This window comes from Perognathus longimembris, chromosome 4 (assembly GCF_023159225.1).
Source record: "Perognathus longimembris pacificus isolate PPM17 chromosome 4, ASM2315922v1, whole genome shotgun sequence".
NCBI classification, from domain to species: domain Eukaryota; kingdom Metazoa; phylum Chordata; class Mammalia; order Rodentia; family Heteromyidae; genus Perognathus; species Perognathus longimembris.
Window position 1 is genome coordinate 4,395,936 of NC_063164.1, and position 143,177 is coordinate 4,539,112.

The 143,177-nt window shown below is 49.2% G+C and overlaps 2 protein-coding genes across 2 annotated transcripts; both read right to left on the reverse strand.

The window, feature by feature from the left end:
* Nucleotides 1-26,429: 26,429 nt before the first annotated feature.
* Nucleotides 26,430-35,881, reverse strand: Spp2 (secreted phosphoprotein 2). The gene is made up of 7 exons (XM_048344332.1): nt 35,815-35,881; nt 35,580-35,704; nt 31,413-31,535; nt 30,322-30,429; nt 28,913-28,964; nt 28,017-28,067; nt 26,430-26,515 (listed from the first exon to the last, which is right to left on the reverse strand). Exons 1-7 carry the CDS (start codon nt 35,879-35,881, stop codon nt 26,430-26,432), a joined length of 612 nt encoding a protein of 203 aa, XP_048200289.1.
* An 11,125-nt stretch (nt 35,882-47,006) lies between these two features.
* On the reverse strand, nt 47,007-109,836 carry Trpm8 (transient receptor potential cation channel subfamily M member 8). Its single transcript, XM_048344143.1, has 25 exons — nt 109,720-109,836; nt 106,645-106,718; nt 103,959-104,115; nt 103,031-103,208; nt 100,316-100,488; nt 94,438-94,612; nt 93,263-93,330; nt 90,923-91,120; nt 89,131-89,233; nt 86,516-86,634; nt 82,117-82,407; nt 80,383-80,478; nt 78,906-79,035; nt 77,351-77,496; nt 74,936-75,048; nt 74,271-74,487; nt 71,163-71,254; nt 69,678-69,819; nt 68,670-68,841; nt 65,957-66,134; nt 58,557-58,747; nt 56,789-56,888; nt 55,631-55,664; nt 50,105-50,197; nt 47,007-47,062 (listed from the first exon to the last, which is right to left on the reverse strand). Exons 1-24 carry the CDS (start codon nt 109,834-109,836, stop codon nt 50,147-50,149), a joined length of 3,315 nt encoding a protein of 1,104 aa, XP_048200100.1. The 3' UTR covers nt 47,007-47,062; nt 50,105-50,146.
* Between the last annotated feature and the right edge of the window lie 33,341 nt (nt 109,837-143,177).

Here is a 143,177-nt window from a genome sequence, read left to right on the forward strand (position 1 = left end):
GGACCCTTTATGACCACCAATTCATAGTGGATCTTGCCTCAGTCAGCCCTTCAGATGAGATGTCATCCCTGGACCATGCACCTAACTTGAAGCGGAAAATCCAACTAACCTACATTCAGGTTCCTGACCCTCTGAAATTCTGAGAAAAATCGATGTGTTGTTTTCAGTAGCTGACTTTGTGGTAATTCATTAAACAGCAATAGATAGCTGCTACATCTCCAACGGGAAAACTTCCTCTTCTCAGATTTCTGTACTCAATTTATAGTACCACAAAGTGGAGCCTTTAAAGAACAAATATTTATCGTCTGTTCTAGAGGCCAGAAATCCCCCCCCCCAAAAAAAAAATATGCTGGTAGATCCATGCTCAGTCTGAAACATGTAGGGAAAAATCTTCTCTTTCCTCTTCTTGCCTTTTGAGGGCGATTCAACGCTTAGCATTCCTTGGCTAATAGCTTCTTCCTTTTACTCTGTCTGTGGCTACACAGGCCACTCTGGTGTGTCTCTCTTCACAGCTCATCTTCTCACAAGGACAGCAAGATTCAGGTATCACCCCACACAAGTAGGAGCTTCTATCACTCTAACGAATCACATAAGCAACGACCCTGTTTAGTTACACAATCACATTCAGCAGTACTGCAGATGAAAGTCTCATAGGCCAAGGATGCTTTTAATTAACATTCTACCATATTCAGAGTTAAGTTCTATCTGCTTGGATTGTGATCTTTACATGGGAGGTAAAAGTATATGCTGCTCCTGAGACATGTGTGGCTGGTTAAATAGAAAACGAGATGTGAGAAGTGGCAGGAATGTCCACCACTCTCGAAACCCAGTGATGCACAACTCCAGAACAAAGTCCAGCCAGATGGCCTGGATAATATTTCTGGTTGATATAGTTATTGTTCAGTGAGGGAAAGTGGCAGAGCCTGAAAAAGGTGGCATTTTGTTTTTACTGCTAATGTAAGAGAAACGCTAGGAAAGTTTATGGATGTGGAAGTTGAGAAGTCGTTTAGGGAGACGTGAAACGTTTTCTATAGTTTCCAGATGTGTTTTAATGATGGTAACAAGGCCTTATGTGTAGACAATGCTCTGTGATTACATTTGTTTTCTCCCTAGCATCGTGCCTTTCACATAGGGACCTCCAAAATGTACTGGGGCACGGATTGCTGTAACGAGGTTAGAGACGTAGCGTACCTTGAGTAAGAACTGTGTTTGGTGACTAGTATCTCTGTATTTAGAGCAAGTGGAGTCTGAGCGCACGAAGTTGTTCTGCAGGCTGAGTGTTGTCATTCCCAAGTGCTAAAATAGGTGGTCTGATCTGTGGTCTTGGCCTTTAGTGTACAGCCCAGAACAGCAAGGAGACGTGTTCATGGGGGCAGGAAGGGGGAGAAAGCAGAGGGAGGATAATAATAAGCCACACCTCCTCCTCCTTCCCTCAGGTCGCAGGCTAGCATAGTCTTCCTGTACTTGGAGCCTTTCTGAGCATGTGCAGAAACATTCTAAAGAGGCAGGAATAGATCGAATGGGAGGAATCACAATTAGCATGCCTATCAGTACCAATATCCATAGGTTGGCTGGTGAGGGTACCCAAGCAACACTGCTTCATTGACTTCGTTGCTTTCTCTGAAGAGCAGAGATCGATCGCCCAGGGAAGTGCCAACCCCCACAGCACATCTGAACGGAGGATCTGCCCACGCGTATCAAGACCGCGAGGTGGAAAAACTCCAGGACGACCATCAGGAGACTGGATTCTGGTTTCTGATCTTAACCTACATAGTCCAGCATCATTTTTTTCTTTTTCTTTTAAATATAACTTTATTGTCAAGGTGATGTACAGAGGGGTTACAGTTACATACTCAAGGGAATTAGTACATTTCTTGTCATACTTGTTACCCCCTCCCTCATTTTTCTCCCCCCTCCCCTCCTCCCAACCCTGCCTGCCTAGTTGTACAGTTAATTTCCAACATATTGTCTTGTGAGTATCACTGTTGCATGGGTCCAACCTTTTTTTGAACAAGTCCTTTAGCTTTGGCTGGATAAATTATGGTTCCTTATATAAAAATGAGATGTGTTAAATATGATAGTATGTCACATTCATGACAATAACAGGTGACTCAGAATGGCTTAAAAAATAAAGAATGCAGTGGTTCTGGAAGCCCACATAAGGTAAATTGAGGCCTAACAAAGTTCAGTGTCTCTGCTCTGAGTCTTCAGTCCCCTTGGCTGTGGCTCTGCCAGCTGTTAACCTCATTGTCAGCTGTCTAGAGGGAAGAGAGACCCTGAAAACCACATAATGTAGGCAGCAGCCTTTAGCAAACTTTCCCTTGTTATTCCTGGCCTAGATGGCTTCAGGGGTCCATTTCTCAGCCAATTGGAAGGAGCTGTTCCCTACATTGGTCCAACCATGAGAGAGATAGGAAGGAGGATAGGAAGTTAGGGACTTCACTACAGAAAGTCCCTAACATTTCATCTAACTGTCTCAGGAAATAATCGAGCACATTAAAACAGATCAAGATGCATTGTAGACATAAATTGCTTTGTTAAATGGCAAAGAAAATTCTCTATATGACCTAAAAGTTAAGAATAAAGTGAGGGAAGGGGTAGGTTTGGAGGGGTGGGTGAGAATGTGGGAAGGGGTAACACTGATCCAGAGGCACTGTATTCATAAACTGCTCTGTTGAATGGCAACTCCTTTGCATAGCTACTTAAAGTTAATAGAAAATTTTCCAAGGGGAAAAAACACATAAAAAAAAATAAGGAAACAGAAAAAGAGAAAATACTAAGGAAAAATACAACCCAAATAATTTAGCTTCAAAGTTCCAGGATCTTCCAATAATAGTGGGTACCTCGTATTTACCAACATTCACTGGTTCTTAACAGACTCCCAAAGAATGGCATCCATTCTTGTGCTAGCTCTCCTACGACAGGAAGCCCTCTGATAGTGCCCTCATCTTCCTGGAGAAGAGACAGTGACACGGTGTGTTAGGAAGGGAGGGAGGAGGGGAAGGGGAGGAGGGGGACCTATCCCATACTTCTTAATGTGTGTGCACGTGACTGTGTACATGTATGTATGTCTAGGCATTCGTCCTGCATGCGTTTCTATTATTTGTGTACAATCAAGAAGTATTATTTCATATTAGCCAAAGGAACAATGGATCTCTCATTTGACTGTGCAAATTAACTTCTTTCTAGACTGAAACTGTGAAGTCATTTCCAGACTCCACATCAAACTCCACACAAGCTCTTATTATAAGGCTATGTACGAGCAGCTATGAAACCCTTAGAGACTCGCAATGCAATGGTTTGGGTCTAATCCTCCCGGAGTTTTCTTTAGTGTTCCTAATTACCACCTTGTATATGAAGACAGTGGTTCATAGAGCAGCTGGGCATCCTGTATACATCAAAGGGATGTAGATACACTCTTAATTGCGGCTGTTAAATGTAGTCATGATCGTGGTGGTGATGGTTTTGACCAGGTCTGGACTTGAGATACCACCTTGAAGCAAGCTGCTTAGAAAGGCCTGTCCAGGTGATGGGGTGACGGGATGCAGACAGATGTTCCTCCACTCTAGGGGTTTAAACTACTTGGCTCACACTGAGTTATGTTTTCCTTGGAAATGCTTGTGAGTGTCACTTAAACTTGCTGACATAGTCTGGGTAACAGGGAGAGTGGCTGAGCAGTCTAAGATTGCTTTCCTCCTACCCAAGCTCAAGTGGTCCATGTGAAGACCGTCTACACGCTCGCTTTCTAGAGTGGAGGAACATGAGACACGGTGACACTTAGCCATCACATAACCAATTAAACCGAAAATAATCCCCAAGGCGGGATAAAGGTGGGCGAATCCTCTCTGACTGGTCCAGGCGAAGAGATTATGGACTCTTGTCTTTGGGGCCCCTCCGGGGAGTGGGCGTGCTTTGCTGCTTTTCTTTCCCTCTCAAGGTAATGTGCTCTGCTTAAAATACTTTCTTGCCTTGTCATTCCTGACCCTAGGTGACAGCAGGTGGCCCTGGAGCCACTGGCTGTGCTCTGGGGACCCCTTGCGTCCCAGTACTTAAGGATGGTTTGCTCCATTTCAGGATTTGCTTTTCGAGTGGAGGCCAATGAAAGGACATCACGAAGAAGCGCATTTGAAATGCACATCTGGCCCTGCGACTGTGGGCCGCGAGCTCCCTGGGACTGAAACACATGGAGTGGGTAGCCCAGACAGCCTAAGTGCTGGGTTGTGCCCAGTTTCCACAAGGGTGTTTGCGTGCTCGCAAGGAAGGCATTTGTAATCACTGTTATACGAGTGATTCACAGAGTTATTATGCCTTGTACCAACTAGTATAAAATAATATTTACAGAAATTACAGCCTCTGCGTGCTAGGTTTCCTGCACGGTGCCAGCACCATGGGTGTGTCCTTTGTCCCCCGCAATCCCAGCTCTAGGAAATCTTCCTAAGGAAATGATCAGATACACCAAGTGCACAATTAAGTGTGTTTAATTCCATAGTGTGTGTTGTGCCTCCGTGTTTAAGAATTAAATGATTGACAAGAGAGGATAGATTGGTTTCCTCATACAGTGCAGAGCATAAGTATTAGGGGGAAATGTTTATGATATGATTAAGGTATTCATTTCCTATGACTGGCATAGCAAATTACCATCAATAGTGTGACTTAACACGGGAGAAATGTGTTCTGTCATCCTCTGAAGGCCAGAAGCCCGAATGCAGGTGTTGACGGGGCCCTGCTCCTCCGCGCACTCCAGCAAAGGCCTCCTCCACCTCCCTGCCCCCCTTCCCTGGCCCCCCTCCCTGACCCCCCTCCCTGGCCCCCCGCCCTGGTCCCCCTCCCTTCTCCCCTCCCCCCACCAGGCACGGCTGACCCTCTGGAGTGGCCATACCTGACTCCCATCTCTGCTTGTGGCCGAATGGCCTTCTTTCCTGTCTGTCACTTCCCTTTTTATTTTTTTTTCCAGTCCCGGGCCTTGAACTCAGGGCCTGAGCACTGTCCCTGGCTTCTTTTTGCTCAAGGCTAGCACTCTACCACTTGAGCCACAGCGCCACTTCTGGCCTTTTCTATCTATGTGGTGCTGGGGAATCGAACCCAGGGCTTCATGTATGTGAGGCGAGCGCTCTACCGCTAAGCCACGTTCCCAGCCCCCCCTTCCCTTCTGATAAGGACACCCCTCCTTGGGTGAGGGTCTGCCCCGAGTTGAGAGTCTAACAATGAGCCCACACCGTTGCAGCTTTGCAAAGGCGGTGGCGTGGGGTGGGGGGCCCCTGGTGACATCCGAGCGCTGGAGAGAGCTGGTGCGTGAGCCCCCTCAGGAGAGGGGAAGCAGCTCCTGGCGCTGCAAAGGGAGGCTCCGGGCACCCGCTTGAAGTTGCTAACACGACTCGGCGACTGCTCTGGGGTCTCAGTGCCACCGGGAGTTGGAAAGGAGAAGCAGAGGGCTGGGCGGGGGCTTCGGGGGCCGTCAGGAGACGACGCTGCTGTCCCCGGTGTGGGGGAGCAAAGGGTGCCTGGGGTTTCCTGCAGCCACGCATGAGCGGGCGGGGAGGAAGCCGCCGTGCGTAGTTCCTGGGGCCGCCGAGGTGGAGCCCCACAGACGGGCAGCCTCGAAACAGTCAGCGGCGCTTCCTCCCAAGGTCTCAAGGCCAAACGTCCGTCCGGCCGGCCGTCCGAGAGGAAGGTGTGAGCAGGCAGGGCTTGCTCCTGGCTCCGGGGGGCTCCGCCGCCTTTGGCCTTCCTGGGCATGTGGAGCAGCATCTCCAGATCGGTCTCCGTCATCCCCGCCTTCTTCCCTCCATCTCTGCATGGCGGCTCCCCCTTCCTCCCAAGCTGAGCACCCCCGGCACGGGAGCGGAGCCCAGGCTGATCCAGGATGACTTCATCTTCGCCAATTATAGCTGCAAAGCCCCTATTTCCAAGAAACATCGCGTTCTGGGGTTCTTTGGGGACAAGGCTGGGGAGGCAGCTGGAAGGGCAGGACAACCCCAGGCCGTGCTGAGCGGTCCCATCAGGACGCAGAGCCGGGTGCGAGCCTCGGGAAGGAGGGCGGGGCGTGCCGGTGACCGTCAGTGTGGATTTGGGTCCCAGAGGAGTTCTGGGAGGAGGAGCTCTGGACATCTGTGCAAGCTCCTTGTGTTGCCCCGTGTCACAAGCAGGACACGAAGGTACGAAGCTCCCCCCCCGCGGGTCTGGCCGACCCTCTCCGGCAGGGTGCCGTCGAGGAGGAGGCGGGTGGAGGTGTGCATCCCGTGACATCGCCCTAGGCAACGGCACCGGGGTCCCGGGGCTGCAGTGAACCACGGAGCCTGCTGTCGTGCAGAGCGGCCCTGGGGACCGGGGTGGGAGGAAGGCTCCCTGCGGGATTGGAAGGGACACGTGCGGGTAGCGAGCTCCTGACGCGCCGTCTTGTTATGTTTTTGACAGTGCGTTCTCGGGAGCCGCTGAGTTTGCTGCCCGGGGAACATCTCAGCAAGGGCTGAAGAGGGAACGGCATCGCCTGCCCAGAGGCAGGGTCTGCAAAGGGAAGGGGTAACCTGCCTGTCTCCTGAGGTCCCTGGGATGTCACACTGGGTGACATCCCTGGGCGCCCAGTCCCAGGGGCGTGTCAAGAGCACCAAGTGCTGCCCACGGCCTTGGAGCCAGAGAAGGACGCTTAGCGAGGTCCCCCACCTACAGCCCCTGGCAGCTGGGGAGCCCACTCTCCCAACACCAGCGCTGCGATTCTGCTCCCTCCTCTGGGCGGCTCTCAAAGCCATTGCGGGGGGGGGGGGGGCCCAACCCCTCCCAACACCCCACTTGAGAGCAAAACAAGGCTCCCATTTCCAATCTGTTCATTAAATTTGTTTTTCCTCCCGGGCAGGTTTTATTTGGCTCCGCGGCCTGCCAGCTTTCTGTTGAAAGCGAGCCAAGGGAGTTTCTATTTGGATATCCAAAGAAAGAATGCCAGGGTCACGGGCAAAGGAGAATTTGGAAGCACCCCAACTCTTTGTCAGATGTGGTAAGCTAAAAAGTCTCTAGGTCTTCCCTTTGGAGAGAAAAGGTAGCAGACAGGCAACAGACTCCTACGGGGCAGAACTTCCTCCATCCACGCTGTGTCCCTGTAGCGTATTCAGAGACCACGGCTGCCCTTAATTCACACTGGGGGGGGGCGGGGGGGCAGGTGGAGCCCCAGGGGAGCTCGTTTTGAAGAAGCAGGCGCTTGGAGCACCGGATGGGCACAGAGGCCTGCTGTCTACCAGGGTGGCTTGCGGGCCCTTTGCTTCAGGTCTTTCCACAGAGCAAGATGGCCACTGAATTTTTCTCCTCTTTATGGCTTAGATCCAGACGAGGCCGGAATTCAAGACAGCTGAGCCGTCAGCCCCAATCCCGCCTCTCGCTGGCAACGCCAAAGCCTTCTCGAGGCCCTAAGTGACCGAACACGCGTGAACCGCCCGTCCCATAAACGAGGGCAGTTTGGAAGAGTGGATTGAGGTGGGTGTGGCTGTCAGAATAATGCTCTCCCCTGTCATCCGTGGGCCCCCCCACACCGTGTCCATTTCTGCATTCCCAAATCACAAGTATACTTCTGCATCGCCCTCTGGGGTTGTCCCCAGCCACAGACCAAGCGTCTCCAACAGCAGGCTTCTGTCTCCTCCCAGCCCAAGGTCAGGACGTCAGTATCCATCACCTCCAGATGGACAGTCCCTCCCTGTGTCTTCACAAGCCCCTTCCTCCCCACGCGCCTGCGTCTTTATCTTCTCTTCTCAGATGGACACTGATCATATTAAAGAGGACCCACCCACAGGACCTTATTTTACCCTAATTGCCCTCTTTAAGATCCGATCCTCAAATACATTCTGAGGACCTATGGAGACCAGGATGCCGACACTTTTGGTCGTTCTCCCCTTCCCGGTATTCTTGCAGACCAGGCCCAGCTGTAGTTATCCTATGGTGTCATTTGTGGAGGCTTTGTAGTTTTCCTCTTATAAATATTCTTCTATTTTCTAGACTTATGTCTAAGTATTTCATTAGGTTTAGAGGGAACTTAGTGTAAACGGTAATGTGCTTTAAATTCCAATTAAACTTATTCTCTGATGGAAAGGAAAACAAGGGTTTTTGCCTTATATATTTTGATGCCCTGTAGTTAGGTGCATCAAGGTTGTTATGTCTTCTCAAAGGACGGAGCTCCTTATAGTTATGTAGCTTTCCACTACATCCCTGATACCTCTCCTCACTCTGAAGTCGGCTCTGCCTGACATTAATATAGTTACTGCTGCTTTCTTTTGCTTAGAGTTATACCTTTATATCTTAGGTTATCTTTATACTTTAATTCATAAGTGACTTTACAAATTAAACTGGGACTTTTATAAGCAATATAGACTCTGACAATCTCTAATAATCTCAATTTCTTTTCTTTTTTTTTTTTTTTGGCCAGTCCTGGGCCTTGGACTCAGGGCCTGAGCACTGTCCCTGGCTTCTTCCCGCTCAAGGCTAGCACTCCGCCACTTGAGCCACAGCGCCGCTTCTGGCCGTTTTCTGTATATGTGGTGCTGGGGAATCGAACCTAGGGCCTCGTGTATCCGAGGCAGGCACTCTTGCCACTAGGCTATATCCCCAGCCCCTCTAATAATCTCAATTTCAATTGGGGCATTAAGACACTTGTTGCTTAGAGTGGTTATTGATATACCATATGCCATATTTGATATACCATATATGGTTCTTTCTGTTTTGGTATTCTATACTTTCTCTTCCTTTTATATAGTTTTACTTGCACATTGTATATAATGCCACCTTTCTCTCCTTCCTTAGCATATGATAGTTTCTGTCTTATGTTTTTAGTCATTGCCCTGGAGCTTTTAGTCTAAATTTGTAATGAAGCCAAATGTTCTAACAGCATTTTTATCACTTCATAAAGAGGAAAAGAACGACTAGTAACAGCAAAACATTCCTAAATTCTAATTCCTGTTCCTTATTATTTCATTCATATGTAAGCATACATAATGCATTAGACTATATTGCTACTATTTTTATTTTGACTAAACTATTATCTTATAGATCAATTAATGTGAGAAAATGCAGGTTTTTACTTTAGTTTTATTTCTCCTCCAATGCTCCTCATTACATTAAGTATATTTGGATTTCTGACCTAGAGCATTTCTTTCTTTTTATAAAAAAGAAACACTTATATAACACTTCTAGCAAGATAAGAACAATTAACCACAAATTTCACCAATTTTTGTCAAAGGAAATTTATTTCTATTTGACTTTTGAAAGATAGTTTTATGGGATACAGAATTTAGAACTTGGGATTGATGTTTTTCTCTATACATTTCACATATTTCATTTCCTTATTTTCTTGCCTGTGTGGTTTCTTTCTTTCTTTTTTCACAGTTTGTCTTGGGGAACAGAAAAAGAGTTTTACTTTTCACCTCTGTACACTGGGCACCAAGTATATTTTCTTGTAGCCACTTTGGGGAATATCTGGAAAGTTCTCTGCTATGCTGTGTGACCCACAGACCCCATTTAACTTTAGTGTCTTACTGTCTTTAAGAGTTGTAAAAGGGATTTCAGTTCCACATGACAGTTTATGAGTACAGTGAATCTTGATCACTGTCACCCTTTTTTATAATTCTCCCCCACCTCACCTCTCCCAACTCTACCCATACTCCCATTTCCATTATAGATAGACAGACAGACAGACAGACAGACAGACAGACACACACACACACACACACACACACACTCAGAGAGAATAGTATGACTGCATTGTCCCAGCCTTTCTCTCTTCTTTGTCTAGTTGAGTGGTTTCTCAGAAGTCAAATATATTTCTCATCTTAAAATGTTTTCCCCCTCTAGTGTCTTTCAAGATACTTTATCTTCATGAGAGTCAGTTAGATTCCCATTACTGTTAAACAAACAAACAAACACTTGTGATAATAACAAATGAACAGTCAATGTTTATTTTGGCCCAGAGTGTTGGAGCTTTCTGTCCCAGTGAACCCTGTTGCTTTGGGTCCTGTATCAGGACAGAAACACATGACAGAGTAAAGCTAGTCACCTTAGGACTAGGAAGAGAAGATGGCAAAAGGACAGAACCAGGGTCCTCTGTCACCTTCTAGGGCTCCCTCCCAGTGACCCAAGGCCCCCCACTAGGCCCTGCCTCTTCTAGTTTCCTCCACCTCCTCGAACTCCATAAGCTGGGCAGAAGTCCCCTGCACATCTGCTTTGGGGACATTCCAAATCTAAACCGAAGCAATCTTGATTTCTGAAGTTTGAATGTAATATGGCTAGCTGTGTTTATGTCTGGTATTTATCTTGTCTGATGTACCTGTGATTCCTCAGTCTGGGGTCTGCCATTAATATTGTTCATATTAGCTAATGAGTTAATAGTGTTCCACATATTGCTTTCTCCCTTACTCTTCCTTTTCCTTTTGTATTCTCACTACACATCTGTCATGCCTTAATAGTTGTCCCACAGTTCTGGGATACTTTGTTCTGTTTTGACTCTTCGCTTTTTTTCAATGTTAGAAATACCTTTTTATTTATTCTCAAGCTTAGGGGTTCTTCAGAGTTTACAGGCTACTACTACTGAGCACATCGAAGACGTTCTCCGCTTCTATTAGTGTTTTCTATCTCTAATATTTTGGATTAAATTAGCCACCTGTTCTTGTATGAGATTTGTTTTTATTAAATCCTTTAAATCCTTTAGTATATTAATCCTATTTACACACACACACACACACACACACACACACACACGGATTACTAGTTGCGATGGTGTGAATGCTTCTCCAAATCTTATGTTGCTCTTTCATTTGCTGTGACAGCATTAAGAGAGGGGGCCTTCAGGAAGTGAGTAGGCCATTGGAATGTCACCCTCATAAATAGAACACAACTATTAACATAAGATTGAGTACGTTAGTTACCGTGGGAGTGAGGTCGTTGTAAAGGGACGGCGATGGCCCCCTTCCTCTACCTGCACCCATGCCGTGTAATATCTCTTATCTTCTGTGACGCAGTTAGAAGGCCCTCGTTGACACAGGCCTTCAATCTTGGGCTTTGCAGCCTCCAGAGCCATGAGCCAAATTCATTTCTATTGTTCATCACTTACCCAGTCTTTGGGATTCTGCTACAGCACAGAAAACTGACTAAAAGACTAAGACATGAATTTGCTTTCAACGTCCCTGCCATCTCTGACTGGTTGTGATGCCTATTCAATCACTCTAAAGTGTGTGTGTGTGTGTGTGTGTGTGTGTGTGTGTGTGTGTGTGTGTGTGTGTGTCCCTCCTCAGCATGCTTTGTAATTTTCTGGTGGAAGGGTAGGCTTGACGTACTGAGAGGATTTTCACTTTTGGACCTAGTGTAGGTTGGAAGTGTGGGGCACACCTGTATCTATGACTGGGTCCCTGTGGAGTTTTGGACTCTTAGACCTGTTTTCCTTGAATCTCTAGAGATTTTTAAACTATAGTTCAGGTTTCTCTATTCCAGATTGGTTTCCAAGAAGGTTTCACAGATTTCTGCTCTGGTGAGTTGTGATTCTATGTCTGCTGGCTTGTCTCTCCAGTTTTGGAAGCATCAGCTTGCCCTGTGACCTCATTTTTCTGGCAGACGTAAGGAAAGTTGTTGCTATTTAGCATGTCAGCTTTTTGCTTTTTATTACTAAGACGGGAGTGGTAACTTCTAAGCTGCTTATATTCTGGCCCAGAAAAAATGTAAGCTCTCATTTTCTACAAGGAGTTTTCTCCTGGCCAACAGTCCAAGGACTATGTAAAAACAAACGTCTTGGTAAGCAAACTATTGATTTAAAAAAAGTCAATTCATTATGTTGGTGTGGTCACACTCAAACAGTACCTTAGAAATGAATTGGGATAATTTGAAGTAAAATGCACCTGTATAATCAGCAGAACAGAACAACAGGACTATAGAGGGAAACATCGGGCTCACTTTAATACTGACAAGAGAAAGCAGAAAAGAAACGCTCAGTGCTTTGCAGGATTTGATTCTTTGTGGATGATAATAGGGTGGAAACTAAAGCAGCTATCAGTATCCCAGGCCATGACCCATGTTCTAAGGGCATGCAAGAGGAAGGATGGAGAGGGGCAAGCCCAGAGAACAAATCAGCCCTGGGGCTCACTCAAGGTGTCACAGAAGACCCTGCAAGGTGGAGGCAGAAGATGAAGGTGGCAGCAAAGGAGAGGAGAAGACAGGGCTGTGGATTTGGGGTAAAAATGTAAATCCAAACACATACATTGGAGAAATCAGACCAGTGGCTTCTCTTGCCACCTCACTGCTGGTCTGTAAATAAATACGGTCAGAAAGTCAAAAAGAATGAGCAGGTTTGGGTGGCTTCTGTTCCCATCTCAGGAACTCCAGGAGGCCTCGCTCCTCCTCTGGGAAGCTGTTGCTTTCCAGAGTGAGCAGGGGCATTGAATAGGACTGTCGAGAGGGCTGGGAATATGGCCCAGTGGTAGAGTGCTCGCCTCGTATACATGAAGCCCTGGGTTCGCTTCCTCAGCACCACATATCTAGAAAAAGCCGGAAGTGGCGCTGTGGCTCAAGTGGCAGAGTGCTAGTCTTGAGCAAAAAGAAGCCAGGGACAGTGCTCAGGCCCAGAGTCCAAGCCCCAGGACTGGCAAAAAAAACCCAAACCAAAACAAGACTGTAGAGACTGTGAGTCCCGAGATACAACCAAAATAGCCCTTCGTTCTGGAGATGAGAAAGTCATGGATACAAAAATGTGGGGTTTAGTCATATAAGTGAGCCTACCTCTCAAAATTCCTGGGAGCAGTGGAGGGTATAATAGCTCTGATGTATTTAATGCGTCACGATTGCCTGCCTTGAAACGAACGCATCCACCCCTCCCCTCCCCAGCTCACGTGTTAAAGCCCTCGTTCCCAGTAGGGTGGCATTGGACAGTGGGATTTGGGGGAGGTGAGACATAGCTTTGAGACATGGTCATGAGGGTGGGGCCCCCATGATGGGGCAGTGTCCTAATAGAAGAAGGTGTCAGCTGGTGGCTCAAGCCTGTAATTTTAACTACTTGGGAAACACAAAGGGGACCTTTGTTCAAGGCCAACCCTGGAGAAAAGTGCTTGAGACCCGCATCTCACTCAACGGCTGGGTGTAATGGTGCACACCTGCTTTCCTAGCTGTGAGGGAAGCACAGTGTTTGGGTGTAGTGTGACGTGCCTGTGGTCTCCAGAGGAGGCACAAGGAGGTATGTAGCCCAGGTCAGTCCCGGCATAAGGCAAGACCTTAGCCCAGCTTAGCTCACGCATAAGGCAAGACCCTAATGCAAAATAACCAAGGCAATAAGGTGCTGGAGCCATGACTCATGTGGTGGACAGAAGTTGTGAGTTCAATCTGTATTACCACCAAAAGGAAGGAGGAGGAGGAAAAGGAAGAAGGAAAGAAGCAGAAGGAAGAAGTGGAGGAGGAGGAGGGGGAGGAGGAGGAGGAGGAGGAGGAGGAGGAGGAGGAGGAGGAGGAGGAGGAGGAGGAGGAGGAGGAGGAGGAGGAGGAGGAGGAGGAGGAAAGCAGGATAAAGGAAGAATCAGATAACCAGGGCTTACTCTCTCCACTATGAGAAGCTACAAAATATTCACCTGGAATCAAATTCCCTGGCATGAGAAATAAATCTCTATTGTTTAAGCTATTCGTTTGTGGTAACTTGTTACAGCACACGGGCAGATCAAGACATTACTGTTAGTTCTTGATGTCTGTGTTGTTTTGTAAATGCCCTGAAGATCACTCCAGTAAGAGACTTGGTATGCTGCTCACATCAGTGTCCCAGTGCATCCCATTACAGTTGCTACCATAGCAACTGTATTGGGGTCCTTGAGCACCGAACACTGCCTGCAGGCTATGTTAGACTTCAAAATCTCAGCCCCTCTGCCTGGTGCTAGGGGCTCATGTATGTAATACTAGTACTCAGGAGGCTGAGATCTGAAAATCACCGTTCAAAGCCAGTCTGAGCAGGAAAGTCCACAAGACTTTTATTTCCAATTAACCACAAGAAGCCAGAAGTAGAGCTGTGGCTCAAGGGGTCGATCCCTAGTCTTGAGCAAAGGAGCTCAGGGAAGGCTCCTCAGGTCCTGAGTACAAGCCTCAAGAATGGCACAAAAAATTTAACCCATTACACCAAACACCTAGACGAACCACTTATTGCTCAAGTCCCCCTCTTTCCCAGCAGCCGGATGTAACATAAGTGTTGAGAAAGTAAAGGAAGGGGTAGTTCTGGAAAACTCAGGGTTGACCAATCTGTTCATTTAGAGATGAAAAGATTGCAATTCTAGCTTCATTTTCATGGCTTAGAGCTTGGCATCAACCATAGGCCACATCCTATTGAGCAATTCCTAGTTTTTGTTTCTTTTGTGTTTCTCTTACATGTATTTTCTGTGGTCACTGAAGAAGAAAGGGGGCAGCACACCGTACAAATGTGTGCAAAACCATCCTCACAACCAAACTTAAACCTCTTGCTGCAAACTTGAAAACAACACAGAAGGCCCATGACACAAAATAGAAAGCCGTAAGAAGCTCCGCCCCCAGCTTCAGAAGGGCACCGAGTTACAGGCTGAGGAAGCTCAGAGGGAATGGAAACTGGCAGTGTGACTTTCCCCACACAGGGAAATCTGGACAAAGGAGAGGAAAGATGGTGTAGGACCAACCCACTGGCAGTGAGTCAGGACACTCGGAGACATGGCGGGGATGGGTGTACGAAGTGAACGTTAAATAGCTGGAGTCTGGGGAAATTTTCATCCCCAGCTGTGAAAGTAGGGGGGGGGTGGGGTCTCAAGAATGCCCCCTTGTCGTGCTTATTGCTACTGGTTTTGTGGTGAGAAACAGTCCCTTGGGGCAGGTAAGAACAGTCACACCTCCTCTGGAGAAAGGCGAGCAATTTTTCTACTCCAAGTCCCATGGTATCACCATGATATGTATTTTTTTTAGTTTTTATTTTTTTCCCACAATACTATTTGAATGGAGAATTTGCCCCTGTTTGGCTCGTATCATGGTTTCTGGAGAGGCTAGTGTTAAGAAGGGACACTAGCACTGACCACGTTCTTCAACCTCTCTGAGGGAAAACAGGTGTGCTATGTCCTACCAACAAGCACTGCAACAATAACAACAACAAAAGCCATCTGGTCACTTTGTTTAACACCAAGCTGCTCGCCTACATTCCGGCCTGAAGGAGCGAGGTCATGCTTGTTCTTAGCACAGCATGGAGAATGTGTGGGCCACCCCATCTCTTTGGACGTCTTTGTTGCTGGCAACAGTCAGAGAACCTACTTCCTCCGCCAACTGTGTTTGTGCCCTTGCAGCCTGGCAGGTGTGTGCAGAGAATCGGTGCTTTGGGAAGGTCAGGGCTGGGCTGCTGGACACCAGTCTGTGCTCAGCGGCAGCATTGGTTCCCACCATCCCAGCAACCTGTGTCTACAGACCAAGTCAAGCAAGCCTGCCACCACACGGTCGTGAACGCTCAAGCGTCAAGGTCCACTGCTGAGCAAGGCTCATGGCTTCTGTGCCATATTCCTATTCTCTCCAGAAGAAAGCAGGAAAAGAAATGTTGGCCTAATTGTTTGGAAAGGACTGGTAATTTCCAAGATTGGCAAAAACAGAGAATGTGTAAGCAATGTATAAATTAGTTTGTATGTAATCATTATCATATCACGACCATAAAAGAAAAAACCTCACCTGCCCCCCATGGATGTTTGAAGATAAGGTTATTCAATTAGAGCAGGATGCTGGAGGTTGGTACAGCACAGGGAGATATCACCCAGCAAAGGCAGCACACATATAAAGCACACAAAAATAATTTTTACTTGCAAAGGTGGATATAAACGTTCTGAATGAAACGGAATCATGCTTAAAGAATTGTAAGCCAGAAATTGGAGGTGCAGGCAGATCAAACGGCGGAGAACCAGTCTGCAGCAGGAAAAGCTACGTAAGAGCAAGAGGCCCTGAGTTCAAGACCCCCTACCACCACCCAAAATGAAAGCAAACAAAGAAACAAAAAACGGTGAACCACGACCAAGCATGGTTCTTCCAAGAATGCAAAGATGGTGCAATACCAATGTGATCATCGGTTAATAGAATTTAGTCACCATACTTGTTATCTTGATACATTTGACAAAGCTTAACAAGTGGGTATGACATAAATTTTTTACAATAGATACACTCTTAAGATTACAAACGAAGATGCTCCCTGCAGAAAATCAGAAGTCAGCATTTTAACAAGTAATGTGATATCACAATGCTTCTTAGTAAGTGGTGAAAGTAAGCAACAAGACAAAGATGCTAGGGGCTGGGGATATGGCCGAGTGGCAAGAGTGCTTGCCTCGTATACATGAGGCCCTGGGTTCAATTCCCCAGCACCACATATACAGAAAATGGCCAGAAGTGGCGCTGTGGCTCAAGTGGCAGAGTGCTAGCCTTGAGCAAAAAGAAGCCAGGGACAGTGCTCAGGCCCTGAGTCCAAGGCCCAGGACTGGCAAAAGAAAAAAAAAAAAAAAGACAAAGATGCTTACCGTCTTACTGCTACTTATGCCTGATAGAATATGTTCATCAAAGAAAAAAGGAGAGCGAGAGAAATGATAGTTTAAAAAATGGGAAAGCGTAAAAACATTATTTGTAAAAGTTATAGCTGTATAAATGGAATATTTAAGAGTATCAACTAAAACTTATGTGAAACAGGGGTCTGGGAATATGGTCTAGTGGTAGAGTGCTTGCCTCATACACATGAAGCCCTGGGTTCAATTCCTCAGCATCACATATACAGAAAAAGCCAGTAGTGGCGCTGTGGCTCAAGAGGTAGAGTGCTAGCCTTATGCAAAAAGAAGCCAGGGATAGTGCTCAGGCCCTGAGTTCAAGCCCAAGGACTAGCAAAAAAAAAAAAAAAAAACATGGGAAACAATATTAATATTTAGCAGGAAGGAGGCCTAGGATCTAACATAGCTTAATCCATCTGTGATATAGATTCTGTATCACTTCTAGTACAAAGATCTTATTACTAATAACAGAAGAGAATACCAAAAAGTAAGAATATATGCAGAATACACATAAGAAAATTCTTAAATTTTATTAAGTGATATAAATGAAGACTTCAATAAATAAAAGTCTTAGTCAAAGTGAAAAGAAATCTAAAGATGTCAAATACTTTGCTAAATTAATCTATATATTTGACACATAATTAATTGAACTCAACATAGCAGTTAAGCTTCTGTAATTAGACAATCAGATCTTAAACTTGAAATAAAATAAGAATATGTAAATAAAGTCCTCAGGGAAAACACAGAAGTATGAGAGTAAAGACCAGTTAAGCCGGGGCTGGGGATATGGCCTAGTGGCGAGAGAGCTTGCCTTGTATACATGAGGCCCTGGGTTTGATTCCCCAGCACCACATAAACAGAAAACGGCCAGAAGTGGTGCTGTGGCTCAAGTGGCAGAGTGCTAGCCTTGAGCAAAAAGAAGCCAGGGACAGTGCTCAGGCCCTGAGTCCAAGGCCCAGGACTGGCCAAAAAAAAAAAAAAAAAAAAAGACCAGTTACGCCTTTTCAGGCCTTTATTGTGAACAAATTAGGGGGAAACACAGCCCTATTTCCTGAGGGATTTTCCTGGAAATTTGCTAGAAAGCTCAGTCTGCTACAGTTTTCATAGACAAAGAAACCTGCAGCAAAAGAAGTAATGATGATACTTGGTGGCTACAGTGGATAACTGTAAATTACGTTTTTAGAGAAGTTTTAGATTTACAGAAAAATTAAGCAGGAAGAACACAGATCTACCAAATACAGCACCTCACCCCCCACAATTTCTTATGCTATTAACAGCTTGAATAATTGTGGCACATTTGTTACAACTGATAAGCCATGACTGGCCTATTCTTAACTAAAGTCCGTAACTGGCATTAGGGTTCTCTGTTTGTGTTGTGCATTCCCTAGGGTTTGACAAACACAGGGTGACACACATCTACTGTTACAGCACCATATAGAATTGTTTTATTTTGCCCAAAGAGAACTGCAGCTTTATAAGTAGTGGTGTTTTCTTCCACATGAAAGCTAGAAAAAGAGACTGTTTCTCCTGACACTCAACTGCTCACGACGTTTTGCCTTTCTTTTTCTTTTTGTCAGTGGTGGGGCTTGAACTCGGGGCCTGGAAGCTGTCCCTGAGCTCCTTCAGTCAAGGTTAAGCATTCTGCTACTTTGAGCCACAGCTCCACTTCGAGTTTTCTGGTGGTTAGTTGGAGATAAGAGTCTCACAGACTTTCTTCCCTGGGCTGGTTATGAACTGTGATCCTCAGATCTCAGCCTCCTGCATAGCTAGGATTACAGGTGTGAGCCACCCGCACCCAGCTAAACAAGACACAGTCTTTCTAATAACAAAGAATTTGCAACCATTGTCAATTCATCTAAAACACGCACAGCACAGTCACTTTGTGTGACTTAACTCCCAATATCCTTGGCTAATGCCTAGTCTTTTCATGCCATTCGTACGTCACCTAAAAATCAGATAGGTAATTTTATTCTCTACAAAATCGGTCAATGAAAGAGTCTTAGGGAAAAGGAAGAGCTTTATTATAGGTTGGTGTTGATCAAGAGGAAAAACTACACACTACATAAAGTATTTTCCGTCACTGGAGTTCCTCTTCCCTCCATGCCACTTGCTGCTAAAAGAGAGAAGGAAAGAAGCATTACAAGAGGATAGTACACATCCACATTCCTGCTCGGTGCCCAGGAGTTCTGGGCAATGCTCAGAAACAGAACTCAGATGGCACCAGAGACCAGGGCAAGCACACGCGCGTCTAGCTCCAGGAATAAGGAAACGAGAGACGCCTACAGGCAGAAGCAGCGATGGAGTCACGGGAACACTGGGACGAACACTGGAAAGGAAACTCAAGGCTCGCACACAGGAAGAGGCCAGAGTCCCCAGGAGGAGCTCGGGCCGGGTGTGGGGACTCGGGCTGATCCGAGGCAGCGCTTGTGGTGGGAAAGGGAAGGAAGAAGGAACCAACCGAGCCGGTAAAGGAGTAGGCCGGCTGCAGCTGCGGTCACCCGAGAGTGGGACTGGGGACAGTCATGCCTCAGTCACCAAATCAATCTGTTCGGAAAACCAGAGTCTATGAAGCATTTCGCTGGGGATTACAAAGATAAAAAGTATAGCCTTGATGGGGAGGGGGAGAGAGAGAGAGAGAGAGAGAGAGAGAGAGAGAGAGAGAGAGGAGAGAGAAAGGGAGGGAGGAAGGAAGGAAGGAAGGAAGGAAGGAAGGAAGGAAGGAAGGAAGGAAGGAAGGAAGGAGGAGGGAGGGAGGGAGGGAGGGAAGGAAGGAAGGAAGGAAGGAAGGAAGGAAGGAAGGAAGGAAGGAAGGAAGGTAGGTGGAGGAGGGAGGGAGGGAAGGAAGGAAGGAAGGAAGGAAGGAAGGAAGGAAGGAAGGAAGGAAGGAAGGGGAATGGGAGGAAGGAGGCAGGAAAAGGGAGAAAATGGAATGGGGGATTGGAGGAGAGGGAGAGTGAAAGGGAGAAGGGGAGAGGAGGAGAGGGGAGGAGAGGGAAGAGAGGGGAGGGGAGGAGAGGAGGACATAGCTGCAGTACAGCACACACTATGGATTCAGGGAATCCCGGAGGAAAGCTGCTCCTGGAGAGGAGGGGGAGCGGCACTGGGGAAAACCTGCTGGGGGGGGGCGTGGATACTGAGCTCCAACAGTGGGGCCTGGTGGTGAAGGTGCGGCCCGCTCTTCCTGGGGGACAGCCCATCGGGGGAGACTGTTGCCTGAGTCAGCAGGCAAGGCGCAGCAGGTCTGAAGCTGGGCTGCAGACAGGGGGGGCAGCCGGTGCTCGTGAACCACACCATCTGGGAGTTGAGACTCCATCTTCCAGGTGCCGGATCCTGGAGCTAACAAGGCTTTGCACGAAGACGGCGCTAGTGACAGTGTGTCCGGGGGAAGCAAGATGATGCTGCGAAGAAGGTACAGAACACACCCAGGTAGAGATAACAAGGCCAGGGCTGGAGCAGAGAGCATGGAACGACAGAGACGTGGCCCTTCCCGAGGAAAGGCTGGCTGCCCCGGCTGGCGTAGCTGGGGAAGGGAGGAGATCTGAGACGCATCGGCCGCAGGCCTGGCAACCAGAAGAACGCGCAGAATACAGCAGAGGCGAGGCTGCGAGGGAAGAATTCCATTCTGAGCGCGGAGCGGCATATTCCAGGGCAGGTGTCCGTCACGTGCTTTTACTCAAGCCTGCTCAAGGTAGCAGGTAGAAGAATCCACCCGGACAAGAGTTCCCAAAGGCCCGGGGCGCCCCGGGTCCCGGGGAGCAGAGGCCAGTGAGTGAGCCAATGGGAGCCGGGCTCAGACTCTGCAGGGCGTCGTTCCTGGAAGAGCCGTGGGAAGAGGGATGGGGAAGAATGGCAAGAAGTCTCGGCCAGAGGAGAGAGCCGGTGGAGGAAGACAAACTCTCAGTGGCAAGGACATCTCAGGAAAGGATTCGTCCCCAGCATCCAGCATGGCCATGAGGGTCAGGGAGGAGCGGGGAGGCAGCTGGGGGGGGGGGGGACTACCGATCAGTCAGAGGTCAGTGCACACAGGGGGTGGATGGATGAGGAGTCAGGAACAAGAGGCTTCAACAAGCGAGGGATACACTCAGTGCAGACACTCATTGCTTGTGGCTCTGTGCTTGGGAATGGGCCTGCTCACGGATTCTTATCTTCATCTCCAAACCAATGCCCAGAGCGCTTTCTTGTTTATTCCCGTGTGATGCGGGGGTGGGGGGGGTGGGTAGTAGGGGTAGGGGGAACCCCGGTTGTCCTGTCCATCACCAACACCCTCCCCCCACTGCCCCACGGAGGACACAAGAGGCCACACTGCATCCTGATTCACTTCCCGCGATACAAACAAGAATCCGTTCCAAGGTCTCTACAGAGCCTTGCCTTTTGTATTTTTGTGCTTTTTGTTCATGGTTTTGTTGTTGTCTTCCATCCATGACCCTTGAATACAACACTGTCCGTGTCTCTGAGTGTAAGAGGGCTGGTGCTGATGGAGAAAAACGCGCGTGTTTGTTAAGAGGCTCAGGGGCAGCTCCACCTGCCTCTCCCCTAGGAACAACAGTTCAGTACTCACCCCGTCGGTGTCCTCCTTACAGATCATAATTAATGCGAATCGTGAGAAGCAACTGTACTTGGCGCGCTCGGACACGTGGATAAACGGAGCCGCGCCGCCAGTGGCCAGGTTTCTGCCTCAGAGCTTTGGTCTTTTAGATCTTCTTGGGAGGTCTGGCTCCCTTGAATGGGTGGGTTGTCATGGGAGAGCACAACATGCGGTTTTCACTCATGAGCTCATCCCTGACTATTAAGATGACTGGGGGAGCCCACGGCGGGGGGGGGGGGTGTCCCAGGTGTCAGCGACCAGCCCTCCCACGGGGCTGTGCTGGGTTTGATGCACCAAGCTCACTCTACCACACATGACAAATGTTTCCTAAGCAAATCGTCCTTGATGTTCTGCCCTCTGGTGCTATTTTGTAAACATGGTAATGTGAGGATCGAGAGAAAGGTAAAGAGGGGCTTTGGCAGAAGGCATGGGAGCTGAAGCTTGATCCCAACGCTCCCCACACACAGACAGGGAGGCCTGCGACCTCCCCCTCCCGGCTCATCTGGGAAGCAGGGATGGAAATGAGTCTGCAGCCTGGGTTTGGATTGCTGCAAGAGTGACAGGAGGCAATGCATGTGAGCGCCGCGCACACGGCGGACACCCTGAGGGGCCGGAGAGCCAACCTCTGACCGGCACTCACTAAATGGATCTCGAAATCGCAGGAGCGACTCTCCGCCCAAGGCCTCGGCCCGAACGTCTCCCCTGCTGCATTTGGACGCGGTGTAGGAATTACACAGGAATCAGTCTGGGAATGATGGCTGTAAGTGCAGCTAGACAGCGGCCGTTAGGTAGGAGGATTTTGGGGTTCGAGGCTAGTCCAAGACAAAAATGTAAACCTTCACCCGAAAAATAACTGGAAGTAAGAAAGGGGGTAGAGGTGTGGCTCAAGTAGTAGAGCACCTACCTAGCAAGTATGTAGGGCCTGAGTTCAAACCCCAGGAGAAGAAGAGAAAGAGGAAGGAGGAGGAGAAAGGAGGAGAAGGAAGAGAAGGAGAAGAGGACACAGGAAGGAGGAGGAGGAGAATTCCACAGCAATCAACATTGTAGCATTAAGAAGGAAACAATGTAATGTTTCAGGTATTGAAGGTGTCCTGATCTTCATATGTTTCAGCTACAACTATCAAGGATATGTAGGACTTTCAAATAGTTGGGTCCTAATTTTCTATCTTCCCTATTTTAGAGTTCAAGTGAAAAACAGTTTCTATTAAATAGCTTACATTTCACTATCCATTCATATATTAAGTCATTTTCTAGCAACCTAGAGTGGTAGTATAGCAAGTCTTACCCAGATCTTATTTTATTCCATGGACTTGGCCAAGACTCCCTCAGGAATTCCATGACAAATGAAGCCAAACACCACCCCTTAAACAGCCCCCCCCCCACAAGAAAAATGTTACTCACAATTTGGAAATAGTCATATGGGTTTTCGTCAGACATTGATGCCTTCTGCTTGAGCATTAATAGACTGTCCTTAGTGTTATAAAATTTATAAGAATGATATTATCCATATGTACTCGTTATTAAATTAAAACAATAACATGCTAAGTCAGATCCAAGGAACTCATGGTCTAATGGAAACAGAAATAAACAAAACATAGGGGCTGGGAATGTGGCTGAGTGGTAGAGTGCTTGCCTAGCATGCATGAAGCCCTGGGTTCGATTCCTCAGCACCACAAACATAGGAAAAGCCAGAAGTGGCGCTGTGGCTCAAGTGGTAGAGCGCTAGCCTTGAGCACAAAGAAGCCAGGGACAGTGCTCAGGCTCTGAGTCCCAAGCCCCAGGACTATGGCCGGGGGTGGGGGGGGAGAGAAATAACAGCAATGATAAACAAAGTATAGTAAGAAGCCCCTAGAGGCTGCTGAGCTAGACTGCTGTTGTTGGAGACAGAGCAGGCTCAGAACAAGGCCCGACCGAGTCCAGTCCCCGCGGGACCTGCCTCGTCACCAGGTCCTCTCCTGCCAGCCTCACCCCACGGTTCCCGGGAACTGGAAGCCCAGGCTGCTACAGCTCAGGGTCCTAACTGGAAGGGCCTTGAAGGTCAATGCCAGGCCTGCGCTGCGGGGGCCAGGCTTCAGCCTGTGCTTTTATTATTTTTTTTTTTATTCCGTCTGCGAAAGCGCCAGCTATCCTGAGGGAAGCTTCGGAGGGAACCAACTACTAGATGGTTCGATTAGTCTTTCGCCCCTATACCCAGGCCAGAGGTCCGATAGGCACGTCAGGACCGCTATGGACTCCACCAGAGTTTCCTCTGGCTTCGCCCTGCCCAGGCTGTGCTGCTTCTCAAGGCGCGTGTTCTAGGCCATCTGTTTCTTTGTAGGAAGCACATGATGAGGAGAATGACCGAAAGGGTGACCTTGATCTTCATGCACTGTGCTCATAAGCTGGCATGTCAGAAAGGAAGCCCCTTTGTACAACTAGATAACTTTTAAAATTAAAAAGTTAAAAAATCAACACAGATATATCAAGATATATCACATTCATAGCCTGCTCTGTTAAGTAGCAACTCCTTCATACTACTACTTAAAGATAATAATAAAAAGAATCACATGGTGCATTTATATTGTCATTCGTGTGGATAAACACACTCGATGCAATCATACATTACACAAAACACAGCCAACGAATTAAGAATCGTGCCCTTCCTGGTGGTTTGAAGATTCCTCACAGAACTAAACGTAGAACTGCCCTATGATCCAGCCATACCGCTCGTGACATTTACCCAGAATATTATTACAAGTCAGAAATGGCTTATAAACAAAAAAAAAAACCCATTTGCTCATCCACATTCATTGCTGCCCTATTCTCGATAGCCAAGTTATGGAAACAGCCCAGATGCCCTGGCAAGGCAAAATGGAAAATATGGTACACACACACACACAATGGAATTTTACTCATCTATCAGAAAGAATAATAATTCTGCCATTTGCAGGGAAATGAATGGATCTAGAACAAATCATGTTAAGTAAAATAGGCCAGACTCGGAGAGACAAATGTGTTTTCTCCCCTAGACGGAAGTTAGATCTAAAGTACAAGCATACACGGCAATATACACAATATATGTATATGCAATATACATATAAACACAAACAAATGACTATAGGAGGGTGTACTTGTGGGATAATTTATGTAACAACTGAACTATGCAGCCTGATGGGAAGAGGAAAGATGAAGAACAAAGGAAAGTGTGCCATTGATCACAGGAGCCCGGTACTCATAACCTGACCTCAGGAGTCGAAAGCCCTCTCTACAACTTCTTGACAAGAATAAATAAATATCTAAAAAGAAGAGAATTCTACCATCCCTCCAACTTCCTTCCCGGATGCTTCTACAAGGCAAAAGGGATGAGTTCACATTTATATAAAAGGAATATGATGAGTGTTTCCTCATAATGAGTAGCTTCTTGATCTCAGTACGAAGCTGAGTGTTTTTTTTATATATTATATATTTTATTTTTAGAGTGCACCATAGATTAAAAGGAAAAATCTACCATTTGCGTCTTTCATCCAAGACAGCCGCACTGGTGAGGTTTTCTTCTATTTTAGTCAAATGACAGTTGACGTCTTTCAAATTCAAAGTGGTAAAAAAAAAAATTAATTATGGGATGCTTTGCTTTCTTTTTTGGGGTAAAAGAATCTCAGGAGCCCAAAGTGAAAGATGCCATCATCTCCTCAAAGGATATTTACCACCGACAGACATATGGCGGGGCCCGGGACACATGCGGAACACGGCGGGGGGTGGGGGGAGGGCAGAGGCTGCGGGAGCACCCCGAGCCTGTCTTGGGGGCATCTGGGAGAGTCTGATGGGCACAGAGGAGCACCCAAGGTCACCCAGAGGTGCTCAAGATCCCGCCCGTGGAGGCCCCAAAGGGACACGCGCATGTCTGTGCTTGCAGGGGGTTGAGTGTCAGAGCAGATCCCGAAGGAAGTGACAGTCGAGCTGGGCTCTGGGCGAGCCGGGTGGTGGCCAAGGAGGCCACCAGGCCCACCCCTCGTGCTGAGCTCGGGAAGCCAGGGAGACCTGGGGAGAGGCGGCCAGAGGCGCGGGCGAGGCTGGATCCGCAGGACGAGCGAGGCTGGATCCGCAGGACCACGGCGAGCCACCCCGGACCGCTCCCCAGCCCCCCCTGCCTGCGGCAGGCATGGCGCACCGAACGGACTGTCCAGGGCGCGCGCGCTCACCCTTCCTCGGCCACTCGCGAGTGTGCACGTGCGTGGGGCTGTGGACAGAGTCAACCTCGGCCCTTGCACCCTACAACTCCTCTCCGCTGTGCTCGCCCGCGTTCTCCTCAAGGACACTTGGCTGCTACACTGGCTCCCGTCCCTGGGGGGTTTCTATGCTGGACGGGACTTGGTGGCCCCGAGTGTGGGTTCCCCACCAGGCCGCGGCGTCCGCTCCCCACAGCCCTGGGGAGAACGGGAAAGCCATTCTCGTTTGGCTCAGTGCCTGGCTCTCGCGTATCTACTCGTGAAGCCGGCGCAGAGGCTTAGACGGGGCGGGCTCCTCTGTGTGCGGAGGTAAGCTGAGGACAGCACGCGACACAGACGGCGGAGTCAGGATCGGAGGCAAGAATGTCATCAACGCTCCAGCAGTGAGGTATGGAAATACCGGAGAAGAACACATGACTTAAATCAACCGCCCCAGCTCCCCGGGGCTACCGGAGAAGAGGAAGACTGCAGGAGAGTCACCGACTCCCCCAAGAGGTCCTAGGTTGAGGAAGTTAGGTGGACGGCGATGCCACAAAACAAGCAAAAGGGAACTTGGCAGGAAGCTGGCGGAACCTCAGGAGCCCTCGGGAGGCTGGCGTCAGGACCTTGGGAGAGAGCTGGGTGGGTCTGAAGATCACACTTCAATGATAGTTACCACCAAGAGAGAGAGGACGCGGAAATCTATAGAATGGGGGGCAGAGAACTGGGCTAAGGAGGAGACAGTACTGATGGCTACCAGTACGTAAGTGCTAAGGGTACAAGAAGAATCCAGAGGGGAATACACAGGGCATGTCACAGAGCTGGGCCTGGAAGGAAGAGCCGAGCCAAGGCGGTGATGGGGTGGACGAGGCTCTCTTCTCCTGGTCATCGACTGCTTGGCTCCTAGAGAGGAGGAAGCCAACCGTATCAGCGGCAGCAATGGAGGAGCACTGGGAGAAACCTGGGAGTCTGTGAGCCTGAAGATACAACTGGGGTCCGGAAACTGGGAGAGACGGGCTGGACTAGGGAAGCAGCGGGCGTTTGGCAGAGCCTTCGAGAACACCGGCGGCGTGGCTTCCCCACGCACTACCTGCTATCCCCGGTTCACGTCTTCTCTTCTCAGTGGATGTCCTTACCTCCAGGCCGTCACTCAAAGCCAGCGTTCATTCCTGCCCTGCGCCTGTGGTTCAGGTACCTTCGGTTTCCAGGGAGGAAACCCCTCCTCATGATCTCTAAAGGGGACACAGGAGGCGGGGGCTGTCAGGCACCTGGTGATCGGAGTCTAAATTCAGTGAGCAGGGCTGCGGCCAGCACGGGCCACTCACCCTGGGCCCGGAGGAGGCCCACGCCCCTCCCCCCCCCGTGGGCACCCCCTCCCCCTCCCCCCCATCCCAGCCACCACCACCAGCCCTCCAGGGCAGGGACTGTCACATTGCTCTTTCAGTCCTCCATGGGACAAGCCCCATGCGTGTCACACACATTGACTGAAGGAAATGAAACTGTCACATTCAAACCCCGCCCGCCCCGCGGGAGCTGTCCATCCCTCTGCATTCAGGATGCGCTCCAGACCCCAGAGGTGGTTAGTTGGAAAGTGGCTCAAGAATATTTTCTGAGCCCGTACAGAAGGGTTGGCCAGGCTCCTGTCCATCTGCGCAAGTCATTTCCATCTCGAGTGGCGTCCATCCGACGCCACGGCCTCCAGGACGGTCACAATGCCCTCCCACCCCAGCAGGCAGCCTGCGTGAGCTGTAAGGAGTCACCGCTCGCAAGGTCCAATTCGTGCTAGGTTCTGAAAGACCGTGACTTCATACTTGGGAACTGTCTCACCTTCCCCACCCCCCACCCCGCTGTCTCTGTCTCTCTCTCCTAGGTCACCCACTGGGGTCCAGGCGCCACTTCTTAAGGACATCCACACAGCCTTATCAAAATGCTCACGTGGCAAAACCCTGAGCTCTCAGCCCAGCCATCCGTGGAGACACTGCTCCGCGTGAAGACCACGTTTCCCGGGACCCAGCCTGCTCCCGCTGACAACGCTCCCCTGTGGCCTCCTGGAGACCCCTCAGCCAGAGCCACCCTGCTAAGCTGTCTCTGGGCCCTGGACCCCCAGAAGCTGTGAGATAATACATGCGAGCTATTTTTAGTCTCTGGGGATTTTTATTCTTTTTTGGCCATACAGCCATAGATAGCTGATTCACCACTTTGGCTATTCATCTCATTGATCGGATTTATTTCCAAACAATTTTTGTCTATTTTCAGACTCAAATCCAAGGGTCACTCTGTTCTACTACCGCAGAGATTCAAAAAAATAGGCGGCAGATTCTAAAAAAAAACAATCCCCAAAGAAACAAGCCAAGAATGTGGTCACAGTTACCAACTGTAGGTTTCCCGAAGGTGACAACCTAGAAGAACACTGTGGCCATTTTTAACAATGAAGTTTCAGGTACCATCTCTAGGATTTCAGATAAATTAGAGGGTGCCTGAGGGAGAAAACCAGACTCTCGGAGGCGTTCTCCCGAGCTGGACTTGATGCTTTGATTCCTGGTAACTTCTGGGTGAGTGAAGCCTCAGAGTTACCTTTTCAGTGATTTGCAAAGCAAGGTTACATGTTACTTTGCTTTTTTACTCTCGCTGGAACCCTCTCATTCTTCAGGGTTTCCCTATTAGGCAGTCGCTCAGCTCAGGCTGGGCTGATGGGATCCGGTGGTGATCTATGGGAGAAAACAGACCACTTACCGAGAGACCGGTGGTAAGACTGCTCACTTCTGGTCTCGTCAGGGATGTGATCTGTAACACAATAGCAGCCTTCAGACTGAAACCCTCCCCTTACTTCCAGAATGTTCTGTGACTGTGTCATCAGTACCACAAATATACTTCTTAAGCAAAAAAAAAAAAAAAACAGCAGGAAACCATGAAATAATTTTTGCTATCATCAGCACTGATAGGAGAAATCACCAGAAACATTGGGGGGGGGGGAACAGCTCCTAAGCCACAGAAAATGAACCCCATCCCATTTCAAACCAGAGATCATACAAGGAGGTGGAAAGGAGACATCTTCCTCCCACAATGCAGACACCTGGAGAAGTTCTGGGCTCTCCCCGCATGGCTGGGCCTGGCAGAGTTCAGCCCCAACCAGTCAAGATGAGGTGGAACCCTGAGTGTCCCAGCTACACGAGGCCGTCCACCTGGGCCTGTGACTGAGGGAGTCACCAGGAAGACATACACTTGCCCAAGGACAGGCCCCGCTAGGACAATATCCACCTCATCAACCCAGCCTATTCGTCATCCAATGGAATGACGAGTATGAAAGCTCTGTAGAAATGAATAAGTGAATAGTTGCAGCATTATTACCTAGTGACAAGAAAGGAACAAAAGCCAAACAGAAGGATTATTCTGTGTCATTTTGCTATAATTGTGGAAAGGTTGTATTTAGGTATTTCTAAGTTTGAATGACTCATTAACAGGGCTGGGAGCACGGCTCAGTAGTAGAGTGCTTTGTCTAGAAAACAATGTCCTGAGTTCAAACCCCAGTACTGCTAAATTCATTCATTCATTAAATCACTAACCAACAAACATATGGTGTTACTTCAAGATAAAAAAAGAAAGAAAATAGAGAAGCAATCTCAACTTACCCAGGAGATAATTCCTCCATCTATATGGTCTGGCCATGTCCCCAAAGATCATCTATAAAGAAACAGAGAGACCAGTACACATGAGACATGGAAGACAGGATTGAGAACCTGAAAACACCATCTAGAGGACTCTGATAACAGTGTGATTTAGTGAAGTTAGGATTATATGGTGTATTGAATACGTAATCATGGTGTCTAACATGTTTGTGTAAGACTGTCAGGGGGTACATGCCTGCAATGCCACATTCTCAAAACATGAAAGGAGGATTGTGGGTCTGAGGCAAACCGGGGCTACACAAAGTGACTCTGTCTCAAAACAAAAATGAAAGAAAGAAGAAACAGAGGAAACGTAGAGGAAGGAAGGAAGGAAGGAAGGAAGGAAGGAAGGAAGGAAGGAAGGAAGGAAGGAAGGAAGGAAGGAAGGAAGGGACACAGAAGCTAAAGCTTTCAGTGACTCAGAACATATTTCCAAATGTTGTGGACCAGAAGTAGAAACATTTTATAAACTTGCACACAAACTAAGTTTAGATAAAGTTTTAGGGGCTGTCTATGAAATGTCCCTATTAGCTTCTGTAATACAAAGAGGTCCATGTGTAGTATTCAGGAAACCACTGCAAGTCCACGTAATAGTTAAAACCTTGTCCTAGGCTGATAAAAACATGCATTCCCTATTTTCAGGAGATACACAGTCTAGCAAAAAAAAAAAGGGTCAAATAGTTTCGTAATATAATTCCAAGCCAGAAATTTCCATAATTAATTCAACTCACAAATACAAATAATTGCCAATGCAACTAGAGAGAAAATGGATTTAGCCATTAAGTGAGCATCTATTACATTTCAGACACAGGAGCAGATTGTTTGTGTGCATCAGTAGACTCAACGCTCCCCGTGACCCAGAACGCAGCCTGATTGCCCTCCAATAGATGGAGAAGCTTCTTGACTAGACCTTGAAGGTTGAGTGAAGGTCAAGTACCCCGACTTAAACTGCAGAGCTAACGAATGGTTTTGAACAAACAACAACAAAATCTCCCTTCTCTCCACTAAACAGCATACTTAAACTTAGATTTCAAACTCTGAAGATTTGCTAATCGTAGCTTTAAAATCATGTCCCAAGTTTTAGGGAACGAGGAAGAAGGAGAAAGCAGAAAGAAGAAGAAGAGGAGAGATAGAAGAGGGAGGGGAAGGAGGGATAGGAGAGGGGGGGAGGGGAGGAGGAAGACAGAGGGAGGAGACGGAATTGGAGGACAGGAAAACAGGCTGGGAAATGAGATGGGGGAACTGCTCTCGTGGGTCTCTTGTGGGAAACCAGCCGTCCATGCAGTTCCGCCGGTCCCATCCCTAGGGGTCATCCGACTGCCGGGTCCCCTCCCTTGGCTTTCCGGAGTCCTGCCCCGAGCCCCAGGTCCTACCTCCTCGCTGCTGTTGGACTCGGACGTGGAGGCCCAGCGGCAGTGAGCCCAGACGTCCTGCACCTGCTCTGCAGACAGCTGCACGGTGCTCCTGCAGGACGCGGTGGGCTGCGGAGGACAGCACAGTGGCCTTGATCTGCGGTCACCTGCAGCCAACTGGGCTGGACCCCTGCCCACGCCACGCAGAAGGGCAAAACAAAACCGCAACGGCATCCCAACTTTCCAAAAGCAAACTTGTCTCCCCAAGAACCAGGCAGAAACGTGAGACGTTTCCGTGTCTCCTAGGAGCCCTGGGAGCTGCCTCCAAGTGGTGACCAGCCGGGGGGGGGGGTGGTGGGGGGGAAGTAGGGGGGGACTTGGGCCTGGGATTTTAGAAGCAGATGCTGGTGAGGCTTTGGTCCTTCCTAAGATCCACGGTGAAACGTTTTGTGAAATAAGATGGCGAGGCAGCCCTCTCGGGGGAAATGAGCCCTTCGGAAGTGGCGCATCTGAACACCGGGACCGTAGGAGCGAATGCCAGCCGATCGGAAGGGATCCCTGCCCACGGGCCACTAAATGCCACCTCCGAGTCTCCTCCCAATGCTGCAGAAACGGGCCTTCCACGGGGCCGAACCCGCGGAGGCCGAGCTGCCAGGACCTTCCTTCCGCGTGCCCCCCCCCCCAGCTGCCAGGAGAGCCCCATCTCGCATCTGCTAGCCACAAAACCACGCGGCCTGCGGGGACCACCGTTCACGCCTCTTGGTAACAAAATCTGAAGTGTGTCTGGAACTTTCTTTGGTAGAGGTCTCTCTGCCTTCCTTTCCCTTGATGCAAACTCAGCCTTATTTTAAAGAGCAAGAAACACAGGCATCGGGGAATTTTCCAGATCATCCAGAGCCACAGACTCCGCGGCTCCAGCGCGGAAGTCCTCAGGTCTTGAGTCCCCCCCACCACCCCGCAGGGCCCCGACACGGGCAGAGGGGACCACACAGCGCGTGGCTGAACCCCAGCCCGGCAACGGCCAGGCTTCTTAGAGCCCAGATCCTGGTCATGGAAAAGGGGTGGCTCTTCAAGGAAGCTTCTGGAATGGGGAACTTTGCCTCCACTCTTACCAGGTAGTAGCCTCTCTGGAAGGCGCACGCAGAGGGGTCATCTCCACTGTCTCTCAAGCATGTCGTTTCTCGAACGCTGAACTCTAAGTTCATGATCAAGCTGTCCTCGTCCAGGACATTGACCTGCATCGGCAAAAACAAAGCGTCCGTTGGAAATAGCCATGTAGTCAAAGTCCAAAGTGCAGGACGGGATTCCATCTGCACAGTGAGAAGCCATTCACAGAGTCACCCACTGGGAAGGCAGCCACTTACCTAGGCCATCGCCTGGGGGCCTGAGCTCATTCCGAAGACCAGGGGGAAAACCCGACTCACCACATTCATTCAATAGTGACAAAACTGACACCAAGGAAGCCAAGTGTGGCGGCACACACCTGCAGTCCTGGTACTTGGCAGAAGGGGTGGGGGGGTGGGGGGAGGAGGCTGATGAAGAAGGGGAATGATGAGTTCAAAGCCAGCCGGGGCTACATAACAACATCCTGTTTGAAAATAAAGGAAGGGGGCTGGGAATATGGCCTAGTGGCAAGAGTGCTTGCCTCCTACACATGACGCTCTCGGTTCGATTCCCCAGCACCACATATACGGAAAATGGCCAGAAGGGGCGCTGTGGCTCAGGTGGCAGAGTGCTGGCCTTGAGCGGGAAGAAGCCAGAAGCCAGGGACAGTGCTCAGGCCCTGAGTCCAAGGCCCAGGACTGGCCAAAAAAAAAAAAAAGAAAAGAAAAGAAAGGAAGGAGGGATGGAGGAAGGGAGGAAGGAAGGAAGGAAGGAAGGAAGGAAGGAAGGAAGGAAGGGAGGGAGGGAGGGAGGGAGGGAGGGAGGGAGGGAGGGAGGGAGGGAGGGAGGGAGGGAGGGAGGGAGGAAGGAAGGAAGGGAGGAAGGGAAAGAAGGAAGGGAAAGAAGGAGGGAGAAAGGAAGGAAAGAAGAAAGGGAGGACGAGAAGGAAGGAAGATGGGAGGAAGGGAGGCAGGTGCAGGAATGTATGTGTTCTGATGCCAACCCCAGGGTGGCTCCTAAATTATTTGAGAATCAATCCACAGTACTCATGGAGTTCACACTGGTGAATTTGCTCACTCACCGAACTCTATTTGTAAAAATTAACATGGCACGTTTTTAGGATTTGAGCTCAGAGCCCCTGGCTTGCTCCGTGGGCTTGCTTCTCTGGCACCCTATCACTTGAGCCACAACACCAGCCCGGCTTTCGGCTGATTGTCGATAGACTTACAGGCTGGCTTGGAACCTCAATCCTCCGGACCTCAGTCTTCTGAATAGCTAGTCTTACAGGCGTGAGGCACACCCGCGGGGCCACTTTTGTAGTGATTGAAGGACACGTGCAGTGTGAAAAAGGCCCAAGTCACCCAACAGGTGCCTCCTCACCCCGGCCAGACACGCCGTGGCTCTGCTTCCTCGCTTCCGCTCTCACGCTGTGGACAAGTGTGCTGCTTGTAACCTATTGAGTGCCAGGCTTTGGGGCATTTCTTTGTGTGTGTGTGCTTTATCGATCATTTCCGCCCCAAGCTAGAGCATCCCAGTATTTTTAAGATGGGTGCGTGAGGTAGGTATGGTTTAGGTAGGAATTCCAGGGCCTGGGGCTGTGGGCTTTTTGTTAATGAACAGGAACTATCCATTACATCAGGGTCCCACAAAGACAAGGTTGTAAGGCAAGGCTCACAGAAACCGAATCTACATTTCCCCTAGAAGCCATGATCCAGTATTTGCAAACTCAGCACTAATGGGGATTTTATACAACATCACTATCACCAATAGCAAGAATCAACTGTATGAATTTCTAAGGACCATTTTCCTAAACAAATGCCCCATCATTTAATAATTCCTGAAAGAATTAATTGAATGAGAGGCGCATGTGGTCTTTTTGTTGTTGATGGTGATGGTAGGGCTTGAACTTGGGGCCCGGGTGCTGTCCCTGGGCTCTTTGGCTCAAGGCTAGCACTCTACCGCTTCCTAGTGGTTAATTTGAGATAAGAGTCTCACAGACTTCCCTGCCTGGGCTGGCTTTGAACTGTGATCCTCAGGTCTAGTTAGGGTTACAGCCATGAGCCACCAGCACCTAGCTGCACATGGGGTCTTAGAGAGAGATTCTGAGCCCTGATTTGTGGCTAAATTTACACAGCCCTGTATTTCTTTTCCCCATTCACGGGTCCCTAGTGGAATCTTCCAGACTTCCTATGTTGTAACCTACCAGGTGCGAGAGTTCCTTTTTTTACATTATTGTTCAGAAGAACCATCTTATTAGTTAAATTCTGGTTTTGCTTTATATTAAAGAGGCCAACTCTTCCCTCCAAATGCCTCCTGCTGGGTTCTCCTATGAATGGTACCATCTGTGCTCTGCTCTTTCCTGGGGACTCTGCTTGCTGGGGTACCTCCATCGTATCTCCCCATCTATGAAGATGGAGAGACCAGGGGCCTCCCGGAGAGTGCTTGTGCAAAGTAGGACTAACACACAGAATGCAAAGCAAAGTGTGGAACACACACAAGGGGAAAGAAATGTCACCAGGAGGAACCAAAGACGCGTGGTGAATGCCGTTTGACCCAAGCCTCTGAATAGGACAGCGGACTTGCAGGTTGCACAGATCTGTGCCTGAAGCAGGTAGTGCTCCCTCCATTCCCACCTGCGGGACACACACATGTCTTCCAAGTGTGCTGCTCTTTGGGCACGATTTCATAGAACAACTGGCACAACTGTGGCTCGATAAAGCTGACAAACCCGAACCAGCTGGACAATGGAAATCGGGGCAGGAGGCTACAAAAGAAATGAGGGCATGAAGACCCCTGGGCAGTAAGGACAACAAGAAGGAGAAAATAAGGAAGGGCGCTACACCTTTGGGGCCATGACCTCTAGGAACCAGAAAGCGGTTCCTAGGTTCCTCCACTTCTCCCCTTTTAACCCAAGGCCAAGTTCCGTGACTGAAGACAGATCAAGATGGCGGAGGCAGGCTGAAGCACTGACTTCCTGAGGCGTGTCCAGGTCTCCGCCCTTTGCCTTCTCTGGAAAAAAATCTTCCCTATCATCTTTACTTATATATTTGAGTCTGGCTTGAATTCTTCTCTTGCCAAATGCAAGCTGCCCTCAATTTCCTGTCACATCTTCGGTGCCTTGTCCAATGGATTAGAGATGAAATATATTTTGTTTGCATCCTTTTTCTGACTTGGATCACTGAAAGGGAATGCTGTTCACCCTTTACAATGATCATACGGATTTGCCAATGTGGAAATCATTGTGTATTATAAGGAACAAATGGCTAAGCAGTGGTACATAATACATTTTAATTTTGGGGAAAAAAAATAAAGATAACCAAGGCAGGGGCTAGGCAACCATGCCTAAGTACTCTACAGAGTAGCTGGAAACAAGCTGAGCTGAGCTGCAGCGGGGCCTGAGGAGAGTGAAGAGAGCAGGCTGGAGAGAGAGAGACTCCATTTCGTTCCATTTCCATCCTGTCCCCGGTGCCTGGTACCTTTACAGAACACCCCCACTTCACCTGAATTGGCGTGGGGACCTTCTGTCCCCTCCTCCCTGAGAGACCATTAAGATGACAACTAGGCAGGGAAATTTCCCGGGCACAGCAGCAAGTAGGAGAAGAATGTCTCGCTGCCTCCCTTTCCCGCTAAAGGACATTTCCATATATTTTTTTTCCTTCCTCTGGTACACTTAGTCATTGTAAGCTCAAGAAAATGTCCCTTTCCCCAGGTCCCCGGGCTATCAGGAAACAGAATAGAAGCAACTTGACAAAGGAAGGAGGATTTCTTTGGCTCCAAAGCCTATATTTATTTCCTATAAGTATTGGGAACAGAATTAGTAAATTAGAAAGGAGGCTCATTTCCATAAAGGAACCGTTCTTAATGAAACACAGCTGGGCTGCGGTGGTGCTGAGGGTGTGTAGGTCCAAGAGCAGAGTGCAGAGGAACAGAACGGGGTTGGGTGAGAGCACGGGACAAGGTCAGAGGACGGGACAAGGTGGAAGGATTAGTCCTCCAGAGCAGTGTTGGGACTTGTATACAGTCACGATCATGTCTCTCTGTCCAAAAGGCTAAGGTGAGACAACTGGCTATTATATTTTTCAATCGGAAAAGTTTTTTTTTTAAAAAAAGACTAGTCCGTCTCCCATTGAGCAAGTCGAGCGTGAGGCGCGGGTGGGCGTTTCCCACGAACTTACCCTTTTTAACGAGCTTCGGAACGCCCGGAGCAGGTAGGGACTCAGGGACTGCGCGTTCACCTTCGCCACCGAGGCGCGGAGGGCCTCCCTCAGGGAGGCGGGGTCGTAATCATACACCGGGAAGCCTGCACACAGAACGTGGCCGGAGTGACACAGGACCACGAGACGGACAGACGGGCGGGATGGACGGCTGTCCGTCGCTACGAGGAGGCGGCCCCGGCGCGGCGTTCCTTACCTGAGCAAAGCCAGCCGTCCAGAGCTATGGAAAGCACCACCAGCATCTTCAGCGCCCACTGCTCCATGGTCGGAAGCCAGGCTTGAGCGGGGAGCGGGGAGACGGTCCGTGCGGGGGCCTCGGGGTGACCCAGCCTCCCGAGAGCCGCGTCTCACTCCGTGTGACCTCGCCGATTGGAACTCAAAGTCTGGAGCTTAAACAGAACAATTGATCCTGGGGTTAATATTTACTGCTCGCTTTTTCCCCCTATGGAGAGTTTCCAGTCTGAGGCCACGTTTGAAGTTGCGACCTCCCCCGGGGACTTTAAACCCCACCACAGAAGACGCGGAGAGCCGCTCTCGGGGGACCCCGCGCGGGCTGCTTACTTTCTCTTGTTTTTATCTCATTCTGTTGGGGGGAAAGGATCAACTGGTACGCTCAGCACGGCGGTGGATTTGAAGTCACCGCCTGTTTGGTTCCCTCCCGTGGTCCCCAAGAGCTTGCACTTGTCACCTGTGCACGTGATCAGAGCTCCAGGCCAGAGGCCCAACTTCAGCCGCCAGGCCTGGCCGCTCACGCCAGTCTGCCAAGTACAGAGATCAGAGGGAGGGACGAGGAGAGAAAAGAGAGTTCTTCTGCGGCACAGGTGTGCCCACATACCTAGGTCCCGCCTGCCTGCCCCACAAGCGCGTGAGCTCCGGGTTTAAGTAGAGGAAGAATCGGGGTAACGAGAGATTTGCACAATTAAGTGGAGCGTTCTGGTTGTCATCCCCAAAGGGAGCACTCCGCCCCCGTAGACGAGTTTCCTGAACACTGCAGGTGATTGTCCTCATGGGAAGCCTGGTCTCTCCTGCAAGGTTCTGCTATTCCTTAAAGGTACTTTTGTCCCTTTGGTCAACCAAGCAGTCCTGTCTTTCCTGGACCTCGAGATGACCATGCGGAAAGACTCGCCCTATGGGGGACAGATGCAAAGCACTGCCTGGTCTCGCCAGCCCTCTGTCTGAAGGAAAGCCAAGATGCTTAGGATGCCCGCAGGGTGGGGTCACCAAGATCTGTGCACAGATTCTGCGCTGACCCAGAGCACCTTTCCTTCCTCCTGCAGGTCACGCCCCAGCTGCAAAGGGAGGCACCCAGAGTTCTTCTGTGAAGGGATGACCACCGAACTCTGGAATTCTCTGACACTTTTAACCTGCTCTGAACTCAGGCCCATTGTAGCCTTCCAGGTTTAAAAAAAAAAAAAGTCACCACCATCTGGCTCAGAACTCTAAGGTCCCATTAAATGAGCAGCAGTGATGAAAGAAATGGCAAAGGAGTCAAGGAAATTAAGGAGACAACAATAAAAAAAAAAAATACCGTTGCCAGCAGAGAGCCATTGATTTTGTTCAGAGCCGGTGGGGGCGGGGAAGGATGCTTGCATTTCTCAGATTCTTGTCTACAGCGAAGGGCCGGCACGAGGCACGCAGGGCAGGCCCTGATGCGTTCCGAGAAAGCAACGACTTCAGAATGTGTCTAGTAAATCTAGAAGATTCAATGCAAGCTGTCCATTGGAATTCAAGCCGCAGTGATTCTTTGTATCTATCGTTCCAGTCTACAGGAAAAAAAAAGATGTCGCATCTATTCCAGCCATTTCTGCTGTTCCAACACAAATTATTTAGGGAAGGTATTACAAATTATGTGGAACGAAGCAAAGCGGTGTTTTTTTGTTGTGTTTTTTTTTCCCCCATAGCCCTGGGAAATGTACGTGAAAATTCATCGCAGAAAGCTCAGAACAGGTTCCATAGAACTGGGTGGGTGGCTGTATTATAAAATAAGGTTGACTGTGTTCCAACCACTTAATTAAAATAAAGTCAAAGATGCATTGCAGTCATCTTGGCCATTTTTCCTTCCATTGTCCCTTCTCCTCTTAGTAAGTGTAGTTAATGGAAAAAAGTCACTAATGTTTTATCTGTCCATAAACCACCAACTTTGTGGCTGCCTTCAAATTTGTCATGTCGAACCCAGGGTTTTGCACATGGTAGGCAAGTGTTCTGCCACCAATCTACACCCCCAGCCCCAAGAGTGTGATTTCTAAACTCCTGAACTCCACCGCCAAGGTTTACCTTCCAGGCCTTTTTCTGGAACATCAGTGGTGCCATCCTATGCGGCTCTCAGGGGGCCATTTGTCCCTCTGCAAGGCAGTGGTCTTCAGGGCAGACCACCAGTGTCACCCCACACCACCCATGCCCCACCCCAACCTGGAACTCACCACAAAGGCAGACTCTCCAGCCCTACCCAGAGGCTCTGTGCCCAAACTCCAGACAGAAGACCCAGGGCCTGTGCTCTGCGGCCTCCCCGGTGACCCTGACTCACAGCCAGGTTTGAGAAGTGCTCGTCAGAGCCGGGAAGACCAGTGGGAAGGAAGGGAGGGAGGGAGGGAGGGAGGGAGGGAGGGAGGGAGGGAGGGAGGGGCAAGCTTTTGTGTGTCAGCCCTGAGTTTGAACCTTCCTTCCTACTTGTTTGCCTGGTGACCTCCGGTCATCTCCTGTATAAAATTCAGAGGCTGGCTCCTTGCACCGCTCCTCAGAGATGAGTTAGGAAGGATGTCCACGTGTTGCAAGCAAACAAAGCCCCGGTTCCGTGGTCCAGAGGCTCGGGAGTCCTCGGATGCGGCACACGGGAGCACAGCCCTTCACGCGGATCGCTTGCCCGCATCCTGCATACACCCCGGTGAATTGTAAGGAACATGACGTATTTTTTAACACCCTGGGGACCAACGAGGCCCTGGTAGCGCATACCTTTAAACCTACCTACGCTCCGAGGAGCACAAGCCAAAGCCAGCCTGGGCAGAGAAGTCTATGAGATTCTTAGCTCCAATTAACTAGCAAAAAGCCAGACGTGGAGGTGTGATTCAAGTGGTAGAGCTCCAGCCTAGAGCAAAGAAGCAAAGAGCAAAAGCAAGAGGCCCTAAGTTCAAGCCCCAGTACTAGGTGCGTGTGTACACACATGCCCCCCCCCCACACACACACCCTAGGAACCATCACTTCCCGAGTAGTTAGCAGGACTAGAAAACGCCGCAGGACTGGACACTGGTCTTGCACTCTGGCTGCACACCCCAGGAGCTCAGGATGTGGAAGAGGTATGGGGCTCAACCCACCCCCCGCTTGCCCCCTCCCCGGGCCAAGTTACCACGTTATTCCCCACAGCTAGGGCAGCTAGGACAACTGAAGACAGCACAATCTACTCCCCATACACATCCATTTTCTCTAGGTGCATGTGTGTGTGTGTGTGTGTGTGTGTGTGTGAACTCCAAGTTAGAGGGCTCTGCTGGGTTCTGCCCTAAGCCCTTACTTGCTCTGGGCTCAGTGTGCCGTACAATTAGGCTTTGTTCCTGGAAGTGGCAGAGTCTGCAAAGGCCTCTTTAGGTGGACGGCATTCGGCGCTTTGGCTCTCTTCACTCATAAGGGCTGTGTCTGCCTGTGGGGAAAATGGATTTGCTTCCCTTCCACGCACTTGAGAGGGGGAGGGGGGTGGAGACTGCATGGAGGATGCCAACAGCACATCTGGAACATTCTTCCCTCCACACAAAGAGGTCACGTGGTGTCCTTGCTCATTTAAGGGAAGGCCCCTATGTGGGAGGTATTTCCGAATAAAAAGCGGAAGGAAGAGCCACGGTAGCCACTTCAGAGTTTTGGAAGGAAATAGTCTTTTACCTATTTGTTCTGCTTTTTATTTTCCTATGTGAAAAATAATCAGGCGTTACCCTGCGGTTTCTGGACTCCCTGTTTCCTCCTCTCCCAGAGGCCGAGCCTGATGTCATGGTTTGGTCACGCCTCGGAAGCACCTTGGGGTTGCTCTGACCGGACTCCAGATGCCATGAGACCAGGCGCTTTCATCCCGACGCTGAAACTCAGCCGGACAGGTTCGAGGGCTCCACCACTGGACGCACCGCAGACGCCCCTGAACCGTCAGCGACGCTTCCCGAGCCTCGGGACTGCTTGCTTGTACTCTGAAGTGACGTGCGTCTCAAAGCCAACTCCTCGCCAGCCGAATCCTACGCTGACTATTACAAGCTGCAAGTTACTGGGCCAACCCAGGGGCCAGGCCAGGCTCTCCAAGCATCAAGAAAAGAAAGCATGGGAGTGGTTGTGAAAAGAATCCCCGCAATCAGTGTGGCCCCCCCAGGACAACACGCGCTGAAGGCTGCTCCCCGAGGCCCTGGGAAGAAGGCCTCAGGTGAGCCCCGCTGGCAAATGGGGCGCTGTGCCCCGCTGCAGGGTGCAGCACGCGGCCTGCCGAGAATCAGAGACCTCGGGTGCTCCTACTCCAGAGTCTCAGCCTCGGCTGACAGGAGCGCAACCCTTCTGTAGCACTTGGGTCTTGGGGGTTTCGTTCTGGGTAGAACGCAGAAGTTGTGAGCTTTGATTTACCCCATGGTTACGGTTTCTCCGAAATGACTTGAAGTGGAAAGGTCAAGAAGGTTCTGGTCAAGCGGACTCTGACCATAGCAGGCTTTTCCCCGCCAGGTTGTGCTAGTTCTGATGATGGCATGGTTTTCTCATCAGAGAGATGGCCTAGCAAGTAGGAAGCCCTAAATTCAATCCCCAGTACCGGAAGGAAGGAAAGGAGGGAGGGAGGGAGGGAGGGAGGGAGGGAGGGAGGGAGGGAGGGAGGAGAGGGAGGAAGGAGGGAAGGGTGGGAGGAAGGAAGGAAGGAGGGAAGGGTGGGAAAGGAAGGAAGGAAGGAAGGAAGGAAGGAAGGAAGGAAGGAAGGAAGGAAGGAAGGAAGGAAGGAAGGAGGGAAGGACAAAGCCTTTATACTTTGGAAATACAAGAGGCAAGTTTGGGCACACTGAGATAGTTCCAATGGGAGTTGAAAGGAAGGGAAGAGACTGAAAGAAGGCAGGCAACCGGGAAGACTTCTAGACTGCACGTGGGAGGGGAGGCCCAAAGCACAGGAGGCAGATAGAAAGGAAGTGGCGGGGGTGAAGGCAGGGCGAGGACCAAATGCCTGTCATTTGGAGTCCAGGGGCTGAGGGTGCTCCCAGGGAAGGGACAAGAGGAACCCCAAGTGTGAGGAGCGGAAGTTGGGAGAGCCAGGGCAACAGAGAAAGCCAAGGCTTTGCCATGTCTGGTGTGCACACACAGCACACAGGGCCGGGCCCGGCTCAGCTCCCTTCCTCCTCCTCCTCCTCCTCTCACTCCACACACTGTCTCTGGGGCCCAGACACCAGGCCTCCGTCCCCTCTCCCCCCACCTGCCTGCAACTTCCGGCTCCGCCATTGTCCCATCAGCACCTGTCACCCAATGCCCAGCGTCCTGAAGACTGAGCAAGAACGTCTGTCTGTCCACCTCCCAGGCCACAGCAGTGCGCAAGGAGAGAGGATCTGTTTCTGACCAAAGGCCTGGCCCTTTGTTTAGAAGATGACCACATATGAGGGAATCCAAAAAGGGGACAGGCAGCTGGAATAGCTGTTTAACTTCTCCTCCTATGGAGAAAGCTAAAGCCCGGGGAGCCTTCATCATGCGTGGGATTCACGTGCCGGGGACCCCTAAGTCCCGGGGACTTCACCTGCGCCGGAGAGAGGTGGGGGGCGGCCAGTGCTGGGTGCACAGGAGCTCAGGTCACCCCGCATTCCCCGCTCAGGGGTGCTGCCCTGCAAGTCAAGAGCCCTCCAGCACCCAGACCGCAAGCGTCCTGCCCTTGAGGAGACCGGGGCGCCCCGCCTCTTCATTATAGAAGGGGCAGAAGGTGAACCTCGTCCAGCGGAGCCCCGGGAGCCAGGGAGCCAGCGCCGCGCGGCACCGTGCTCTCCAGAGTGGAAGAATTGTTTTCTGACCGGAAAATGGCCTCACTTGGAGTGAAGAGTGTTTCAGCTTCCCCGAGACGCCAAAACACAGCAGGGAGGGGAGGAGGGGGAGGGGGGAGGGAGCCCTGGCCCTAGAGGGGCCGAGGCTGGGCTGGGCGCCCTGCATGGAAACCCACAGGGGCCTCCAAACACTGCAGACATCACCTCACGGGTCCCAACGCATCTGACAGCTCCGGGGGCCGCAGAGCTGCAGAGCAGAGCAGAGAAGGCCGGGGTGGGGGGGGGGAGAGGAGGGGGGCAGAGGAGGGGGGTGAAGGGTTCACTTGGCAGTGGTTTTGCCTCAGTGGGGAGATTCACCAGAGGGGGGCAGTGAGCAAGCACCCGCTAGGTTCCGGGGTGGTCAGAGCAGACCGTGGGGAATCTCTCCTGCTTACTAGAAAGCAAGAAGGCAAAAGCAGCAGGTACGAATCCACCCTCCGGTCCTCCCTCGCGCACTCCTCCCCTTCCTCCTCCTGACACAAAGGCAGGCGCTGCTGAGCTCAGCGTCGGTGCTTGGTTTGAACACGGAAACGTGGCAATCGCGGCGGGCCCTTTCCCGTCGAGGCGTTTGCCCCGGAGTGGAAGGTAAATGGCGGCTTGCTCGCATGGCTTGAGGCTGTGACGAACGTCGTGCCCTGGAAAGCCTGGGGTGCCCTGGAAAGCCTGGGGTGCCCTGGAAAGCCTGGGGTGCCCTGGAAAGCCTGGGGTGCCCTGGAAAGCCTGGGGTTTGGAGCCTGCAGTTGGAAGAATGACTTTGCACTAAGGGGAGGAAGATGGACCCTACATGGTTCTGGGTACCACACAGAAGGCCCCCCCCCCGCAACCCCAACCCAGGCTCTCAGCACCCCGAGAACCACAGGCATGGCTCCCTGAAGGCAGACGGTCTGTTCTCGTTTTCCCCAGCAGGTCACTCATCTCTGGCACTGCAGGATAACCGTACAAGAACTCTTGCTCAGAATACAGAATAAACCTAGCTCCCGTGACGTGTCACTTCAAGGGCTAACGTGGCGTGGGTGGGGGTTGACTCTTCGCCCAGATTTAAGCATATCAGGGTCCGCATTTGAACCCAGAGAAGCCAATGCAAACTTGGGCTTCCAGCTACCAGCCCGCCTGCGTTGTCTTCTTCCACTCTCCCCCTGATAAATCTTATCTATACCTTCTCTGGGTCCTGGGTTCTTCTGAAACCAAGTAACAGGGAGAGTCTAACCCTTCCCCCACCCCGTGCCCATTATCTCCTTACCCAGTCCATCATTGGTATTCATCATTGACATCATGGAGATGCCCCTCTCCATCATTGGTATTCTGCCTTATAGTATTGCTTCTGTTTAATTTACTCTGTCTGCTCAGACTGAACTGGGAGCAGCACCGTCTGCCAGTTCCTTTCATTTAAGCCATCTTAACAAGACTGTGCTTCCAGAAGACATGTAATAACAGCCAACCAAGCACACAGGAGAGAATGAGGGAATAGAGTGGGGGGGGAGGGTGTTGATCAATCAATCTGACACTGCCCATGTGTCCGAGTGTCCCCAGAGTCCCAGCTGCATCCTAAACTGTAGTTCAGAAGTATCTGCTTAGTTCTGGTCAGTGAATGGAGCACAAAAAGTTCCATCTTCAAGAGAATAGAGCCTCATCTCCTCGTATCTAGACCAGTGAGTTAAAGAAGGATGGAAGGGCTCTCTCTAATGTCCATCTTCAGCTCAGACCAGGACCAGTCCTCTAAGCCTTTTAAGACTGGAGCTGTACAGACCCAAAGGAACAGGGATGCTATGGTTTTCCCCACAGGGAATAATTAGTACATGTTTAGGTTAGTCATAGCAGAAGATCGCAATAGCCCAACAGCTAAGCCCCTACGAACACATAAGACGATGCTAAGTGAAATGAACTCCACGTAGTGGAAACAAGTGGTATATCATTGTTGTAATTATTTTCAACATGCCATGTGAAACTGTACCTTTTTTTTTGTTTCTCTCGCATTCCCTTCCTGTGGTTGTACCCCCGTGATCACTGTATCTTATCTGAGTACCCTGGATACTGTGTGTGTGTGTGTGTGTGTGTGTGTGTGTGTGTGTGTGTGTGTGTGTGTGTGTATTAGAACTAGGAAAGGGAATATCAAAGTTGAGAGACGAAGGATAAAAAGACAAATGATTCCAAAAGCAATACTTACAAAACCATTTGGTGTAAACCAACTGAACAACTCAGGGCGGGGGTGAGGGGTGGGTGGAGAAGGGAAGGGAGAGGGAGGAAGCGGGGGGGGGGGGCGGGAAATGAGAGAAGAGGTAACAAGTTGAACAAGAAATGTACTCATTGCCTTACGTAAGAAACTGTAACCCCTTTGTGCTTCACTTTGACAATAAAGTGGGGGGGGGAGAAAAAGAAAGAAAGAAAGACTGGGGCTGTCCACAGCACCTATCTCCACGACAACCTCAGTCACTGGTTGGGAGTCTCCCTGGACAGCAGGAAGAAGCCGGTGGAAGAGATGCACTTCCCTTCTGGAACACATGTGGATTTGGAGCAGAAGGACCCAGAAACACTGAGGAAACAACGCTCCCCCCCCAACCCCCAAGCAAGAGAATCCTGTCCCCCAGGGGCAGAGCAAGCTCCATCGCAGGGAGGGTTTGCAGACAGCAGGCATCCACGTGGCCCACGGTAGAGGCTGTGCACCTGTGAATGAGCCTCAGCGAACCCCGGAGAGCCCGGGAGAGGACTGGTGATAGGAGACCAGGGAAGCTGGGGGCGCTTACATCACAGGAGTGGGCCCAAACAGGAAAACCCACGGTGGACCACAAGCTGTCCATCCATGGCTACGGACAAGACTTAGAACCACCGGAGCGGGGAGCCTTGTTTCCGATGGCATCCAATCAGAGTATTCCAGATTATTTGCTTAGCAATGTGTGAACATTAACGCCAGGAACCCATTCCCTTCAGAAATGATTCCGACTCAACTAAGGAATTTTATTATTATTTTTTTCTCTCTCTCTCTCAATTGAAGGACCGAAGCAGCACATTTTATTGAATTCGCTGTCCTATCCGTTGAAACCAAGCTGCAGGCTTCTCCACACAGGCTGTGTGCCAGTACACAGACACAATTAGTACCAGACACCAGGATATAGCCCCTTTGATTAGAGGAATATTCAGTGCGTGTGCTCTACTCAGGAAAGCAACTGCAGACGCAAAAACCTAGAGAGAAAATACTCGAGACACCTCGAGCAGAAGAGGTGAGTCAGAAAGTCTAAGGATCTCCCTGAATACAAGTGAATTCTCAGATCGGCCCAGGTCTTCTCCCAAGAGTTAGTGCGACAGTGAGTGTTCACTGCTGACTCTTCTGTGCACCTGTCCCTGTCTTAATCCAACAAAAACCCAAGGAGCAGAAACCTGAATATGGGGACAAATTCACCTAGGAGGGATCAGAAAGCAGATTATACTAATTTTTGTTTTCGTGGGGGTTTCACATTTCATCCACTACTTTGATTCAAATTCTCCACTTGAACCGGTGCTAAGAAGAAGCTGGGCTGGTTTTCCCGCCACACTGTTGTACCTAGCGACACGGGCTTTATTTTCTCCAGTCACTATGGAGGGGACGTGACTTTCTTCCCGGTGGCTTCGTAAATAGCAGCTGTGTTGGTTGCTATGGTGAGACAGAAGTGAAATGCTCTCAGTCAAAGAGAATTTCTGCACTTTCTATTCCTTGACCATTTTGTCCTGTGTAAATGCCTTCTCTGCCTGCAACCATGAAGTGGAGCAATCTATCAAGGAAGACTCCCTCTTGAGCCATGATTGAATTTAAATTTAAAGAGCACCTTTCATTTGTGTTCATTTCCTGGAAATGTTATGAGGACTGTGAAGAGCTTTATGAACTACTAGCCCTCACCACCACCACCACCCCCCCAAAAAAAGAAAGCAAACTCTTTGGAGTGGTTAACTCTTTTTTGTAATTAGGTATTAGCTTCCTTCCAAGATCCTTTCTTTAACCACTGTGCTTATAGTCTATTTGCAGCTGAAGAACTAATTATAAGCATTTGAATTGCCTTGTATGATTTCAGCACTACTTTCTGGAATTTCCAGAGAAGGCTAGAATACGAAGAGCGTCCAGAAAGACAGTTTCTTCAAGTTCATAAGCCATGTCTTTACTGTCCATAATGTTTAAACAAGGGTATTAGCATCTTCCTAATCTAAGGATTAAATATAATGCTATATTCTAATAGATCTATACTCGTGTATGTCATACATTATGTTCAAGGTAATAATTCCTACTTATTGTTCTTTCATTTAAAAAGTCTTGCAAATGATTTGATAATCAAGAGATACTCCAAAGAATCTAGCCCTGGGGAAATTTCCCAAATGCAGGAAAAAAAAAAAAAGATTCACATTCAAAGATATCCCTCGTAATAGCCAGCTGGAAACAGCGGTCCATGGCCTACGTTACGGAGTTCACTGATAACCAACACTGCATGATTACTAACAGAAGGTTTAGAAAGGTTGTGAAGAAAATGTCTTTCACTTAAAATATTTTTCACTTGCAAAAAGAGTTCACCTAAAATGTTAGGTGAAAAATAAAGAAAAGCTTATACAAACTTGTTTGGGCGGTGTGGCGATGGCATGGAACAGGCTGACGAGGCTATCGAACACACATGAACAACGCTAGACTCAGAGCAGCCCCAAGGAGTGGCCAGTGGCTCCCTGTAGGTGGTGCAGGATGCTTCCCTGCCTTGTGCACGTCTGCGGAGTCTACGTTTCCTACAGTCTCCACGTGCTGTTCTTCAGGGGGAAGTAACAAGAAAGAGGAGCACCCGCAGAGAGGAAGGCCAGATGTGCCTCTCAAGGGTCCGTGTGGGTGACTCTTCACACGGGTAGGAACGGCGTGGTCCCTTCAGCAGAGTCCTACTGAGGTTACGACAGGAGGACGTTGCTGCTTGAGCTCCCTCCCTGGCCAGGCAAGTGACAGGTGACAAGCATTCTGGGAACTGAAAAGAGGTCCCCTGGGAAAGAGCAGGGTCTGATTTGGGGGGACTTGTAACAATGTAGCATTGATCTAGTCATGTCATACAAGGAAAAGGAAAATAGAAACACATAAAAACCAAAGGAACAAAAGCCAGACCAAGTATGGGCTCACAGTCCCCCGCTGGGCCCCTGGGTCAAAAGTAAGACAGCTGAAGGGAAAAGAAGCCGAAAGAACAGACGTTAACACTTGACCCCCAGTGCGAGGTTCTGAAATGCAGCAAGAGCAGGCACGCTCAAGTAGAAGTGCGTTCTAAGGAATCTTCTTCCTGCATGTCGACCTTCATAGGAGAAATGAATCCCAGCCTTGGCTCCCAGACTGGAGCCCCCAGGATGACTGAGAACCATTGCTTCAGTCCCCAGGGATGTGAAATGTTCCCCGTAAGTAATCAATGGCAAGACTGTTCATCGGATTTCTTGGACCCTTCCCAGTGGCATGGCTGTTTTCACCTGTGGAAACAAAGGAAGAATATTCTGTTAACAGATTCTGGTTAGGAAGGAATAGAAGGAGTGGGGTGAGTTCAATCGAAGTACATTATGTGCATGTCATCTATGTCACCGGGAGACCCCTTTTAGAAGGAATTCATGCCAACAGAAAAAATTTCCAGAAAGAAAAGAGTAGTCTGCATTTCCATCCTCAGGTGGGATAGGATGTGCTTCAAAATGCACTGGGAATATACTGAGCATAAATCTGACAGAAAGTCAGGTATAAAGTCAAGAGAATTTCTTTTGGCGCGGAAGCAGCTCAAAGAGCGCTCGCCTCCATGAGCTCTTCTCTTGGAATCTGGCCGGTTTGCCAGCGACCTGCACGCGTAAGGTTCAAGGAGCAAGGGTCAACGTCGCGATCTGGGTCAAGACCTCCCAAGTTTCTGAAGGCTCTACTTGCTCGGTGGTTTCCGCATAAATCATTCTAATGAGTTGATAATAAAATTGCAAGTTGGAATCATTTATCGAAACGCAGGGTGAGGGCGACTCTCACGGGAACCTCTTCAGATCGTGTTGCTCTCAGGATGGTGGCACAAGGGCAAGGGTCAGCACACTGTCACTGCTGGAGCCAACAGTCTCCAGGGGCCGTCCTTCCACTGTCCTCGCAAAGCTGCCCCCCCCTGCGGCGCGGAAGGAGGGGGAGACACACAGCCTACGCTCTCCCCGGAAGCTTGCTTCTTCTCAATCACAGTGTCGAAGAAATCGAAATGGAGCTAATCTGTTTAATTCTCCCCAGGTGCGTGGATCCGAGGCCGACTCAGGCCAGAACGGGTGAGCGGCTCTTGCTCAGGTTGGCTCCGAGCCTACGCCAGCTACGCCAGCTACGCCAGCTCACACTCAGTCCTCGGAGTTGGACGTTCTCTCCCCGTGAACGGTGCTTGCCTCGCCCCGCTGGAGCAAGAAGCACGAGGAGACGCTGGACGAGCGACGTCGTAGTGGCGGGTGGCGGGCTGCTGCCTAGCAAATTGCATTCTCGGTGAAATTCTTAAGAGTAGGCCATCCAATGTAAAAACGATGACCTTTGGCTGAGGGTGTGGGGGCAAACCCTAGCACTACAAAAATATAAAAAAATAGTTTATAGCTAGACGTAAACATATACACCCCAAACTGGACTTTCAAGATCATTGTTTCCAAAGAAGTCAGTGGTTAGGAATTCTCAGCACACCTGTGTTCTTTTTTTTTTTTTTTTTTTTTTTTGGCCAGTCCTGGGCCTTGGACTCAGGGCCTGAGCACTGTCCCTGGCTTCTTCCCGCTCAAGGCTAGCACTCTGCCTCTTGAGCCACAGCGCCGCTTCTGGCCGTTTTCTGTATATGTGGTGCTGGGGAATCGAACCTAGGGCCTCGGGTATACCAAGGCAGGCACTCTTGCCACTAGGCTATATCCCCAGCCCACACACCTGTGTTCTTAGACGCTCCTTTTCTTATCATCTTTTTGTCTCTGATGCATTGACACAGGGAAGTGAGGCATTGTCGTTCTCCTACACCATTTTTGGTTGCCAATTAGCTCTTAATAATTAATAATGGAAAGGGCAAGTGAAGGGCTAGTGGACAGGAAGGAAGACATTCTGCCTGCCCACTGGTACACACACACACACACACTCACACACACACACACACTTGCAGAAGAATGCGAGATAAGTGGACTGGAACTTTCAGTGGTGAATGTGCAGGTCTGAGTTTGTATCTTCTCAGATGATTACAACTCTGCAATTGCCTTTAAATGCTTATCGGTTTAATTGCCTTGTCTGTCCCTGGTTGTTTTCCCTGTCGTTCAGCTCATATATTTAGCAAAATACCACGCTTTCCAAAATCCAGATTAAAATTTACCATAAGGTTCATTCTTGGTTTTCCATTTGTCCGGGGCAATACTGAGGTTTGAACTCAGGGCCTTCACTTGCTTGGCTGGCTTGCTCAACTGGAGATAAACCATTTGAGCCATATCTACAACTACTGTTCTCTTGTGAAAGAACTGAGATGAGCTTCCCTTGACTACACAAAGCCAGGAAGTAGCACTCATCTTTCACATGATATCAGCTGTGCATCAGTCTTGCTCTGACAGCCCTCCATAATAGAGAGCTTTAAACAGGATCTGTAACTGTCAGAACTCAAGGAAAGGAGCTGAGTAGACAGAAAGACTGACAGGGACCCGACGCACCGCAAGTTCACTGCAATGTAACCACTCCATCAGGGGAAATTCTGCAGCTTAAGTAATTACTGCCAGCACGGGCAGTACCAGAGGTCAGAGCCGGAGCCAGACAGACTCTGGGCTCTCATCAGCCCGCAGTAAATGCTGGTGGGGGAGGGAGAGAGGGAGGGAAGGGGGAGGGAGCAAAGCAGTTCGTCCTTGTGTTTCCATGCTTTGCAATTTACCGTCTTGAAAATCTCCAGTCCAACAGAATGTCCATCCCTATTTTTATTCTCAACTCCCTCTGTCCCTGAAAACATCTCTAACATTTGTTCAGGATTTGGACAGGTAATGAGAAAACACAACTAAGGCATTCAGTCAGATAGATCCTGGAACAAAACCTAGAGTTAAATTTGAGCCACATGGTGCAGCTAGCTACTGCTGCTAAAGCTCAAACACCTCACAGAAACGATTCTGGCTAGTAAAAACAATAAAAAGAAATCAATCCACATTTGAATTTCCCATAGCAATAAAGATAATAACTGATTATGAGAATAAGGTCTCCATACGATATTCATGATATCATGTTAAGAAAAAAAACACCCAGCAAGTGTGAAGACAGTGTGGTCATGCTTCCATTCATTCAAAGTCGCTGAGGGTGTTCTGAGAAGCCCTTGAGGCTGTGTCCCTCACCAGAGCCCTCCAGCTGCCAGGACCTCCATCTGAGCATCCCTGAGTTAGCTGACTTTCCTGTACAATGGGTTCTTTTCTACTCTAATGGCATCACTGTGAATATCAAACAAGTGGAAAAAAATGTCACGACTTTAACACAGTCTTCAAGTGTGTAAATTTTCAGGACAAAGGGAAAAGCCAGCAACTTACCTTGCTAGGATTAGATTTTTCTCCATGAAAGTTCAGGTCCTTTTATTTGATTTTATTCACAATCTCTTTCAGCAGACTTTTGAGATCATTAAGCTTGGAAAGAGAAAAACAGAATTGGTCTTAAGATACATTTTCTAACATTCAAATTCAAATAATTGCTATATAGGTTTTCCATGTAATAGACATGGATATTAAATAGTAAATACAATAGACCTGGGGCAGACAGGAAGAGAGAGGGGCGGGAAGAGGCATGTGATATCTCAGACTGTGTTTATTACTTTCTGAAACCAAATCAGTAGCAATTAATAAACTAATCAGTGCTGGGTTCCAGTAGCTCACTCCTCTAATCTTAGCTCCCCAGGAGACTGAGATCTAAGGATCTCAGTTTGGAGCCAGCCTGGATACACAAATCCATGAGACTCTTATCTGCAATTAACTCACAAAAACCTAGAGTGGGAGGCATGGCTCAAGTGGTAGAGAGCCAGCTGTGAGTTCAAGCCCCAATTCCAATATGAAGTAAGTCAGCAAATAAATTAATCTAGTGATTTCCACAGATTGCAATGACACAAAGGAGTATGATTCAAAAATAATCATTTTAAATGCAAAACTATACTAATAAAATTATAAGACACTAATAACGCTTTGCCTTGTAAAGGTATAATACTGGTAAATATAATAGGATGCTAATATGATGTAAGCCTTCTCCTCAACATACATACAACACCCACAAACAGTATAAACAATAAAGTAAAGGCATAATAAAATTATTCTCATGCATTAATGTTTCGTGAATTTATCATACTAGAGTCAATAACTCATTTTAAATAATGTGTCACATTGGTATACACAAAAAAGTTCATAGAAATATATAATTTCTGTATGGCTGATTTTTCCAAGTTGCTATGCCATTCAGTTAAGGGGAGAAACTGTATTTAGGCTAAGCTTATTTTCAACAATTACCTCTTCCTTTAACATGGACAAAAAGAAGTTAAAAACCCTAATGGTCACCTTAATAAATATGACACAGATCCTTTCTTACAGATTTAAGATCAGTTTTGAATAATGCTATTTATTGGAGTAATGAGATGGAAACATGTTTTTGCCATACCAGAGTACTTTGTTAAAACTAAAATGATTTTAATACACTGTTTAAAGTATAGGAATGAAATGGAAAGTAGACCTATAATTTAAAAAAATCAGCAAAATTAAGAGTGGAAAAAAGTTTTCATAGAATGAGTCATTAGCTAGATGACAAGAAAAAATACCCTACTTCCTACTGTGATGGGGTTCTGAATTTTCACCTTCCATTTGAAGGATGAGGGGCTGGGAAAACCCAGCCCAAGGCTGTGAAAAAAAAAAAATCAGTCAGGCTCCCAGCAGCAGAGCAATGGCCAGGCTGGCACGGGTCAGACAAGACCCACAAGGGTGCCTACCAGTACAAACCAGCTGCCCAAGAGAGGGACAACTACTCATCAGTCCCCCCACCAGGGAACATAAATGCCCTGTGAAGGGAACCGTGCAGACACCCACTCTCGGCTCCCTGCAGTTCCCAGGAGGGAAGGGTGCCCCTCACTCTGGTAGTAGACCCTCAAGTTAGCTTTGAAGACAAAGGCAGCCTACCAACAACGAATCAAAAAGAGCTACAAAGCCCCAAGGAACCCAAAACAAACCAGGAGCTTAAATTTGTACCTAAACTTCTCTGAAGAAGAAAAGCTCAGCAACAGATGGCTTCATGAATGAATTCCATCACACATTTGAAGGCGAACAAGTACCAACCCTCCTGGTTAAATTCTCCCCCCCACCCCAAGAAAACAAAACAAACGACAGCAACGAAATAAAACCGAAAGAGGTAACACTTCCACACTCATTACTGAGTTGACTAAAACAAGACAAAGACACCAAAGACACCAAAAGAAAACTACAGGCCAGTGTCTCTGGGAATACTGGTGAAGATAGATGGGAAAATATTCACTAAAGTAAGGCCAAACTGAATTAAAGAGCACTTCAAAAGGATCATAGACACAACCAAGTGGCATTTATCCCTGGGGTTTAAGGATGACTCAACATCCAAAGATAAGTCAATGCAATGGGAAACTAAAGGGCCACGCCATCTGCTCAGTAAATGCAGTAAAAGCAACAGGCATAGTTCAGCACTCTTCCATGAGAGAAACTCAACCTTTGTTGGGTATAGAAGGAATGTACTCTGACACAATAGAAGCCAGATATGGAGAAAATAGTAACATACCTGAACACTATAGCTAATGGGAGAAATCTAATGCTTTTCTTCTAAGATCTGAAATAAGACAAGATTGCCCATTTTTGATACTGCTACTCAAAATCATACTAGACGTACACACCAGACAAGAAAAAAATAAATAAATAAGCACATAGATAAATGACACTTGAATCTGTTCACCAATGATCTTGTATATCTTCTGTTAAAATATCCACCAAAAAAAAACCATGGCCTTGCTGGAAATAATAAATGAATTTCAGTAAAATTGTAAGATACAAATCCAACATTCAAGAAAGAATGATATTTCTAATCACCAACCATGAGCTATCACAAAGAAAACTTAAGAAACTCCCATTACCATCAGCAAGCAAAGGAATAAAACTTAAGAATGAACTTAAACAAAGAAGGGATGCCCACAGAATATTATAGGCATTGATAAAATTTTAAAAGACACAATAGATGGATACACTTTTATAGGTTGCAAGATTATTACATTGTTTCCTGATTCTCAATCTTTAGCAAGAAGAACAAAGCTAGAAAGAACAAACTACCCAATTTCAAAATACATTATAAAACTGTAGCAAACCAGATGAGCATGCAGCAGGGCAGATTAGAGAACCCAGAAACAAACCTGTGCAATTACAGTCACAGGATCTTTGGCAAGAGCACCAAGAATCACCAGAAGAGAGGGAATAATCTCATCAACAAACTGAGTTGGGAAAAATGGGTTTCTACATGGGAAACTCATGCAACTGAAGCCCTATCTTATCGCCATACACACACAGTGCCAACTCCAAGGGGTTAAAGATGCAGACACAAGACCTGACACTGTAAAGCTCTGAGAAGCAACCGGGAAAATTCCCCCAATCCTTGGTCTCGGCAAATGACTTCCTTTTATACGTAATCCTTAGAACGCCAGACAAAAGCCAAATTAGACAAGTAGGTTAAAACACACAAAAGGTTCTTCACAGTGAAACAATAAAACAGTCAGTAAAATAGGGCAAACCCCTTATCAGTTCATACATACCTTAAATGAATATCGTTTCTATGCTAAGAACACCTCAGTGATGAGTTTTATAGCTGAAGTCCATTTCAAAGGAAGAAAAGAGACCCCAAAACCTTGTTATAAAGACAAAAGACTACCCCTGAAATTCTAGGTAAGTGGAAAAGAGGGGACTTTTGTGGCCAGAGGGGGCAGTAAGGGTAGAGAGAGGGGTGAGAGGGCTGGAGCATGCCTGAGACTGAGCCAGAGGAGAGAGGTCAGGCCGGCTCCAGGGCCCCCCCCCGACCCCCCCCATCCGCCTTCCTTCCCACGTAGACCCCAGCAGCAGGCTGCAGGCATGCTAGAGATGGAGGAAAGTTGTTTCCGGGTTTTCACTCCTACGCGATTCAGCTTGAGAATGCTCCGAACCCCAAATCGTGGAAGAGAAAATTGGTTCAAAACATTGGGGAACCGTGTTTGCCTTGACAGACTCAGCCCAATGCCTGCCGCGAGGCAGGTGCTCAGGAAAGCCCGTGTCTTAGATGACCCTCAGACCATGTTTGAATATGAATATGTGAGATAAAAAATAACATAATCTGTTATATATATATACCATATACTATGATATACTATACTATTACGTATGATGTAATCTTAGGATGCTATCTCTTAGTGTTCTTTCATATAGTCTCTTAATATTCAATTCTGTCCTAATCTATACACATCCTGCACATACTATTATATATAATATATACTGTTATATATGTATATACTAGTATATATATATTTATATGACACAATCTTAGAATGCTGTCCCCTAGTTTTTTGATATATCCTCTTAATTGTCTAATCTACACACATCCTGGCATAATCATTAATGAATAGACACCCATCTCTCAGGACACACGGGTCTTCCCAGACTCTCAGTAAAAACAAGATGGAAACCTAAGAACCAGAGATGTCTTAAGAGTGCACAATGGCTACCACCAGTTCTTCCCCCTGTGCCTTCGGGCTGCTTGCACATCAGCAGGAGAAAGGAACCAGCGCCTCTGGTTGAGCCTGGGCTGGCCTGGACTTCTGGGAACAAAAGGCTCGGTGAGAGGTGCCACAGGCCAGCCGTTCCCGTCCGTGGTTCCGCTGAGGCCATGGGAAGCCACCAACCTGCCCACGTGAGCCTTTCCTGACCTACATAGAGCATCACGAGCACGATAAAACGCACTGGGGGAAGTTCACTGTGCGGGAGCAACCAAACACACGTGATCATCCGGAGACCTTGAGTCTGACATAGAGCTCAGGAGTCCAGGGGGAGGAAAGAAGAGAAGGATCTGAAGGAGGGGAAGGGCCTGCTACCGACCAAGCCTCTGCTCAACGCGCTACAAGGGAGGCCGAAGACGAGGCCCGCCAAGCCACAGACGCCATTGCTTCGTGTCGCCCAGAAATGCAGGGAGAAGTCAACGAGAAACAGGTGAACAGAGAAATTCCTCGCGTTCCAGCTCCGCAAAGGGCACCTCCTGCTCATCGTTCAGTCAGCCAATTAGTGGCTGAGACCCTACTTCAGACACGCGACTGGAAGGCCGGGGATCCTGCCGAGTGGTCAAACAGCACGGCCTTAGTGTGTGCACCCAGGAGTCCCTGCTCATCCTCCAAACACAATAAAATACAAAGCCCCATCTTTTCTCCAGGCTTCCAGAGACCTAGCATTTAAGATCAGCTGTGCTCGCTGCTGAACTGGCTCAAGATTTTGCACTTCAATGTGTGGACTCTCTTTTTCTTGCGCTCTCTCTCTGTCTCTCTCTGTCTCTCTCTGTCTCTCTCTGTCTCTCTCTCTCTCTCTCTCACACACACACACACACAGACACACACACACAGTGCCCTCCCAATGAAGTAGAATAGAAAACAAGCTAGATTCGGTCACACTGCAAATAGAGGCTCACAAGCTGCTGAAGACGTTTCCACGTCTTCCTTGTGTTTCCCTACTTGCCACCGTCTCCACCTCCTTTCGCAGTGGGAAGAAAAAGTAGGCCCTGGGTTAGAAGTGACGGAAACATTCTTAAAGATCATGGTAGTGGCACCTCAGCACCCATGTGGTCTGTGCGCATGAGAGGCAGTCCCAGCCCGGCCCCCAGTGTCATGGTAAACGAAGACAATAATGAATGGGGAACAGAATCATATCTGTTTCCTTAAACAGTTAGCTCCTCTTGTGGTCTGACCCTACGCATCCACTTCTAAGTAGAAGCTCAGAGATACTAAGTGTGCATGTGTTTGTTTTTTTAAATCCACTCCCAAACCAATGTATAAAGAACCATACCTTTGTATCCAGTTGTCTAAACCGATGCCTCATTCTGCCAAGGAATTAAACAACAAAGTAAATGAGAGAAAGAAAGAGGGAGATGGACACAGCGCTCTTTGGCTCCAACTGAGTCTTTTCAAAGGCAGAGTTTCAGACTGGTTAATCGTCAGCCCGATCCAGGGTCAGCTGCATTGACCATTCTAATGTCTTTCCTAATATCCAAACTAAGCCAATTCTTTTCTGGCCCCAAGCCAGAGGTTAGCAAATAACTGCTCCTTCTACTGATGGGGGAGAAGAGGCCATCTTGGAAGGTCTGCCCCTCCCTCCGCACCCCCAGACCTGAGTCTAAGAACCCAGGACATCCGCCTCAGCGCTCAACCGAAGCGCATCCCTGTCTCCCTCGATCATCGCGCTAGACTGCACACGGGGGTCCCCCCTGCTGGTATCTATTCACACTGGGCACACGCCCTTCGCGGGGGGCGCCGGGCCCTCAGGAAGAGTGACCGCTGTCAGGGAAGAAGATTCACTTCCACCAAAAGGCGGAGTGAGCTCCCATAGGCTTTGCAACGTTCTGCTTGAGGCCTTCCTGCACACTTAGCCCTGACTTCTCTACGTCCAGAAGACGTCGCATGACTGCGTTCTTCGCGAACGTTTATGACAACTCTGCGCAACCCAAAAATGCTGTGCAGGGATTTCCGGGAGCAGCTTGTCTCACCTCTGCACATCTGTATCACGGAGACAAATACATGTGTGTGCTCTGCATGGTAAAGGCAGCTGACCTGTGGCTCTCCCTGGGAACACCCCCCCACCCCACCGCCCGGCACCTGCAGACGCGGCTGGTAGCGCTAGACAGTCTCCGCATAACCCTTTCTTTTCCAGGGCCCTGAAGGTCAAGCACAATTGGGGCGGGGGGGGGAGCATGTGCACACATGTGTGCACACGCACACACACACACACACGCGCACGCATGCATGTGGGGAGGGGCCAGTATCTCTCCCCTTCTTGAAAAACCGCGATACAGGCATAGGCGTGCCGTCTTCAATATCTTCAATCATCTGGTGCCGTCTCTGAGACGGTATCATCATTCTCTGCTGAAAGGGCTCGCTAGAAAGCACGCTCAGAAAAGCCAGCTCTGCTCTGCTGACTTAGGGACAGAGAAGAGAAAGACAAGCATACTCCTCTGCACTGTCGCTGCCTTTCGTGTTGATCTTGACCAGGTAATTTTCCTTCATGACGCCCTCCCATGCCAGCGTCTCATTGTCCTCATTCTTGAAACCTTGAAGAAGGGGACAAGAAAAACAATCAGACTGTTCTCTCTGCCTCTTGCTTTCTGAATCAACACCCGGTGGGCATTTGGTGAGACTCTGGAGGCAGGAGCATTAGATTTGTCCTGCGCAGGTCGATTTGACGGATGTAACTTACTTATTCATAATAGGAGCAGAATGAGGGTATCCTCACGGATTTCTTGGTGACAATGAGGACCTGGAGCTGCTTATGTGAAATAAGAATGTGGTCTTTATTCCAGACAGAGATGGATTCAAATCTCACGTATGTGTGTTTTGTGACTTAGTAATAAAATCGTTGAGCTAATGAATTTGTCTCTTACGTTGGTTGTGAGATCCTCTTTCGTGGTCATGATAGAAAAATCCAACTCTCCACGCAAAACCAGGACAGGAACTTTGGAGATGAAAAAAATAATGAACCTTTGTATTCTCCTGAAGCAGGCAGTCTGGAAAATTCTTAGCTCTAGCTGCTCCCTCTCATTCAGGGCTTGCAGTAAAATTGGCCTGGAATATGTGCTGATAAGATTCTTAGTTCATTTATTTCAGATGGCAAAGCACAAATCACAAAAAAGCCCAGGTGATCGATCACCTTACCTACACTTCAGACACTAATGTAATGGGCATCAAGCCTCATCAATTCAGAGGCAGGCAAGAGAAACATGTGTTTTTGCAGGTGGTCTCTTGGAATCGATGCAGGTGGTCTTGACCTGTCCCTAGCCACCTGAATGTATCCATTTGCCTTTGGAAACTACAGCAGCTTCCCGGGTTTAAGAATTCATCTGGGGCTTCTACCAAAACTAGAACCCGTATGTAAGTGATTCGATCTCTACCAATCCCACACAGCAAATAGGTATTTGCTTTCAAATGGTGGTTATTTGCTTTGCAAAATAATTCATAACCAATCCTTTCCAGTTGTATTTGTCCTAACAGAGTTATTGCAAGTATCTTTCTTCCCCCTTCACACTAGAGGATATGCAGAATCCCAAGGGGGCAATTAAAAGTCACCCCAGAAAGGGCTGCCGCTCCTGTGCACAGATGGAGTAACACTACATCAGTGACGACGCTGGAGACTCTCAGCCTGGGGGGGGGGAGGGGGGGAACGTGTTTCCTACTGTCAGGTGGACAGGACTCTTTGGGGGCCACAGGGGATGCGTTTTCTGCAAAGGTCCGTCAGCGAAAGGTCCCGTCCCCTCAGCGGGCTCTGCGGACGGGGCGGTGATACCTCCGTGAGTGGGGGCTGGATCACGGGAAGCAGACCCTGAAAGGGGATTCTGAAACCCCAGTCTCTGGGTTGCTCCCTAGGTTCTGGTGGATAATGGAAGCGATCCCTTTATTCAGACGTCACCAGGCCCAAAGCAATGGGGCTATCCCGTCGTGGAATGGGCCTCCAGAACTAATTTCACGCGAACCTAGGAATTCTGCCCCTTCAATGTGCTGTCCGCGTTATGTTACGTTCACCTGAAAGTTACTCTTCCCCTCGCCCCCAAATAAGGGGTCCCCAGATTCACAATGCCTTCTCTGGAGCCGCCCCCCCCCTCCCCCGGGCTGGCCCGCTGCCTGACGTTTGGAGAGGAGCAGGCGTGAGCGGCGGGGCTCGGCTGGGTGACGCGCTCCCGTCTCGAGGCGGACCTCGCATCCTCCCTCGAACCCCGGGCACTCACAGCACGCGGAGGACTCCGCGCTGCTCTCCTTGCAGCAGCATCTGAAGCACTTCTTCACCACCATGTAGAAGTAAGCGAAGACCACGAAGGGGAAGGGGATGTTCAGGCGGCTGCAGTACTCCTGCACCAGGAAATACCTCTGGAACTTCCAGACCTGGTCGTTGTTCTCCTGCACGATGCCCACCGTGTAGCTGGAGGGAGAGAGAGGAGCCGCGTCGCGGAGATCCACCCCTACGCAGCCTCTCGCCGCCCGACGCGGCCGTGCGGGCCTCCAGGGACGCCCGTGTGCTCCAAGGTCTACAGTGGACTTAAAAATTATTTTCCTTAAGCTCTCTCAAGGATTCTCTTTTACCAACTCCTGTGACAAAGAAGTCACGGATGTCAGCTCTCTTGGGAAGAGTCTGCTGCCCCCTGGTGCAGGCTTAACTGAAAACAGCCTGCAGAAACAATGCGTATGGGTGTCCGTTCAGTCCCATGTCTTCACGTCTGGGAGTTTAACCTAAGAATAAGGAACTTTTGAGAGAACTATGTAAATAAACATATGCATTTACATATAATGCATGCATGCATAAAATGTGTTCATAGAATATATAAATCTATGCATCATACATAATACGTGTGTGTGTGTGTGTGTGTGTGTGTGTGTGTGTCACTGCAGGTAACAGCTACCCTCACCTCCTTTCCTAGGGAGAAAGAATGACCTAAATGTTTAATGTAAGAAAATGTTTCACCAGTTGCACTACATCAACACAGTTGCGTTACACGGCCATTAGGTTGTATGGATGAACAACTTCATGCTTTGGAACAATGTTTACGGGTTCCATGAAAACCACCAGGCTCAGACTCGTAGTCACCACATAATCTCACCGTGTAACTCAGAACTCACAAGGGGCAATGGCCACCTTCCATTGGTCTTGGCTGCCTCTACTACTGCATCATGGTGTCCTTTTGTTGCTTTTCCTTCTAGAAGTCGGGCATCACACAAAGAGTATAAATTACGGACATAACTATAAAAATGTCCATGTTAGCCGGGAGCTGGTGGCTCACACCTGTAGTCCTAGCTACTGAGATCTGAGGCTGAGATTTGAGGATTGCAGTTCAAATCCAGCCTGGGCAGAAAAGTCAGTGAGACTCTTATCTCCAATAAAAAAAAAGCTGGAAATGATGCTGTGGCTCAAGGGGTAGAGCCCTAGCCTTGAACATAAAGAGGCTCAGAGATAGCACCCAGGCTCTGACTTCAAGCCCCAGCACTGGGAAAAAAAAATCCACTTTAGGACCCCCTATACACTGTTAGTGGGATGTAAATCAATGTAGCTTCTATCAAATTCAGTAATGGGATTCCTCAGGAAGCTACAAGTAGAATTGCCATGTAAGCCTGCCATATCACTCTTGGGCATTTATCTAAATGAATGTGGATTAACACAGGAGAGAGACATCCTAACCCTCATGTTTATGACAGCACTGTTTATAATAACCAAGATACAGAACCAGTTTAGAGGCCAATAACCCACCAGTGGATAAAGAAGAACGAAATTATGCCAGTTGCAGGAAAATGAATGGAACTGGAGAGCTTCGTGTTAAGGGAGATTAGTCAGGTGCAGGAAGACAACTATTGCATGTTTTTGCACATATGTAGAATCTAGACCTAACTCCCCCCCCCCCCAATAACACAACACGTGTGTACCATGAGGAACGTTTAGGGGGTGGGGAACCGTGGATGGAGAGAGGAGTGAAGGAGACAATGCCAGTGAATGACATGGAGTCTGTATGTGTGTGTGTGCGTGCATGTGTGTGTATGTGTGTGTGTGTGAGAGAGAGAGAGAGAGACTAGCATGATGAACCAAAAACTGTTAAAAGGGGAAGGGGGAGAATAAGAAGAAGGAATACAAATTGGGTAAATTTGACTTGACCAAGGTACATTACATGCATGTTGTGAACATTACACATTAAAACCTGTTTGTGCAATTCATTTACACTAATGAAAACTTATTACATGTCTATTTTGTGTTCTACCCCCAAACTAATTATATACCCTGGTTTTCTATGTGCAAATCAAACGAAATGCACAAGACAGGCAGCGTTTTCTACCAGACACTATTCCCAGCATTCTATTACATATTAGCTGACTCAATCTGCAAATAACTCTAGACATTCTATTGTCCTCCACAATGAACAGATCAGGAAACTTTGACACCACAAAGAGAAGTAAACGCCTTGAGTCTCTCGACGAGGAAGGGTTGAGTGCAGAATTTGGACCCCCGTAGTCCAGACCTCCTGGACTCTATCCCACTGCAGTGCAGAAAACATGTCATATTTCAACAGCTCCATGTGTTCAAAACATAGCTTTGGGCTACGGTCTATTTCCAAAACATCTCCTTGAGTAGCTTAGCCCTTTTGATGTCTACAAAGCATTTTGTCATGTGCGGCCCGTGCCTGTTGTTCAGGGTGAGCTTGTTTAAGGGGGCCACTCACGCCCAGTAAGCATCTATCCTTCACAGACTCCATGTAAAATGGTCACTTGACTCACCCTGTCGACTTTGTGTGGCACACGTTTGTTTTTTTAGGTGAACGGCACACAGGACCGTGCAGACTATAGCCCTGAAGGTCGAATCTACCAGTGTGTCTTCCAAATGCGGGTCAGGTTACTTGGAGGCTCACACCAGCGTCCTCAACCACCTTCTGCCTGGGACTCAAGCATCCATCCGGCAGATCGATGGATGCAGCACGGACTTATGACGTTCAGGCTGAGAACTTGCCAGAAATCACAGTTTGCTACCGTGTGCCAAAACAAGTATCATTATTCAGATTACTGTCCCCCAACACATCTTTAAATGGTTATGGATCTAGTCCAAAAAGGATTATACTGACTGCTCACAGCTCAAACGCACACAAAAAAAGCAGCTGCATCTACTTTACCGCACGGACTGTTTTTTTCAGAGGTTTGAATCCAAAAGCGACTCATCAGTCCTAACAAAAGAGGACATCTGCGGTGCACGCAGCAGGGGAAGTGTTTTCTCCATCAGGGAGGGAGGCCGACCTCCCTCCCGTCCTCGTAGAGGTCAGAGAGAAGGTGAGGAGGAAGGTGTATGGGCAGCTCCGCTCACCGGGCTGCCCTCCTAGATGACCTAGAATCGAGAGACGCAAACTGCAGCCCGTGTCCAGACCGAACCCCTCGCCTGCGTCTGGACAGCCCTCAGCCGAGCGCCACCGGGGAGCGCAGAGAAGTCCAGAAGGATGCAAGGTCATTGGCATGGCGTCTGACGGGGCATCTGACCAAAGCGAAGGCCCCAGCTGGCCCTGGCACGGGGAGGAGGTAGGCCAGCGCCTGTGAGTACGGCTCTGAGATGGCGTCCTCTCCGTTCAAATGAAAGAGCTCTGCCTTGCAGGGAATTGTTTCATCTGCCCTTCAGCCGAAATCAAGTGACTCCGGGGACCCTCCTGTTGAGACTGGCAACGTCCTCGGCACCTCGGGGGCAGAGGACGATCTCACCAGCAGCTTCCCTTCCCAGATAAGTGGTAAATCCGTGCACCCGCACCTCGCAGGGCCCCCGAGGGCCGGCCCGGCTTCCACCCTGGTCTGTGTCTCTCTTGCAAGTCCGTTCCAGACTCGGCCACACAGACGTGGCATCTCCCGGGGGGGGGGGGGGGAAGGGGGGAGTGACAACCAGGCACTGTTTCCACATCGCCTTTTCCCCAAAATGATTTCTTATTCTTTAGCCACCGTTTCTGATTCCTGTAGAGAAGGGATGGAACTCTACAGAGAAGGCCTTGCGCTGCTGACCTGTGAGCACACACACACACGCACACACACGCACACGCATGTGCACACACACACACACCTCACAGCAACAGAAGCATCAGAGCGGCCTAGACACTTTCTTCTGGCCAAAGGGCGCACCAGCCCCAACTCAGAGGGCTCTCAGCTCCTTCTGTCCACCCCCCGCCATGGGCATCTATCTTCCCCACGAGGAGTCTGCCATTTCCCTTCCACGTGGCATCTCACGGGGTACCCTGCGCCTCTGGAGTCTCGTCCCTGGCAGGGTCCCAGCCAGCTGGAGATGCGGGGGGGGGGGGGAGGTGAGGTCATCTCCTGGGACCAGAAGAGCAACTGCAGCTGAGCAGGACAGGAGGGGGAGCAGAACCCCCCCAAAGAGGGACAAAATCTTGGAAATTCGCTGAGACTGGAAATGTTCCTGATGCCTGGCAGATGTTTAGAACTCAGATAGCCTAGTGCATCAATGAGATCCAGAAGCATGTTAAAGGAGCAAGAGGCTGTGGTCGTAGAACAGAAGGATGACTAAATGTGAAAACCTTTGTGTAATTCATCATTCTCGCAATACATCATGACACCAGATCAAAAGGAAAATATGATCTCAGTGGTGGCAGCAAACGTCTTTAGGCCACATTCAGCATCCTTTCCTGATGAGGGGGGAAGAGAGAGAGATAGACAGCACGATGGGGGAGAGAGAAAGAAGATAAGGGAGGAGGAGGAAGGAGGAGAAGGAGGAAGCTTAATAAATAAGGAATCAAAGGAACCTCCCATTATGGAGTGAAAAGAAACAAAAAAAGAGATAGAAAATTGAAGAAGAGTTGTTCCAAAATAACCAAAACTTTAATCGATCTCTTATTATATATCAAAAAGTAGAGACAGTGATAAAAACAAAAATAATCTTTCACAACCATAAATGGCTAATAAATCTGCCAGACGCTTCTGAAAGAAACCAGAAAACTATACTGGGAACACAAATATTTGAAGAAATGGAGATAATACCGTTTTCTTCGACTAGAAAGTAGCTAACTTCTTCTTAATAATCCTATAAAGTTAAGATCATCACCATAAAATTCACAAAACTGTTTTTCTTGGAAAGAGAGGGGAGGAAAGATTTACAAGATGAGCCTAGGGCTGCTTCTTATAATTAAAAATGCAAGGATAGCCAGGAATGTTTTGGATACCAAAAAAAACAAGGAAAAACTTGTATAACAGATGCGAAGATGATAAAAAAAAAAATAGTAACAGTGACTCCATAACAAAAGCCATTTGGTAGTAAAAAAAAAAACAGAAAGGCTGATCAAACCAGAATGTGAAATTCTGCAAAATAAATAATCACAGAGGAAAAACTAAATGCTAAAACAATGGTAGAATTTTAGGCTAAATTCAAATACCATTTCTACCCAGTGAGCTTATTGTCAGCTTTTCGCTGATTTCTGATGGTCACTCACTCCTTTCATGGCATAGCTAGCCAGGGCTGCCTATTGGGGGGAGGGGGGACACTGACTTTGGTACCCTCAGATTGCCTGGTGTATAGGTCACAATGTCCCTCACACCGCCTGGTATGTCGGTCACAATGTCCCCAGACCGCTTGATGTGTAAATCACAATGTGCAGCACACAGTGCTCCCCTCTCATCCTGCAACATGAGGAGGAGGAAGGCACGTGAAGAGAGGACTCCAAAGAAAGAGACAACACGGAGGAAGGACCAGTGTCTGAGGAGACGGAGGTGCTGACCCCGAGGGGACCAGTCCACCTCGGACACTTGCAGCAGAATAAACAGCCCACTGCACGCTGTAAGCACGCACCATTGTTGAGTGCCAGCTCAAACAAAAAGATGTCCATCTGAAGCCCCCGAAGCAACCTGCAAACGTGACAGGTCAGCTACTTTACGTTCTAAAACAGAAGTGGCTTTACAAGAGAAAATCGGAAGAATGTGGATGGGCCTGAAGTGGGTTCAACATAGGCCGTTGATAAACATAATAATATGGAGTTGAGAGGAGGAAACAAAAAAGTCTACAGCCGGCAGCAGGAAGAGCCAACCAGCAATGTCATGCCATTGATTTATGAACAATAATTCAGGTTGGCATACAGAGTTGAAGGCCCACCAACTCCCCCGTCCTTCCCGGAAAAGCCTGTGTACTTCAGTGTGCCTAGGAGATTCTGCAGACATCCCTGTCTGCCATCTTGCCCTTCTCCTTCACCCCCACCAACACGGTGGGCAGCAATTCCGGGTCCTGGCTGTTGCAGAGAAGAATGTCCTTCTCTGTAAACGGATCTGCCATGCTGACGAGGCACATGTATTATACTAGGCTACATTAGACTGCATCACACTGCGGTTTATTGAGTGTTTACATGTCATCTCTCCCACCGGTGCCAGGCTGTCACCTCGGTCCCTGACTCCCCATTATAAGGCTGCACAGACACCGTAATTAATAATTACAGCAGGGAGCATACATCCAGCACTTGGCCCCGTGTTTAGCACGGGAAAGCTTCTATTACATTAACAACTATTTCAATTAAGTGTCGCCTTCTTTTGGCCCTCAAGTTCCATAATGTCCCTTAAGAGAGCTAGATAGCACCAACCTTGTAGTTTGTGTCTGGTGATTATTTTTTTTTCCTTTCCTCTACTTTTCTGTGTATTTGTAATACGCCTACTGTGTATTATTCCTAAGAGTTAAGAAGTGTGTTCTCAGAAACAATTCTAGATGGCTGGTTGGCTCAAGAAATGATTCTGGATTGTTGGTTGATTCTAGAAACGATTCTAGATCGCTGGTTGGTTCTACAAGTGATTCTAGATTGCTGAGCCCTCTTCGGAGCTGTGCTGGGCGGGTTCATCCTCAGGACCGGGGCAGGTGGCCCGGAGTCACCCAGCGACTTTCAGTTCACTTCTGGCCTAGCAGAAGCTGCCCAGAGCGTGGAATCCACCATCTTGCCCAAGGAGGCCTCAAGTGAATCCTCCAGATCTCAGCCTTCTGAATTGCTTGGAATCCAGACATGAGACACTGGTGCCTGGCCCGGTCTCTTTCATCTTAAAAAAAAAAAAAGTGATTTTTTTTTGAACCCAAATATGTTTATCTTGTCATTGATAGCTGCTAGATTTCTCTCTCACATCAAGCTTTAATGAATAATTCCTTAAAATCAGATCTTTGCTTATAAATGCCCCGTCCGTGCTAGAATTCCTGTGTCCGCAGCAACTATGTACCTTACGCATTATACAGCAACGGCTTCTACTGAAGTGACCACCTGGGGCTCTTCGAAGCCCCTGTGAGGAAAAAGAAAGGAAACAGCCATATGCTGCGCATACAAAGAATTACCAAAGCCAGTACCTCTCACCATACCAGGTTTCCACCTCGGCTTCCTTCTACGAGAGCCCCAAAAGGCCAGCATTGCTTTCATGCGTTAACCTGGAAACGTGAAGGCAGCAGCTAACTAGAGTCTCTGCAGTGCCAGAGTCCCCGAGTCCCTGGGGGGCCGAGAGACCAGCACGGTGGTGGCCGGGGTGCTGAGCACAGTCTGCACTTGCCGCGGGTGGCGGCGGGTACTTGTCCCTGCCCCGACTCGGGGCTGTGCTGCCCCGGCGGGGGGGGGGGGGGTAAGGGGGAGGGGTGGGCGTGCGTCCCAGCACCTACCCGAACATGGCGACCAGCAGGTTGACCAGCAGGATGTTGGTGGACAGCATGTAGATGCACACCAGAGGGATGGTGATCCACTCGGGGAAGCGGGGCAGGTTGTGCTCGTCCAGCTCCACGCACAGCGGCTTCGACTCGTTCCCGGAGAAGGTGCAGTGGGAGAAGTCGTACGTGGTCCCTGGGGGCGGTCAGGAGGCCCTTCTAGGAGGGTGGGGGCGGGGCAGCCCGGAGGACGCGGGGGTCCCAGTCGCGGAAGGCCCCCGGCGGTCCTTACCTAGCCAGCCGGCGACCTCATGAAGGTCAAAGGCTAAAGGAAGGGCAGCAGGGACGCGCCTCGTGCCCGCCTGAGGGGGGAGGGCACCGGGGACGAGCTCCAGAAGAGCATGCCACCGGGAGGGCAGGCAGGAGCCGGCCACAGGAGTGACGGGGGGGGGGGGGGGCAGAGCGTCCCTACCCAGGCCAACACGGGCCAGCCGGGGCCCTGTGGTGGGGATGGGGGAGAACTGGAAACGCTGACCCCTCAGATGAAAGAAGTGACCAGACATCACACACACACACGCACACGCACACACACGCGCACACACGCGCACACACGGAATTTTATAGTGAAAGCAACGGGAAGTCATCGTATCACCGGACGGAGGTGGGGTTTAGTGAAAGCGTCCCTTTAAATGTGGGAACTCTCTCTCCGCTTTGGGTCCTCGACGTTGATCACAGCGTAAGAATTTCTGGACAAGTCCCCGATGGAAAGGAAACTTGGCAGCGCTGTGTTAAATAAACAAGCGGGAAAGCAGCCAGGCAAAAGCAGGCAAACACACACACAAGGGCGGGGGCACCTCTAACAGAGTGTGGGTGCTCTCACGGGGAGAGACGCCCAGAGACGCCCAGAGAGACACACACAGCTCCTTGGGCTCTTGGGGTGCATACAGGGTAAAGGCTGGGGGCCTGGCTTCAAAGTTTTGCAAAGATGATGTGTGTGTGTGTGTGTGTGTGTGTGTGTGTGTGTGTGTGTGCTCTAATCGTGCCTGGTGTTACTTTCTGAGTATTTCCAGGTAAGAATGCCTCCTGTCAGTGAAACAGATCCTACCCGAGACAAGGAGGCGCCCTGCTATCTGCATGTTGGTGCAGGGGGCGGCTTAAGTCTGGGGAAGCATTTTTCTCGTGTCAGATAAGTGTTCGTTCTTGGGGTGAGGAACGCACCCCTCCCTCGTGAAGGAAAGACCCTGCTGTCTCTCTCTGGAGCGAAGATGGCACATCTGTGTTTCTAAACACCCTGTTTCTGAGCTGTCTTCCAGCGGGCCTCGGTTTCCTTCAGCTATCCCGGTTCCTTTAGTCTGGGTTTATCCGCTGTGTCTCTTTGTACGGTGGAGCCCGGTACAAAGGCAAAGAAGGGCACGCGGGGCTTGCGATCAAGCTCCTGGCAGACGGGCTACGGAGACAGCTTGGAGACACAGGGGCGGAACCAAGCCGTCGGACTGAAGGACACTTTGGGGAGAAAACTCCACTGGTGTAGCTGCGGCCGGGACGTGGGGGTGGAATGAAGGCCGGGGGCTCTGGGCCTGCGCCCCAGCTGTGCCCCGGAGGAGCTGCCGGGCTTGGGGGCCTCGGAGGGAACCCCAGCGTGGACAGGAGACAGGACCGCGCCATGGACGTTGCTCAGCCGTTGGCCGGGAGAGCTCCACTCAGGGAAGGAGGGAGAACCGGGCCGGCGGCTCACACCTGTCATCCTGGCCACTCAGGAGGCCGAGATCTGAGGGCTGTGGTTCAAAGCCAGCCCTGAGCAGGAAACTCCGTGAGACCTAAATCTCCAACTAACCACCAAAAAGCTGCGAATGGAACTGCGGCTCAGGTGGTAGAGCGCCAGCCTTGAGCAAGAGAAGCTTAGGGAAAGTGTCCAGGCCCTGAGTTCAAGCCTCAGGACCAGACAAAAGAGAAATAAAGGGGGAAGAAAAGAGAAAGGAGCGAGGGGGAGAGGGAGGGAGGGAGGGAGGAAGGGAAGGGAAATGGTGGGAGATACAAACGCCTGGCTTTAAAGATGGCTCATGGCCAGGGATCATCCTTTGAGCTCAGGGCAGAGAGATGCCCTCAGAAAGACAGGAAGGTCGACCCCCCCCCCCCAGAGCACCTGAGAGGAAAGCCTGGCACCCTTCACGGGGCCAGCGGCTTGCTAACGGCTCGGGAGAGCTGTCAGGATGGATTGTGGCCGCAGGGTATGAGGTGGCGGCCAGCACTGTTGTCAGCGTCCTGGAAACGGTTCCCGCCAAGCCCGCGAAGCGCTGGCGGCTCACGCCCGATGTCCTACTCAGGAGGCCAAGACCCAGGCACCGAAGGCCCAAGCCCGTTCGAGCCCCAACGTCCTCCAGGCTCCATCTCCAGATCACCATCAAAAGGCTGCCTGGGGGTGTGGTCCGAGGGGCAGAGCACCAGCCAGGCAAGTAGGCCAGCCAAAGTAAAAGCTCAAGGCCTCCGTGTACACACACACACACACACACACACACACACACACACACACACACACTTTGAAAATCTGATACTAGGTGCAATTCCTTTGTAGGAGCAAAAAAAAAAAAAAAAACATGTGGCAGGGCGGGGTTCGTTTTCCGTCCGGGATGCCAGCCCCGGGTGGGGCTGGGCTGGGCGTACTTGAAGCCAGGAGAGCAATGCCCTCCTCCGCTGGGCGTCCCCCTCCCCCCACGAGCCACGCCGGGCTCACCGTCCACATCACTGGGCACCTGGCCGAACATGGCCAGGTAGGGCTCGTAGATGACGGAGCGGAAGATCCACCTCCAGCGCTGCTCGTTCTGCCTGAGGATCCCCTGCCGCGCCACCCCGAAGGCCACCATCCACACGGCGAACAGGAACAGGAAGAAGAACACGTCGATCAGCTGCAGGGGCGGCACAGGGCGCGGTCAGGCTGTGCCCACCGCGGGGACCGTCCCCGCGGCCCAGCGAAGCCAGATCACCCGGCCGCTCAGCCGTTCGCTTTTCGAAACACTCGTACCCTCACCTTCACGTCTTGGGGCACCTATTTTCCACAGTTAGCCCCAGCTCACGCCCCTTCGCTTACTAATCCTCAGGCGGCTTCACTTCTGGCTGGTAAAGCGCCCAACTCAAGAACCGCGCCCCCCGCTCCCCCGCCCGTCAGCCATTTGGGAAGTCCTCCCTGCAATCCTCCCTGTGTCCACACCACAGCAAATGCACATGCTTGAAACCCTAAGTTATTTCTGCAGTATTATTTTCCTCTAGGAAAATAAAAGTCCTCCTGGGACAAGAACGGATGGTTTGATTTATTTGCATCATTTTGCACACGTAGCGTGACTTCACGGTGACTGGCGCCTCTGAAACGCTTTGAGTTAAAAACCACAAGATCACCCTCCGCTTTGGAAAGGCACTGGGAGACGAGCTGATGCAACACGCGTTCCATCTCCAGACAGCACCCACGGAGGTTCAGCTCGTCCGGAGGCCGCGCTGGAGACGGCATCTCCCTCCGGTGGCCCTGGCCCTGTGGACTCCACCATCCACGCCTGTACAGTGAATTCAAAGTGCCGCCCCCCCCCACCACACCCTCAGAAAACCGCCCACTCACACGGTTGTAACGTATGAAATCTAGCAGAGCCCAGGAAATGGCGTGCATATGAATACTGGGGCTTGAACTCCGAGTCTTATCCTCTCACGTGGCTTGTTTTGCTCAACAGAGCTCCAGGCTCCGCCTGGCTCTTACCATTCTCTGCAACATTATGATCTTCGGTCCTAGATTTCTGCTTACGGTGAAAATGTGAATCAACCTTAAGGTAAATATAATGTAATCCAGGCAGAAAATGACCCGTCCAGAATACAGGGAGCTTTTATTGGAAGAGTGGAGCCTACGGGAAGAAGGAAAAGATCACTTGTGAGTCAATCGAAGAGGCATTGCGTAATTGAGTTCCTCACAGGATCTCCATGCAAGGGTGAGGGGAGCAAAGGGTGTAGAAATAGACCAGAAACAGCCCTGGGTCTCTCGCTGCTGAGACACCATGAAAGGCCAGGACAGGGAGGGACGGGACGCCGAGCAAAGCCAAGCACAGGCCCCTCCCCACCCCTCCCCCTGAGACCCTCTTGTAGAAACCAATCAGTCCTTTTTGGTCTGGTTAAATGGAGATTTCATTCAATCTGCTGATAGTTTTAATAAAGACGGCCTGTTTTGTAATATTAACTCTACTAATCCATGAAATCCATAAATCCCATGATCTAGTGTCCTTTTCAGTTTCCTTCTTCGTTGCTTTATAGTTTTCCTTGTGGAAGTCTTTAATAACCAGCCATTCTTGACACCCGCTTTGGCTCACAAAGCTTGGACAATGATGCCAACCCTGACCACCCCCAAGCCCTCGGGACTTGACGCTGAAGTGTCCCCCTAATAAATTCACTTCGTCCTCTCCAGATTACTCCATTGGCTAACCACCTGCCAACCTGTAGATTGAAAATCCCTATGTGTTTCCCCACTGGAACGAGCTAGCAATCACGTCCAACCCGTGGTACAAATGCTAGGACCTTCAACCCAAGCAGAAAAGAAGGCTGAGGATGGAACCGGGTTCCGAGCCCCTTCTAGTTGGGAGGGTGAGCTCTTGTTTGCTCACAGCTGCTCTACAAGATGGCGCCACCCATGTGCACTACAGAAATGGAGCTGTCAATCTCCGAGGGGCAGGCAGGCCCTGAGGGCAATGGGCGACGTGGAGCGTGGCTGGGACTCCCCCGCAGCTCTCCATGACGTGGAATCGCCCTGCCTGGGCCTCTGCACGTCTAATCACTGGCTCCAGCTCTGTGCTGGAGGGAATATGTTGGCATCTGGAAGGCCGCCAGTGTGCAAGCCAAAGTCCAGGGCATCTGAGAAGATGCCTACAGCCCCAGGTGAACTGATACCAGGAGACATTTAACATCCCCATCCCCCTCCGCGATTTCTGATTAGCTCTCCCCAGTGGCCAGTTAGGACAAAGAGAAGAATCAGACATCACCACGGAGCCCTTGTTGTTGTTGTTGTTGTTACAAATCACCGAGAAGGGGAAGAGAGGAGACACAGCTGGAAGCCAGGCCCGACGGCCCGCACGACGGTCTCCCGTGGGGAGGCGACACCATGGGCTTCCCGTGGCTCCCGCTGTCCAGAGCTCTGCCCCGCTTTCCGGTCCCGCGGGCCCGAGCCCGGGGCGGCGAGGCGGGCTGGCTGCGTACGTACCGGAACACGATGCCCGCGATGAAGTAGAAGAGCCCCAGCGTGTCCATGACGTTCCAGAGGTCGGTGAAGTAGTTCACTCCGTTCATGTACCACTGCAGCACAGAGAGGGGCGGGGGACACGGACGCCTGACACACAGCGCAGCCACTCCCGGACCTCCGCTGCTTCCAGCTCTTTCTTTTTTTGTCTTCAGCGTGAGCGGGGAGGGGGGGGGCTTGGCGAGACCTCCCACCGCCTCGTGCTCCTGCAAGGGGACTGGAGGGGGGGACGGACTGGGAGCTGCTGTTCCCCGTGTACCAAGTCAAGCAAAGGGGCCCCTGTGTTCTCCTGGTCTTTCGAGATGAACTCCCCGTGTGGGAAGATGGGGGGGGGGGCACCTGGGCCCCGCGCCCCGCGGCGTAGAGGATGCGCCGCCCCGTCACGGAGACAGGTTTAGGGGCTTGCTCTAAAACGCTCCCGGCACGACGCGACAAAACAAAACGGTCTCCATTCGCCAGCCGCCTTCTCCAACGCCGGAGCGAGGCCTCGATTCGATATGGGGCGCTCGGCGGGGAGGGGGCTCTAAGCCGTTCAAGATCCCACCCGATTCGAAACCCCGGGCCAGGCTCCTGCAACATACACCGGCCTCCGTGAGGCACGATCGCTCGCGTCGCGAGAGAGCGGGTGTCACCCGTGTCTGTAATGACGTGAGGAACGGCAGAGTCCCCGGTGCACGTGGCCCTTCCTCCCTCCCCACCCCCCCCCGCCCCCGAGGGCCTTTACCAGCCCCCCCCTGCCTGGCGCTCCAGCACAGACACGGAGGTCATGGCCCCGGACACGGAGGTCAGGGAGGGAGAGCAGGAAGCCCAGGACCGTGTTGCATGCGCGGACGCCGGGGGGGGGGGGGGGGGGTCGGGATGGAAAGGCAGATGGCGCCTCTGCGCCCTGCACGGGAGCCGCGGGGTCTGCCTGGCGGAGCCCCGAGGGAGAGAAGAGTGCCCAGCGGTCACCGCGGCGTCCGCCTCCGCACAAGGGGCCACCGGGACGCACGGGAGACCCCCCGCGCGCTGGGTCCCCAGCACGGCCTGAAGTCAGCAGCGCCCTGCTCTGGATTATTCCCCCGCCCCCCCACCCCACCCACAAGTGCCAGGCAGGTTAATGAAGACAGCGCCCAGCCAGCAGCATGAGAGTCGGAGGAACGCAAAGGGGCCAGCGGAGGGAAACGGCGACCCCCGGTGACAGCTTCCTTAACGACAGTGACCTCCAACGGCGAAGCCAGGCTCCGGCCCCCAGCACTGGCCTTAGCAACTCAAGACCACTGAATTAAAACTGCATCGGTGAAGGCAGCTCTTAAGGAGAAAGAAAAGAAGTTGGATGTGGCCGCGCAAGCCTGCGATCTAGCAACTCAGGAGGCAGAGGTTGGGCAACTGTACTTGGAGGCCAGTCTGGGCAAAAGAACTAGTTCACGTAACCTATCTCAACCACGGCTGAGCACGGGGACCAGGCCTGCCTGTCATCTCCAGTGGTGTGCGGAGCACAAGTAGGAGGCTCACAGCCAGTAAAGTGAGGACCTACCTTAAAATAAACCAATACATGGGGCTGGGGATATGGCCTAGTGGCAAGAGCGCTTGCCTCCTATACATGAGGCCCTGGGTTCCATTCCTCAGCACCACATATACAGAAAATGGCCAGAAGCGGTGCTGTGGCTCAAGTGGCAGAGTGCTAGCCTTGAGCAAGAAGAAGCCAGGGACAGTGCTCAGGCCCTGAGTTCATGGCCTAGGACTGGCCTAAATAAATAAATAAATAAATAAATAAATAAATAAATAAATAGATAGATAAATAAATAAATAAATAAATAAATAAATAAATAAATAGATAAATAAACAAACCAATACACAAGAAGACCAGAGGCATGGCCCAAGGGGTAGAGCGCCAGACTCCCAAGCGAGAGGCCCTGAGCTCAGTCTCCAGTACCACCCCAAGTAAATAAGGAAGGAAGGAAGGAAGGAAGGAAGGAAGGAAGGAAGGAAGGAAGGAAGGAAGGAAGGGAAATTATGAGGGATGTGAAGGTAGAGAGAGATAGAAAGACAGAAAGAGACAAACAAGGAAGGAAGGGAGGGAGGGAGGGAGGGAGGGAGGGAGGGAGGGAGGGAAAGTATGAGGGATGTGAAGGAGAAAGAGAGACAGAAAGAAGGAAGGAGAAAGAAAGAAGAGAGAAAGGAAGGATAACAAAGAAAAAGAAAGAGAGGGAGAGGAAAAGAGACAAAACAAAAAGGAAGGGAGAAAAACGGAAGGAAAGAGAGAAAGAAAAGGAAGGAACAAAGAGACAAGGAAAGTCAGAAAGCAGAGGGAGAAGACTGGAATAGATACATCACACTCGCCCTCTGTGTCAAATACCACTTTGCAGCAGGAACTCTAGTGACTACCTATAACTGCCTGTCTGTAATTCTTTCCTTCTCTCCCTCTTTCCCCTCTCTTTCTCTTCTTTATCGCCTTTCCTCCTTCCTGACCTCCCTTCCCTCCCTCCCCGTCTTCACTTTCTTCTTCCCCCGTCTTCTCTTCCTTCTTTCCTACGTGATTCTTCACTTTTCCTCCCTCCCTCTCCCTTCCTCCCTCCCTCACCCCTCCCTCCTTCCCTCCCTTCTTCCTCTCTCCCTTCCTCCTGCCCATCCTCTCATCCTTCCTCATCTTCCTCCTTTCCTCTTCTCTCTCCCTCTGGCTCTGAGCCCCATACACGCTGGCCGGTCTGCCCTCCCCATCTCCCATCCCTCCCCTCCCCCACCCACCCAGCGCAGCTTGTGCTTCTGCTTCGTGGACAATGCCCCTCCTCCGATGCTCTTCCCCACCCCCTGAAACGGTGAGGAAGAAGAGCCGGGCAACAGAAGACGGCCCCTGACAGAAACAGTCTACCGTGGAGAGCTGGGTCACGGTGGACGCAGCTGAGCGGGTTAAGAGGAAGACATACTGACAGCTATCCAGAAATGACCAAAGGCAAGGAAAGATGGGGAATGGAAAGCTGGGGAAGGAGAAGCGCAAATGAGAAGCAGCTCGGGGTGTGTGTGTGTGTGTGTGTGTGTGTGTGTGTGTACCCCCCACGGAGGCACGCGGGTGGACGGCGCGGGGCGGCCTACCTGCCTCACTTCATCACAGAACAGGACGAAGACCAGCGCGTAGAGGATCAGCTCGGGCGTGTGCGGCACCGAGTGGAAGTCCATGAGCAGCACGTAGGCGAAGAGCAGGAGGAAGGCGATGTAGAAGACCACGTTCCAGGAGAAGACCACGAAGGGCGAGGTGAAGAAAGCTACATAGTACCAAAGCAGCTTCTTGTGCTTGTCAATGGGCTTCTTCCTGCATCGAGAGAGGCGGGGGCGGCCTGGACATGTAGAACGTCCACATTGGCACACTCATGAGAGCACGCGTGAGCACACGCACACACACACACACACACACGCGCATGTGGACAACAGCCCTCTTCCCCCGCTACAGAGCGCCAACCTCAGCTGCGTGGACTGGCAAGGTCTAACCCTGATCCAATCAAGATGGAGCCCAGGAGTTTCAAGATTGGCAAGGCCGGATGCCTCCTAGGGATCCGCAGATACAAACCTTACCTCTACACCTGTGTGAAACCAAACACAGGAAATGCAGAGGCGGCGCACAGGAAATGCAGGCAAGGCGCCACGGTGAAGGCTCTGCATTCACGGTGTTACAATCACGAACACAGTCGCTCGCGTGCACACAGGGATGCAGCCACACACAAACCCGCTCACACGCAACAAGCACGCGCCTGGGGTCCTACCTAAACGATACGAGGCCGCAGCCCACCAACGGGATGATAAACAGACACAGGATGATCTTCCAGTTCTTGGTGTCTCGAGAAATCTCCCCATACCACTGCTTGGAAAGAAAGTTCTATAGAGAAACGGATAAAGAACACGGGTCCTCATTAACGCAACCGTACAGGGGGATGTTTGCAAACTCTCCCCTCAACCTCGCGCGACCCCCAAGATCAATAACCAATCAATAACCCCCTGTCCTGCGTTACAAGTTACCCAGATCCTAAGGCAGCACAAGAAAACCATTTAAAATTCTGTCTGATGTTATCTTAGTTCCTAAGTTCAGTTATGTAAGCTTTAAAAGAGAGCGCTGCATGAGTACAAATTCAATAAACCTATGAATTTTAACCAACTCGAATTCTTATTATGTTGGTTTAAACAAGTGTCTCCCTAACTCCTTTCTCTTTCATGATGCAAAACTCGAGCGAGCTCAGCGGAGCCTCCGGGGACTCCTTTCCGGAGGCAAATGAGACACTCTTGCTGAGAAATGAAAAGGAAGTCGGGGAGGGAAGAGACCGAAGTCAATTTAAGCTGAAAGGCATCAGAAAGCTTTCTCCATCGGTACCAGCCCCGGAGGGCGGGCCAGGAGGGGCTTCCAGGAAGGCGGACATCAGAAAACTCACTTTGCCTCTGAGGACCTCGGGGTGGGCACAAATGTGACCACCTCAAAGGAACGCAGGGGTCTCCACGCAGGGCCTGAGGAGCTGCGGGGGTCTGAGGGCAGGACGGGAGAGCTGAGGTCCACCCGGCCTTGGCACCCGCCCCAGAAGGGCTGGAAGAAGGGAAGGAGGACCTCCCCTGGGCTCTGCCTCGTCCCCCCCCCCCCGGGGCTCAGGAAGGACGAGGTGCAGCCCACCTGCCATGTTAGATTGGGGGGTAAGTCTCTCTAGGCTGGGGTGGCCGCCGGGCTGGTTACAGGGTTTGAGCACAATGTCTGCCTCTCCCCGCCCCACCCCTTGCCGCATGGTACAACTGATCAGTTCGGCAGATTGGCGCCCGGTTTAAGGACAGTCAGCGAAGTCGCAGATGAGCGGCGCGTAGCCCTGCCGCCTCTGAGGAGGGCAAGCAGAGGGAATGTTCCAGGACCTCCCCGATTCCTGCCTCCTCCTAGCGGGTGATCCCCACCTCCGTGTGTGTGTGTGCGCGGCGAAGAGGAAATACATGGTGGGTGTGGCCAGTACCTGTTAGTCAACTAAGCCGTCCCGACCCGCGTGGAAGAACCACACGCCCCCAGCTGAACATGAGCTCCGGCCTCGCCCGTCTAGTAAGCTTCAGTCTTACTACGCGTGATAACTGTACCTTAATGGCTCACATCAAGAGCAGCCTCGTGGACGGGGGGCCCCCTGGCAGCCATTCCCTGTAACTGTTACCACCCCCATCTCGCAGATGAGCCACTGAGCCGCAACACCCTGAACCTGGGTTCGGGATGCTGTGGGATGGACAGAGACCCGGCTCGTGGTGACGTCGCTTCCCCTGACCATGGCTCAGATCTTCAGTGTCCTCCAGAGGCCCGCTGCCCTCACTCAGCTTGGTCCTGATGCGGGAGAACTTGTAAGGAACGGGGTCCGGTAGGAGGTCTTGGCCACTGGGGCCAGGTCCTGGAAAGGGCGCCTGGGCCCTCAGTCCCCATCATCCTCACGCTTCGCTTCCTGGCTGCCATGAGGGACGCATCTTCCTCCACCACACTCTGCCCCCCCTCCCCCACCCCCACCCCACCCACCCCCCACCCCCCCGCCCGTGCTGCCTTACCTCACAGAGGCCCGAAAGCAATAAGGGCAACCTGACGTGGGCTGAAACCTCTAAAACTCTGGGCCCAAAGAGCCCTTTTCTCTTTTTAAGTTTATTGCCTCAGGTATTGTGCCGCATTAACAGCCAACTGTCCAGCCGTTCCTGGATCGGCTCTTAATGGAAGGACGCCTACCAATGCTGATCGGTTACCATCTCCCATATCATCCTTTACCCAGCCGCCCCTGCAATGGGTTTTATATTGGAGAAGAAAGCTGTGTGTGTGTGTATCTGTGTGTGTGTGTGTGTGTGTGTGTGTGTGTATGCATGTGGCGGGTGCCAGTCTTCTTGAACTCAGGGCCTGGGCACTGTCCCTGAGCCTTTGTTGTTCAAGGCTAGCGCTCTACCACTTGAGCCATAGCTCCTTTTCAAGCTTTTTTTGGTGATTCATTGGAGGTAAGAATCTCAGGGACTTTCCTGCCCGGGGTGGCTTCAAACCACACCTCAGATCTCAGCCTCTGGAGTAGCTAGGATTACAGGTGTGCGCCCCCCAGTGCCCGGTGAGAAAACTTGTTTTCGATGTTATAGTTTTCTTCACTGCCTCCGGGGTCCAGGCCCCTCCCTGGGTACATCGAGGACTGGGTGCTGCTCACCTGGACCCCAGGCTGGGCGATGAAATGCTGGTCTGTGGCCTCCACCGCCAGCTCCAGACAGTTGCTCCCGCCCCAGGCCTCGCAGGAGTACACCAGCAGCTGCTCGGCCAGGTCCTCATCGCTGCTGTAGCACTCCGTGAACAGCTCTGCGCAATCACCAGAGAGGGGCCTGTGGTCGCGGCCGGCCAGTACGGCACGCCGGCCAGCCCCGTCCTGCCGACCAACCCCCTGAATGGACGTCTAAGGCACAGAGGGGGACGTCACGGCCGGCCCCTGGCTGACATTCCCCTTGAGGGTCACCGTGGTCATCGGGGCATGCGGACGCTGGCTGGGGGCTTCAGCTGTCTTGCGTACAGGGAGTCACGGCTTTGGCAGGAGGTAGGCAGACGAGCCTTGGTCCCTAGCAAGCTTTGGCTCCCCTTCATTAAGGGGACCTCTCCTCCAGCTCATTCGCCTTAGGTGACTTCTGGATGATCTTTCTTTACGGGGGAATCACAGCCTGGAAACACCCGGCCAAACAACAACTAAAAGTAGAAGGCACATGAACCTATATTGCGTTTCAAGACCTAATGAAAACGACACAGACGCGCCGTTCCTGGAAGGAATTGTTTCTGTTGGGCCAGCCCTGGGGCTGGAATTCAGGACCTAATGCTCTCACTTAGCTTTAGGGGTCAAGGCTGCCCCCCCCCCCACTTGATCCACATACAGCTCTACTTCTGGCTTTTTGCCGGTTAATTGGACGTAAGAGTTTCAAGTATTTATCTGCCCAAGCTGGCTTTGCACCCCCATCTTCAATCTCAGTCCCCTGGGTATAGGATACCAGGCATGAGCCACCAGCGTCTGGCTCGGAGAGGAAATTTTCAGGATAGTTGAAACCATTGCTTGACGGAGGTCATTCAGAAATAAACATCATACCTTTGAAACTTTAAAAGGTCTAAAGAAACAATGGCAGGTTTCCATTTCACTATGAAACGAAGGGTGAGGGTATTGTTTCTATCGGATAACACAACAAACACAGGACAGTTACCACACTACCAACTTAAACCTGTCAGGTGCCAACTATGTCCCAGATGATCCATCAGAAGTCATGTGTGGTGTGGTACGGTGTGTGTGTGCGTGTGTGTGTGTGTGTGCGTGTGTGTGTGTGTGTGTGTAACTGGCTAGCTTACTTGAGATCTTACAAATCAGGTAAGATTTGCGCTGTCACAAAGTCTCAGCAGCACCCAGAAACCCACCCTCAAGCTCACTGGGGTGCTGAGTGACTTAGAGCTAGGCCTGAGCGCGGCCCTGGACGGAGAAGACAAAGCCCAAGACGGCCACATTCATTCCTGGGAACGGCAGCCGGTGCCAGAAGCAGAATGACTGCGCGCGGTGCGTGTACTCTCGGCTGAGAGATCCACAGTCCTCAGGAGAGCAGAGGACCTCAGACACTCCACTCTTCTCAGCCCCCTCGCCCACGAGGGCCACCAGCAGGACGCCTGCCCCACCACAGACCCCTGCCCCCCACGCCACGGCGGGCCCCCCTCCCCCCTCCGGCCCCCGGGGGGAGACTCACCCACTGCGCGGGTCTCGTACTCATTGGCCAGCTCCTCGGACTCCCCAGCGGCATTGATGTCGTTCTTCACTTTCGCCAGGGTCTTCAGAAGCTTGCTGGCTCCCAGGGCTGCCAGAGTGCAGCCCCGGGTCTTTTTTTTAATGGGGGTTGGAGCAGAGAATTTTAGGTTAGTTCAAAATACCTTGAAGTGTTTGGGCAGACATAAGCCCGGGGCAAGGACAAACTGGCAGCCCAAGCAGGAAATGGTGCCGCCGACTACTGCTAACGACTCAAAGTAAAAGTTGACAGGATCACTTAGAGTAGCTTTGAATCTGAATCCATGTGGTCTGGAGCCTAGGGTTAGCATAGGAAAAGAAAAGAGATCTCCAGGCACCCGTGGCTCACGCCTATAATCCTAACTACCCAGGAGGCTGAGATCTGAGGATCACAGTTCAGAGCCAGCGCGGGAAAACCCTGAGATGCTTGTGTCAATTAACCCATAAAAAGCCAGACGTGGAGGTGTGGCTGAAGTCACAGAGCACCAACCTTCAGCTGAGCTTTGTGTCTGAATTCGACAATATCCAAAAGATCTCAAATAGTAATCCTAGCAGGCAAAATAGTGCCAGAGGGGTAAAAATACCAAACTGAAAACTCTGTTACAGCCACGAAAACCGCTGGAACAACCGGCACAAAACAGGCCTAAGACCAAAGGAAGAGAATGGAAGACCCAGAAATAAACCCACAGACCTACAACCATTTACTATTTGATAAGAGAGCCGAAAACATAGTCTAGAAGAAAGACAGCCTCTTCCATAAATGGTGCTGCAGAAAAACGGACACTGGACCCTCGTCTATCACTTTGTACCAGAATCAATTCAAAATGGATCAAGGATTTCACGTTAAGATCGGAAACCACGAAACGATTGCAGGAAAGAGTAGGAGACACAGTAGTACCCCTCGTCACAAGCAGAAACTTTCTGAAATCAGATCCAGAAGCACAGCAAATCAAAAAAAAAGACTTGATAAGTGGGACCGCATCAAACTAAAAAGCTCCTGCATGGCAAGGGACCACATACAAGGAAGAGAACTTTAGAAACAATTAAACCCTCCCAAAGCCAAAGCAGGATTTTTACAGGTTGTTTCCTTATTCACATTGTAATAAAGGTAGATATTATTATTAGCATTTTTTATTTTGTGGTGCTGGGGGTCAGACCTAGGACCTTGCGTGTGCTGGGCAAGCTCTTAGAAACGAATTTTTCAATGAAATCTGAATGCCTCCGCCACCCGACCAGCAATCGCCCCCACGCACGCTCCTGAAGTAGGAGCCTGGTGCTGGTGTCATCCTCTCCAGACACGCCTACCCCCCTCCCCCCCGCACCAGATACACCATTTTATCGCTGATGTCTGATGAAAGTTTCGAGAGATGCAAACCTGTTCCAAAAAAAAAAAAATTTAAGCATGCATTGCTTAGAAATCCAGCCATCATCTGGATGTTTACCTGTTCCCAGATGACTTTGGAGAGCTCCTTTTTGTTCTGAAGAATGGCCCAGATAAAGAGAGCTTGCAGGGGGTGCCGAGTAGTGAAAGACACATCCTGGAAGAGGCCAGAGGAGGGGGGGTCACCCTGTGTGAATGGGAACCCACGCAGGTTCCTTATGCTAAACCACGACACGGAGCCAAGAAGGCCCGAGGAGAACGCCCTGTAAATGGAGGGCTCTGCAGCTTTGTATGAGTCCCCGAATCACAGAGATGTGATTTTTCACCTCTGCAACCCACCAGGTGGTAAAATTGGGCACACAATCTTTCATCTATTGTAAGACACAAAGTGGAACGAGACAGGAAAGCGTGAAGGGTGGGGGGAATGTGCTGAGAGCGTTTTTTAAACGGAATGGCCTCTGACAGGCCAAAGAAAAAGCAATTCTCCCTCATCATCTAAACCCGTTTCTCATCTAGAAAAAAAAAAAGTCATTCGAATTAAGTGTCTAGCTTCCCCATGCTGTAAGCCTGATGATCAGAACATAAAATGTGCTCATTTGAATCTGATATATCGATTCGAATACCAGCTCTTATTCATGACTCTGTATCTGTCAACAGAACACTTTCGAATAGAAAATGACTAAATGTATATTATTATATGTTCCTTTTCAACTTACCTGTAGGTTTTTCTAAGTCTAAAATGCATAAGGCATTTCTCTATTTCAGAGCATTTTTACCTTATATAGTGTCAACTAGAAGCTACACACTGCCTGTAAACATATAAATGGCTCGGATTTTTGATACACACAACCGCACACATACGCACACTAAAAACTTGAAATCACAAAAGATAGTGACCTAATTTGGGTTTCCCAGAAGAAAAACTAAAATAAAAACTTGAGGTTAAGTAGTTTATTTGGCAACTGATCCCAGAAAAACCAAATAAGATGGTGAAGAAATGAGATCGGTGAAGAAAAAAGAATCAATAAAAGGTGCGCTATCAAGTGAGTTGCCACAGTGGGTAACTGGAAATCAAATCCACTAACTACCGATGCCAGCTGTTGCAAAGTGAACCTGCCTTTAGATAAAACGGAAGGCCCAAAGCAACAGGCGTGCCGAGGGGGTACGTCCACAATATCTCTTTCCCTGGATACCAGGATACCATGGATACCTTCATACAGAGAAGGGCATCTGGGAGTTCTTTGGGCCTTTACATGGACAGAAAGGAGCCGTTGCTATAAAAAGCAGCTCAGAGCCAGGCCCTGGTTGCAGCTGCTCAGGAGGCTGGGATCTGAGGAGCATCACAGTTCAAAGACAGTCTGGGCAAGTAAGTCCACGAGACTCTTATCTGCAGTTAATCACTAGAAAGCTGGAAGTGGAGCTGTGGATCAAGATAGGAAGCACTGGCCTTGAACTAAAAAGCTCACAACAGTGGCAGACCCTGAGTTCAATCCTCAGAAGTGGCACACGCGTGCACACACACACACACACACATACACACGCACACGCACGCGATGCAGATCACGTTCAGTAGGCCAAAACACGGGATGACCTTCGATGGTTCCTGCTCCTTGCCAAATGCCTTCAGAAACATGCCACACCACACTTTGCAACCAAGGGAAAACCCATCATGGCAGCACGTTGGCTACTCTGTGACAATGAGGTAGGAAGGTAGAGACGTGCTTCCCCCCCCCACCCCCCCTCCAGGAAAACTCCAAACAACCCCACTGTACAGCCCCCCGCCCCCGTTACTCACATGGAGCTCCACATCCACCTCATCCCTGCTGTTTCTGTCTTCCTTCCAGAAGCTTCTTCGGAAGTTCGCGACCAGCTTCCAGACAAACGTGAGGAGGGTGTCGTTGTAGGAATTCTTGGCGATCTGCAGGTTCTGGTACACCAGGCTGCTGAAGTGGCTGGAGAAGAGCTCGGTGAGGACCTCGTCGGTGAGGAACTTCTGCAGGTTCAAGCCATTCTCCAGAAAGAGGCGGACGAATTTGGGTCTGTCCTTTATGAGGGCTGTGAACATGACTTCTTGCAGGTCAGCCGACTAAGGAGAGAGGGGGAAACACCATAAGGAGAATCACACTGTAAATCCCATGCAGAAAACAACAACAGCATGGTTTACTTTCTCAGACAGAGTAACGCTCTCTTCAATTTTTTTTATTTTCTTCCAGTCCTGTTTGGAGACTAGGATTTCTCCTTTCCACTTCAATACAACATGGGATCACAGTTCAGATACCTGGATGGCGGAGGAGCCTGGCAGGAAGCATGGAGGGCAGCCAGATGGGGCTCGGGTGTGACCTAGACTCTCTCTCCTGCAGGGGTAAGTAAGCGCAGCCGCGGCAAGATGAGGCTGTCAGGAGGCCGCCTCAGCATTCGGCATGGTAGAAGCCAGCAGAGCGGGGGGGGGGGGGGGGGGAGCCCTGCCTTTCTCTGGAGGTGACAGTGGACGCCGCCCGAGGAAGCCGCCGGTCCTGAGGACCTGCCCCGACACTCGGATCCCAAGCACGGCCGGCGAGATGGAATGCGGCCAGCCGCCCGCAGACCTCAGGCCGTCAAGCAAGCATCCGGTCAGGTCACACACCCGGAACCCGTGAGTCCTACCCGACCGTGCGTCCTTCTAAACTCCGGTCCCTGAGCTCGCTAGGCAGGTACTCTACCCCCCGCCAGCCTCGCCTTCGGCCTGCAATCATCGGTTAGCTTCATTTCCACTTTCCGAGCTCCTGGTAAAACGGATCCTTCGAAGCGCAAGTCTGTGCCACCATTTAGAAACTCAGCCTCAGCCAGGCACCGGCGGTGCCCGCCTGTCATCCTAGCTACCGAGGAGGCTGAGATCTGAGGATCGTGGTTCAAAGCCCACCTGGACAAGGAAGTCTGCGAGACTCTTATCCCCAGTAAACCACAGGAAGACTGGAAGTGGCGCTGTGGCTCGAGTGGTGGAGCACTAGCCTTGAGCTGGAGAGCTCAGGGACAGCGCCCAGGCCCAGCGTTCAAGCCCCACGACTGACTAAAAACAAACAACAACAACAAAACACAACAATTCAGAGGCTGGGAATATGACATAGTGGTAGAGAGCTCGCCTCGCAGGCATGAAGCCTTGGGTTCGATTCCTCAGCACCACATACACAGCAAAAGCCAGAAGGGGCGCTGTGGCTCAAGTGGCAGAGTGCTAGCCTCGAGCAAAAAGAAGCCAGGGACAGTTCTCAGGCCCCAGGACTGGCAAAAGAAAAAAAAAATTCAGAACCGGGCACGGCAGCTCATGCCTACAATTCCAGCACTCGGGGGAAGCGGGAGTCAGGAAGATCACAAGTTCCAGGCCAGCCTGACCTGCACCGAAAGACCCTATCTCCTCTCCTCTCCTCTCCAAAATCGAAAGATCCATTAACATGCACATTTCCACTGTGGAAATCCAGCTCGGAAGACAGAAGCTCTGGCCCTCATCCGCCGGCATCAGGCGGCAGCTGCTCCCATGAGCCTCAGCGGCCAGGGTCCCCCGGCTCTCTACCACTGCCTACCCGGCCCGCTCTCCTCACTTCTGGTCGCGGGCGCTTTTCCAGCAGCCATCTCATGCCAGTGGCCGCATCACCGGGGGTTTGTTTCCATCTAATACTGCCCTTCTGGCACTCACCTAAGGCCTAGGGAAGGAACCGTCAAGGGTCCTCTAAGTGCTCACATGATGGATCCTTCTAGGCTCAGTAGGAAAGAGGCTCCCTGGGGAAGGTGACATTTTCTCTGTCCTCCGCACTCAGCACTCCACATTCCATTTCAACTCATTTGCCTTCCCATCGGACACCGGGACTTGTGACAGCACGGATTCGTGGGAGGCCACCCATCGATCTCTGGGACAGCAAGCCCCGGGTGGAGCCCAGAAGTCTGCACTTCTAACCAGTTCCAAGGCTGTGCCATCACCAATCCAGGGACCGCCCTGTGGGGTGCCCTGGCCCACGGGAACGGAAAACGTCTTTGCGGTCTGGCACACCTTTATCTTCACACCTTGATTCTATCGCCTTTCAGCGTTTCGAGCTAGAACACGATCGGGGCCCTGGGCCTCAGTTTTCTCCTCTCTGGAGCAGAGGGCTGTGTCTATGAGATGATGAACTCTTTCGGAGATGCAAGCTGAGGGTAGGCCCTCAAAAGAGTGGTAGATAACTCTCCTTCCTATAACATCCGTGGAGCTCCGGCATGCAAAGCTGCAAAACGATTTCACCTCTGCTTTGATACCAGAAGGTCCGCTAGCACGAGGAAATGTCTCTGTGCGTTGTCGAAATCACGCAAATAGTATCATTATTCCAGAGACCTCTGCATTTGTGTGTGTGCATGTGTGTACACACGCACACGTGCGTGCTCGTGCACACACAAGCACATGCCTGGTGATTGAACTCAAGACCTGAGCACTAACCTCAGCTTCTTCACTCAAGGCTGCCACTCTAGACACTGGAGTCACAGCGCTACTTCCAACTTTTTGGTGATTAATTAGAGGTGAGAGTCTCAACGACTAAATAGTTGAATAGTAAGCAGCTGTAGAATGCTCAGTGTCACTCCTCTAAACTATAAGCATTTTCTGACTCCATCGTGGTAACACACATGGAGACGGAGGGATCATCTCCACGTTCAGGGAAGCACTGGTGGGTCTGTGTGTAGTCGCCAGCTCCCTGGGAGGAAACGCAGGCCCTGACTTGTGGTGTGTTGCTCCCACTGGGGCCAACTCTCGGCTACTAACTTGCCATCCCTGAATGCAGGATTGGGAGTTGGTCTGCTCCAGACCCCAAGTAAGAGCAAATAGTAAATTAGTAAAAACTAATTAGGGGATGGTCATTGCGATTACTTGCTACGTTTCATAACGTATTTAATTCTGCACGTGTGCAATTCAATTTTTTTTCTTCATGATGGCCACTTTTCCACACCTGACTCATGGACCCTGGCTAGAAAGGTAACAGCCGGCTCCTGTGAGCCAGGACGGTCTGGCATCCGCAAGCCGCAGTGGGAGGAAACCGAGACAAGGTCGAGGGCCTTGCCGGCAGGCAGGCTGACCGGTGTCTACACAACGCTCTCCCCACCGCGCCCTTCACCGTGACGAGCTTCAGCCGAGTTTCATCTCAGTGTGCACCCCAGTTCACGTTCATCTGTACCACCTGACCTTCTGTTAATGGGACATTTCACACACAGACATTCATTTGGGAATCGATTAGATTAATCTGCATACAGTCCAACTTCCCCTCCATGAACCAAAGCGTTTCGAGGTGTAATAGGATTCATTATAATGCAAAGACTAAATACAGCATAATGTTTGCTAAAGGGAAAAGTAACCTAAAAGATTCATGAGGCTTTATTTGCGCCACCATCATTAAAATTGATCGCACGTTAACGCGCAGCGAGTCTCAGCCTTTGCTTGTACAATGGTGCGTCTGAATGTCTCTTCTGAGCCTGGCTATCAAGGGTGAAAGTGATGAAATATCTACACCTTCAAATCAGTATGTACATTCGAGGAATCAAATACATTCTCACTGACCACTAATGACTTCAGTTAATCCAGAGGTGCAGAAAAGAAAGAAGCTGCCTTGCAAATCTGTGTTTGACGGTTACTGAACACAGCTTCTGAAGCTGATTGAAATTTAGCTGTTTTCAAGAGGAAACAAAGAGAAAACGGGCCCTTGAACACTACCCAGGAAGGTTCTGGAAAAGAATACTGCTTTTATCGCTTATGTAACGTCCATATTAAAGCGCTTGTGCCACCCGGGATATTCAAGGATCTGGCTCGAAGAAACGCGTGGCGAGCCTTCAAAAAAACATCACTCTATCTTTCTGAGATTCCGCTCACTGCTGATAAATCTCTTACCTTCCAATATTCCTGCCTCTCATCCACTCCCTGTCAGGTATAAAAATCACCTCTCCTCTGGCGTGGCTTAAGGACTGCAAGCCCTGGATGTGTCCGGTGATGCTCTGTGACCTTATCTGCCACCCTTTCCCTCCACCACCAGCCCTTGGCAACGCACCTAAAAGTGCAGGTCACCATCTCAGCCTGCAGACCAGGAAGGCGAGGCTCGACCACAAGGACAAACCAGGAGAGAACCATCCTACAAGATTCCCAACGGATGACCCCGGGAACGCGGCAGCCACGGCCGAAGCCAGGGGGAGCCCGAGAGCGGCTCCTTTACCTCCCACCGGCGGTCGTTGGTGAAGATCTCCTCGCTGGCCAGCTCCAGCTGGTTCCACTCCAGGAGAAGCTTCAGCTGTCCGTTCCAGTTATCCCTGTCCTGTTCGTTGGTGCTGAAGGCTGTCGGCGAGCAGCAGCGCCAGGGGCCCCCGAGAAGAGGAAAGAGTCAGAGACCATTTTTGGTGGCCAAGGATCAAAGCAACTCATCAAATGTGATCCGTGCGTCCTGTCAGAAGCAGACACTTAGAACTGACAGAGTACCTGGCTGTCACCCGTTCTTATCCACCTTCTGCAGGCTCTGATAGGTAATGAAGGGCAACCGGGCTGTCGTAACATCTTTCTGAACAGCATTCAGTGTGGCATGGTGCCATTTCCTCATCGATCCAGATTCTAAAGGCATTATACTTCAAACATCATACCTGACTTACACTACATTTAAAGCTACAAAAAATAATTTGTCATGTCACACCCATGTAATTCTTGTGTGCTCCGGGGCTAATATTTTCTATACCTAGACTATCTTGTATTATATACACCATAGCCCCCTTTAAATAAACACTAGAGTCGTTTTATTTGGGGAGAGGGTTTGTCAGTACTAGGGTTTGAACACAGGGTCTTGCCCTTGTTAAACAAGTGCTTTAGCTTAAACCATACTCCTGTCTCTCCTTTTGAATAAATACTGTTACAACCAAATTTCTGGCAAGCACAACAAGAATGTGTGTAATGAGCAATTAAATTGCACTTGCTATGTGCCGGGGCACTGTCCCTGACCTTCTTTTCACTCAAAGCTAGTGCTCTACCACTTGAGCTATAACTTCGCTTCCAAGCTTGTTTCTTATTCTTTGGAGTCTATTAGAGATAAGAGTCTCACAGACATCCCTTCCCAGGCTGGCTTTCAACCTCAACCTTCAGATCTCAACCTCCTGAGTAGCTACAGGTGTGAGCTACCAGTGACTGGCTTGGCTTGTACTTTTTAATCAGGCAGAGCAACTCCAGAAGGCTGGGTTCTGCCAATGATGTATTTATATTTCTCTCTTTCCTTCCTTCCTTCCTTCCTTCCTTCCTTCCTTCCTTCCTTCCTTCCTTCCTCCCTTCTTTCCTTCCTTCCTTCCTTCCTTCCTTCTCTTCTTTCTTTCTTCCTCTCTCTCTCTCTCTCTTCCTTTTTTTTTTTTTGGCCAGTCCTGGGGCTTGAACTCAGGGCCTGAGCACTGTCCCTGGCTTCTTTTTGCTCAAGGCTAGCACTTTGCCACTTGAGCCACAGCGCCACTTCTGGCCTTTTCTATATATGTGGTGCTGAGGAATCGAACCCAGGGCTTCATGTATACGAGGAAAGCACTCTACCAGTAGGCCATATTCCCAGCCCCTTTATACTTATTTCATCTGCTGTCCACTTTGGTGGGATTCTAAGACAGCAAAGACCACAAAGAATGGGCTAATCTGAGAGCCATTCTTAAGCTTCAGGCGATTTGTTAACTCCAGAAATCAATGCAAAGATCTGTAGCGTGTGTGATCAGTGTGTGCACACTTGTGGGTTACATACACGTAGCTCTTTAAGACTATGGTCCAAACTTTTTAAATAACATTTTCAAGGAATGTTATAAGAAACCTACGAAGATATTCTTTACAAAAAAAACTTCTACAAACAGCTTTGGGACAGTATTTTGAGAAGTATAATGATATAAAAATTCTTATTACGTACATGTATCCAAGGAAATTTGCCTCTCCTGAATGATGGTAGTTACTATGTCTCTCAATCTATTATAGTCTAAATTAAATGCAAGATGGTACAAGTTACACGTTCCTTATCGAAAATGAATGAGGCCAGAAGTACTTTAGATTTTAATTTTTTTCACATTTTGTAAAATGTATGCAGAATAAGATATCCTAGGGCCCAAGATAAAGCATGAAATTCACATGCATCTTTTACACTGTCTGAAATTAGTTTGATGCAATTCTTTTTTAAAAATCTCATGGTATGGAAATGTTCCACTCGTGGCATCATATCAGCACATAAAAAGTTTAGAGAATTTTGCATTTCAGATTTTCAAAGTATGGAGGCTCGGGGCTGCAAAAATAGCCTAGTGGTAGAGTGCTTGCCTCATATACATGAAGCCTTGGGTTCGATTCCCCAGCACCACATATACAGAAAAAGCCAGAAGTGGCACTGCGGCTCAAGTGGCAGAGTGCTAGCCTTAAGCAAAAAGAAGCCAGGGACAGTGCTCAGGCCCTGAGTTCAAGTCCCACGACTGACAAAACAAAACAAAACAAAGTATGGAGGCTCAACTTGTTCATTAATAAAGCTGTTTGTGTGTGTGTGAGTGTGTGCACATGCGTACACAAGTACTGGGGCTTGAACTCAGGCCTTATACTCTATCTTAGCTTTTTCACTCAAGGCAAACACTCTACCACTTGAGACACACCTTCACTTCTGGCTTTTATCAGCCCAGGCTGGCTTTGAACTGTGATTTTCAGATCTCAGCTACCTGAGTAGCTAGGATTCTAGGCATGAGCCACTGGTGCCCACTAATAAAGCAATTTTAAAAAGAAATACAAGTCATCCAGAACCCACAGACAGAAGCACAAGGTGCAGGTTTTCAGAGCATTCTCGCTACTCACCTTTATACAGAGCATAGGAGATAGCATTGCTCACGATCTCATCCCCTGCTTCTTCCATTTTAATAACTGTTAATAGATGAGAACTTTCAAGAATTTCTTTGAGCTGGTAACATTAAAGAATAAAGCTGTCAGTTGACATGTTTTAGGCACCAAGAACATAAAGTTCTCTCTGTTGGTGAGAGATTTATTCCATCTTTTTTAAAAATTCCAGATCTCCTTCCAGCAACAATAATGCCTGTGCCCCTAGCTTCTAATTTTTAATTATAATAATAGGTCCTTGACATAATGAAAGTCAAATATTGAGGGTTCAAGAATACACATACCAGGGCTGGGAATATGGCCTAGTGGCAAGAGCGCTTGGCTCCTACACATGAAGCCCTCGGTTCGATTCCCCAGCACCACATATATGGAAAACTGCCAGAAGGGGCACTGTGGCTCAGGTGGCAGAGTGCTAGCCTTGAGCAAAAAGAAGCCAGGGACAGTGCTCAGGCCCTGAGTCCAAGGCTCAGGACTGGCCAAAAAAAAAAAAAGAATACACATACCAAAAATCCCTTATCAAAATGCTGAGCACCTGTAAGGGTAAGTGTACAACGACATGTGTATATAAGTGTGCGTCTGTATGCATGCATGTGTGTTGCAGGTGTGTGTACACATGTCTGAGTGCTGTGCATGTGTCTGTGTAACAGAGCTTGGTAGATCTCAGGTTCTCAACTGTCTAATGGAGAAATAAATAAAGAGCAGGTACCAAAAGACCACAAAATCCAAGCATCGTCGTGAAGTCTGATGCAATAGAAATGCAAAGTTCAAATGCGAACAAGAGCGGAGAGCACTTGGTGACTGAATAGATGGAACTTTCTTTCTTCCTTAATTAGTGTGCATGCATTGTATAAAGAGGGGTTTTGTGATATTTCCATACATATGATGTACCTTAACTTTCTATAATATCCTTTGGGATTTCTGTGCAATGTCTAACTTTAGAACTTTATAATGAGAAAAGTATGGACTGGGTCTATACAATTGGTAATTGATTCTTATTCAGAAAATAACAGAAGTCTAGGATGAATTTTTAAAAACTGAAGTATGTGGCTTCAATAAATAAAATAAACATCCAAAAAAGGTTTTCAATGGTTTCCTAGTTTTCTAAAGTGTGGGGTACTAGCCAGGGTCTCAGCTGGATGGGAAGATGAAAAGGTGCAGTCGAAGAAAGCCATTGAATTTGACGGTTAGGATGTTCCTGGCTGGTGGTTCAAGTTTCGGCTTCCTTTGACATGAGAAAGGTGGAAATGCACGCTCTCGTGTGTTAAAATACTCTCACAATCATGGCAATTCCCATAACACCACCTTTCTCACATAGTCAACCAAGAAATACAAGATTGTTGAAGCCAAACTGCAGGCCAAGCACCGTGACCAGCCAAGTATTGTATGGTGTCGCTTTGGCCAGTAACTAGAGGCTCCATTAAGTGTTGGCATCTTGAAGCTGTCATGCCCAGGGATCTGTTTCTTCCCCAGCGGTGATAAGGGCAAATCACGGAAGTGCATTTGTTGGCATCGTGGCCTCAAGAAAGATGAGGAGCTTTGCCATCAGGCCTGGCTTTAAACCTGTATGCTACCGTATTTCAGAAGGGCAGGCCCAATGTTTCCATTTCTCCCCAAAACACCTGGGTTGGCCCAAATCCAGACTCAAAGTCATGAGGAATAATCCAACCCCCGCAGCTGCCGCTGGAGGCACAGCTCCGTTTCCATCCGCTCAGTCCCCGATCCTCAGCCCCCAGCGGCTCCCCCCCAAACTCACCCACTTGATCCAGCTCTCGGTCTCCTCCTCCGGCAGCCGGGACACTGTGCGGGGTAAGAAGCGCACCAGCTTCTCCTTGACCATGGACGAGGTCAGGGTGTCTTCCACGTCCACCAGGCTGGCGATCACGTCGGCGATCTGCCCTGAGCCTTCCACCACCACGCAGGGGATTTTACTCTTGATGGAGGTGTGGATGGCCTGGGAGCGGACACGGAGGTGGACGGGGTGGGAGGAATCTTGGTGAGGGACAGAACTCGTACCCAACGAGGCTTTGAGTCAAACACACGGATGCCCTACTTGCACTTCTGCTCTTGGGGCATTTATTTCAAACCAGAAACAATTGCAAATGTTTGCCCTTGCCTAAAGAAAGCAAGTGGGGTTACGGCACGCCATGCTGTAGCAAGTGACACAGAGAAGCGGATACCCATGACAGCTGGCACTGTCCATAAATAGCCCCCTGTGCAAGCGTCTACCGTTCCAAATATTGACACACTCTAAATGACAGCTATGGAGGCACGCTTTCTAAAGTTCCACATTATCACTGACAGCTTATCAAGAAGAAGTTACCCATACTTTTTTAAAGTCTAAAACATCTTCAAAGCAGCAGCTCTGAAATGTCGAATTTACTCGTCCATTTCCTTCCTTAAGTTTTCTTGTCCTAACTATGAACACAGAATAAAATGTTTCTTTCCCAAATAGATATACCCACCACACCAGGGTTTCCTTTACGGCCACTGCACAGACCTGTGTAGGGGAACCGGCAGCCTACAGGGACCGTGTGTGGGCAGCTGCAGGACTGGTGCTTTCCCTAAGGACAACAGGGCCCATCAGGCAGAGGAGGGGAGAGAAGGGGTTGGTTGGCTCATTGCCTGCACTTCACCTGGGAGCCAGCCCGTATGCTGGAGGAGTAGCCAAAGAGACCACAGCTAGGGACTTCCCCCCTGCTTGTTGTCCCAGTTCTGAGGGGTTGTAAATGTCTGAACAAAGCTATGGGAAAGCCACACCTCCGACCTGTGGGGCCTTCACTGTTTTCCTCCACCCTAGGTCACAAAGTCTTCATTCCAACCACCTTCCAATTCCTTTTTCTCCATCTCTCTTGCCAATCGTCTCTCCCCCCGCCATCAGGTCTTTCTTTACCCATCTAATGACTACTATATATTGAAAAAAAATCTATTTAATTATTCCCTGAGAAGTATTTTACTGTAAATCATTTCATGTTTTTAAACGTCTGTGAACGATTTCTATTTAACCATGGTCTCCCAGTGAGTATGAAGTGAATATCGGTTGGATGAATGGGTGAATTAATGAGTGAGTCAATGGAAAGACCATTGTCCCACAAAAAGAATGAAGAGATGGATGCTTGGCTGTGACTCGAGTAGCTTGGCCAGCGAGGACGCCGCAGTGCAGGGATATACCCTGGTCAAGGCTGGGGAGGGAGCCAACGGCTGCACATACCTTGAGTCCCAGCTTTGGAGTATAAACATGATGGGAAAGGACACCGAAATTAATGTAAAAGAGGAGTTAGACATTACTTTTTTGTTTGGTTTGTTTTTGTTGTTGGTGGTGGTGGTTTTGTGCCAGTACTAGAGCTTAAAAATCAGGGTCTGAGCTCTGTGTCTTTGCTTTTTCACTCAAGGCTGTGCTCTACCACTTGGGCCACATCTCCACTTCCAGGTTTTTGCTGGTTAAGACGAGATAAAGCGTCGGGTTTGTCTGCCTGAGCTGGCTTCAAACTGTGATTGTCACACCTCAGTCTTTCCAGTAGCTAGGGTGACGGGCGTGAGCCACTGGCAAACTGGCCAGCATCGCTGTCGTATAAGCTCCTATTCCCAGACATCCCTAGAAAACGAGCTCTTGAAAATGGTGTCTTCAACCGCAGAATAAAGTATGCTCGTACTCCACTCACGTTCCACACAGAGGCTGGGAACCCAGTTCCTTCCCGGAACCTCCCGAGGGCCCATCTGTGCTCTGAGTCCCTTCGGTTCGGGCCCCCTTCACGTGGAGTCCCGTGTCTCGGGGAGACGCTGGTGGGCCTGCCGTGGTCTGGCAACATCTAACTCAGGGTCAGGCGTGTGCTGCGTCCGCATGCAGATGAGGTGAGCACTGTTTCCCACTCCACGTGACACTAAACACACACGGGCTATTTCTGTGGGACTAAATTCTCCTCCCAAAATTCTGGGCTGAGGCCCACCCTGAGCCTGTTCAGGGCGGTGAGAAAGCACAGCGTACTAGCTGCAGTGAAGAAACGGGGTCATCGTAGAGTAGATAAACTCCAAAACCCTGCAAATACCACCCGTTAGCTTGCCAACCAATCTCCTCAAAAACCCAAGCAGGACCTACTTTCAAAGTCTCTCGCCCACCTCCCTGGGCAAAGCACACGATGGGGATCTTGCCACCATAGTTGGAATCTGAAAGACAAAAAAGGCAAGTTTCTTCTGGATCCCGCGGAAATAGCCCCCGGCCTGAAGGAACAGGTGCACCTGGACGTTCTGCCCCATGAGCCCCGGGTGGCAGCCGTACAACACTCCTGGGATTGACACTGACACCCTCTACTCAGCAATCACAACAAAGAGATCTGGGCACCCACCTAGCCGTCATCTGACAGGGATCACGCCACGGTGTGTCACAAATATTCAAAAGGCTACGTTCTGTGCTTGATTTACTTCTGCTGACATGCTAAGCCCGGTACGAGTTTATCCTTATAGCAATCGTTCTCTTATGCATTTACCACTATCCTAGGCCTTCTTGAGTGTGTCAGAGATTTGCATAACTAGGCGTGCTTTTGATGGAGTTCGGTACGTTTGTAACTGTATTTCTCCATGTATGCTCCACTGGGGAAGAAAGACAATGAAGATTTACACCTCCAGCAAGTCCCTGCCTAATGTCAGTTACCCGGCCACAGAGACACAAGGACAGCAGGACACAGCTTGCCCTCAGTAAGACAAAGTGCCTGCCACCGATGGCCACATGAGGGTCTTTGCTCACCAGCTGCAGCCTCCCCTGGAAACCAATATTCTAGGCCATTCTATCCCAAAGAAGCAGCTAAGGTTCAAAACATGCGGTGGCCTTCCAGTCGTCACACTGGTGGGTGGGGTTTTACTCATTATTCCATCTTAGCTACTGGCACTGCTTTTTCAAGTTCCTATTGGCAGTCATGGATTTCGTTTGTGCTTACATGCTAATGGACAGTCAGACCACAGACTTCCTGTATTTCAGATGAGAGCCCGCGTTGAAGGGCTCGTATCACGGTGACCTTGGTGGAGGCACACCGAGGATGCTGCAGGAAGAAGGGGAAGGGCAGCTGAGGGAAGGGCAGCCGAGGGAAGGGCAGCTGAGGGAAGAGCAGCTGAGAGAAGGGCAGCCGAGGGAAGGGCAGCCGAGGGAAGGGCAGCCGAGGGAAGGCCGCTACTTAGGAAGGGCGGCTCTTCTCACAGTGACCCTTGTCATTCACCACTCAGCAGCAGGCAGACGGTGGTGGTGCTCTGTGTGTCCCGTGCCCTTTCCCTAAGACTGACCTTGACTGGTGCACTCCGAGATGTACTTTTCCAGCTGGTTCCGGAGCTTCGCCTCGACCGTGGGGTGCCCGTGGCAGCCGTTGTCCACAAGCAGCAGGTGGGTGTGGTTGTTATCCAGGATATACAGAGGGTCTCTCGTGAAGTCATCCATGATGTACTGAGCTGAAAAGTAGCCCTGACAAGCACGGAGATTTGTCTGTGAGATACGTGATAGCAGTGCTGTGATCTTACGAAGGCAGATCTGAGGGGCTTTTCACTGCACTGCTGCTCCCTCCAGACTCCTACATTCAGAAGGGTCTCGGGGGTACCAGAGGCTTCCTGTTAAGTATGAGGAAATGAAGAATCACATGGGTGGGCTTGCTTGGTCATGATTACCCAGAGACAGGCAAGGTTGTGATCCATTCTCCTGAGCACTTGTGTATAAAGTCACTGAAATGGATGGCATTCAAGAAACTAGACAAGCCAGGCACCGGTGGTTCACATTTGTAATCCTACCTACACAGGAGGCTGAGACCTAAAGATCACAGTTCAAAGCCAGCCCAGACAGGAAAGTTCATGCGACTCTTCTCTCCAATTCACCACCAGAAAACTAGAAGTGGCACTGTAGCTCAAAGTGGTAGAGCAGTAGCCTTGAGGGGAAGAGCTCAGGGACAGTGCCCAGACCCAGAGTTCAAGCACCATGACCAACGAGAGAGAGAGAAGTTATTTCAGGTCAGGGGGCAGTGGCTCACGACTCTAATCTCAACCACGTGGGAGGTAGAGATTGGGAGAACTGCAGTTTGTAGGCTGGTCTAGGCCAAAAACAAATGAAGAAGAACAAAAAAAGTTAGACTTCATTTCAATTAATAAACCAGTCATGGTGATATTTATCCATAATCCCAGCTACTCAAGAAACTATAGGTGTTGGCCAGGTTGGCCCTGGGAAAATACTAGACTCTACATGAAACATTACTATAGCAACAGGTTTGGGTGCATGGCTCGAGTGGCAGAATGCCTGTCTAGAAAGCATGAGGCCTTGAGTTTGAAATCTACTACTACCAAGAAATCAATGAACAAAACAAGATATCCCCACAACTCAGAATAGAATGTGAGTGGAAATCTTAATGGGGAGAGAAAAGTTGTTGATTCTTCTAATGACATAGATGAAATCAGAATAAAGGTATAACGGAAGTTAAATTTTCAAACATTATGGTTCTATTCTCTCAGTGTCCTTGGCCTGACAGAGGCCGTAACCAAGGAGATTCTGAGTACAACATTGGCAAGATGACACGGGAGGGAGGGGCTCACAAATGTCTCCGGGGGTCTCGTCCAGAACATAGCCTTGACTCTACATCCTTAACCAGGACAGGATAACAGAAGAAGGCATCGATGACCAACTTCTCTAATGAAAAAGGATAGAGACAACTAAAAGCCATTGGTTAGCGAGCTACAAGGATGACTGAGGACACCAGGAGTTAGGTTTGTAACACTAGGGTTCGAGAGACAAAGAAGCCCCACCCCATAGAGGCATAAAGGTCTTTGAACTCGTCATTCATTTCTGATTTTAAATGCACATAAAAGGAGGATGTCTTTAAATAACAGGTAAGTACTTGAATGTGAAACCCTACCTATTAGTGGACTGCTGGAACCACCCCCACCAATTGTCGTGCCAACTATTCCGGAGGCCTGCAGGCATTGCTTATTGTGGCTCTCGGCCCTTACTCTGGGCATTACAGATGAGAGCCCAAGGTATGGGCAAATGCAAGAGTCTTTGCAAACTACTGTTTACCAGTAACATGGTTACAAGCCAGTGCTGGGAGGATCTACTGAAAAGCTAGCAGAATTTGAGTTCATTCATTTTCTGATTCAGAGCAACATATAAATAATCATTTCCAAACACACCAGCCAAATCCACCTCCAAAAAATTACTTTGAGTAAAGACTCCATTTAAGACACTAATAAAATTTCAAGCTTGGCTGTGGTGCCTATAAATACCAGCTACTCAGGAAAGTGAGATCTGAGGATTGTAGCTCAAAGCCAGCCCAGGCAGGAAAGTCTGTGAGACTCTTATCTCCAATGAACCAACAAAAATCAGAAGTGGAGCTGTGGCTCAAGTGGTAGAGGGCCAGCCTTGAGCCGTAAAGCTCAGGGTCAGCACCTGATAGGAATCCACTTAATTCTCACAACTCAGCACTGCTCTGAAAAGAAAACTAAAACTGAAAATAAGTGTTTGTAATCAAGGCTTATAATGAACATTAGCAGTGACCTAACAGTATTTAACAGTGCTTTAGCAACACTTAAAACGCCTCCTCAAGCGCTCCAAGGAGAAGGGGCTCTCTCTAATCTGCCTCAACAACAAGTAGCCTAGAAAATTTTGCAAAACAAGAATCATGAGTAGAAGCCCAGACTACTTTCTAGTGTATGCATAATACCATAATCATTTTTTAATTATAGTACCGACACTACAGGGGAAATATGATGGGAAATGAAAGAGGAAAAATTATGTAAGTGATCCTACAAGCAGGGTAAATTTCAGTGTTGTGAACATGGCATTCTTTCAGTCTTGATTATGTTACAGCTTTATAGCCTCTTCTGCCAATGGTGGGGTTTGCAAGGAAGCCATGAGTAGAAACCACACAGGAAGAGAGGCCCAACAAAAGTATTATGAATGGTTGGTTTCCACAAAAGACCAAACACGGTCATTCAAAGAAACAGGAAAGAAGCCAGGAAACCAACCACAAAATTATATGAGTTTGCCATGAAACTGTACTAAGTCACTAGAGATGGTCATTAGCAGACACATAAAAGGAATAAAAACTAGCACTATAATTTAGGAGTCTAAAAACAATACGCGTTTACTGTAGAAATGAGAAGTGCAGAACAAGGGAAAATTAAAATTATATTTAATGCTGTGATTCAGTAATAGCATCAAGACTTTAGGAACATTTAGTCCTTTTCTAAGCATATATATGCATGCATTACATGATATTATACTTAAAATTAAAAGTATTTCCCATGCTATTGAAAAATCTTTGGAAAGATTTTGATAACACTGTAATTTTCCTTCATATAGCAATATAATATTTCTGAAGATGTCTCTAATAAGTGTTACTAGATAACAAGTATCTATTAATAAATATCTATAGTAGGCATTACTAGATATTTAGGTCTTGTAAGAATGCTAAGTACTTGAATGAATAGTTTTGCCCAAATATTAAATTCTCTAGTGACTGCTGGAAGTATAATTTTATGCTCTTAATATACATTTCCAAATATTTTTCTAGAAAGAACCCAAATTTGCTTTTACTTCAAAAATTTATAATGGTCCCACACTTTTGTATGTAATAGAAAGCCCTAAGATCAACAATGACTAGACCGCCTTTCTTACTGCTTAGGTGAAATCATCTAACTCAGAGCAATTACAGACTAATTTTTTAGTTTCCTTATAGAACCCTCACTAGTAATTTCTCTATTCATAATTTCTAGCTCTTGAATCAACTTTGGAGAACTTTAGATTTATAGGAAAATGGCATGTGTAGTGAGGGTTTCAGACATCTTGATAGGCCATAATGGGTAGTATCCTGAGTATTTTTTCAGTATCTACTATTACATTTAATTTCTCAGGTCCGTGTATTCTTTAAATTGTTAAAGTTATTTCAAAGAACAAGAGGGTCTTTCTATCTTTTTTTTCTGATTGAACATCATTTCCTCCTTCCTCTGAGCTTTGCCAGTGACATTACTCTCTAATGTATTTGGAAATTACAGTGTCTAAAGGACCTGGAGACATGGCTCTGCCACTTACTAGATTGTGTGCTCAGGGATTTTCTGTGCCTCCATTTCCTCAACTATAATGAGAGTGTAATTGTAGTACTAACCTGACAGGTTGTTGTGAAGATCAGATGAACTGGTATGTGTAAAGCACTTATAATAGGACCTGCAACATAATGTTGTCATATAAGCATCAGCTCCTATTATGATGGTTATTGAACTATTTACTTTGTTTTCTACTAATATAGAGATGTGGCAATACATCTCACTCCTGAGTGCAGCTTTATCCGTGCTGAAATATTGATAAATCTATTTTCATTAGCAGGGCTTTTGAAGTGCTCTGAGGTCACATTCTTAAAATCACACTATTAACCTAATAGTCATTTACCACGTGGTTGGCTGTCTCAATTTCCAAGGAGTCAGTGCTTTCTGTTGTAAGTCTTACATGTTCATTTCAAATTTTATTTACTTACATAGAATAAGTACTCAGGAAAACACTGCTACAATTCAAAAATGTTTTACTCGGTGTAAGCGTGTATGTGTGTATGTGTGTGCATCGTGGGGGGGGGGTCAGGAGGTGTGTGCTAGTACTGGGGCTTGAATTCATATCCTGAGTGCTATCCTTGAGCTTTTATTTGCTCAAGTTTGGTTCTCTACCACTTGAGCCAGAGCTCCACCTCCATCATTTTGCTGGCTAACTGGAGATAAGAGTGTCATAGACTTCCCTGCCTGGGCTGGCTTTAAATTGTGATTCTTAGCGCTCAGCCTCTTGGGATATCAGCTAGGTTTACAGGTATGAGCCACTAGAGCCCAGCTTCGAGAAAGTTTTACTTTGTAGGTGGTTTTATGGTTCTGTAGAGTATCTGACACAATGAAATAAACTCTGAGTTGACTCCATATTTGTAAGGAACAATGTCAACGGTGAAAACAATGCTGGGTGGCACTCTGCCCCGTCCAGCCGGCCACTCCCCTCAACAGCCTGATTTAGGTCACTCGCCTCTGAAGTTGGCATTTGATAGGAGACCATTGTGCCATTCCTTATCAAGCCCTTAATAATAGTAATAAGAGCTACTATCCACTGTACACAATTAAGTAAAGCTATCCCATCATAATACAAGGTTATTATTTTTTAAAGAAAGCAACTCAGAGAAATGAACAGCCACCAGGAAAGGTGCGGCTCCCGAAGCCCAGTCTTCTCTCCCTCCACTCATCATACTGTCTGCTTGAAGGGGTCAAGAAATGCCTCCTGCTCTCTGCTTCCCCTTACAAGTCTCAAACTTGGTACCACAGACAAGAGAGTCGAACGTAAAACCCCCCATTACAAACCTCAAACTCCTTAAAATGCACTGTCAGACAGTTATGGAGCCCAGACAGAAGGAAGTGTCGGTTCCATTTGGATTTCTCAACATCCAGATTTCCTGAACCAAATCTTCTGAGCAGGGAACACTTGCTGCTTTCCGGTCCTCAACTCACTAGAAATCGTTTTTGTGCAACTCTATACTTAACATAAAACCCTTTAGATCTACCTTGTCATTTTATTTAGCTATCGATCTATCTATTGACTGATTTATTTGTTTGAGCCAGTACTGGGGCTTGGACTCAAGGGCCTTGCTTTTTCATTGAGCTTTTTTACTCACAGCTAGTTGCTCTACCACCTAAGCTGTCTCCACCTCTACCTTGTATTTTAATCATGAAATACGCATTGATTACTAAATACATTCACAGGAAATGTTCAGAGGGGTAAATCTCACAGCCTTCTTCATCCCTAATAACAATCTCGATAAGTAACCACCAATATGAATTGCTGTGAGCTCAGCACAGCGGTAAAGGATGACGCGAGCACCTAAATGCTTCAGGAATTCATTCAGGTTATGATCACAAAGAATGAAGGACCTGAATGTAACTTGAGATTGCTGAAGACAGATATTAATGCAGAAAATATATCTATCGCTAGCCCCTTCCTTAAAAGTTTGGAGTTCCTAGTTTTGAGTGTTTGAGATTCAAAAGCTATTGTTGAACGGCAGGCTTTCAGCTGGCTCTGTCACAGAGCCCCACCCACGGAGAGCCCCACCCACTGCCTTCGTCTTTCTTCCACAAGCCCTTGCGGGTCTCCCTCCCCTGTCTCCTCTACCTCATCACCGCCATTCCTGATGAGCGTGTCGCGGTTGGAGACCATGCCCCAAGCTGCAATGCCAATGGCTACGATGTTCTCTTCTGAATTCCTGCTGATGGTGTTGTCTCTGACTACCTCCCCGATGTACTTCATCAGGCCATAGTGGGTGCCTCCCGTAAGGATCCAAGCACCTGTGGATGACGAGAGAACGCAGTCAGTAGGTGGTGGGTCGGCTTTCCACCCTGTGCGCGCAGATCCCTAGAGAAGCCCTGCTGTCTGCCGGCCCCAGGACGCAGCAGGGGCCGTCATGCAGCGGAAAAGCCCTGCCCAGTACTGCTTGGCAAGGAAGGAGAGCGGAGCCCAGGTCCTCCCAGCAAGGAACTTGTTACACAAACCTCAGACCCCACTCTGGACCTTAGCTGCTTTAAGGGGAGGGACCAGCAAATCTGCACCTGTACTTAGCCTCTAGGAGATTCTTTGGAAGAGCAGTGCACACCTGGCCTGAGCCTACAAGAGCCAGTGAGTGCAGCTCCGAGAGTGGCCTGCTCTAGCTAGGCCCTGAATCAGTCAGGGCAGAGTGAATTGTCCTCCGATGGTCCTGGGGCCAGTAATTTTGCTTTGCTTTATTATCGCATAAAAATGTCACACCTTTTAAGGCTTTATGTTCGGCAATATGGACAGCGCAAAGAGGTTTTTTGGCTGTTTGCACAAAATCAAAGCAAATAAAAAATCTGTAATATTATTACTTAGCAAGGACTCTAAGGTGATCTATTGCCCGTGCAAGAACAGTAACAATTGTCTTCAGAAACGAAGGAGAGGCTCAGTGAGCTCTTACATCAAAGACCTTCCAGAATGTAAGATGAACTGCAGCAAGACCCTTACAGAGTTCATACCCACCCCCTCCAGCTAGCTCGCACAGGTCTGTACCCCTCCCCGACATCCCTTTAAAATGAGGCAACCAGAAGTGACTAACACCGAAAAGTAGGAGATGATTGCCTTCCTGACCCGGGCCAAGGCCCGGAGTTCAAGCCCCAGTACTGCCGTATGCACACCCACGTGTGCACCATGGACGCACACTTCACTCCTGCCGACCTAAATGGAACCTTCCTCACTAATATAAATAGAATGGAGGATTCTTCTTGGCCAAGGACTTCAGTCTGTTTCCTTTGGCTATACCCTAGCATCTAAAACAATTCTGTGTGTAAAGTAGGCACTTGTGTTGTTGAATGGTGACTACTAGGTGTTCAGGATTTCACACCAAGGAAGCAAAATTATGCCATTTCCTAAAATAACTACCTACAGTAACTCCTTGGCTTGAGCAGGAAGTTGAAAATAGTAAAAGAGGGGAAAGTTTGGTTTCTTCTATGTATCATACAAAAGATGTTTCCTTTCTTTTGTCAGTCAGCTCATCTTTGTAAAAATAAGTTTCCACAACTCCGATTAATGGAATCTAATTATGAGGAAACAATAGTCAAGCCTAAGTTGAAGGACAATCTACAAAGTTGTTGACATTTGCTCTTCATTCTGTGATGGAGACAAGAAAAGGCTGAGATCTATGCTAAGAGAAATAAGAAGTGTGAGTGTGTGTGTGTGTGTGTGTGTGTGTGTGAAAAAACTATACATGTGGTAAATGGATTTGGAACCCAAATGGAGAAAAGTGAATTTGCTCTAAAGAAAATTAGTTTAATTGTCTCAGGCTGGAAACTTTTGCTAAGATGTGTAAAAAAAATAATCGGTTCTTAAGAGAAGCACACTAACAAACTTGGGTGACCGGATACCTATGACTCAGTCTCCAAACCTGTAACCCCTAGATATGTATGGAACAAGGAAAGGCAAATACTAAGTCTAAGAGAAACACACATTGTATATTATTCCTACCCCTTCAGTACACTTGGAAGCTTTCACAACAAAAATGTTATGAAGAATGAAAAAGCTGCCTATTTCAGGTCACCATTAAATGCTTTTATCACACTCAAATGGTTCCTACGATCTGCCAGGCATGGTCTCGTATATATATATATATATATATATATATATATATATATATATATATATATATATATGTGTGTGTGTGTGTGTGTGTGTGTGTGTATGTATATATGTATGTATGTATGTATATATATACATATATACATATATGTGTGTGTATGTATATATGTATGTATGTATGTATGTATATACATATACATATATATGTATATGAGTGTTCTTAAACATTGACAAGCAGTCCAATAACATTTCCCATTTTGACTCACCAGAGTGTTTCTGAGTAAAGCTTAATGCGTGTAAATAAATGAATATTGCAAACCTTAGGATATTTGTTAAAAAAGAAAATACCCCTAAAGCAGCACCTGGATGCTGACATAAAAAGAGTTACTTTGGAAAACTATCTTTCCAGACCCTCTTTGACTGCCCAATCCTTGGAGACCATTTGAGAAGATAAAAGAACGGGCAATCACAGAGTTCTCGAAGGACCCTGACCCGCGGTTGAGAAATTCGTGGAAATTCTGCCTGGAGCCCCCAGCCTAGCCGTACTGCGCAAGCGCGGACCTGCACTGTGCAGGTGCATGGCAGTCGCAGAGCAGTACCACTGTACTGCGCAGGCGCGGAGCTGTACTGCGCAGGCGCCTGGCAGTCGCAGAGCCGTACCACTATACTGCGCAGGCGCGGAGCTGAATTGCGCAGGCGCCTGGCAGCCGCAGAGCCGCACCACTGTACTGCGCAGGCGCACACCTTTGGACTGTGCGATGTAGATCAGCCGGCTGAAGATCTTGCGCATGCGCGGCTTCAGGGCGAAGTTCTTGGCGCCGCCGGTCACGGAAATGACCAGGTTGGGTGTTTTCAGGTGCCAGTGTTGGGTCAGCAGCTCGTAGAGGGTTTCCGGGTCCGTGTCGCAGGACAAGCGGATATACTGTGGGGAGAGAGGGGAGCATTAGGACCCCCATCGGGAGACCCATGGGAGCTGGGCCCGGCCCCTGCCGAGGAAGTGGAAGCCACGGGCCGGGTGACCTGGAGCCAGGGGACCCGGGGCGCCCCTGTCGCCCTGGAAGGGTTGGAAGGGCCCTGGGAAGGAGATCCCCCCCAGCGGCAGGGCTGGGCCGGGGCCTGGAGAGGGCTGACCGGGGCGGGGAGGCCTGGGCCTGGGGAAAGGGCTGGGCCCCGGCTCCCCACCGGCTCGGCCTGGGCTGCTAGCTGTCCCTGACCCTGCTTTGGAAGCTCTGAGGAGGCTCCTTTCTGACACCCCGCCTCCTGGACCGCTTGCCCTGGGTGCTGTGCGGGAGGGAAATTCACCTTGTTCGGGGCTGTGTGTCTTACCAGGAATGCCAGACACCAGAGTAAAGGAAAAGTCTTCCCGGCCTTTGGGTAATAGTGAGATTCAACGTGGGGACTGCAGTGACCCCTGAAGTGCGAGTGGAAAAAGGCAACAGGGGATAATCCAGCCCTTCCCTACTGGGCTTCCCAGCTGAATGGCACAATCTAGTCACTAATTTTTAACTTGGGCAAGAGTTATCTTTCTCCGCAGCCACCTCTAGTAACTAGGTGCCTCCCATCTCTCCTGCCCCCTACACTGTTAGGCAATTTAAAGGTAACTAACTCACAGCAGCCCCAAGTTGTGTCTTAACAAATAAAGGACCTAAGCTAGAAAAAAGAAAACATTTACCTTTCCTTTCTTTCCCAGTGTCTCAAACTGAATATCACCAAAGGCATCTGTTGGAACCTCCTTGGTGTGCTTCTTGTAGTTCCATTTCTCGCTGTCGTTGATCTGGGTGCCTTCCACATGTTGGCTTTGGGCATAGCCGCATTTGCACACGTTTTCCCTGAGCCAGACAATGGTGACAGGAAGGAACAGCTTTCATCCGAATGACTTCGTTTATCACATTTCTTGGAATGTGGTAACTTACATAAACACATTAAATTTTACTGCCGTGTCTTGTTTTGGGATTTATCTTTCTCACCTCAATAGGCTGTCTAGAAACCACTGTGGTGTTTTATTCCTGAATCCGTTCATCCATGAGCTCATGGTGTGCTGGGGGCAGGCATAGGAAGAAAGCAAAACCCTCTCCTTTCAGAGCCCATAGTCCGGAATAGCACTGGAATACAGGGATCTGGGAAGGGTGTAGTCAGCTTCTCACGTAGGCCCTAGCAAACAGGGTCCCTGCGACTGACCCCGGTCCCACTCCTCTGTTTCCCAGGTAGTGAGGCTCTTCCAAAGACAGATGAGCCAAATTTCCTGTGAGCTGTACTCCCAGGGGAGTCTTGGTCCATCGGCAGGGGCCCAGAGTGTTGAGGAATTTGAGAGACCGTCCTTTGCTCTACTGGACGTTAGCTATTTGGGAGACTTTCAATAATCTGAACTAGACAAGGACAAGGTGTAACGATAAAGTATCACTAGTTCTTCCCATTACAAACACCAATAGAACTGAATGCAATTGCCCATTAGATGACATACAGGAATGAAGGGAAATTGGAAGGACATTTTTTTTAAGTATGCAGTAAATAGTAAATAAATCCTCTTCCTTCCACAACACACTGTAGTCATCCAGCAAATATTGATGGAACATCCACTCTGGCAACTAGCATAAGCTCTACAACTGCCCAGGATAAGCTGGTTATGATTCCTGCTCTCAAGTTTCTCACCCTTTCCTGGGAACAGGGAAGGGCAATCCTGGCAAAGAGCACCAAGGAACAGACAAGACACCCTCATTGGTGTGAGCACGGTCGCTGCCCTCTCAGGCTGGCTGTGAGGATCGGACACGGTGTGGTGTCCAGAGGGCATGCTGCCGGGTGCATGCCCCATCCAAGGTGACCTTCATGCTATGGTGGTACATGAATGGAAGTCAAACCAAAAAAGAAATCCAGGAAGCAAATGTGCAGTAAATAATGACAAGGTCCGTCTCTATCCAGGGCTAAGAGCTGGTTCTCTAGAGATAATGAGCAATAGTAACAAAAATAGCTCTAATGTGCCCCAAATAACTATTCTCTAGGGAGGCACTGGTCAGCAACTCCAAGCTTCTTTCTGCCTGTCCCTCCTACTAGAGTTTTGCCTCACTCCTGGTCTCCCTCCAATCAGCTTGTGCACAAGTTTCAAAATGGCACCACAAGCATAAGACCACGGCCAGTGGAGGACAGCCAAGTGCTGACATGAAGGAGCTGGTGAGTAACCAAGTCCAGGCATGCTTGGATACTGAAACGGGAGAAGAAAGGAACAACGGAGCCAGCCCAAGGGTGGCCAGATGTTCTGATTAATCCCAGGTCACATCTGTCATTTAGGTCTGGTGGGATCAGTGCCCCTCAATTCCTGCAATAAAGTATGTGGTCGCCTTAAATGCTAACCTGCTCAGAAAGGAAGACAGGGACCTCTGCCTGGGACCCAGTGACAAAATAGAGATCTGTGAATTTCTAATATTCATCGTCTAATTCACACTGACTCGAGAAACATAGCTGCTGAGAACCTTGGAAGCTCCGAACAATTGCAGTAGGAATTCTATGCGTTACTTCATTTACCCGTCCTTAACCCAGGAGGTATGTTTTTGCCACATTTTTAGGACAAGAAAATTCAATTCAGGAAAAGGAATAATTGGCTCGAGGTCCTCAGCGAGGAGGCAGCCACGACATGGCTGGAATCCGAGCTGGTGCTAAAGCTCCTTTCCATTCTGCAATCCCTGCTCTCTTCAGTGCCTCTGGTTCAACAGAGGCTCGATCCTTTAAACACTACTGCAGCAACTTCCAGTCGATTACTAGTGACACTGTTTTCTCCATTACCCACATGGCAAAAAAAGATGAAGCAATGAACCATAAGAAGAGCAGGAGTTGGGATTAAAGTAGTTCGTCTTCTACAACAACAGCCAGCAAGATCCACTCACTCCCTCATTTACGTTTGTCCCATTGTCTCCTGTGGATCAGCCTACGGTGGGATGACTGTGTAACCCGACCTCCATGTTCTCACACAAGACGTACAGCTGATGAGTTTCCAGATCAAAGGGAAAGCCCAATGGCCAATGAGGAAGAAGAGGCATTTGCGTATGTACCTTATGCATGGCACTGCCTAGCAATGGCAACGGCTAGGAAATGTCATTCATCTCTAAAGCCATCAGGTAGGCACCCAGGCCAGTGGGACAACAGAAGGGACCAATAGCTGGACCACCTCTGCCATATTGCCAGAGCTGGAAGTATACAGGAAATGACCTAAGACGGGAACACAAGCAGCCACTTGCCAAGTCCCTCTCAATCACATACCATCTCTGGAAATGATGACAAAACAGCTTTCCTAATGAGCATGTCTGTGTGCCACGATGTTGGTCAATGACGACTTATGTTTAAACACAGAAGCCAAAATGGTAGCTTACGTGGCCTTGGGATCTTTGGTGAAGAAGACACATTCCCGTTTCTTAAAATTTGCTTGAATAAAGTTGACCAGGTCCTTTGGAGAGAGAGCACGGGGTAACACATTACTCCTTTATTCTCACCTCCTGTTGATATCAGGAAATAGCAAACACATCCTAACCCTACTTTAAAGCCTTTTGTAATTTACCACCTGCATCTCTTTATACTTTTAGCCCACACTGACTTTTAAAAGAGGCATGCCTTTCAATTGTATAACTAAGGGAGAGTATATGCAAAAGCAACATAGGATTATCCTGTGCACAAATGGCATTGTACACAGACATTTTTCTGGCTCTACACCCACCAGGGGAATATACATATCAGGCAATATAACCTACTATTTGGATATTTTTATATTATAGTTACAGTACATTACAAAAACACTATTCACAGTTGCATGCATCCCGTCCATGGCAAAGTGGATGGGTGCACCTAGGAATTAATTTTTAAGATCCAAGCCTTTCTAACCCCAAAACGTCCCTTAGATAAGGAGTCATTGGCACCACAGTCCCTTCCCCCAGCCCCGTCCCCGATCCCTCCCCCCTTCCCCCCCCCCCCCCATGGCGGGCTTTCCAAAGCCCTGCCTAGGCTGGGCCATGCTTCCATTTCAGCATCTTTCTGTGAATCCAGTGGTTGGCGGCTTTGTTTTGTTTTTGGTCTGGGTTGCTTTTGCTTCCCTGGCTTTTAAAAAAAAAGTGGATTTTAGCTTATGCTGATGAGAAGCCACGCCACTGACTCAATGAAATCCTAGCTACGAAAAATACATTTCTTTACAGAGCTGCATGGGGCCAGCCTCTGGGCTCCCTACTAGAAACACAGGATCAAGCCTCACATAATGGCTGCTTCGTTGTCTCCTCTAGTACACCTGACACCGGAGCGTGCACCCCTGTTCTGGGGTCCGTGGCAGCCCCGGAGCTCTACCACAGCTGAGTTAAATGAGCCACTACACAATGGCTTCTTTCCAGATTGGGAAAGCTGATTTTTAAAATGCTACCAAGTACAACAACAAGAGAACTCTGCTGTTCTCTGGGGAGTAATTTTTGCCTGGGGGGTGTGTGTGTGTGTGTGTGTGTGTGTGTGTGTGTGTGTGTGTGTGTCTTTCTAGATGGAGGAGGCTGGAGGCCTCTGTAGTTTTGTTAAGGTGTTGGCAGCACCTGGAAAGTTGTTGCTAGTACTGATGCAGAGTGTGTTGCTGTTTTTGATCCTCATATGCTAAATAAGTATGTGTGCATATACATGCATACATCGAGTTACAAACTTTCGTGGGCTGTCAACATTGGAGAAAAGCTCCCTCAGTCAATTGTGTTGAGTTGGCATTGTACAAAAATGAATAGCCATGTTGGTCTAAAATCATTAAACTTAATTTTTCCCATTTGTACAGGAATAATGGACTATATTAAATATGGAAGGCCTTATTGATGTTTGGTGTGATTATAGAAATCAATAATGTATTCTCTATGAAGAAAACCTTGGTAGAGAAAACTATTTGAAAACAGGTTTAAAAAAATACATTGAAAATCCCTACACGTCTCAAAATGAGAAAGAAATTTGCAACATATATAAATCATCATAAGGTTGTTAAACGGACTATGTAATGACTATAAATCAAGGAGTAAAGCAAATCACCCAGTGGGGGAGATAGCAAGGGACAAGTGTAGATACTGAACTAAAGATAACACACAAAAAAATCTCAATGGCGTTGGTAGTGAAGCAAATTTAAGGTAAAAGCACAAAGAGATCCCATTTCACATCCAACCCTGGAGGGGCTGGGGATATGGCCTAGTGGCAAGAGTGCTTGCCTCATATACATGAAGCCCTGGGTTCCATTCCCCAGCACCACATATATAGAAAACGGCCAGAAGTGGCGCTGTGGCTCAAGTGGCAGAGTGCTAGCCTTGAGCAAAAAGAAGCCAGGGACAGTGCTCAGGCCCTGAGTCCAAGGCCCAGGACTGGCAAAAAAAAAAAAAAAAAAAAATCACATCCAACCCTGGAGTGAAATCTGAGCAGGAACTCAGTCCCCAGGTCATGCAAAAGACCAAGGGCGGGCGCCTCCTTCAATTTCACATTCTGAGTATCTCCTCTGCCTCCTAGCAGCCCTGAGAAGCAAGTGCCAGCCCAGAAGAAGAAGGCAAAGGCTTTTGCCTCTCTCTCTCTCTCTCTCTCCCCCTCTCTCTCTCTCTCTCTCTCTCTCTCCCTCTGTGCGTGTGTGTGCGCGCACACGCATGCGCGCACTTGCCATTCCTGAGGCATAAACTCAGCTGTCCCTGAGCTTCTCCTTCCACAAGGCTGGTGCTCTATCACTTGAGCCACAGTTCCACTTTAGGCAATTTTTTTTTTTCGCGTAGCTTCTCTCCAGATAAGAGTCTCACGGACTTTCCTGCCCAGGCTGGCTTTGAACTGTGATCCTCAGATCTCGGCCTCCTGAATAGGTAGGATCCCAGACAGGGGCACCCAGCAGCTTTCCTGACTTTGAACACGGTAGTCAGGAGACCCCGATGTCAGCCTGAAGCACTGTCTCGATCGCGTGACCAGTGATTCGATTTTCCTAAACGTCATCAGCTAGGAAACCAGATGAGGACTTACTAAGAAGCAGGAATAAAGTGCCTGCGATAGAAATGCTTTAAAAAACAACAACAAAAAAAAAACAAAACAGAGAAATAAAAGACTCCTTTGTTGGACGAAAATAAGTCACAAAGCCAAATGCCACAGAGACTATGGAGATATATCTTCTCTGATTTTTTTTTTTTTTTTGGCCAGTCCTGGGGCTTGGACTCAGGGCCTGAGCACTGTCCCTGGCTTCTTCTTGCTCAAGGCTAGCACTCTGCCACTTGAGCCACAGCGCCCCTTCTGGCCATTTTCCGTATATGTGGTGCTGGGGAATCGAACCCAGGGCCTCACGTATACGAGGCAAGCACTCTTGCCACTAGGCCGTATCCCCAGCCCTAGGTATGTCTTCTCCAAGAATGCAGATGGGCCAGGAAACGATGGGCGCCGCCGAGCGGCTGTGCGGCGCAGTGAGCGGCGCTCGCGCGACTCACGCCGTCGTTGTAGGACACGTCTGTGCTCCGGGACACGCTGGAGTAGAGGGTCCGGGTGCTGCCCAGCGCGCCGTTCCTCCTGCTTCTCATGCTGAGCCTGGCGCCCTCGAACGACATCTCGCCTGAGGAGGTAAGTGCGGGGGACGGGCAGTGAAGGGGCGCCCCTCGACGCTCAGCTCCCCGCCCCTCCCCGCTCCCAGGGTGACAGCCCCCCCCTGCCTGCCTCTGGGACCCACGGCACTCGGTTGTCCAGCCGCTCTTCCCCGGGCCCTCCCCTCTGGAGGCTGCCCCCCGCCCCCCGCCGTGGTAGAGAACGGACACCGGAGGGTAACCGAGGGCCCCGGGGTGGCAGCCTGTGCCCGCCTGTCCCGGGGGGGGGGTGGGGGGGCTTGCAGGAGCCACGTGCTGAGTCCACGAATTGAGAATAAGTAGCTCGTGTCCTGTGCTGATCGGAAATCCCGGCAGGAGAGGACGAGGAACCAAGCCAAGGGGGGGGGAAGCACCTTGAACGACGGCAACTCTAAGGCGGGTGTGTGGGCTTCACGAAGCCCGTCCCTGGCGGGCCCCGGGGGCAGGTCACCCGCCAGGGCCCTGGAGAAGCTCCTGCTCCTCCCGGTCCTCGTCACTCCGTGATGCTCTCATCCACCCCTTGCCTCCCCCACTCAGAGGCTCTGTGGCCGCCCACCATTTCCATCCCAGTCCTTTGCCCTATCTGACACCCACCTCCTCCTCTTTCTGCCCCCCTCCCCCGGCTCCTCCTTTCCCTTCGCTGGCCCTACCACAGCAACCAGCCCGGACCCGTCCCCCCCTCCCCTGAGCTGTGTCTGCGGCTCTCCTCCCCAGATCCTGCCATCTGCCCTCTCCTGGGCTCGGGAGACTCATCACGACGCCCGGGCTGGGGCAGGGAGCGGGCTCCCTTCCGCCCTGCACTGTGCTCTGCCCGTCAGGACTTGTGTCAGGAGCTGTGTGGCCTCTGTGAGCTCGCAGGGTCCAGGCCTGTGCCTGTCTTGCCCACTGCTGGGCACCCAGGGCCTGGCCCCATGTGGAATCCATAGGCGCATTCACTGGGCAGACTGTTTGAGGGACTCAACCCCCCGCCCCCACAAGCTCTCCTTCAGTGTGGAAACCCTTCCACGTTGGTTCCTGTAGCCTCTGGTGCAGAACCAAGTCACAGGGCGTCCTCAGTCCCCACCGGACTCTGCTCCTGACCTCTGAGCCGGTACCCTGAGCCCTCCATGCAGATCAACCCTCCCAGGCCAGCCCCAAACGCCCTGGAGTCACAGGGCCCAGACGCCCAGTTAGAAGCCACCCAGCACACGCGGCCCAGGCTGTTTAAAACCATGAGTGCTTCTTTTACTTCTCTCCCTAGGCATTTCAAAGAGATGCCTGGAGTATTAATTGGTACTTTACATACATTATGGTAAAACCGCAAATCAATCTTGCAAGGTATTCGCCACGACTCCCATACAGCAAATTGCTTCTAACTAAGTAGGGCCTGGACAGTCAGAGAGTGATTTGATTGCCTCACGGCGAAATCCGCTTGTTTCCTGGCGAAGGAGGAAGTGAGGTCTTGCTTTGGAATCACACATTTCCACCAGAGAGGGAATAGAAAAGCCACGGCAGCCGTGCAGCCAGCAGCCCTGTGCCGACACCCCAAGGCTTCCTTTAGGCTGTCGTTTCCAATCCATTCTGCAAGGCCAGCTGCTGTTCCAGATGCCTGAGAGCCCTAGCACTTGGGAAGACCCTTTCTAGAACATTGACTGCAGGCAGACAGAGGAGAAGGGGTGTGTGTGTGTGTGTGTGTGTGTGTGTGTGTGTGTGTGTGTGTCAATTCAGGGCCAGAGAGCTCTCCCTTAGCATTTTTGCTTAGAACACTCTAGCACAGGGGCCACACCTCCTCTTCCAGCTTGCTGCTAGTTACTTGGAGATAAGAATCTCATAAACTGTTCTGCTGGGGCTGACTTCTTCCCTGCAGTCCTCAGATCTCAGCCCCCTGAGTAGCTGGGACTAAAGCCAGCACCCCGCTGGGTTTAGGATGCTCTGGACACATTCTTCCAACATTTAAGATTCTGGTGTGAAAGGAGCTGGACTTCTGGAAGAAGAGATAGAAGACCCAAGGGAAAGAACTCTCACTGCAGAGCGAGAAGAGAAGGTCCCAGGGGAAGCCTCAGGAGAGGGTGGGCCCCCCCAAGGGAGAGGGAACCCGCAAACCCTGGCTGAACCCAAGAAGGGAAGGAAGGAGAAGCAGCCAGAGCACATGTGCTGGGCCATGGGGAGGAAAAGCAGTCGGCCTCCCTGTGCCGGGTCCTAACCCTCTAGGAAAAATGGGAGAGCTCTCAGCCTGGAATCCAAACCCAGTAGACGGGGAAGCGCAAACCTCAACACAAAAGACGCCAGCTTCACTTGTGATCAAAATGGCAAGAGTTCCCCCAGGGAAGTACCAAAAGGGAAGATTCAGATGAGGGAACGGGACCTTTGGAAGAGATAGGTGGGACATCGGAGGAGGGAGATGCACGGGACAGGGGGCAGCAACTGCTTTAGTTCTGCAAAAACACTCGGCAACAATGTAAGCAAGCAAAACTGGGGCTGGTGGCTCAGGCCTGCCATCCAGCTACTCAAGGAGGCTGAGACTCTCATCTCCAATTAGCCGCCAGGAAACCAGAAGTGGTGTTGTGACTCAAAGTGACAGAGCGCAGCAGCCTTGAGTGAAAAGCTCAGGGACAGTGCCTACGCCCTGAGTTCAAGACTCACACAAAGAAGAAAGAAAGAAGGAGGAGGAGGAAGAGGAGGAGAAGAAAGAAGAAGAAGGAAGAGGAAGAGGAGGAGAGGAAGAAGAAGAAGGGAGAATACGGCAAGCAAACAAGTCACTGATCCAGGAAGTTGGCTTTGGAGAATCTCTGTTAAATGTTAACGAGTAAGAAACATGAAAGGTGACACCTTTCCTCAGAGGGAAAGCCGGGAGGCATGTGCGTCTCGGTCAACAGGAAGGGAGGAAGGGAGGGTGTCATGGAGCAGGTGGGTTTCAGCGCTGTGGGAAAGCTGTCGTGATTCTTAGGAGTAGGAGAGCAGCAGGAGGCAGAAGCACTGATGTTAGAGCTTGGGGTGCCATATGAACCCCGTGACCTTGACTGCGAGGGTCCTGACGCGGCTTCCTGGCGCGGGGCCCTCGGCCTCGGCAAGGAACGCGTCACAGGGACCGCCCGTCCTCTGTCACTGGAGGGAGTACTCAAGACACCCAGGAGCCGACCCATCAGCGTGTGGACCATCCACGGCTCTGTGGAGTAGTGAGTGAGTGATGTTGTGCGTGTGTGTGTGTGTGTGTGTGTGTCAGTACTGAGGCTCGAACTAAAGACTTCACACCCTGACTTGGCTTTCTTGCTCGAGGCCGGTGCTGTATCACTTGAGCCACATCTCCACTTCTGGCTTTTTGCTGGTTACTTGGAGGTGAGGATCTCACGGATCCGTCTGCCTGGGCTGACTTCCGAGCGGGAGCCTCTGACCCCAGCTTCCCGAGTAGCTGGAATTACAAGTAGGAGGCCACCGGTGCCAAGCTAAGTTTTTACTCTTTTGCGTTTTGTATTTTTTTCCCCAACTAAACTTACTGCGTGCCATCCAGAAGGCGTCTTTAGTAAACGGGGAAAGCACCCCAAGGCTGGGCGGAGTGAAGACGTGGCGTGACCCTCGCAGTGTCCCTCTGCAGGAGAGGGAGGTGAGAGAGAGAAGGAAACCAGCAGGTCCTCGTTCCCAAGGCACATGAAGAGGGAGCAGAGGCACTGGAAAGGGGACAGTGGTGACCGACCTGTTTGCTGTAAAGAGGCATCTACATCTTGGGAACAAAAGGCAGCAGAGTCCAGGGCAAATACGGCCATCATTACAATAATAACAGCGCCGGACGTAGACAGAGTTTATGGGGAGGTGGATGAATGAACCAGAAGGGCGAAGCTGTCAGCTCTAAGCGACAACATGGAGATCAAGGACTAGATGGTCAACCGCGACGTAACAAGTACTGATGGAAAGCGGATCGCTTCCCCATAACTATTCCTGAGAATCTTTCCTGGCGTGGATGCCTCTTCTTCTCCCAGCATCCTCTGGGCCACCAACTCCTACTCCAGAAGAGCGTCTCGAGCCTGCCCTAGAGCGGAGCCCTCAGGGCCTCACTCAACAGCCAGGGAGGTTGGGGGCTAAGGTCTTCCAAGGTCACTGCGTTTCAGGGGGGCTCAGGGATTCCCCACACCCACAGTGGCAGTGCTACCTTCATCATGTGATGCAGCCCTGGTTCTAGAATGTTCCTTCTGAAGAAGGAAGGAGTCAGAAACAGCCGGTCCCAAACCCTGGGTCTTTCCTGCACATTCGCTCTAGTGCCCTAACTGTCCCGGGCAGCCCCAGAGAGAACTCCACAGCTGTAAGCTCCCAAAGTGGGATAAGAGAGGTACTCCTTGATGTAAGGGAAAGCAAGCTGATGGGTGGTTTGCCAGGATAGGGCTTCAGAAATGAACTTGTCTTCCTCGGGACCACCTCAGTAACTAGGAGTTAGAGCTGCACACACCCCAGAACTCGGGAAACAGAACCCACAACTCCAAGATGGTAACGCAATAGAGTAAAATAACAGGACATGACCGCATTGGCATCATTCAACCTGTGAGAGCTTCATCCAACATAGGCTGCTGGCGGTTGTTTCTTTCCATGAAATCAGACTTGTGGCATCTGGCTTTCTTGCAAAAAAAAAAAAAAGAGAGAGAGAGACCCTGACATTCTGACCATTTGGAAAACCACTGAGTTCGCTACTTAGAAGTACAGGCTGCTTGCTCCGCTGTCATGCTTTACCACATGAACCTCGTCTCCAGCTTGGCTTTTTGCCGGCTGTGTAGGGATTGAGTCTTGCAGGTTTCCCTGCCCCGGACTGGCTTTGAACCACGTTCCTCCATATCTTAGCTTCCTGAGTAGCTGGGATTCCAGGTAAGAACCTGCCATATGTGTTATTTCATTTTTGATTTAGCATACTTTCGCAGTAAGAAGGAGTTTTACTGTCATATTTCCTGCATACACACTGGGCGCTTGGAAAGAATTCACCTGCATCTTTATTCTTGACTTGGTATTTTCTGTGCACATTCACACACAATGCTCTAATCTTTTCTAGGAAGCCCGGAAGGCCTGAGCCCTCTCTCTCAACTTGTCCACAGTGAACTCATCTGTCAGCTCAGGAGAGAGGCCCTGGACGCCGTTCCCGCGGGGCAGGGAGGGAGATGTAGGGGTTGGGAGCCAGGCCTCCGTGCGAAGGCCTTTCAGTGCATTCCCAAGTAGGAAACCCCCCGCTCTAAGTCCAGCTCTGAGTCTATTAGACCTTGACTCTATAAAGGAAAACACGATGAGCAGCAGCCTTACTATTTTTACTGCTCAACGTTGACATGTTTTTACCCCTTATTCTTTGAGGTGTTAACATTTTACTGACTCTAATTAAACATGAGTCTAAACATTTTTGATTGCTCACAGGCTCTTTTGCAGACAAGCTAGTTGTGAGTTTCATATTCAGCTCTAGAAAGCTTGTTTTTGCTGCTGTTTTCTATTTTTATTTTTTATTTTTGCCAGTCCAGGGGCTTGGACTCAGGGTCTGAGCACTGTCCCTGGCTTCTTTTTGCTCAAAGCTAGCACTCTACCCCTGTTGCTGTTGTTTTCTTTTCTTCTGATGACAGCGTCCCCTGGGTAAAGATGAGAGGATGACACTCCCCAGACCTTCAGTGAGTCCCAAAGGCAATGTCAAGGAAGAGAGAAAGGAAGCTGGAAGCTCACCACGGGGGGCCCCAGGCCCAGCGGGTGAAGTGCTTTTCAGCACCGGCCCTGGCCCTTACATCGGTGTGAAGCTGGCATCCTTGTCAGGTGCAGTAAAAAAAAAAAAAGAGAGAGAATGGTGGCACTGTGAGGCCAGGGTCCAACCAGCGAATGTACCAGAGATGCACAGTGTGCTACACAAGTGGCCACGGACCCCCGGTGGGGAGGCCGAGAGACAGCCTCCCACCTCTCACCAGAACGGGGAGCCCGTTGGGATAGCTGTGCCCCACCTGGCTTTGCCCCTTGTGCGGGGCCGTGGAGAAGGGGATCGATCCTGTAAGGACCTGGCCTTTCAGAAAAAGCAAGAGCTCCACAAATAAGCTGTCCCTGACCTGAGCACAGTTGCTTCTGCGTGAGCACAACAGAAATCCCACTCGATCTGATGGCAGGTCGGAGGGAATTATAAGAATAAACAGCAACCCCCACGCAAGCCTTGTAGCTGGTAGCTAGAAGACCATGGAGCTGCATTTGTATTTTAAAAGAGACGTTTGTGAAGGCAGCAGAAAGAAACCAGAGATGTGAGAGCTAAGGGAGATCATCTCGAACCCCATGCCGGGTTCTTCATAGAGACAGGGAGACCCAGGAAGGAGGCCGAGGAGGGAGGCCCAGGAAGGAGTGAGCATCGTGGTCAGTTGCAAGCCCTACAGTAGCCATGACGGAGCCTCGGGCCAGTGGCTCACGCCTGCAGCTCCTCGCCACTCAGGAGGCTGGGATCGGAGGATCAGAAAGCCCATGAGATGCTTCCCTCCAACGAACCAGCCAAAAGCCAGAAGGAGGGAGAGCTGCGGCTCAACTAATACGACGCTAGCCTTGAGCAAGAAAGCTCAGGGACAGCACCCTGGTCCTGAGTCCAAGCTCCAGGACAGTACTGGAAGGGGGAGGGAGAGAGCAACAGAGCCATGTTCCTAATACAGAAGGCAGGATGGGAAGGGCTCCTGTGGGACAAAGTGGGGGGTGGGGAGATGGTGGGGGGGAGGGGGAGGAGGGAGGGCGGATGTAGCAACAACCAGCAGCCCTGGGGCTCTTTCTGGTGATGGGACAACTCTACCACTTGATGGCAGCGGCAGTAGCAAAGATCTACTCCTGTGATAAAACTGCGTGCAACTCCGCACACGTGAACAGCGTGCCTGGAGAGCAGGGGGCGTCGGGGGCCGGTCTGCGGACCACTGGTGTCCTGTCACTGGGTGTGATATTTCCAGTGTGGAACTGGGGGAAAGGAACTATTTTTCTAATTTCCTGTGATGCTTATCATTATTTAGAAATAACTTTTAAAAAAAGCGCTTGTGCCACACTCCAAGTCTTACGATGAGAAACACAGACCTGGCTCTCTGGGGCCATTGTGGGGACTGTCAGCCCCGTGGCAGAGCTAATGTCCTGGGGACGGGTCAGTGGCTGTGCCACAGGCTCGCTGGAGGAGACCCAGAAGAGACACGAGAGTGCAGCCCGTTCTGAGACTTAATGTATTTATTAACATGAAACCTCTGCGTGCATAGTACCATCTATTGGTCTATTGTTATTTCAATTTGTACTGTCCTGACTTTCAACCATCTTCGAGGGGCATAGTCAGTTCTCAATCTTTTGTGGGGCCGGGGGGGGGGGTGGTGGATAATTAATATTGATTAATTTTGAAATGTTCTCCTGCTGCAACTCCGAGAGAGGAAATGATTGTTCCTGCTCTGAGGAGAATGTGCTAAAGGGCCCCGTACCAAACCCCAGTGGTATCCTCCCTTTGCTCCCATCAATTATTCATGGAGAGGATGAGGGTGACACTCTCAGAGGCTTCAGATGAAAGTGACAGCCTCCTAGCACCCCCATACAAACATGCTCTTGGGGGACGAACCCACGGGCCCAATGCCTCAGAACACCTAAATGATATTTACCAAAACAAATTCCAGGAAATGGAGACATGAGGTTGTGTTGTGGTGGTGGTGGATGGTGGTGGTGGTAGTGGATTCTTGTTTTATTTGTTCTTTTTTCTGTTTTGGGGGGCTGTAAAGGGGTCACAGATGTGGAAGGAGGGAGGGGGGAGGGAAAACAAACGCAGCGGCGGTACTCACGAGACACTATGTTGAAAATGAACTATACAACTTGTGGGTGGGAATGGGAGGGAAAAACTGGGAGAGAGCGAGGCGAGGGGTGACACTGTCCAAAAAGAAATGGGCTCTTTACCTGACTTCTATAACTGTAACGGCTCTGTACACAGCCTTTACAATAAGGATAAAACTGTACATGCAGTGACCGCATCCCCCCAGCTTCCCCGCACCTCCTCCCCCAGCAGGGCAGGAGCAGTGCGGGGTGGGGACGGTGGTGAAGATCCACACAGCCCCACGGGGGTCCGTGTCCACCCCTGGCCTCCACCCCTCGCTTCCCGGCAGAAGGGCTGAGATTTGATTGGCTGGAGGCCTTTTCCTGTTTTTCCAGTGGCCTCTCTCACCAAATGCTCAGCGCAGAAGTGAACAAGTGAAAACTGGGAAAGGAGCAGAAGCGACAAAGGTTCCAAAGCCTCCTGCTCCGAAGAGCAGAGGTGAGGAGAGGAGGAGAAAAGAACCAGGGCGCTGCTTACTAAGGACCTCCTGGACCCCGGGAGCGGGGAGGGGAGGCCCTGGGGCCCAGAACCCAGGAATAACATCAAGCCTTGGGCAAGATCAGAGATTGGTAATCCATGAGAACAACTTGGTCCCAACTTTTAAATGAGAAATTCACCAGGCGTGGGTGCTTCATATCTACAATCCTAAGTACTCAGGAGGCTGAGATCTAGGGGATCATGGTTCAAAGTCAGCCTGGGCAGGAAAATCCGTGAGACTCTCATCTGCAACAAACCACCAAGAAGCCAGAAGTGGGGCTGTGACTCAAGTGATAGAGCGTTAGCCATGAGCACAAAAGCTCAGGGACAGCCCTGAGTTCAAGTCCCAGGACTGGCACAAAAGAAATACAGACAGACAGACGACTGACTGGTGGACAGATGGAGGAAAGGAGGGAGGGAGGGAGGGAAGAGAGAGAGAACTCCAAAGTCACACTCGGGAAGGAAGTATTTTCCACTCTCAGGACTGAGATTCACGGTGCCTACACTGGGGCTGTGCAGAATGGAATGGACATGAGCAACAACTGCGGCTCGGGACGTCTCCCTAAGAAGAAGAACCCTTCCACTCAGAGAGTCAGCATGTTAATGGACTTAGAAATTAAACAGAAATGAAATCTTCAATTATTCATCTGCCTGCTCAGTGTTCTCTCTCTTGCTTGTAAATAATACAAGCGCTGAGATTGTTTCAAACGGCCGAGCGGACCCGAGGACCCATCTTCGTCTATGAACACCAAGTTGAATCGACTTTTCCCCCTTTTACTCTCAACACGTCTTGACCACCTGTATGCACGCCTCCCGGACGCGCAGTCCTGTCCCATCGTAGTCTCCGTGTAAGGAACACTTACTTTACACAGGACGTGAGGATGTCATCTCGACAAGGATATTTAACTGACGAGAGGCGCCAGGGGATTGCTTACTAAAGTTCTTGGAGGAAATGTGCCACTATGCCAGTCAGACAAAGGACAACACAGCTGTGGTCAGAATCACTCGAAATTCTAGCACAGGCGGCTACATGTCTAAATGAATCCAAATGAGGAACAGACAGATCGGTGGCCCAGCACCTTGCCTGTCCACCCCTGCATCTAGAGGAGGGATCTAAACTTGCCCCAAGCCTTCCTGGTCAAGCTAAAGGATGCCCATCGCAGAGACACTGCGCTCTTCCATGCCTCATCTGAGCAAGCCTGGAAGCTGGTCACTTACCGGGACGGATGCTTTCTCAGCAAGGATTTTCTTGAGCCTGCTTATCTGCTCCTCGTGGGAGGAGGAGGCTTTTTATAATGGGAGCCTCCTTGGCCCCGCCTCCTTCTCTGAGCCTGGGTGCAAAGGAGGAAGGAGGGAAGACTCTCAAATCTTGGGCACACAGTCGCAATCCAGCCAGAGAGTGAAGCACACAGATGTATGCAGAAGGCAAGACTTTAATGCCCATTAGGTCGCTATGCTAAATTCTCCCTCTAGGCCTGTCAGTACCATTGCTATATTAAATCATGCTGCAATTTGATCTGTACCAGTAGTGGCACATTTAAAAAAAAAACAAAACCACAAATGAACTAGCAAATGCTCATGATGGAAAGTATTAAGACAAGGTTAATGAACTGATTAAAAGTGCTTAATTAAGAGTAGGGGGCAAAGGGTCTTAGACAGCTGAGGTAGCCAGTATTGGTTTTTTTATGTTTTCTTTGCTTTTTATTTCCAAAGTCCAACACGTACTCACCATCGGACTGGTTACACAGGCTTGTGAGCATTTCACAGAAGCTCAGTTTGCTAATTTACAGTAGCCCTCCTGTCGCCCCCAAACTCCTGTGTCTTGGTAAAACCTCCACCAGGAGAGAAGTCATGGTGGGCAGTCTTCAATGGGCAGTCTTAAATGATGCTGGACAATCACAATCATTTTGTTATAACTGAAGGTCTTTGAGTACTGTCTGTTAGTCTGTTCTGTGCTTCTGTGGGAAGTCCTTGCTGTCGACCTTGAGAAACAGAAATGTACTGCTTAAAAGTTGAGGCCACGGGAAATGCAAATTCAATGGGGTTTGAAATTAAACAAAATTCGTGCTAAAGTGTTTTTTTTTTCCTTTTAAAAAATAAAGAGAGCAGGATTTGTGCAAGGACTGAAAGGAAGAAGAAAATTCCAGTAATGACCCTTACAGAAAGTCCCCTCCACTTCTATCCTTGACACACAGAAAGAAACAACTCCACGCAGAGTCCCCGCTCTAAAGGACAGAGAACGAGGAAACCTCTGACTCGTCTTTCGTGTAGATCCTAGGACTCAAAACTCTACCTGCTTCTAGGATCTCCTTCCCTACCCTGCGTCCTCTCACCTTGCACGCACAAGGCCGGGGTCCCCTCCCCTTCCTCAGCCCGCAATGTCGTCAGCCTTCACCTGCACTCTTCAGAGGTAGAAAGGAATGGGAAGGCAGAACCTAAAAATCCTGGTCTGAAAAAACTAAACAAATGAACTAGAAAGGTCTAGGAAAGTGTGGCCACAGAGGCATACACAAAGGCTCAGAGGGGAGGAAAGCGAACAGGTTAAACAGGGCTTGGGGATTCTGATTCAGGAGATGTGGGGCAGGACCGAGGATGCTACATTCCCAGGAGAGTCCATGCTGCTGGCCCATAGAGCACAGGACACACAGCAAGAGGGGAGAAAGTAGCCTGCTTCCCGGCCAGCACCATGGTCAGCTCCAAGGCTTGCTTCAATGAGGAGGGCAGGAGCCAGGGCGGGGGGGGGGGGGGGGGGTCAATAGAAAGCACCACACATCTGAAATCCACCCCGCAGGAGAAGCTGCACACCCCTGCCAGCCGGTCATTCCAAGGGGCCCGCTGGTCCTGGTGCTACACAAGTCCACCCAGAGGGAATCGGTTTCTCCTGTTTCTTCAGACTGCAGTCTCCCACCTCTTCTGGGCAGCACTCCACCCTGCTCTAAAGATCCCAGTCGACCGAGTGACCAGGGGAACCCCACAAGGAAATATCCTTACACGCACGTCACAAAACCAAACAATCCTCCATGCGTCTTTTACAGTAGCTGTCATTTTTACTGCGCCTTTATGATCTTCCAGTTTCAACGGAGGGCTTTGATATACCATCTTCCTAAGTTCGTTTCTCTTCTTCATTCTCAACTACTTTGATCCACTCCGGAAAGCATCCGAATCCCAGTACTGCATGATAAACGTCTGTGTTGTGGTCCTTTCACGTCTGCTCCATGTGGCTTCCATCCTAAACTCCGTCATCCGGGCACCAGTGGCTCACGCCTGTAATCCTATCTACTCAGGATGTTGACATTTGAGGATCACGGTTCAAACCCAACCTGGGCAGAAAAGTCTGTGAGACTCTCATAGCCAATGAACCAGCAAAAAATCCCGAAATGGAGGCATGGCTCAAGTGGTAGAGTACCACCAGCCTTAAGCAAAAGAGCTAAGGGTGAGCATGAGGTCCTGACTTCAAGCCCCAGTCCTGGCACACAACATGAATAATAATTCCTCAGCTCATTCTATCCCCTTCCTCAGCACACTCCCTACTCTCTGAGAAGAGCAGTATAACTTGACGGAAGGTGTGAGGTCGGAGTGTGTAGGACGTACATCCCTTTGAAGATCTGTGTCTTCATTCTGAATGTCACACAATGCCTTGAAAGGGGGGAGGGAGTCTGATTATGAAAAGGAGAGCTTTGTTTCTTTTCTTTTCTTACAAAAACCCTTGGAACTTCAGAGTGTCTAACTGAGCAGGAGGGGGGACGAATGGAGTGCTCTCAGGGTGCTGTGCTCGGGCCCTGGGCCAGGCTTTCGAGGAGGGGGCTTGGACTCCCAAGGCTGTGTGGTGTTGGTGCAGGTGATAAGAATGATCGTGGAGGCCCAGGAGCCGGTACCATGTGTTAGAGAACCATGCTTTATCATTTATGGGGGGTGGAACAGTCCCACAGCCGGGAGACCCCAGAAAAGGAGCAATAATGATAGAGATTCATCCAGAAATCCAGGGCAGGAAGCAAGAGCTTTGGCTTCTTCCCTCGTGCACAGCCTTCCTGAGCTACTTGCTCAGACACACCAGACTGAGAGGGCGAAGTGAGACTCGTCGGCCGTTGCCTGGGCGGGCATCACGCGAGCTCACCAGGACTGGCCCCCGGGGAAGGGTAGACGATACAGGCAGAAGTGCAAGCAGAGAAAAACAGAACGAGAGATCCACACAGAGGGGACAGATCAAAAGTGACACTCAGATCAAAGTTGTTGGTGTTCACCAGCGCCAATGGAAATGCTCTGTGGCTTCCGCTCTCATAGGAAGGGCCTCGGAATCAGGCACAGTACGACCATCCTCAAGTACTCTGTCCCTGGAGCCAAACAGGCCGAATTCAAGGCTACACTCCACTTTGTTTAGGTGGCCAAGCCTCTCCAACCCTACTGTTTCCTTCCAACCTAACACCATCTGCAAAGCTCGTGCTCCAGCTACCACAAAGAACAGAGAACCGGCGACCGTCAGTGCCACAGGGACAACCTTCAGCTCCATATGAGATGGTGCTCTGGGACACAGCGCCGGGTGAGACCTTCAATGTCAGAGCAGTTCATGGATTCCAATTGGTTGATGGGATGGATTAGATGTGATGTACCACAGGCCTGTAATTCCAGCACTTGTAGGACTGTGGCAGAAGGAACAACAGCTTGAATGCAGCCTGGGCTACATAATAAGACTGTCTAAAATAAAGAAAGAAAAGGATGGATGGAAGGAAGGAAGGAAGGAAGGAAGGAAGGAAGGAAGGAAGGAAAGAAGAGTAATTTACAAGGACTCTATTTAAACATCTGCCTTCAAGTAGCCGGGCAGGGTGAGGTTGCTTTTGAGGAACTCCTCCGCTCTGCCTCCAGCCCTGGTGTTTCAGCTCCTGAGTAGAACTGAAGATGGCGGGGCGGGGGGGGGGGGGGAGGGGGACATTAAAAATTCACATCCTCGTCATTTTGAACTATATGACCTCTCCCTGTCCCATTTTAGAGCTGCAGGCAATAAGAACCATTTCTTCCCTTTTATCCCAATTACCGAAACTTGGCTTGAGAAGACCCAAAGAGTTCTGAGTGATTTCTGGCCACTTTCATACGGTCACCGCACAGCAAGAAACACACACAGCAGGTGCTGGGCCGCCCTCCCTCCCGCCGGCCGTGGCAGCCCGGGGTGAGAGCCCCTCTCCAGCCTGGTCTCCGCTTGTCTGTGCTTAAAAGCCCGGAGGCCGGGGGAGAGGAGCGTAATGGAGCTGCCGGAGCGGCCGCAGCGGAGGAGGGGCCATTAGCGTTATTCTAAGTTTCACCATTCCACAGCCAGGGCCCTGAGGGCAGAGGAGGGTTCAAATGGCACGGACAAAAAATAAAAATAAAAACATAGGCAGATGAGCCCAGATGGGTACTGAAATGAGCCCCCAAAGTAACCAAGAGGAGAGGGGGGTACCAGGGCTTGCCGGCTCGCCCCCCTACTTGCCCCACGTCCAATCCCCACACCTCCATCGGGCACTGGCTGGCCCATTTTCTCTGGATTGGGGGCCGTGAGTTCAGACACGTGTGTAAGGCAAGACCCCACACAGACACGTGCACACCCGCGCACATGTAGATACACACACAAGCACCTGTCCACACGGGCAGACATACGCACACGAGGCCACACACGCATAGACATGTGTGTGCTTGTGCGCGCATGCGCGTGTGTGTGTGTACACTCGGTCCAATGCGCATGCGCACGCGCATGTGTGTAGACAGACACCCACGCACACACTTGCAGAAGGGTGCACACGCTTCTGGGTCTGATGAAACTCGGAGGCACGCCCCACTGTCTGAACGGTCCTTTACGCTCTGCTTTGGGGGGGCTAAGGTGTCCAGACTCCCCAAAAATGTCCTGGTGCCCCTCCGTAGGTGCCGGCCGTCCCCTCGGACTTCACGGATCCCACGCCGAGCTCCCCGTGCCCGGCCAGCGGGGCTCTGGCCTGCACCACCCAGGCTTCCCCTCGCCCCATAGAGGCGCTGGCCCCGGGCGCCCCCTCCCCCGCTGCTATCCTGCCCACGGCCCGGTCCATCAGGAATTCCCATGTTCTGTGCACCCCGGATCTGGCCACACACACCTCTGACTCTTCCCCAGAAGCTGGCCACGGCTGCAGCTGGCCTGCGGGCTGCCATGCGTGCGTGTGCCCGTCATCCGCTCCCCGCCATTTCCCAAGGTCCTGCTGCTGCCCGCCGGTCTCCTCTCCCCGTCTCCCCGCGGGCTCTTAGCACTTCCCACTTCCTCTCTAGGATGACCACCCCCAAACCTGCTAGGACTCGGCTGCTGGAAGACAGGGAAGGCAGATGCTGATGGCTGGAGCTCCACCTGGGTTCGAACCCCACCCTCACCCCTGCGCCAGTGTGACCGGGCCTAGCTCTCATCAGCACCAGGGCCTGTGGCCTCACTTGGAAAATGCCACCCAGGGCCCCCGCAGGGACGAAATGAGCCGATCTCACTGAGCATCTAGAGCAAGGCCTTTCCCAAGAAACGGTTGCTGCTGCTATTGTTTCTATCATCACCACCACCGATCGTCATCAGTAGCAAACGATTCTGAGCTTACAGTCCAGAGAGTCAGACAGACCGCCGTTTACCGTGTGACCGTGGACCAGTGACCTGGTCTCTCAATGCCTCGGTAGGGCTTGGGTCTGAAAATGTCCTCCACAGAACCAAGAACCGAAGGCTGACCTTTAATTCAGCGGAGTTCAGAAGTGGCGGGACCGCGAGGGCTCTGTCTGCCTCGGTGAACTGGTCCATTGATGAGTTCATTGCTGAACAGATGATCAAAGCTGGAGCGTAGATGGAGGAAGTCGGTTACGGGGCACTGAGTTTGAAGGATGTATCCTCTGGCTCCTTGCAGTCTCACAGTCCACAGTTTCTGTCTTTGTCTCTCTGTCTCCCCACCCCCCCACCCCACACACACTCTCTCACCATGATGCACAGCCTCATACTTGGCCCAGAAACAACACACCCAGATGACCATGAACTGACACTCCTGAAATCATGAGCCAAAATAAGGCCTTCTTCACGTAGGCTGATTTTCCAAGGCACTTTGTTACAGCGACAGAAAGTGAGCTAACACTAGTTTTCCTATTTTTTTTTTTAAAAAAACACAGATAGTTTGTAGTATCCTCACAGGTCTCTTGTAAGGATTTTACGAATCAATGCATGCAAATCTGTCAACATAGTGTTTGGCACCTAGCAAGCATTGGAACGTTTTCCCTATCAGGGCTGGAGGGGCTCGAACGGGGGACACCCGCCTAACGCGTGCAAGGCCCTGGAAGGGGGAAGAGGCAAGGTCAGAGAAGGAGACGTGAGCCTGGAATCAGCATGGGGAGAGAAGGTATGCTCCCGGCTTTGAAGGGGGAAGGAGGGGCCACAGCCAAGGAGCAGAGTGACCTCCCGGATCTGGAAACCACAGGGAAATGGCTCTTCCACAAGGAACTCAACCCCTGCCGACACCCTGAATCCAACCCACGGAAACCCACGCTGGACTTCTAGGGTGCAGTTGTAAAGGAAACGCGTGCTCAATCAATGTCACGGTTATGGGGTTCTTCGTTTACCAGTTTCCGCTCTCGCTACCACAAAGTTCCTGGGACAGGTAACTGATGAAGGACAGTAGTTAAATGCTCTCGCTCGGAGTTCTGGAGGCTCCAGTCAGGGAGCGCCATTGCTTTGGGCTCTGGAAAGGATGGCAAAGGGAGACGCACGTGTCAAAGCAAGTGGTCATCTTCAGCCTGAAACAGACAGGGAAGGGGAGGCTCAGCGCCCATCATCCCTTTTGAGAGCAGCCTGCCAGTCCCCTCAGGGCCTCCCTGCAGGCCCTGTCCAAGGTCCATAGCGCCTCCCAGTATCACCAGAGCACCAAGCCTTTGCTTATGGATATTTTAGAGACATATCTAAATGACAGCCTACCTCCTTTCATGTTGCAACTTGGACAGGAACTTGTTCCAAACCCTTCAGCAGTTACACACGGGGGGAGAGACTGGATCCTGGGTCCATTCAACATCCCTCCCCTCCCTCGGTTGTCTCTCCGATACTGAGTGCTAGTCTTACATGGAAAGCCAGGCCTAGGTGGTCACAAAGTTCTCAGATGTAACATGAAAGTTTCCTTTTATTTTTAATTCTGAATGTAAGGGAGTAAAGAGATGGATGGGTGTTCCGCTGTTGGCAAGACAGGTGTCTATTTTCCAAAGTCTTGACTTGCTATTTCCTTCTGCCTCCCTCCCTCCTTCCTTCTCTCCATCCTTCCTCCCCTCCACATAGATGTGATGGCGAAAGGCATAGAGAAATCATGAAGATAAATGATGCCCAGATTCTTCACAAAGGTTTGATTGAAAGCATGCGTGCCGCAAGCTGACTACAACGCATGCCCAGGAATCAGAACTCCTCCATTCCGTTGACTGGAGCCTTTGGTATTCTTATTTGTAAACAGCAAGCAGCAGACAGGATCTCTCGGGGTACGTTCATTTATCCTTTTATTTTCCACTGAATGTACAGGACCTGAATCAGAGAACCTCACACGTAGAGGATGCTCCATGAGTATTTATTGACTAAATGAAACGTGTGCTATCTTCAGCCACCAAGCTTGTGGGGAACTTGTCACAACAGGAATACGAAATTGATAGCGTTTGATACAAACGGCATGCTTTGAGTTTTGCATTCATTTTTTTCCCTCTATTTCCGGAGTAGTTAATTCATTTACATCACTGTAACAGCAAACAAAAACTGGCAGAGACAGAAATTAGAAATAAACATATTAGACTCATTTTTGGCTCAGAGCCCTTAAGCGGTTTAGAGTTCAGTGCTCTCTAAAGAGCGACTTATAAGAAGCAAAGGTTGGGGGTGCTATGGCCCAAATCCAGCAGATTTTATCAGAGCTGATAATTCAATTACGTAGACACCAATTAGGAAGACGGCTGTTATAACATGCCTTGATGAACACTGCTCTCTCCACCATCGTGAGCCATCGCTGCGCTACTTGTGATAACGCAGAGGCGATGGAGGTGTGGTGGGACTCCCGGCACGCGTGGCGATCTCGATAGTGGTGCCAACAGCATGACTCAGTTGAAAAATACCCACGATGGGCTGGGGATATGGCCTAGTGGCAAGAGTGCCTGCCTCCTATACACGAGGCCCTGGGTTCGATTCCCCAGCACCACATATACAGAAAACGGCCAGAAGCGGCGCTGTGGCTCAGGTGGCAGAGTGCTAGCCTAGAGCAAAAAGAAGCCAGGGACGGTGCTCAGGCCCTGAGTTCAAGCCCCAGGACTGGCAAAAAAAAAAAAAAAAGAAAGAAAGAAAAATACCCACGAACCCAGGACGCCTGGCTGAGCGCCCGCCCCGAGGCTGCCGGTGCACAGCTGGGGTCCTCTGCGAGTCTGTGCCCTCACCTGTGCTGGGGGTGACACAAGAGAACATGGCTTAGCTTGAGATCCCGCGGGACATCCTTGCGGTGACACGCCCTGGCAGGGCTTAGCTTTAGATCCCGCGGGACATCCTTGCGGTGACACGCCCTGGCAGGGCTTAGCTTTAGATCCCGCGGGACATCTGCGCAAAACTGAGAATCTGATCCTGGAATGAACAACTATCATTTCCAGCCACATCGCACTGACTGCAGCTCAGCCCTCCCTGAAGGCCAGGGAAGTGCAGCCCAGCTGTGGGAGGAGGAGGAGGAGAGGAGGAGGAGGAGGAGGAGGAGGAGGAGGAGGAGGAGGAGGAGGAGGAGGAGGAGGAGGAGGAGGAGGAGGAGGAGGAGGAAGAGGAGGAGGAGATGAGTGGAAAAGAAGAACATGACAAGTTTTCCCTCAGCCCCTGGTTCTCTGGGATTCTTCTTTCTACTCCCACTGGAAGCCCTCAGTGGGTTATCATATTAGATGGTACTGGGCATTGTCTATCCAGTGTCTCATTGGCTGGGAATTCTGTTTGGTACTGGTGATTGGCAAGTGCTCTCCTACTTGAGCCATACTCCTAGTTGTTTTACTATTCTGTTTCTTTTTCAGGTAGAATCTCCTGCTACCTTTTGCCCTAGCTGACCTCCCCTGTGGTCCTCCTATGTCCACCCCCTGAGTAGCCAGCCGGAAGTGACAGGAGTTCCCTACCACACTCAGCCGGGACTCCTCCCATACGCTGCACTTTGGATGCGGAGTTCTTCATCGGCGAGTTTGACTGATAAAGCTGTCATTGTCTTGTGGTAACGGGCTAAGCTCTCCCGGCCACATTTGCTCATCGTCAGTCTCCTTGTACAGTCACGTGATCCGTCTGTGAGGCGCGTTCATCCCTTGGAAGCCAGTCTCTTTTCTTATGATGAATTTTCAAGTACTGTTAGTAATTGTGCCAAAAGCATTGTACTGGTGTTCACTTAATTCCCCCAGTTGCCACCCTCAGGTCACCATTATTATTCTATCTCACACAGGAAGAACTATAAAGCAACTTGTCCAGCTTTCAGCTTGCTAGAGAGCGTGAGAGTCACCCGGAGGAGGAGGGGAGGGGATTGGACACCAACGGCAGAGGAACGGACTGACGAGCAAGGAGGATGAGCGAGCGTGAGTAGTCAAAATACAATACAGCTGTGAAAATGGAAAAGGAACCTACGTGACTTGTTTTGAGACGGGGGGGAAAGAGGGAAGGAGAAATAATAGAGGGAATGAGATTCATTGGAATATTATCAAAGTGTGGGAACCTAACGATAAAAAAGCCCACATCTAATTAATGTAAGTTAATTTAAAAAAAAAAAAACACGTGTCAGAGTTAAAAATCAAAACCGCAGTTTGACACTGTAGAATCTATGCTCCTGATGAGGGGTCATTTCCCAGTCAAGACCAGGTAGCTGCCGGCCCGTGTTTGTTGTCGCTTTGCTGTCTGTCCGCACAGCTGCTTTGGTGACGTTGGAACAGGTGCTGAAATCTCCATCCTTGCTCCCTGGACTCCCGCCACTGTGGAATCCCATGTGTGGACTTGGCCCAAGGAGCTTCCGCTTGCGGGCCCCAAACCCACTGCCAGCTCCTGCAGGCTGCTGCAGCCGTCCCTTTGGGGCCCAGGCTCCGTGTGATCTGCTCCGAGCGGGCTGGCTGCTGTGGCACCCCCCCCCCCCCCGGGGTCTTCCTGGCCGTCCCCATCACTTTCCTTCGCGTCCCCATCTAGGCCAGAAAGTCAGGCAGCGTCAGAAAGGGACATCAAATCCCCCGCTTCTTGGATGCCCACATTGACAGAGGAGCTTGGCCACTGAGAGCAGTTGCAGGCAATTAGGGAAAGCAATTTAAATCCTAAATACACTGAATTTTAGAGGAAAAAAAAACTGCAATGAAATGACACTTTTATGAAAAATATATGAGGTTGCTTCCAGTAATTATAGATCAGTGCGGATATGTTTCTTTCATTGGCCATTAATTTATATCCATTATTTATAGAGTCTTGTGATGCTGTATGCTTCAAATCACTTAGCACTGGCTGCTTCAATGTGTGCTTTAAAGGAAAAGAGTATAGATCCCACTGCAAGAATTGTTCCCCCCACGTTTGACAGAGAAAGGAAAAAAATCAATAGTTGAGATCAAAATCAATCTGATTCTTAAAATTCAGTGCTTTTCCCAATATCCTACCCCCTAAAGCTATGGTGAGAATTTTTACTACTTTTTTTTGCCGTTACTTCCTCAATTCTGCAGATGTTCTTAAAAGCATCATTGGAATCTAGGTGTCCATGGGTCAAGCCTGTAATACCAGTTACTCAGGAGGCTGAGACCCGAGGGTCAAGGTTTAAAGTCAGATCAAGCAGGAAAGTCCGTAAAACTCTTATCTCCAATTAACCCCCAAAAAGCCAGAAGTAGAGCTGTGGCTCAAGTGACAGAGCACTAGCCTTGAGTTGAAAAGCAACAGTATCCAGGCCCTGACTTCAAGCCCCAGTACTCGCACAAAACAAAGAAATACATAATAATCTTAATCACAACAAACACCATTGGAGGTGTAACATGATCAGTATAATCCAGTAAGAATCGTTCTCACCTAATGTACTGCTGACTAGATGACCGCTGGGAGACAGCTTCCCACATTTGTAACCCTTCCCGCGCTTCTCCATTGTATCTGGTGACGGAAGCAGGGAGCGGATCCTCACTCTTGAACAACCTCAAACTTAGATCCGGGTGGCATTAGCGACCATATGACTGTTTTATTCTTTCCATCTTGGTGCTGTTTGCTGGTTTTGAATCTTTAACCACAGACAAACAAACGTTTCATCCTGTACAGAATACTATGTCTGTAAATTTCTCGGAGAAAAATTACAAAAAATAAACACTGAGACAATGATCCTCACTAGACACGATGTTGAAAATGAAATACACAACTTGCAAGTGAAGATGGGAGGGAAAAACTGGGAGGGAATGAAAGAAGGGGTGACATTGTCCAAAAAGAAATATACTCTTTACCTGTAACCCCTCTGTATATCACCTATATAATAACAATTTTTAAAAAGTTTAAAAAAAGGGGCTGGGGATATGGCCTAGCGGCAAGAGTGCTTGCCTCATATACATGAGGCCCTAGGTTCGATTCCCCAGCACCACATATACAGAAAATGGCCAGAAGTGGCGCTGTGGCTCAAGTGGCAGAGTGCTAGCCTTGAGCAAAAAGAAGCCAGGGACAGTGCTCAGGCCCTGAGTCCAAGCCCCAGGACTGGCCAAAAAAAAAAAAAAAAAAGTTTAAAAAAAATAATGAGACTTTTCCAAAGACGAGAATCATGATATTAATACCACTGGGCAAGGTTGTTTTCACTTCATGACGAGCTCACTGCCTAGTCCCAATACCGGGGAAAACTGCTTGTGGGTCTGGATCCACAGCTTCCGTTCCAACTCACCTGACAACTCCCTTCAGTCCGCCCTACCAAGCAGGCTGGGCAGCGTCTCTCCTCTCTCCAAAATTGGCCCAGGTGAGCGAGGCACTGGTGGCCCACGCCTGTAATCCTAGTCACGCAAAAAAGACTGAGATCTGAAGATTACGGGTTGGTGCCATCTCGGGCAGACCCATCTACACGACTCTTATTTCCAATGAACTAGCCAAAATGCCAGAAGCAGTCGAGCAACTGCAGTTAGACCAACAGCTGAATGAGGATGTGAGTGTAACAGCACACACACACACACACACACACAGAATGCAAAAACGTGTTCATCACCTTTGAACACGTCACAGACCCTCGCCTGCCTTCTGTGACGGTGGGAAAGCCCCCCTCCCCCGCCCCCAATGGGAAGCACCTCCCCATCGATCAGCCGCAGCAGCCCCTCCGGGATTGATTCTACTGAAGGGATTCCCCAGCCCATGGACAAGACCCTTTTGTGAGTGGCCCAAACACAACCACTGATCCCCACAGCAACTCCAACAGGGAGGACACTGAAGCGCCACCCAGCTCCAGCACTCCGCGCTGGGCCAAGCTCTGTGTCTGATTCCAGCCACGCTCTCCCTCTGCTCGTGTGCATTTCCATCCTTCCTCTTCCTCAGGCGTGGACCCCCAAGTGCTCCCCGCTCCATAGCAGAGGCCCTTGGCAGGGAGACCCACCCGTGACAGACCACAGCACAGCCCCACGAGAACGCATACTGGGCTTCACCCTCACGTGTTCTGAAACTAAGCGAGCGTGGTGGTGCTCTAAAGTCAGAAGAAAGACATCCCGAGTCGGACGCCAGTGAGTTATTTGGGTATCTCCCACGCACCCCCTTCCTTGGCCTCACCAGGACTTCTGGGGCATTTGCTTCTTGAATATATTGCCCACATTAGCTGGGTGTCCTGTGCAATGCTCTGTAATGATGGATCTTGTTATGGGGGAGGGGGGAGGCTGAGCAAAGGCTGCTAGTGGCCATCACGACTGTCACTGTGACTTGCCGGTGGTGCTGTGCAGTTTTCTGTCCCCTCCGAAAGAATAAGAAGGGAGGATCATTTACTTCATTCCCTTGCAACCATATAAACCCCGAAAGCCAAGTGAAGCTGTAAGGCCAGGACCACTTTCTTCTCAAGTCTTCTCGCCTCTCCATTTCCCGGCATGGTGGGTTGATGAAGGTAAGCTGCCACAGGGACTCCTTCCGATGGCGTAGCAAGGCCACTGACTCCCCTCTGAACCTGCAACGGGACTCGTTGATTCCATGAGTGATGGGTAATGAGGCCCCTTATTACCTGCTCTTCCCAGCAATGAGCCCGAATCTCAGGATGCTAATTTCACAACAAATGGACCCCTTTCATGACATTAGCAGACTTCTCCCCTCCCTAAGACCTGTACTCAATTAAAGAACAAGTCAACCAAAATGCATGTCTAGCCCTCCATGTAAATGGGACTCAGAGCTGAACCTCTATACTCTCGGGCAGAGGAGACGCCCTGGGGAAATCGGCCCAAGAAACAGAGTGGTTTAGAAATGTCCTCACCCGAATCCTCGGAGTGCACTCCATTAAAAAGGAAAGCAACAGACTTCGGGGCAACGCGCCCTGTCTTGGTCGTTTCAAGGTTGTGGCCAAGAAGTGTGAGACAGATAGACCCCCACAAGGCACGATGGCCCATTAAGCCCCATCGGCAGCACAGAAGGCGTGCAGTAAAAGCCAAGAGAGGGCGGGAAGAGCCAGCACCTGCAAATGCTGGAGTGTTGCCCTCCCACAAAGGAGAGCGGGAAAGTGATGTAGCTAAAGTCTTTGTCCCCCGGCCATTTAGAAATCTCTGCCCTCCTATTTGCACTAATAACTTCTTTGGTTCCCATTTAGCTTCTGAAAACCATAAAGCTAGATTCAAGAGTTATTCTCTCAAATAAGTTGGTCGTTCTTTCCAGACCATTTCTTTTTCCAGGTAATTTCCTCTTTCTCAGAAAGCCTGTCAGATTTGGGGTGGCAATGGAAAGATGGCCCCTGGAGCCAGATAGCTTCCTCTCTTACCTGTGTTCCTTCCTGGGGTGGGGAGCACATTCCATCAAGGCCCCGCATAGCACTGCAGTGGGGTTTAGAAGTGGTCGCCCTCTCCTGCACAGTCTCCAGTCGGGTGTCCTTATAGTTATGGAATCCGACATTCCTTCCGCAGACAGCATATTTATGCCAAAAAATGATGATCTACCTGGCAAATTTTACCTGGTCCCCACAACTCAACAAAAGAGATACCACTCCCATTTTACAGCTGACATCTGTCTATAGAAATCTATTGTCACGGGTTCTGTAAGTCTATTGCCCAGGACGACCTTGGTTACAGAGTGCAGAATTGGTTCTTCAGCACAAGTGATCTCCCTTGTCTGTGTGGATGACATACGGACACAGAACACGGGGTCTGCTTAGCACGGTCTTTGCTCTGCGACTGCGTTATTATTACTTTAGCTACAGGAAGTGAGTTGCCCCAAGACTCATCTACCAATCCCATTATTTTATCCAAAACAGAGTCATCCGATCACAGGCCTCTAGGAAACCCACTCCTGGGCCCACAGTGTGCACACACTGCTTCTGAGCCATCGGTCCCTTGTCCCTCCCGCAGGTGAGCTCGGGTACCACGTGCATAGAGTGCAATCGCTGACGGTCTGTCCATCGCTCTGATGACTCTAGGCCAGGGGAGCTGGGAAGAATTCTGGAAGCGTTCCCTATTCCAGGATGCCTCACAGTAACTTGGATATGCAGAGGAGTAACTGCAAGACACATCTGCACACCCCATTAGGCCCAAACGGTATGTATTCCTAATCCAGAGTTCCACCAGTCAGATCCTGAACAATGGCTGTGGGCCGTTGAAAGACACCAGCACCACGGCCGAGCACGAGTTTAAGCGAAAAGAGCAAGCTATCATCATCCGTCGTTTTGGGTGGGACTGGAGGTTGAACTCAGAGCCTCGCCCTCGCTAGGCAGGTGCTCTGCTGCTTGAACCCCAGCTCCTCCTCTCATTGGGTCTTGCTTTATGCCTCAGCCGGCCTGGACTTCGAGCCTCCTGCTTACTGAGGAGGACGGGCTTCCCACGACACCGGGGCCGCGCCCCGTCCCCCAGCCATTGGTTACGGAGTCTCCTAAACCTTCATGCCCGGGCTGGTCTCAAGCCACAGTCCCCCGATTTCTGCCTCCCAAGAAGCTAGGATTGCAGGCTTGAGCTCCTACACCAGGCCTGCTCGTCTTAATTGATCACATCTATGACTTCTTGCTATTTTTTTTTTTTTTACAAAAAGTTACTAAGTCAATGTAGCACAGAAATAAGCGTCTCTAACATTTGAACTTCACTGGCCTCAGAGTAGATCAATCTCAATTTCTATTTTTTTTAATTTAAATAAATTCTAATGTAATTAATTAGATTTGAAAGGGGAAGTTCTTAGTTCTAAATCTTTTTTTTTTTTCAGTGTAGAGCTCAAGCTGGGGCCCTGTACACGCTCAGCAAGCTCCCTCGCACTGAGCGTTATCCTTGACCCTCAGTTCTAAAACTTGCTTGTCAACATATACATAAATACACTCTGATCCAAGCACAGTGTGCACACCTGTAATTCCAGAACTTGAGAGGCTAAAGCAAGAGAGCAGCCAGTACAAGGCAAGCCTGGGCTATACAGAGACACTGTCAAAAAATGTATAAAATGAATAGTTATAGGAAAAATCAAACCACGCTTTCTTTAAGACAGAAACTTGTCTACATTCTCCAGGCTAGCCTCAAACACCCAGGCTCAAGTCATTTCCTTCCTTACCTTCTTGCGAGGCTGAGACTATAGGTATTCCGATGTTCAGCTCAGCCTCCTTTTATTTTATTTTATTTTTTTTTGCCAGTCCTTGGGCTTGAACTCAGGGCCTGAGCACTGTCCCTGGCTTCTTTTTGCTCAAGGCTCGCACTCTACCATTTGAGCCACAGCGCCACATCTGGCCTTTTCTATATATGTGGTGCTGAGGGATCGAACCCAGGGCTTCATGTACACGAGGCAAGCGCTCTTGCCACTAGGCCATATTCCCAACCCTCAGCCTCCTTTTAAAGACATGTGACTGAGTGAATCTTTGTGATGAAACTGAGGACTTTTTAAAGTGTAAAAACAATGAACAATATTTCAAATGGAAAGATTGAATAATATTTCAATTAGGAAGCCTTTGTGCAATAAAATATTTTGCCTATTTAAAAAAATCACAAGGAAGAACAAGATGAGAAAAATCACAAGCAACCACAAGATAGAGAAAAATAATTGTAAGAATATGACAAAGAGATACATTTCAACTTAAACCATTATATAAATGAATAAGGAAAAGCATTTGCCTATTAACAACGGACAAATGTATAAGATGTGCTCACCCAGTGTTCAAGACGTGGAAGTTATATATGGTGTAACACACAAAAGTTCCCTTTTTAGGAACTGGCAAATGTTTTTAAATGACCATGTTCAGTGCTAATAAAACAGGTTAACCGGAATGCTCAAATACCAGTAATGAAAATGCAAATTGGAGTAAAATTTCTAGAACTCATTGGGTATCGTATGTCAAGAGCTCTGAAATATTCATGCCTTATGATAGTTCTTCTAGGAATGTCTCATAAGGAATTTATCTGAAATTCAGACTAAATTTACATATAAATATGTTCACTGACACTGTTCCTTTTACAGCAATGTTTATGAGCACATGCTAATAGTGCAAGGAGCTCACTGTGATTGAGCCACAGATGTGTACGGTGTACTATGAACAAGTTCACCTCCTCTACTGCATTCTCTTAACACCTTCTCGTCCTCCTTTTTTTCAAAGAGGACATGTCTGTAAAGTAATTCAGTTCTATTCACTCCCGATCGCCTCCTCTTTTCCCCTCTCCCTCCTGCTAAATGTTCTCTAGCTGGTCTCCCTTTTACACTCATGATCCATGGTCGCCGTCCTCATCATCTTACAGCCTTCACCATTCTAAGTTATAAACACAAGCCGGGCACCAGTGGCTCACACCCATAATCCTAGCCACTCAGGAGATCTGAAGATCACAGTTCAAAGCCATGCCAACCAAGAACGTTGCTGAGAGAAGGGGGAAGATCACAAATTGAAGCTGTTGAAGGCAAAGCTTTCCTGAGACCCCATCTCAACCAATGATGGGATATGGTGATACCAACCTGCCACCCAACTACACAAGAAAGCGCAAACAGGATGATCAGTATGCAGGCTGACGTGAGAATTAAGTGAGACTCTGTTTTGGAAATAACCAATGAAAACAGGGCTGGCAGAGTGGCACCCGCAGTATAATGTCAGGCTGTACCAAACAAGAAGAGCTCTCTCCCCATCATATAACCAAGACGCAGGAGAGCTCCATCACCCCTCCCATCATCCAGATGCCGAGGAGCTCATGTTGTAAGGTGGCTCCAGTTGGAACACGTCTAGCTTTGAATGCAGAAGCTCAGAGACAGTACCCTGAGTTCAAAGCCCAGGACCGGCACCAATAAGAGTAAGCTTCTGACAAAAGCAAGTGAAATCATATAAAATATTTATTACACTGTTTTATATGAAACCAAAAAGGTTAAAATGAATAGGAAAGCTAAAGGATACTTGGAAAATATCCACTTACAGGTGGCTGGTTATGGTTATTTTTCTGTCCGATCCTTGCGACGGGTCTGCACATTCAGAACTTTCAAAGATACTTCAAAGATCATTTATAGGGAAGTCACAGCATGCAAGCTGAAGTGAACACTATCCCTTTCGTGTGGCATATGGCTGTCCTCCCCAGAGGCAAACCCTCTGGGAGCAGGTGTCTGGTACAAGCGGCCAGCGTCTGTGCCAGGAGACCTTGGGGAAATCCTGCCTTGTGGATCATCAGCCCTGTGATGATTCTTTAGCTGGAAGAAAATGGGCCACAGAGAGCGCTGAGGGAGAACGGTGTCCCCGTGTCCCCACACTCCCCCTCCGCTGCGGAAGAACACCACAGCCTGAACAAGTCTAGGAAATCCTTCTGTTATTTGCTCCGCAAAACAGGCATCATGCTTATGCCTGCAATCCTAGCTACTCAGGAGGAGGAGATCTGAGGATTGTGGTTCAAAGCCAGCCTGGGCAGGATAATGCTTGAGACTCTCCTCTCCAATGAACCACCAGAAAACTGGAAGCGGAGCTGTGGCTCAAAGTGGTAGAGCGCTAGCCATGAACAAAAGAAGCTCAGGAATAGTGCCCAGACCTTAATTCAAGCTCCTTGACTGACAAGAGAGAGACAGAGACAGAGACAAAAAGAGAGACCGAGAGACAAAGAGAAAGAGAGAGACAGACAGAAAACCAGGCCAGGAACTGATGGTTCACAAGTATGATGTTACTCAAGAGACTGAATTCAAAGCCAAACTAAGACTCTATCTCCAAAGAACCATCAAAACACTAGGCTAAAGGAGTCTCTAAAGTTGTAGAGTACCAGCTGTGAGCAAGAAAGCCAAAGCCTAAGGTCCTGGGTTTAAGTCCTCTCCTCCATCCCTCCCCCCCCCAAAAAAAATGAGAATAGCAGCTAGGTATCGTGGTGAGCACCTGAGATTCCAGCTGTGCAAGTGGTGGAGGTAGAATTGTGGTCCGAGGCCAACCCCAGGCAAATGGGAGACCCTACCTGAAAAAGTAAGCTACATGGCTCAAGGTTTCCAGCTCTTGCCTAACAAGCACAAGGCCCTGAGTTCAAACCCCAGTAATTCCAAAAACAGACCCTCATCTCATCTCAAAAACATTTACCAAGCAGAGCAGTTCATACATATAATCCCAGCTGTGTAGGAGGCATATGTATCAGGGCTGCAGTCCAAGGTTTGCCTTAAGCATAAAGTACAAGACACTAGCTAAAATAATAGTAATAATTAAAATAAATAAAGGTAGGGGCATGGCTCAAATGACAGAGCACCTGCCTAGTAAGCATGAAGTCCAGAGTTCAAACCCAGGAACTGCAAAACACATACATACATACGATGAAAAGAGATAGAGGAAACTTCTAGCATATTACTTCATGAAAGCAGTCAGTCTGAAAAGGCTACATGCTACATGATTTCAATGTTATGCTGTTCTGGGAAGAGGAACGCTATCAGGTCAGTAAAAGCTCTTTGAATGCTGGGCACTAAGGGGAAGAGAGGGATGGCTAGGTAACTCCAGAGGAATTGGGGTCTGGTGACGATACTCCCCTGTATAATACTATAATGGTGGAGGCATGTTTGTATAAACTTGCCCAGATCCACCTAGAGCCTCACACCAAGAGTGCCTCCCATGGTAAATGCAGACATGGAGCCACAGAGACCCCCGATACAGGCCCATCGGTTGCAGCAAGGGTTCTCTCTGGGGAGGGGAGGGGGTCAGAGGAGAGACTCAGAAACTCAGCACCTTCTGTTCAATGCGATGATGAGCCGGAAATTGCTCTAATGTATATAATATTATCTGTAGATATAAAATGTTGGACCTGAGACAGAGCCCTGCCTAAACACAGGAGGACAGGAGGAGACGCATCCACGGCCCCAGTCCATGCAGGCTGTGGGTGCATGAGTCTAGAAGCCAGGCTTCTGGTTTTAAAGTCCAGCTCTGCTAGGGGACCTGGTGACAAAGTTCCATCACCCCTGCTGCCTGCCTGTCCCCAGCCTTAGTTTCCACGCTGTAAGGTGGAGGGTGATAACGGCGTGGACTTCCCAGAGCCACGGTGGGGATGAAGTGGGAGCGGCGATGGACACGAAGTCACACCCAAGGGCGTCATCAACCCGCAGCAAGCTGCATGAGAGGGAGAAGGGGGTCATCACCGTACCCACGAGGGATGGTGGGCTGTGGCGCAGTGCTGGCCACTCTAACTTGACCTCCCGCTCCTTCCCAAAACAGGGGGGATTTCCACGCCTTTAGAGACCACCATCCCCCTCACGGTCGCCCTCAGCGTGGTCTTTACCACTGAGCGCTGGTCATTCCCCATGTCTCTGTTCCCTCTTCCCCTTGAAACACGAACAAGTCATACCAGTAGCTTCAGAAAGTGACTTCAAGTAGAAAGTCTAACATTTCTATAACAAATGCAAGCACAAGGTCAAATACAGCTTATAGACCAGAAAGAGAAGGAGGTATGGAAATGGCAGTATTTTTTAATTCTGTCTAGAGAATTAGGAAAATTAGAATTAATTAGGCAAATTAAGTTTTAGACTTTTAAAGTTTGGAGTTTTCTAAAGTTAGGGCTGCATAGGGTGGCTCACACCTATAATCTCAGCTGCTTAGGAGGTGGAGATTGTGACGATCACAGTTCCGCAAGGCCAGCCCAAGCAAAATGTTAGTGACAAGCCCATCTCAACCAACTCTGGGCAAAGTGGTGCACACCTGCCTTTCCAGTTACGTGGGGAGCGTAGGTAGGAAGATTATGGTTTAAGGCCATAAGGCCATGCTGATTTGAAAAATAACTAAGGCAAAAAAAAAAAAGCCTGGGAGCATGGCTTAAGTGATACAGCACCTATCTAGCAAGAGTAGGCCCTGAGTTCAAACCCTGTTATTTCAAAAACAAGAGAGTTGTAATTTTTTTCTGTTTATCAAGAGAAAAATATAGGGTTGCAAGCAAACATACTTAACGTATAGAGGAGAAGAAATAGAGAACTCTAAAGAGCCTACATTCTATGCTTTTTAAGACAGAATATTTAAGAAAATACTGATATAATGGTTAAAATAGCTGAGTCCCCTACCCCTCTCGCCAAAAAAATGAAGAAAAAGGAGAGAAATGAAGTACAACTAATTTAAGAACCAATTTTAGATAAGAACTAGGTACATCAAAACTTTGCAAAAATACAGAAGTAAGCAGTAAGCATGTTCTACGCAATTCAAATGTGCCCCATGGAGGTGAGAACAAAAGCAATGGATATTTCAAAGGTGGGTAATTAAGGAAAAAGATCTCACAAATTATAAATCAACATGGTATTGCCTGTTTTGAAGTTTTCCTCTCATAATACCACAATGGCTGCTCTTTGAATACTCCAGAGAAGAGTGTCCTGAGAGTTTTCAGGTCCATAAATAATGGGGCTGATTAAAAATAGGTCATCCAAATCAACCTAATTGCCTTCTATTTTTAATGTAAATTCTTCCATTGATTTTTTTTAAATGGGTAGCCCATTAAAACACATTTCTCATGACTCTAAAAGTGTATTTGTCTTGAAAAAGGCCTAAGGTTAAGAATAAAAAGCTATTTCCCACCACACAAAATTGGGGCAGAAACTTCACCAAAGGGGGGCCCAGTCTTCCTTCTCCCAGGAAGAAATACTTCTGGGAGCGAGGCATCATCAGGATTAAACACCATCCAGCACTGTTAGAATGTTTGGAGCCTAGTATATCTTATTTGGATAAAAAGCCTCTAAAACCAGCCAGTAGAAATGAAGAAATGTTTGACATCTCTGACAATAAAGGAAATCAAATCAAAACAATACTAAGATTCCATCTGACCCCAACTGGAAGAGCCATTATCAAAAAAAAAACAAATAACAACAAATGCTGACACAGATATGAGGGGTGGGGGTGGGGAGTAACCCTATTAAACTGTTGATGGGGATGTAAACTTGTTCAACCACTATAGAAAGCAGTGGGGAGATTTCTAAAAAAAACCTAAACATAAAACTATCCTTGGATCCAGCAATTCCACTTTGGTTCTTTATCAAAAACATTACAAAGTAGGATATGGTAAAGCCACCTACACAACCATGTTCCTTGCTGCACTAATTCCCCATAGGAAAGTATGGAATCCTCCCAGATACCCCTCGAGGGACAAATGGATCAAGAAAATGTGGTATAGGCCAGGTGTTGATAGTGCACATCTATAAGCCTAGCTACTCAGAAGGCTGAGTTCTGAGGATCATAGTTCAAAGGCAGCCCCAGCCAAAAAAAAAAAGAATCCAGGAGACTTTTATCTCTAATTAATCACCAAAAAACCAAAGGTGGAGCTATGGCTCAAGTGGTAGAGCTCTAGCCTTCTACAAAAAGGTCATGGACAGTGCCCAGGCCCTGAGTGTAAGCCTGAGGACCAAGGCAAAAAGAAAAAATAAATGAAAAAGGAAATGTGGTGTATATGGAATTTTTAAAAATTTTATTGTCAAGATGATATACAGAGGGGTTACAGTTACATATGTAAGGTAATGAATACATTTCTTGTCAATCTTGTTACCTCCTCCCTTATTTTTCTCCCACCTTCCCTCCTCCCCAATCCCCCCACCAGGTTGTACACTTAGTTTACAACATATTGCTGTGTAAGTATTGCTGTTGCATTGGTTTGCCCTTTGTCCTTTGTCTCACCATTTTGATGCTCCCCTTCCCTTCCCAAATTCAGATCAATGTATATACAACACCCAGGGTACTAAAATCAAATACAGTGACAACAGGGGTTAAACCATAGGGAAGATAAACAAAAGAAAAAAGATAATTTCACATAGTGCATTAAAAATAACAACAATAATGAAAAACCACTTGTTTCCATAACTTGGAGTTCATTTTGCTTCGCATCATCTTATGTGTTCATATGTACATAGCTATTGAGCCATTGTGATCTTCTGCTAGGACTATCCTAAGACATGTACTAAGCATTACCAATGAGGGAAAACATAGAGTCTATGTTTCTTTGGGTTCGGCTCACTTCACTTAATATGATTTTTTTTCCAAGTCTTTCCGTTTCCTTACAAAGAATGTCATTCTTTCTGATAGAAGCATAGAATTCCATTGTGTATATGTGCCACATTTTCCTGATCCACTCATCTACTGAGGGGCACACTCAAGTTCCTTGGGAGTGACTCCAAGCTACAGAAAACAGCCACCCCTCGCCTGAAATTTTAGTTATCCGTTAGGAAGAACAATATTACAACATTTGCAAAGGAATGGATGGACCTGGAAAAAAAATACATTAAGTGAAGTAAATCAGACCCAAAGAGACAAAGGCTGCATGTGTTCTCTCATAGGCGGAAGGAAGGGGAAGAGGAAGGAGGGGGGAGGGGGAGGAGGGGGAGGAGGAGGAGGAGGAGGAGGAGGGCCTTCCCCAGCCAGTCAGGTAGCTATAACAGTGGGGAAAGGATCAAGAAAGCATCCAGAGACCATGCAGACAAAGTAGCCACCGTCCAAACTGTGTGTGTGTGTGTGTGTGCATCTTCCTTTGCATAATAAGAATACATAAATAAAGATAGAGTACAGGATGCAGCAAAACAGTGAAGAGAGAATGAACAAGTCAGTAAATGTTTCTGAGATCCTTGTCTTCCACACTGGGGAGAAAAACAATGGCTACCTGCCTTACAGCAAACACAGAAGTCAAGTCCACTGGATTCACAGCTTAAATGTGAGAAACAAATTCTGTGGCTTTGCAGCAGAAAAGAGAATTCCTTAAATAAGACAACAAAGTGCATATTGCCAAGTGGAAGAATGGACATTTTATATAATGTAAGAATTTAAAGTGCCTATTAACTAAGAATTACTATATATCATAAAGTGGAAAGACTAATCAAAAACTAGGACTACACGTTCACAACAAGAACTGCCATATCCCAAACCATACGGAATGACAGAAAAAATAAGAAAAGGCTTCCAGACCCATCATAGAAATGGACAGAAGGCATTGGTAAGTCAACAAACATTGAAATCATATAAAAGTTTATTCAGTCTCCTTAACAATTAAGGAAATGTGAATTAAAACTACAATGAGATATTAATCTGCCTTTTGGAGATAAGCAGAAACACAATACTAAATATTTATAAAAGCTCAACAAACTCTTCTGTACATGCACAGATATTTTTTTCTTGCTAATAGCTATGCATTGTATATACACAGATTCTATGCTTATATTGCATAGTTAATATTATATTTCAAATACAATTATTTAAGATTTGCTTTAATAAAATACCTCTAGAATTTGTCATTAAGCTAAACACTAGGGCTGTAAACTTCAACTATTTTCATCTTCAATGTCTTTTGACATCACGCTAATAATGCTAAAATTTCCTCTACCCAAATATTGAAAGGAATATAAAAAAAAACTGCTGAATAACATTTGTATTAAAGAAGAAATCAAGTGAAACCACAAGCTAGTTACTAAAGAATGGATGGCCTAAGATGAGTTTATTAGAAAACAACAGCAAATGAAAGTTAATGAGCAGGCTTTCATTTCAAGAGATGACAATAGAACAGAAGAACACACCTTAAGTAAAATGAA

Excerpts from the sequence above, each read along its gene's own strand:
- Spp2 (XM_048344332.1), bottom strand. The coding sequence starts at position 35,881 with ATGGAGCAGTGGGCGCTGAAGATGCTGGTGGTGCTTTCCATAGCTCTG. Across the intron at positions 35,705-35,814 it reads GGACGGCTGGCTTTGCTCAG|GCTTCCCGGTGTATGATTAC; the intron begins GTAAGGAACGCC and ends TTCTGTGTGCAG. Across the intron at positions 28,068-28,912 it reads ATGGAGGAATTATCTCCTGG|ATCACATCCCTGACGAGACC; the intron begins GTAAGTTGAGAT and ends ATTGTGTTACAG.
- Trpm8 (XM_048344143.1), bottom strand. The coding sequence starts at position 109,836 with ATGTCGTTCGAGGGCGCCAGGCTCAGCATGAGAAGCAGGAGGAACGGC. Across the intron at positions 104,116-106,644 it reads ACCAAAGATCCCAAGGCCAC|GGAAAACGTGTGCAAATGCG; the intron begins GTAAGCTACCAT and ends TGTCTGGCTCAG. Across the intron at positions 86,635-89,130 it reads CTCCTATGCTCTGTATAAAG|CCTTCAGCACCAACGAACAG; the intron begins GTGAGTAGCGAG and ends GCTCGCCGACAG.